The sequence below is a fragment of the Apostichopus japonicus genome, chromosome 8, assembly GCF_037975245.1.
Source record: "Apostichopus japonicus isolate 1M-3 chromosome 8, ASM3797524v1, whole genome shotgun sequence".
Classification (NCBI taxonomy): Eukaryota; Metazoa; Echinodermata; class Holothuroidea; order Aspidochirotida; family Stichopodidae; genus Apostichopus; species Apostichopus japonicus.
The window spans coordinates 3,311,980-3,437,415 of NC_092568.1; the positions used below are offsets into that span (position 1 = coordinate 3,311,980).

The following is a 125,436-nucleotide window of genomic DNA, read 5'->3' on the forward strand; positions in this document are numbered from 1 at the left end:
AAAGGTACCATGTCTGGATGCTTGACTTTCCAAGCAAAGAATTCCAACCAATCAGGCAACCCACAAAACATTCATATTCCTGTTACAACATGAATACAAAAAATGACTCTATTTTCCTCACAGGATGTGAAAATAATTTGTTTTGTTGAAAAACACTGTGAACTATTGGCAGTTATTTCTTGTCGAAAAAAGGTTGTAAAATTGCAAAAAACTTTACAGATGCAGGACAAGGAGATCTACTACTGTTCAAAGTTTAACATGACCTACTAGAACTTCAGATATTAACTATAAACAAAGAAAACTTCCATACCTTCTTAGCCCAAAGCGGTCACTTTTTATTGCCCCCCCCCCCCTTTAACCATATTACCAAGTACTTGCACAATAACAAATGATTTTTTCTTATTGAAGTTAACACAGCAAGAATGTTACTGTAAGCACCAAGTAAGTTATACACATATGTACAAAGCTAATGCAAGATATGCTGTCACAAATAACCATGCCATCACATGGTCCAGCCACATGCAAGATAATTATAAACCATGCTGTCACATGGTCCAGCCACACACAAGATCATGGTAAACCATGCTGTCACATACAGTAGTCCAGCCAGATGCAAGACCTTTGGAACCATGGTGTCACATGGTCTAGTCATAAGCCAGATCACAATAAAACCATGCTGTCACATGGTCCAGCCACACACAAGATCATAGTAAACCATGCTGTCACATGGTCCAGCCACATGAAATCTTACATACAAAATACTAAAAGATATTAATTGTTCGTCTCATCAAAAAATAGTTCATATTTATAATTTGGCCGCAGAAAGTTCCTGTTATTTATCTTATCATGTCTCTTAAGCCTACTTTCTTTTACTATTGCACTTTCAAGTACACACATGACAAATAAATATACAAGTTTAATATGTTATCTGGCAAACACAAGACCTTAAATTGAAATAGAACACTTGCTACATGAAGGATGGCTTCATTTAAACCACTACTTGCAACATGAAAAGTGATTTCATTTCAAATCACCACTTGCTACATGATATTAAGTATTACTTCAATGCTACATGGTAAGTGTATTAAATTTAAGTAACCACTCGCAACATGTTAACTGACATCATTGTGTCCCATAATTGCTCCAACAGGAGAGTGGTAAAAACACTTGCATCCCAATAAAGGGTATGATGTTATCAAGAAATATACGATAACAGTCTACAATCATGTTATTTCCTGTTTCCAAACAAACACTGATTTCATCATCCACTTAATCAAAAATATTGAATTTCGGATGTTTTTGTTGTTCACAAGATGTGGGATAAAATTAAAGTCACATTCGTGGGCAAGCTCGTAAGTATGGTAAATCGGTAACGTGAACTTTGTGAACGTAAAAGCAAATTTTTTACTTTTCACGTACAACAGTTATTACCTTTTATTGCTAGTAAATGTTGGTGACAAGATGACTTACAGACTCTCCACACAAAAAATGTAAAATGTTTATAAAAGAAGGATGGAATAAGTTAGGTTTTATGCCTGCAAGGCTCTCAATGACTCGTATCGTAATGTCTTGCTTTAATTTGTTTCCAATCTTCCCATTTTCTCCCCCCTCCGACCCCCCCCCCCCTTCCTTCCTGCCACTCTCAAATATAAGAAAACAAAAGAAGTTAGACCCTCAAGAAAATAATATGAAGCAAGAATAAGGCAGAGCCAAAAAAAAAAAAATCATGACTGGACATTTTCAAAAAAGGAAGGTGGAGGTGGCCCTTGTTTTTAGAACATTAATTTGCCTACCCAGAAAAGTAGGTGACAGTATAAATATTCTAGTGTTTTTAGTCTTTTGAACTTTGCCTAGTTGAAGTTAAGTCCATACATGTGGGGTAGTTCTGAAGTGATCCACTCAAATAATGTTTAAAGAATTTTAAATCATGTTTATAACAACATTTTTCTAAAATAAAAAATCAAGAAGCAGGTCTATAAAAGGATGCGAGCAGGGGCCAGAAACTTCTATACTATTTTCATATGGCCTAACCCTATCCATCCTATCATAGATTTTCACACAAATAACTCATATTGACTACACTACTTACAAAGGTACAAAAACAATTCTTCAAGTCAACTAGGAATTAGTCAACATTCTCTTTGGAGAAAAATAAAATACAATGCCAAAGAGTACAAACCAAGTCGTAAAGCGTCCTAGAGACACATGGCATTCTTCCAATGATGATACAATTTAAAAAAGGTTTTGTACCAAACACAGATACTATCTATTCATAGCCTAACAAAGGCCTAACTAGGAACGGCAGTTATTTATCAAAAGCAAGGTGTGTCAAGTTTGGTTGCAATCTGGTGGGGTTGATCCCTGGAAAATGGATCATAAAATTGATTTTTCTTATAAAAAAGTATTACCACAGTAGTCATGAAGGTATTATATTCCTCACGGTCTTGACTACTAACAAGTGATTTTCAATATCCTAATCCATCGCAAGTATAGGTCTAGATAATGGTGGGAAAACTATATATATTTCTATAGAAATATTTGAGAAAACATTTTAACCTAAATGAAACATTCGTTGCATAAGAGGTGGGTATGAGTGCAAAAAAGTGACTGTTACATTGAGTGGCTGCTTCTAAATTTGTAACTACTCTTGTTCGATGTGTGAGTTAACATGGTGGGATTTTGCATAAAGTCCAATTCCTTTTCATGCAATTATTATGAAGCCTATGTCCATCTCATCTATCATCAAATAATCGGCATAAAGCAATATTTAAATACACAAACTAAACGTATAAACAATTTAATATTAACTTCACATAAACAACATATTACATGGCAGAAAGGAGAGCGAGAGAGGGATCAGACTTTGTGGTTTCTTATTCCACAACAAGAGCCAGTCTTTTTTCTATATCCACTAAAAACTACTTAAGAAAGTGGGATGGTAAAAGTGGGTTTACGGAATAGTGTGTTTCGTCTCCAACAAGAAACATATCAACTGTGAGTTTCGTTAAAGTGGGTTTATATCCACTTCACCCCACTTCTATTCACACTTCTTTCAGTTATTTGCCTTCATGGATCTAATTCCTGCTCTCGGATCAAATACCTGCTCTCGGATCAAATTCCTGCTCTCGGATCAAATTCCTTGCTCTTCCAAACTAGACACCTGAAGTATCAGATTGTTAACACTCTCTGTATGATTTACATCACAAGCAGGAATACATTTTTCTCAGTCCATATTTCAAATCCAAAAAGCATCTTCTACCGATGATTCTTTATGGATCATACAAATATTCCTGGCGAACTAATTCTTCAAGCTCCTGGTTGCCCTAGGAAACGATACCGGAATGCTCTGTTACACTTCAGTGTCTTTTGTATGCGGTTTGTTCATATCATGATCGATGAAAAACGAAACCGTATGCCTCTTGACTTGCTGGAGATTTCGTTCCAAGACTGCGTTCCGTTCTTGCAATTTAACCAGGTCCATCTTAAGTCTGATGTTCTCTGCTAACAAGGATTGCTTGTCCTATTGAAACACACACACACATAAAAAAAAAGGGGGGGGAAAAAAACAAAACATTTTTACCTAGTATTGTGACTAATCTATCATAGACCGACCAGTGTTGTCCTGAAAGTTAGTATTAAGCCAATGTTTGTTTACTTCAGATTCTACGGTGAAGTTCTCATAGGTGAGTCTTGATGTTGTTCTACATTGCACAATCAACTGTACAACTTTTAAACTGACGAAATGTTACAATCCAGTATTGATAATCACTCCCCGCCACGCTCCTCCCCCCCCCCCACTAGGTAGGAAGACACAAAATATGTAACAGCACAGTACTTAAAGTATAAGACTGTAGTGAAAAGTGACAACTCATCAAAATCATTAAGATGATTTAGTTCTGAATAATTTATTATTTGTTTCTCACTATATGTTGGTATGATTTGACTAGATACGCATATATACTTAATTCCATTTACTCCTGTTAAGGTTGGTACAGCAGCATCCCTCTGTTAATATGAAGCTATACTGCTTAGTCTCACTTTCAGCCAAATTGAGATAATTCAATGAGGATTGTTTGTTGCAATATGTAGGGACTAGTAAAATACACAGATATTGGGAGTGCAGTTTGTTCATAACAACTCTCCAAATGTTTGAGAGCAATCAGGAATCTGCTGCAAAATATCAATTGACATCGGAAAGTAGCACGAGTATTATTGAACAAAAATGCAACGTAACTTACTACCGATAGTAGCGAATAGATAATAGAGAAACTAATAGTCCAGTGATAAAGTCCCGTCAATTAGGAGTGTATCATCATACCTGATTGTCATTTAGTTTTTCCCAGACACCATTGGGAGTGTCATCACCTTGGTTACTCTTGAAGACACTGGAAGCGTCGCTCTCTGCGAGACTCGTCCTGTCGCCAAAGCTACTACCGTCCTCGCTGAGCTCACTCAGTCGTCTCCCGTTGCAGATGATACCTCCGTGCTCGCTCTCCTCTCGATCTGACGTCAGAGAAAGGCTCTTAGGAGACGAGGATGGGGAATGGCCATCCAGAGAATGGTTTCCGTTACAGAGGCCGAACGGATCGTGGAATGCGTTGATTTCCGGTCCGGGCGAGACCAGTCCATGTTTTGGAGTGGAGTCCAGGGAATCTGTCTGTGTAGCCTGCTGTACCATATGTGCCTTCATAGATATTCTTCGCTTGTCCTCTAATGTTAAGATAGTATTAGGAGTGTCTGTAGGTAAATGAAAAGGAAAAGAAAAAGAAAAAAAAAAAAAGATTGAATTTCAAAACTGTCCGGAAGGTGACCTTTAAACATTTGAATATGGCTGAATTCTGATCAACTGATAGCTATTAAAGCTGTATTAAATCTGGTCACTAACTTTGTATGATTCCATTTTCAACAACATTTTCAAATAATTTGTATATAAGTGACAGAAGGATAGAAGTAGATACATTTAGAAGTTTAAAACAAGTACATGTTTGCGATAAAACTATAAACAGTCTACGTGAAACAGTAAATTATATACAAAGAAAACATGAGGTCCCAAAATAAATATTTGCTTGCGGAGCCATCATTTCATTCAACTAACTTTGGCGGGCGAGCTTTCTCCGTGATGGCCCCACGACTGTGGAACAATCTCATAGCCAAACAAGAGGCACCTATTTCTCCATCCAGTAAGACGGATCTCAAAAAAACAGTTAAAAACTATCCTTTTTGAGAAATATCACAGTTAGACCCTTTATATGGGAGCGCATTTGAACATTGCCTTGTGCTCTGGATACCTGCGCTATACAAAAAAACAGTTATTATTATTTTTAAAACATACAAACATACATAATGATCTTTGTGTATTTCCTACTCTGAGCACATCAGACATTTTGCCATTTGTTTTCCTATGACATCTACACTATTACACTAAATGTTACTGTCTTGGCTAAACACTAAATTTTGGATAAAAAGCCGTTTACGAGCTCGCTTCCAAAACGTTAGTCTGGCTTACCTATGAATGTTTCCATGGTTGCAGTTATATCTTTAGGTAACCCGTCCATGGTGTGCCGTCTCTGTAAACCGTTTGAGCCGCTGGTTTTCTTACTTCTGCATTCCATGACCACCCTGTCTTTGCAATGCTTGTGAGCGTTGATCCCACAGATCCGACATTTGACCCCCTGCTTGATCAAGCCCCATAACAGCCCGGTGCAATGGACGCAGAATGTAGGGCTTAAGTATGTGTGGACATGGAAACTGTGCTTGAAGCTGGCACTTAAGGCAAGGCTATGGGCTCTCACAAAGTACGTCTTCATTTCACATTTGCTGATGACTCCATCTCTGCATGTGCATATTAAGAGAGCAACAAGAAAAAAACAAAACAATTATGACATCATTGATCAACAGGTTCTATGGGGGAACACACAAACACTTTGGTTGGAGCAAAGAGAACCAAAATGTCAGTACACCTAGATTGAACACTCTGCAGTGGAGGTTTGTAGGGGTGCTCAAGCATAGGGTGGTCTTACAGGATAGGTTGGTAGGGGTGCTCAAGCATAGGGTGGTCTTACAGGATAGGTTGGTAGGGGTGCTCAAGCAGTGGTCTGAAGGGGTAGGTTGGTAGGAGTGCTCAAGCATATGGTGGTCTTAAAGGATAGGTTGGTAGGGGTGCTCAAGCATAGGGTGGTCTTACAGGATAGGTTGGTAGGGGTGCTCAAGCATAGGGTGGTCTTACAGGATAGGTTATAGGGGTGCTCAAGCATAGGGTGGTCTTACAGGATAGGTTATAGGGGTGCTCAAGCATAGGGTGGTCTGAAGGGGTGGGTTGGTAGGGGTGCTGAAGCATAGGGTGGTCTGAAGGGGTAGGTTGGTAGGGGTGCTGAAGCATAGGGTGGTCTACAGGGTAGGTTGGTAGGGTGCTCAAGCATAGGGTGGTCTACAGGGTAGGTTTGTAGGGGTGCTCAAGCATAGGGTGGTCTTACAGGGTAGGTTGGTAAGGGTGCTCAAGCGTAGGGTGGTCTTACAGGGTAGGTTAGTAGGGGTGCTCAGGCGTAGGGTGGTCTTAAGTTATTTTACGTTGGCTCTATTGTATGAAAGACAGATGCAACAATGTATTGAAGTAACTTAAGTGACTCAGTCACTACTTGAATTAGCATGGATTTACATAATACTTAAGTGAGGACACATATATACAATGGTGATGATATCTTTGCACACAGAATCATTTTTATTATTATTAACTTCTCTTTATTTTATTAGTTGTTTCATTCTCACCTGTCAGCATCTAGAACACAGAAGGAGTCCATGAAAGGAAAGTTGGTGGCAATTGATTGAAAGTCATTGTAAGTGATGTATCCGTCTTTGTCTGTGTCGTAATTCTTAAACACAGCCTGCAAAGAATCGGTAAACGGTAAAGAATAAAAAATTTGTACATTTAAATTCAAACGCGGTTTCATGTTTCAGTGCAACTAAGAACTGTCATAATAATAACAGTAATAATAAATTACATTTTTAACATTTACACTTAATACAGCGTTTCAAAGCGCTTTACAAAGTAGGAAAGAGACAAAGGAAACCAAGGGGGAATAAAGAAACTAGGAATCAAACAGAAATGTTTTAAGCTGTCTCTTGAAAATACAAAGGGAGGGAGAGTCATGAAAAATCAAATCTGAGAGTCATAATAAATCAAATATGTTTCCCTCACAAAGGTTCTGATGTCAAAGTTTTCCCAAAAGGTTCCAAAGTGGCTTTCGTAGATGCTATTATCCTAGATATTTTTAAGACAATTAAACATCACTGAGAGTCAAATACGTTCATCTTATCTGCCGTAGAAAGAGATGTAAAAGTTCCACCATAGAAGACCATCTCATTTTCTATCATATTCGTATGTCATGAAAACCATCGTTCCAAAACAGTCAACACATACTGAAATGCTTCACAATATTTTTGCGTTATCAAGGAAAACCAATACATTACATTGGATTTTATTATTTTGCAATCTTGTTCATGTAATGTGGGGGTGTCCTTACAGACAATAAATGATGAATGTTTAACTCTCATGAAGTGATATCATTATTCCTGACAACCATTTTAAAACACCTGCCTTGCTGTTATTGTGTTCACAATTCAAATTCAATTCTGCCTTTTCTATTTTGAAAGTAACAATATCTTTAAATTTTTAAAAGAAATATTAAATTAAACTGCGTTAATATGTTAGTGCTTTTATGAACAGTGACGAATGAAATGAGAACCTGCGGACGTTATACATTTCTTGACAATGACACAGGCTTGTAAGTTAGACAGCAGATGATCAAAGATGTATCTTTTCATAGTCTCTATTTCGTCTACATTTGCACTTCCTGGAAACACTGCGTAACATTTGTAACACTCGGAAAGTAAGTGATAACCGGTCTCACTTGAGACTTAATGTCACAAGATCTGAAACGGCTTAATTACAGGCTGCCAATAGAATCTTTCTTTGAAAGCTATTTAACGGAAGTAAAAAGAGATTTATGAACTCACATCAACCATGGCAGAGACGTGTTTGTTGATTGTGTCCTTGTCACGATGGCATGAAATTCCGGAAGCCCATTCTGCAAACACTGGCGTCTGGGTTGGTGTTGGAGGCTATAAAACCAATTCATTATTAATCAGCTTCTTAATTACAAAAAGACAACGTTTAGATGAAGTTCTGTCGCTTACAATGTCTCCAGATATTCTAAACACTACATATCACCCCCCCCCCCTCTTTTATTGTTGCTTTAAAAAGTTGGTTCTGCTACCAACAAAATGTCTTTAATCAATGCAAATCTATGCTATTAATTTGATGCATCATGGTCACTTACATATACCTACCCAATTATCCACTCCCTCACTATGTAATATCCATAGGAAATATTCCTGTTTGTGAAGGATATATGCATAGGAAATGTGTTCTTTTGTACATGGACATGTACATTCTATATAGGATATATCTTAACAATTAAGCCTAAATACTGTGATAATAAGGTGTCAAACCACAAAGGCGTACACTAAGCCGAAAATACTATTATATAGCATATAAACTTAGGCCTAGCCTATATACAACTCTGAGCAGATGTTGTTATAGTGAGTGAACATTACAAAAAAAAAAAAAAACCCTATTCCTACACCTTTACAGCTGTTTCTCTGAGAACATCTGAAAAAATTGGGGAAGGTGTGAGGGTAGGGGGGGGGGGTGGAGAGGAGGGATTATACTTACTGTGCTTGATGAACCTCTAGGTTCCCTGGCCAAAGACAGCTCATAGATTTCATCTTCGGTGTATTGGAGGTCCAAGGAAGCCTAGAAAGATCAAACACTAGATTTTAAATTAAATGTTTAATTTCAAACCAAACTGTGACATAATAAGAAGTTGGAAACATGCATAATGAGTTGATGATGGCTTCAGATGATATAAATACTCCATTTAAAAGACAAAATGTTACCTATGTAGCTATAGCGTGATAGAAAAATGGAAGCAGGGGGGGGGGTGAGTCGTACAGCAGATATCTTGGGGAATGGTGATGACATGTGCAAATTTTAAGGCACATTGCACTGGCATCTCACAGAACTCAAAGGAGCCCCAACGTATCTTCACCTCCCCAATAATGAATGTCATTTATCCCACAGATTTGTTAAGTGGTCCCTATGTGATGCTAAGGTAATGCCATTTTAGGTATGAAACATGTGACGCAAATAACTACTGATAGTCATGGCAACAATCTCCGTTCCCCCCTTGCACTCAAAATCTGGTAAGGAAATTTCTCACCCTAAGCATATTAACCAAGTCCATACTAGGTTCCACAGGAGGCTTGCAGTTTTGAAGCTGCAGCAGTTCTTGGAATGTCACAGACAGTTTAGCTACTTTTAGAAAGTTGATATAGCCTTCCTCCGTCCTGTCTGGCAGTGCAGTGTGGAGTAGGATAAGATCCTTCAAATGGACTCCTGTTGAGGATGGAAAAGCCAGAAATATACTTTTAGTTCATGATTAAATGTAAAATACTACACTGAAGATCATCCGCATAAACCTTCACTTTTGTTTGAAAAGAAGGAGTCCAAAAAAAAAAACAAAAAAAAAAATCTGAAATTTATTCCTTATTATTCGGAAACCTCTGTAATCTGTAATGTCACGTATGAACAACAGTAAATTGATTGCATAGAAAGGTCTGGAAAGGTTCTGGAATACTTAACTGACACTTGACATTCTCTCACCCCCTGTCTCCATCATTTCGCTCCATTTACCCCTCCCCCACCCCCCTCCCCCATCGCTTGGTGCTGAGTGTCCTTAACCTTATCACCTCAAGGCAATCTCTTTTCAAACTGCTCCTTTGCCAATGAATTGTGCATCAATTTTCTTCTGCTTAGTTTTTGCTTTTCTCTTATATTTTCTTTCTTTCTGATGGATCAAAGGTTTTCTTCAACAAATCAACCTGACCATCATCGAAAATATTTGTTGCTACGATTGAAATACTTTTCCAAGGTTATATTACTTTTTTTGTGTTTACAATTTCACTTTCTCAGAATTTGACAAAATTTGGGAAAATTTTTCATAAAACAAAAGTAGTAGGTGTTGATGAGGTTTACAGTAGCTATAAACAACAGAGTTGCACCAATGAATTTGTTTGTGCATTTTCTGTATTAAATATTTTATGGACTTGAGGTTTCATTTGGAAGTCGTTGTGCTTGGATTGGGGATATTTTCAAATTTCACACTACACAGAAACTGGTTGTCATAGTTACAGGCCAAAGATTAGATATATTCAAAATCTTAAGCTCAAGGTTATGACCTACTTTTAAAGCAGATATCTAAAGTGTTTTTTTTTTCTTGCCGATTGTGGTGGGGGAGGGTGAGGAGCAATAAATATTGTCAATGAACACTAAATTTGTTACTATGAACATATCTGCAGACTATCATATCTTTAGAGGGGACATAATCATGTAACAAAAATTTGTCAAATTGATCATATAACAAAAACAAATTGCTTTCTGTATCATTTAATATCAACACCCACATCCTCATATCATTTTTTATTACTACAATGTGGATCTTAACACTTGACAACTTGTTTTGTGAAGGTATCTGGCAACAGCAAAAATGAAGTGGTTCTCACGGCAACTGTGTTGATAACATTTTTGGATTTCTTTGCGATGCAGAAATCATTTATTCACAGATAAGAGATAATGTTTCAATCGACGATGCCCTGAATCTTTTGAATTGTTAATACGGCAAAGGACACATGTATCACACTTGGAGGATAAATCAACAAAGTTATGAAAAGAGAGTAAAACCGCTGAAAGGATCTTTGCCATGATGTCATCACACATTACCCATTATGGTTTATATAAAACCGATTTATCTGACAAATAAAGTAGTTAACTTCCTTGAGTTTGCCTAAATTTGGCGGTGAGAAAAAGTATAAGGAGACGATATTTTTTACAAGCGTTTTGGAATCGAATTTGTCTTCCTTGTGTCTCATTTTCTGTCAGTGGAATACCCCTATAATTCTTTGAATCTCAATAACTTCTAATTACAAAGTGACCACTGCTTGTCCCTTGCATAATAAATCTCACTGGAACTTTGTGTTTGAAATTTGGAAAAATGCTGAACATAAGACTTTTGCAGCCTGTAATGCAGTTTTCTATTGCTATGCAGTATTCTATTGTTATGCATTATTCTATTGTTATGCAGTTTTCTATTGTATGCAGTTTTCTATTGTTACTTCATATTCCCATTCTAGTTCTTCCTCTTTTTCTTCCATGTACTTTTTTAATCTTTCGTAAGGGAAAACAAGGACAAATCTCTAAAAATGCATAAAGAAGTTATTTCTTATTTAATCCACACAAATATGAAAAATATGATATTGGTATCACTTTAGCAACATTCAAATTTCCATACTGAAAAAATTAATATAAACTGGTATTTTTAATCAATTTGAAAACTTCTGGTCAAAACCAAAGAACCAAAAATTGATCAGAATAATGCCAAAATTATAAGCAAAACTCAAATTTAACCAGACAGAAGAACTATTTATGATAAAAAAAATTTTTTTTTCATTTGTTCACCTGGCTTTCTTTAAAGGAGAATGGATGGCACTTAAAAGTGCTTTTTTTTTAAATCATTATTTAATATACTTTAACATCAACCTCATGTTAATAGTCTGTTCATATTCCCTTGTTTATCTATTTCCCTTTCCACTTAACAGTACATCCGCATGCAAGAGAAAAAAGCAAAATTCCATATCAAAAAGTTACATGCAATGAAAGGTGTTGCATTTGTACATGATGAATGATACAGTGAAAACACATCTGAGAAGAAGAAACTGACAGAGAGATAAGACCAAGGTAAGGGAGGGGGATGGTCAGGTCAGGGGAGGGAGGGGACAGAGGGAAAAGATGAAACTATAACCATTTCAAACATAATAAGTTTTGGAAATGATAGAGAAAGTTCATGATGCATTAAAGAATGCAGATTGTCAGATCTTTGACCGAAACATTTCAACCAAGAGCACAGAACAGAAGAACATTTGCTTTTCTTAAAAAAAAAATATGTTGAAACAAGACAACGAAAGTAATGTATACATGGTATCAGGCAAACAACATCCCTAATAGTAAACAAAATAACAAACAAACAAACAGAAACGAAATGACCACGATGCATAACTAACATGCCGTCATCTCTCTTACCTCTGTAAAATCATGAGGTAAATTTGTGGAAAGAATAAAAAATATTTATGTATAAAACATGACTTTAAATAGTTGTATACCATGGCTGAATGTAGATCCATGTGAAGTAAGTTTCTGCCATCCACCCCCAACCCCCAACAGAAGAAAACAGTGTGTTTGTGTTAACTGGACATCCTAGTGCCTGGCACTGATGTTATGCAGTTCAATAGATCAGCAATGACTGAACAAGTCAAAATTCATCTTTCATTAAGTATAAATGTTTTCATAGAACCCTCAGCTATTCTCTTTCTTGTTTGGCTAAATATGCAACATTAAAGGAAGAACAATACAGATTATGAACTTAACATAATCAAATATATATAAAATATATAATTAATACACATATTGTGTACATATGTAGCACTGTATCGATATTTCACACATAATACAACATATTGTGTAGATATGTATAGCACTGTATCGATATTTCACACACAATGCAAACATATTGTGTAGATATCTAGGACTGTATTGATATATCACACGCAATACAAACATATTGTGTAGATATGTAGCACTGTATTGATATATCACACACAATACAAACATATTGTGTAGATATGTAGCACTGTATTGATATATCACACACAATCCAAACATATTGTGTAGATATGTAGCACTGTATTGATATATCACACGTAATACAACATATTGTGTAGATATGTAGCACTGTATTGATATATCACACGTAATACAACATATTGTGTAGATATGAAGCACTGTATTGATATATCACACACAATCCAAACATATTGTGTAGATATGTAGCACTGTATTGATATATCACACGTAATACAACATATTGTGTAGATATGTAGCACTGTATTGATATATCACACGTAATACAACATATTGTGTAGATATGTAGCACTGTATTGATATTTCACACACAATACAAACATATTGTGTAGATATGTAGCACTGTATTGATATATCACACGTAATACAACATATTGTGTAGATATGTAGCACTGTATCGATATTTCACACACAATACAAACATATTGTGTAGATATGTAGCACTGTATTGATATATCACACGTAATACAACATATTGTGTAGATATGTAGCACTGTATTGATATATCACACACAATACAAACATATTGTGTAGATATGTAGCACTGTATCGATATTTCACACACAATACAAACATATTGTGTAGATATGTAGCACTGTATTGATATTTCACACACAATACAAACATATTGTGTAGATATGTAGCACTGTATTGATATATCACACACAATACAAACATATTGTGTAGATATGTAGCACTGTATCGATATTTCACACACAATACAAACATATTGTGTAGATATGTAGCACTGTATTGATATATCACACGTAATACAACATATTGTGTAGATATGTAGCACTGTATTGATATTTCACACACAATACAAACATATTGTGTAGATATGTAGCACTGTATCGATATTTCACACACAATACAAACATATTGTGTAGATATGTAGCACTGTATCGATATTTCACACACAATACAAACATATTGTGTAGATATGTAGCACTGTATCCATATATCACACACAATACAAACATATTGTGTAGATATGTAGCACTGAATAGTCTGGTGTTGCATACAGCAGGCTGGTACAGGAACTAGTAAATTACTACAAAAATGCAAAGATGTACTATTCTCCACCAAATGTTACTCAAAACAGGACTGCTACTTATTAGACACCTTCTTAGGTGCATCACATATCAAATTCCATACTTTTACCGTTAGGTCATTCTTCACATTTACAAATTCCCTCTACGAGATATCTCTACATATATTGTAAAATATTCACAGTTAACAAAGTCTGTTTTGCTGAAATGATATCGTCATTAATAGTTTAGACTGACTGCAATCGGTATTCAAGACAAGTTCACTTACAAGATGGGTATCTTGAAGCCTTTGGCCTCTTGCAGAGCTTTACGGTAGCTGGTGAAGTTACTGGCGGACGTCAATAGTTCTGTCATTTCAGATATCGTCTGTCATGAGAAATGTTGATCAAATATAAACACGTTCACATTATGAAAACGGACAAGAAAACAGATTAAGCTCAACAAAATAGAAAGAAGAAAGTGATAATTATCATCACACACACAAGAAGGAAAGGCAGGTAGGCCTGATCACGATTCAAAAAGTCCTTCTGCTACAGAGGGGTAGGATAAATAAATAATTTTTTTGGACATTATTGTTGACTCAGGGGAAATCTTGTCACACCTTGCAAAACTTACCTTCTGCGTTTCGGATGATACGTGCGCATACGACTGTCGCAACCTCGCAAGGCAGCTGTGTGTGAGTCCTCCCACAACAGCCATCAGTGTGTTGAAGTTTTTTAATCTTCTTAATCTCTGCAGAAATGGGAAAGAAGAAAAAATAGTTTATTATCAAAGATGATGCAATTAACTTTACCAATCATTCCAATTAATGTCATATTTATGAAACATATTAAAGATATGTAACAAGGTAAAAATATATGAGAGTAAGAGCAGGCAATGTTAAACTGGAAAGACATAGGGCGGGGGGGGGGGGGCGAGAGAAGGCACAGGTGCTCCAACTTCAACCAGCATTTTTATACCTTTGAGGAATTTTGAGAAATAATGTTGAATATGAAGTTTGCCTACCATATTAGATGTTGTAGATTTTGCTCAAACTAGGTATAGTGAAATTCTGATTGTCTGGGCCATTTACTCCGAGCAATGTTTTGCTCTGACCCTCATAGAAAAGTAATTGAGAACTACTGCTTTAGACACATTGAAGTGAGAGTACTATTCTTGTGGGGAGACAGGTAAGTGAGAACCATTTTTAAGCAAACAGCTGAAAATCCATCTGTTAAAATATACCCCACTACAAAACGTGACACTAGTACTGCTGACTCAGAGACGGATACTACACGTAAGGGTTCTGTTTTACCTTTAACTGGAAAATCAAAACCAAATAACTTGAAGCAATAAGAAAGCTTTCAATGTCAACAGGACATTCTACCTCACGGATGGCTATTCCGTCTGTTCTCTTTAATCAATGCAGCTAATTACATTCATAAACAATGAAGGACATACGGAAACCAAGGAACACTTTGGGTCAACCTAATTAATGCTTTGTTACGGTCACCTCTGGGCTGAGAGGTCTTTGTTTTGTATATAAACAAAGAGTTTCAAAGTACATTTACAGGGGTTTGAAAAGATCTCAGATCAGTTTGGTTCTCTTTGCAAAATCTGTACAAAGTCTACAAAACAAAACAGTAGCAAGGTATGTTGACATAGGATGAAGTAGACTCAGTTATTCTGATTCTGGTTGTATGAACCAAGCAAGCTCTGGTACAATATCCCAGCAGCATTAAAAAGCCATGGCAACAGAATAGGCCAGGGTTGGAGAGTGTGAAGTCAGGGGGGAGGGGTGGTGGGGTGAGTGGTGGTTTGGTCATTTGACTGGAACTTCCTATGAAATGAGGGGGATGTAATAAATTACACACAAGTAACTTCTACCTTCTTGAGGAAACATTAACAAGAGAAGTAAGTACTTTGGGGTGTTTTAGCCATTGTTTACTTGTTTTATGTATCCAGCCTCCACAAAAGCAAGTACCGACTGACTCATGGGTGGCATTCACCAATAACCCTCTCTCCATCCAAGCCCAGACGTCAAAGGAGGATTCTCCTAGTACAGTGTGCTTGCTTTCACAAGTAGTGGCTTGCATTCTCCTAAACCAGGGTTATCCAACCTTTTGCAGAGGAGGGCCACATGGAATGATTATGATGAAGGAGGGGGCCGCATGAACCCTACGCTCGATTTTTCGATTTTTTGCCCGAAGCACAAGGCAATAAAATGTGAGCACTGCGCGCGGAGCGCACTGATTTATTTTCCTTCCTGATAAAACAGATGAATAAAGTCCAGCCGCCCCCCCCCCCCTCCGCTGAGAGTGTCACACAAACTGACCTGTATGCAGTTTTTCAACCCAGAAGGTTCGAATGATTGATTATATGCTTCAAATTGTTATCAATAAATCTGCTCATTAAAATTTCGCACCGTAGAGCATCTCTTGCGGGCCGGACGCAACCCTGCGGCGGGCCGGACTGTGGCCCGCGGTCCGAAAGTTGGACAACCCTGTCCTAAACCGTTATGTAGAAGCTTCACGATTTGCATAAAAGGGAAGAAAGGTACTCAGCTGTGACCAATTTGCTAGCCATTGCATCTGCCATGCATGCAAAACCACAGATACACAGTCGAAGCAGTAGTGACGTAAAGATCATCCATTCCATTTCCATCTTCAACTGCCACTGCCTCTGACCACCTCAGGTACATAGTACTTAAGTATGCCTCTGACCACCTCAGCTTGTAACTTACCTTCGCTACCTCCACAAACTTGGTTATGACCTCAGCCCTCTGTCTTGGCGTATGCCTACTGAGAACCATACACTGTATCCACTGGGAGATCCCGTTAAAGAGGCCTATCGACCTCTCCAGCTTCAAGTTGTCCCTCAGATGACCTGTCAGCGCGTAGCTCTTTAAATCGCCAAACTGGAGAGAGAGACGAGAGAGACAGAGGAACAGGATTTATTGGCTGCTACCACAAGTGAGAAAACTATTTACCAATTATGGGTACGGACCAGATCAAAGCTAAGAACTTTCACCGGTTGAATATGCTAGCTTTGTGGTGTCAGGGTTAAAATCCCATTCATGTATCTCTTCCCTCACATGCCCCCCCACCCCCCCACTCCCACCTTCTCCCAAATTAGCTGAAAATGCTCATTAAAAACCAAATCTCATGAGGCAGACACTTCCCTGTGGTATGTTTGCTGGTTGTCTGCTAAATTACAATGGAATTCTATGGATATGCTCAAATATTATCTACCTTGTTTTTGAGTGCAAATATTAAACAGAAAGCAGTTCCCTTTAAAAAACGTCATAAATTTGACATACACCTCCTTAACCGTTAAACGTACCACAATCATCAAACGAAGAAAATCAATTTTTTTTTTTTTTTTGTATTAAAGAAGGTTGCATTTGCATCGTCAGAAACAGAATTAGCTTGCCGCAACATGATACAAAGGACATTTCTCCGCTGTGACGAAGTCTGACACTCTCATGTTGACAGAGCAGTTACAATACCGCTTCATACGTACATAGTTTCACCCTTTTTATCATCGTTCAAGAATATGGAGTGTAAATGTGTCGTTGCGTGTCAAAAACGACCTAAGAAAATATTGATTCAATATTTTTCTTCTCATATTTGAGTTTAAAGTCCACAATGTCATAATTGTGTAGTCAACTATGTGCTCTGTGTAATATGGGACAGAATTTCATATCATTACTAAAAAATCTTTCTCATTATGACAAACATTTTTTCGTTTTTACTTGTAACACTTTTTAGTGATAAATCAAAAAAAAAAAAAAATTAAATTCAGAGTCAACATAGACCAAATTTGTTGTATGTTAATCAAGGTTATACAGACCTTCAAGTGAGTACATTGATTGAGATAAGTAAGTGTAAAATCACTTGGAAAGTATGTAACACATGACTGGGAATGTTTTATACAATTTATATACTGTCTGCAAAATGTATCAATGAACTTATAACATAGCAAAGGTTAAAAGGACATGGCAGTTTGTGCACAAATAAAGAACTGCCTTCTTGACTGAATAAAAGACTGTTAAATTTATAGGTTTTCAGAAAAGGGATTTACATCAAATATTTTTTATTCAAAAATAAATAGAAATGACATCAGATACTGTTTACCATTCCATAACATTTTAAATTATTTTATTAAGGTGTCAAGTCTAACAACTGTGAGAATAACAAAGCGTTTGCGTCCCAAACATTTTCATTTCACCTCCATTTTAAGCCTGTGAGACTGAACAAAAATTTGTTGCATAAAAAAAGACAAAAAAAAAAACCGGTTGTCAGATTAAAAAAAGAAAACTTAAATTATAAGAAGTAAAAACTATAGACAGAAAGAAAAACAAAGAGTATTAATTAATTTCAATCCTCACAAAAATCTTTTGTCTTCATTACCATTTATCTAAAGACAATATAATACTTGTCAATATGGGAGTACCTGGGAGCATTCAACACACACATATACAGTGATTTTACGAGAGGCTTCCCAATTAATCTGCTTCTGCGTTTGTCGTAGTCGCCGTGTCTTACGTCACTTGTGACGGTGAACGACTGAAATACCCTCTTACTGCCATTGATAAATGTATCGTATGCCCTTGTTTGCTTGCGCACATTGCGAAAGGTTAAAAAGTGGCAAACAGTTATTTTTAACTTATTGCCAACAAATTAGGCCCAGGATGCAACATCGCCAAAGCCTATTTGCGTAATAAACGCACACCAAGCACTCAGCTGAAATTTAATCAGTCTAACAGTTTGCCGACAATAGACAGCCAATCAAAAGGTTCTCAAAGCGTCGTAATCCTCACCACGATGGGATAACGCCGCTTGTTGCTAGGCAACCAACAATTAAAATTACCCTCTCAAAAAGTGAAGGAGAACAAGTATTGGGCTTACAGCTAACACTTTTCAATTTCTAACATTCTTCTTAGTTGATGAGGTGGTTCTTGCAAAATCTTTGCCCCACATATCGAGCCGAACCATCGCTACCAACAGCAGGGTATAAATGGTTTCACATTTTACCATGTCTCAACTACAGTAGAGTGATGAAAGCAAATGAACTTGAATAAAGCTGTTTGTTGCGGCTTCATATCCAATGTTGCAATTCATCAATCATCTCACGAAGATGGTTTGGGACTAAATATCTCCTACTAAACAACTACAGGAGCATAAAATATGTAGTTAGTTTGTTGAATTCTCAAGAAAATGTTACTGCCTCTGAAGTCTAAACCCTACCATGCTTTCAGAGCACATGCACATGATGTATATACCTAATTTGCATATTAAAAACTGGGCAGATGATCTTATTATTATTATTATATCAAACTGATCAACTAGCTGATTAACACTATTTTGGATCAGAACATGCCATTTAGTTTGTTAAAATTTGGTTAATTTACGTGAGCAGAAAATCTGTTTATATTTGGAGAATGAAAAAAAAGTTTGTATATAATTAGGGGAAGGAATCAAAATCTTGTTGATTTTGGACAGGTGCTTGTTTTAAATGCAATGGTATATTTAAATTTGGCAAGAATACACCAAAAGAATTCCTGGATATTGAAATTCGGGGCGTTCCATTGTTGATCATTCTTGAGAGTGTAAAATTTAACGTTATAATAACCCTGACCAATCCATTCTAGTTTTGGAGAAGACGAAATTTCACAACACGTTATGCATTTCTTCGACATTTTTAGAATATTTCTACACCATGAACACACCACTTTGCACAAGGCTGATATGTGTACAGTGTTGTCCAATAGTAACACATACTGAATAAAGCAGTGTAGCATTGAATTTAAACACCACCCATCCACCAACTGACATTTCCTTCTTGTTTTACTTTATAGATTGGCACCTTAAGATGGAAAAGCTTCCCTCCATCGCAAAATATCAGTTACGGTTTTAGGCTAGCTGAGATTTTGAAAGTGTTTGTCCCGTTGACGACTTCAATGTGTGAAATTATTGGTCGGTGCTCCTGTTGGTAACGTAAACATCGAAATAAACAAGGAGGCACAAAATTAAAAAATAAATTATTAAACATTGATTCCCGATTTGGAACAGGGTTATAACACTATATACCTAAAGGCGATACAGTTGCTGATCCAAATAGAAACCACCAGCAAGTTCACTTGTAAGATAGAAGGGCAAGTTAGTGGAGACCAAGGGAAAGATAATCATAATCATAATAAAAACAAATTTAATCGTGGGATCGACGAAGAACTGGTACGACTGTTTGGACTTGCCCAGCTCACCCTAGATAGTGGCAGCGTTATAGAGGTATCACATGACTGTTTTAATACCGAACAGGTCAACACACTTTCCTTTTCACTACCAGCTTGGATAATGCACAAACCACTGACACCAATTGGCAGACACAATGTTTATATCAAGATAGTTTAGAATGATATGCAATGTCAGCTTTCAATGGAAAAAACTCATTTGTTTTTTTTATACCCAATCCTTACCCTAACCTTGAAATTCAATCCCTGTAATTGGTACATGCAGCTATTAAAAGTCATTAATAATGTTTGGCATCAACTATATGCTAGAGAGTCAACTAATGGTCACTCATGTTAAGAAAGTTGGAAAGAAGTTTTAACATATACAGTAGGCCTATATATAGCCACTCTGAGCTTTTTGACCTTTACTCTATTTCTAAGAATTAATGAATATTAATATTGAATACTCACATTGACTCTCCTGAATATTTTGTATTCCAGGTAAGTCAGGTGATCGGCCAGCTCCTTCGGTTCCACTCTATTGAAGACCAAGGAGACTTTCCTGTTGGTTCTGGCTGACGGGTGTCGGACTGAAATGACCCGCATCCAGTCATAGGAGGGACTGCAAGGGGGGGTGGACAAATAAAAAGGTGTTATGCTTAACATCAGAGCTACATGACAATTAGTTTGTTACTTTTGTGTTTATAAAAGTTAAATCTAACACACCCACTTATACACACAAAACAATGTAGAAGGATACTTAGGCAAGCTCTCTCTCTCCCCCTTGCCCCACCTCCCCCCCTTCTCACCCTCCATCATACAGTGTTTAAGGATTTATAATGCTGGATTCCAAAAGTCATAGAGAAAATATGCTCACTCTTAAACATTTCCAAACATCCAGACCAAACATTACTGTTTGAAAAAGAAAATTTAACAATCCTACAGAAAACTCCTGGGTGGTGTTGGTCGATCACCAAACCGCAGCCCTAGTCCCCTTAATTATTCTATCAGTTTCATAAATGAAATAATAGTAAATTTTGATTTGAAAAGTTTGGTATAAAGTACATACAGGAGAGTAGTAAATGTATGTAAAACTTTTACATCTAGATATCAAGTTATGGAACTTGACAAATAAGGGACAGAAATATGGTGACTGCCATGATCCTGATATCGAGATGAAAAAAGGTTTTTTTTTTTTGTCAACTCTGCTTAATTTTATGGATCACTAGGAATAGAATCATCAATGCTTATTATTAGACTCTGGAGATGACATTTCATCCAAATTTCCTTTGGTGTTTATTGTCTGAAGCCGATTCCGGAGAGAATTTTCAATTTATGAGAGTCGATCAAACAGTAGGTTGTCTGACATCACAAACACATTTTATATAGTGTGTTTTCTAATAAATGCACATCACCCATGGTAACCAGTCACCCTGGATGAGAATTGGTATTCATTTAAACCTCCCACAATATCAGCGAGCCTGGGATAAGTCACTCAACTGTTGGTAGAGCTCTGTATTGGTCGTGAGAGATCAGTTTAATATGCATCATTAGGTAGTTTGCATTAAGTAGGTAACTATTGTTGGAAGTCTCATTTCATGTTAGCGAGTTGAATCCTATTTGAGTTCTATTAAGAGCTCCTTCAGGACAAAGGATTGTGGTTCCAAAGACTATGGTATATAGATATCTGTATATATATTTTATACTTTGTTTCTTTGGCAAAAAACACTGCAAGGAGGATTTGAAACATGTACATTTTAACACCAAAACTGAGGTCAAATAAATTAACAACAGTGGATGGGACGGGGGGGGGGGGTGGGGGAAGGAGCTCGTGGACCCAGTCGAGAGTATAAAAATTATGCAAGATACCTGAAGATCAGACCAACCAAAGGCCTCCCCGTTCACCAGCAAGCTGGTTATAACTACATAATTATTCCCCTCCCCCATCCCAAGTTTCCGCACCCCCTTGTGTAAGATACACACTACATACCTCATGTCACTTCATATCATTGGCATTACCAGATTTCTGCTCGCTGACAGTGTTGTACATGACATACCTTTCGACACCAGCAGGAACATGAACCCTAATTATATTAGTGCTTACGCTTTAGAGCTTATTTACTCTAGCTAACATCTATTTTTAGCATTTATTGGCAAGGACTGTGGCATGTGTTGATTAATTACATTGCTGGGTAACGAGAAGGGTTCTTTTTCCACGAAACAGGCACTCTGGATGGCTGAGAGTGTCACTGTAACGAAACACACTTCGATCATGTTCCGTTCATTATAACAAAGAGCATCCTGTAAACACGCTTTGACAGTGATTAATGGTGCGAACAGAGTTTAGCTACCCTCGAAAACGTGTCTACTACAGATTTAAATTTCTTGGAAATCGAGGGACATGCAATCAAATATATATATTGACACATTTCCAGTGAGGAGAACAGATTATTGTTTGAATCATCTCATGAAAAATTAAACAACCAGAAAGCCACTTGGCTTTATGATTCCGTGCCATATAATTTGCTCACAATTCAAAATAGCTATCTGATTAACGTAGAACAAGTGAGTTACATATGTCCAAGAATCAGTTGAGAACCAGAAAAGATCAGAGATTACCAGCTCTTATTTGTAGCACTCCATTGTGGGCATCAACCATTTCATTCAGTGGTATTATAAAGAATTTTATAGTGTAGAGTTCCTATTCAAAAAATGTTTCAATATGCAGAGAGAACAGTCTTTCAATGTGAAATATAGACATATAGATGTATTCATGAATGAAAGGATATTTCTTTTCTTTTTTTACCAACTCAGCTCTGCTACCAACCACCCCTTTAAATAATTGTTATTAATGAATGAGAGTTACATGACATTGTTTATACATTGTGAAATATTTCACAACTTACTGCCAGAGTAAAACTCACCTGGCACAAACAACAAAGAGAAAATGGCCAATTTTGAGACCATTTGAGATAACCTTTTGACCCCTGAGGCAATTTTGGCACCATTTGAGATAACATGTTGACCCGGCCTTGAAGCTCAGAGGGTGAAAACTGATAAGAGCCCTTATGAATGTGTTAAAGTAGGACTATCAACTCTTTGAATCAGATTCATTTTCCTGGATGACTTTGTTTTGTTGAAGACCTGTACAGTCCCTTCACAAAACTAAACTGAACTTCACTAAATGAAAATCAGAGCTTTGGAGAAGGCTCATATTAATTTGTAGCTTTAATTTTGAAGTTATCATGTTTAAAAGGTTCTCAGACTTTGACACATGTTGACCTCATTTGGTCTTTGACCTCTACCAACTTCAATTTTGATTCTTGTACTCTCCAAGCTGGATCTACATACTAAGTATGAAGTTCAAGAAAGATGTATTTCTTGAGTTTCATCATCTACAAGATTTTCAGACTTTGACATAAACATTGACCACAAAAAGACCTTTGACCTCCACAAATTCAACAGGGTTCTTGCACTCACCAAGCTGGATCTACATACCAAGTACCAAATCCAACACAAATGTTCTTTTGAGCTATCGTGTTTACAAAGTTTTCAGACTATTGAACTCTGTTGACCCCAGATGACCATTGATTCATGTACTCAATAGGACGAACCCACATGCATAGCAAGTATGAAATTAAGCCACCAGGAGCTTTTTGAGTTGGTGTTAGCAGGCGAGTGTCACATACACACACGCACCCACGCATAAACACACGCCGTCACCATCGCATAGATTTCTCCTGCCTCCAGCAAGGAATCAAAGACCTTGTTCAGCAATTAACCATGGACAGATATTAATCATAGCATGTAGTAGAGCATAACAAAATTAATCTTCGTCAACAATTTTTTTCCCTTTTTAAATGACTTGCAGTATTTGTCAGTGCACTTAGTTTCCCAGCCTCCAAATAAAATATGATGAAATATGTAGGCAGCAAGTAAGCGGCCTAAAAATACAAAAAAGCATGAAGAGGGGGGTTTTACGAGTTGAAACTGGCTAAAACTGTGAACAACGTTTGAGACTACAATGACCAAATAAGGTAACTTCGAGCATTTATATTCAAGAATAGGCATATGAAGTAACATGCCTTATAGCAGCATTCTCATTTGGCTGTACAGCAGTATTGGTATTACCATGATAGCTTCTGTAAATGTGGCAACAAGAGTTAGTTACATGAAAAAGAAATTGTAAACTAATCCGCAAAGGTTGGAACAAAACATGGCAACACTAACAGAGACATAGTTGGTTTCCTTTGCAGATGAGGTACCTAAGCCACAAGAATTGCTAGGTAGGTTGGAATGCCTATATATGTTTAGGAGACAGGTAAGAGGGGATATGAAGCCATGCATTCAATAAAACACAAATGTTTAGTTTCCAGAATACTCTAAACATGTACATAGGTGTAGGAACAGGGAGACCTGCCCTCTCCCCTACCCCCCTCCCCTACCCCCTCCCCCCACTTTCCCCTTTGCAAGTAAGATAAGGAACATGCTTCAACTTCTCTTTACCATTTCAAACATGTTGTAGAAAGTTTTTAGAAATTTAAAATGGAAAAAGATCATAAAAGCAAAAGTTGCTTACACATTGGAAATGTCAATGATATGATGGAGCTGGGAATTTCCTTCTGTTTCTAAGAGATTCTGGAACTGACTCATTGTACTTGAGAGACCAGAATCTAAGTCAAAATGAACAGGAAAGTTGGAAATCCAGTACCTGTGAAACATTAAAAACATAGACAAGAATTAGTCAATCATGAGCCTAAACTGTTCGAATGTTCATGTCACTACTCTGTTTGGACGTACCACTTGCAACAACCAATCACAGTTAAGCTTAAAATGACATTGATGTTTGCTAATTGTACACCAGGGAATATGATTGGCTACAATTACATACTGTAGTATCAAGGAATATATGGTACATAGTCCTGTATGCACTGAGAAGTGACCACTAAATGGCAGTATTACATTCATCAAATTATATAATCCAAACATTGTTTGCAAAATCAAGATATAAATCATGAAAAATACAAGGTATTTGGAAGGAGTTAAATGGATTCAGAGGTAGGAGGATAGGTGATAAGACCTATGTGCTTCCCTCAGGCTCTTCCTTAATACTTCCCTGAATCAAATTCCTGGTTAAATTACAGATACATGACAATCACTGCTCAGCAAGGTTGATTCAATTCTGACTACTAAATATCTTGTCAAATCCATCATTAACCATGGAGACTACCAAATGGCAAATAACAGATCTGATTTTAATAGATCTGGGGCCATATAAACAGTTAACTTTTATGGGCTGAATGTGGGTCCTTGTGATTAGGTTCCATAACCTACTGTTCGCACTTTCTCAAACAAGACCAACTATGAAACTGGCACCACCATCCCTCAAAGGCTGAACCCAGAGATGCCAACCTCTTGACACAAAAAAACAGACTGAATATCCTAAAAAATCAGATTTTCACGAAAACTCGACACTGGCCGGTTGGCCCCGGGCCAGTAAAATGTCATGTTTACTGGTAAGAATGGGCAAGTAAAATGTTTGCTTTTTCATTAACATTTAATGAGAAAAGTGTAAAGCTGCCAATTCCGCGTATTTCCCGCCCATGTAGGCTTCTTGTTCAACGTGTTTGTCAGGGTTTGGGGGGTTACTTGTACATGTTTCTATGTGATTCCGCTTCCTTTAAAAAAAAATATAAAAAAATAATTATTATTATTATTTTTTTTTTGAAAGATAAAAAATCGTATTTTCAAGAGGCAATATCGTATTATCGTATTTCACTTGTTTTATAGTACTAAATACGATAAAATCGTACTGGTTAGCATCTCTGTGAACCTCTCCCCTCGCCTGCCCCCAACCACCCACTCACTTCAACATCCAGAACCACATCGAGACACTGCAGTTTATCTTTTTATGACAGATTTATTCATGCATACCATTTCCACAGTCCATGTTCACTATGAATAATCTTGCTGACTGGCTGCATGAACTATTAAAACTGAAACACACACCTTACGGTGAAATGCTTCTCGTATCAATGAAAAGCCAAACTACACGCACACAGTTTTGTACTTTTTTAATCTAGGGTAGTTGAAATGTAAGGATTTGATACAACCCTGGATATATTTATCAACCACACAGAAAAGAAAAGAAAAAGAAAAAAAAAAACTCATAGAATACACAGACAAACACCACACACACATAACCAGACCCAAATTTTGACTTGAGGTTATGACAACAACAAATTTACCTAGGTAAGAATAAAATCCAATACCTTACACATACAGTCATTCACAAGATGCATTAGAGCTTCTATTTGATGGAGTTCCCTAATGACAACTCGTTCCAAAGATCGTTAAGATTTAGTGAGGCCTGTATCTTCTTTCACTGTGGCAGTCGCAGAAAGATGATTAGAAAGTAAGACACGACTGAGTTCATTGATTTAGAGAAGAAAAAAAACATCTACCTGTGTTGTTGTTTTACGTCGCATATGAAGACGAGCTAGTTTCACGCTGACCAAGTCATCTCTGTTGTTTTCTATAGATGTTTATATTACAAGGCTAGGAAATTTCCATCATAAAAGACATACTATAATACCAGGACTACACAAATAGTAACATTCATGTTTGTTTGGGGAACCATCTGCATTGTCTGGACATAATTGTATCTATAGAAATGATTTAAACATCAAAACAGTTGACATGGTCAGATTACCTACACTGTTACACACACTACACACCAATCTTAATATTAATTTAAGATTAAAACAAACATTTCGATCTATACTAGATATGGGTTAGAATAGATTATACTCGTTTATCACTTCTAACTTATCTCTAAATGACTACTGAAAATGAAACAGACCAAAAAGAGCTAAATATAATTTTTAAAAGTTCTCTGAGACAAACACAAACCAAAGAAAGTTTGACGTTTCTGTCACAACGGAGTCACCAGTTGGTAGTTGGCAGAAGGTCTGTCTTGTTCTTGTGACTCGTGAGCGAACCAAATCAAAAATTGAAATGCCAAGGAAACAGTTTTGACTTCCGTTGAGCTTGACACTAACCAGATCAAGTGAAAAGACGTTTTGCTATCAAACATATCTATAAAACAGTCAGCCAGAAAACAAGCTAGTTTAATACGCCGCCGATCAACTTTGGAAAAAAACAATAAATTATCAAATGAGGATGAATCAGAACTAAAAATATGTAGAGAAAAAAATATATATACACAGACTCAAACTTACGATTGCTCAACTTTTCTTCAAGACTGATATATAGGACATTTGCGCTTAGAAAAGGAAAAAGAAAACCCCAATGTTCCTTCATTTTCAAGTCTTATGTGATCCAATGAAATGTGATAACTGGAGCAGTTGGTGTTCCTGCTTGTAAACAATCAGATGTTAATGAACTGTGTGACTTCGCAGTCACTATATGAAAACAATTCAAGCCCAAACTCTGAAACACAGCAAGGTTTCTTTTATTTTAAAGAAACATTCAAGGCTTGATCGTTTTTGATTGATTGTATCATGACGCAATTTCGCAGCATCCGTGACGAATCATTTACGAGCAATCTGAGAGTCACCGATGTCATTGGCTTTTTCTTTCATTTAATCCTGAGATCTCCGAAGTAGATCCATGACAGACCTATTAGGAGGATGGATTTCTCCGAAACGAAACCGTTTTAAAAAACAAAAACGTAATGAAAAGGACAGAATGTCAACACTCGCGAGCTCTACTGATATGCAAAGATAGTACTTTATTGACAGTAAAGGCACAGTTCAAAATAGATGCAAAAATAAAAATACTTCATATCAGTACAATTGTTTCATCTTATAAAGTTATTTAGGACGGAATGAGAGTGTGTCAAGTAACTCACTGTAAGGTATACAAAATAACAAGGACATTGCCATGAATGTTGTGTCTTACTTTAATCATTCGTGGTTTATCAAAGGGCAACTTTAGGGTCAAGGTTCACTTAAAACAACATATTTGAAACATTATTACTGACTCTTAGAGAACTGATATAGAAGATTTCAGACATTGGGGTAAGCTTGCACCTTGTAGCCTGAAGCTGGAAATTGCTTATCGCTTATATTGAAAGTACCTGCTTGAAAATACTTTGCATGTTGTCTTCAAGCAACACACAATACTGTAATTAGTTACAAAATTACAAAGATGTCGTCAGTGAATTATCATTTGTGGTTTATCAAGGGTCAAGGTACCTTGACCTTCAAGCTTTTACTTAGGCTTATATTGAAAGTAGCTAAATTACAGTACGACTGCTACATATATACATGCATGCTACTGTAAGCATGCATGGCGCATTTAAATTATAGAGGGTGAGGGTGCGGGTGGGGTGGGGTTGGGGGTCTTTTGTCTCATTTCTAAGAATAAGAACATGTAGGTAGGGGAGATATAAAACAAAAGGATAAAATATTCATCCACTTAAACACATTTCAGTGTTCAAACCAATGTATTAATCTAATCAATACAGTAGTTTTAAAGAACAGGTTCACAGAAGACTTAGCATTTACAACTGACTGATATTTATACATTGATGCAGTTTTTCCTTGGGCTGAGAAAGTGGTTGCTTGCTTTCAATGACGTATCCTAACATGTTACTTTCGAGTAACCAATGCCATAGAATCAAAATATCTTTGTTGTATATATAGTGTTTCTGTCTCATTAATAGATACAAACAATTCTCCCGGTGGCAAGATAATGTAATGTGTGAGCTAACAGAACAACATACTGCATGGACGTAAGAAATAAATAGCATGCTGAATGTAAATGCAGCCACATGTGAAGAAACTGGAAAAAAGGACTTTACATTGACCAAAACCGAAAATACTCTCTCGACTCGCTTATGCTTTTTTTTCTAAAGGTAAAACAGCATTCGAAAGAAAAATTGGTGGATATAAACGGTGAAAATCATATATCATCCAGGAGAGGGTAAAGGTTGATGGCACCAACAAAAATCCCTAGATCTACGCCTGTTCATCCAAGTTTAACTGTCCACGAAATCAAACTTTAATAGGCACATTCAATAAGAAATGCAGGCCTCAATATTATACTAAAGCAAACCTCTGCACACAGCATAACAATTTTTTTTTTTTTATTCATTCTCCCCTCTGTTATAACATTGCACAATAAAAAAACACCAAAAAAACTGACTTGTACTTGGTTGAAATTACAATCTTCCACCATTGCCATTGTTCCCTGTGATGATCGATTGTGAATTACTTGGCCCATTATCCACCATAAATGGCAGAAAAGATAGAGAAGAAAAAGGAGACCCTGATTATCCACGGCTCTGTGCACTGCAGCATCTGCTGAATATCCCCGCAGCCTTAATTGAACTAATCAATTTCTACCATGTTAAGAAGCGACTGGGGAATACAGCCAAAGCTGTTTGAATACCGACGACGTTCGTATATAGCTCACTGGCACAGAGAATCACATATAGGGTCGAGCTCTCTATTTTCGCGGGAGCAGACAACGTCGGAGTCGTAGGTAATGTAATAGAAAGGTGTTACGGTTAGACTGCGTATATAGATCTAGATACGTGTATATGAGTCTATGTATTACACACGCTATATATTGTACAGATGACATAGACCAGAGCACAGAGACCAGAGCAGAGTGGTATCATATTCTTATAGTCTATATGGTTCACACCTTATCTGGGCTACTTGCTTGACCTCCATGTATTCCATGTATAGGAACTTTGACAAGTCTTGTCATTGCTCACTTTTGCAGCTATCTAGAGCCACAAAAATAAAAGTATATTTCAAGATTTAAAAAAAAAAAAAATTATTTTTTACATTTTCTTGAGACTTGTCAGGGTTTATATATTACTATATATAGCATGTTGACTCATCCAAATTATTTCTCCATCTCCTAGTGTGAATACATTTCTATGCTACTTTGAAGTGTGACACATACTTTTTGTGGGGGAGGGGGGAGGGGGAGCTACTATAGGTCAGTGATGATAACTTGAAAGCTAGTAATTATTCTTGATTAATATGATTAATTAATGAATTTAAATAAAATACTGAGAACGCACAAAGAAATGTGAAGACGTACATACTGTAGCAACTTTTGTACACAAAACAAACTTGTTCCACCACTTGGCATGATCATTGAAATGTTAATACAGTATAATGTAAGACTTCAGACTCACTAAACAAAGTGGCTGAACTACCTAGTCTAGTATAAGGGAGGTCACATTCATCAGTATTGTGAAAGAAAACTTGGTCCTTTAACATGAATACCCAAGAAAACTACCTGGTTTGGGTTAATTTCCAAGTGATAATACTTTAATACCTGTTTCAAATCTACTGAAGCACCATTCCAGCTACCTAGTCTATTAACTGGTAACACTTTGGCACTGTGCCCTCTGCCCCCCCCCCCCAATTGACTCTCCACCAGGTCAATGCGCATCCACTCTCCCTTCTGGATCTACCCCAACCGGGACAGGTAACATATCCCAAATTAGATTTACACCTACACCTACGTACAGTCAACCAGTGGCATGAAGGTGACAGACTTTTAATTGGAAATATATGTATATATATATATATATATATATATATATATATATATATATATATATATATATATATATATATATATATACATATACATTTTTTCTAAATTGTCCAAATATTTGTTGTGTTGGATAGTACTGATATTAACAATTTTCAAAATTAGAACTCACAAACACTTAGCTACTCATTTTTCATACCTCTGTAAACCAATCTAGGATTTAAGTGTATGCACAGCTGGGTTGTGAATTAATGTCTGAAAAATGGAGAGCTATACTAAAGAAAAAAGGGGAAAAAACTATACATGTGCAGATAGGAATATAACATGCATATATGTTATATTCTGTCAACCTTTGAAGCCTACTCGGAGAAGATGACCGTTTCATGATGTCAGGAGTCAAGACAGGTGACAAAAAAGTACATTAAACTCACTTCTATAGCAACAAAATGCCGTCACCGGTCTGCACGACTGACCTTTAAATTGATTTCACAGCTATGTAAACATAACACATCTGAGAATGAAATCTATTCAGAGCGACAGTTAACCAGTCAGCTTCACAGCTTTTTCACTTTGTCATAGTCTATTTGCAGCTTTTGACTAGCTGACAATATCCAGATGGATTTTAAGACAGAGGGATATAACCAAATTCTGATGACCACGATGATGTCACATAGAGCTTTGACCAGTAACCAGATATATGGTCATCTAGATGTGAAAATGACATGCCATGCACCATCAAGAAGTAGAGTGGATAGAGGCCTGTGCACCAGTGAATCGATTGAGCACACTCTGCAAGAAGTACCGAAGAAATATATCGAACAAAGATTTAACGGTTGACAATTAAATAGCCTACTGTACATGTCTACTTAACTGAGTGAGTCCCATTTGTATGCTCTCCTGATGAGAGTTAGTTCACAAATTGAATAATTAATGACAAAATTATGGTCACCAAATTGCAAGAGACAAATAACCATCTATGGGGATATCTATTTCGCTTTGACCCACTTCCACTAATGGCAAGAATAATAATAACTTTTAATATGCATTTTCGTGACTTATGTGATCGGTAATGATCAAAGTCAATTGTTTCATGTTTTTTATATATTAAAAGTACAAAATATAGATCCAAAAATCCTAGAATGAAAACTGTCTACTTTGTTTAAATATGACACATCAACACTGGCTTAGTCATCATTATAGATGTATTCACTTAGATTTTGTTGTAAGGTTTACAATAGTCTGTTTCCCATATTTAGTTTTTTTTTTAATACTTTTATGAGTTCAATAAATAAAAAGTGGTTACTGAACATTGCGAGGCAACTGAAGTATGCCGTCTGACTAACTTCAGATTATTTGCGAGTCTTGCTTTGTATGAACATTTCAGGCTTTCTGGCCTTCAAGTATTGTCATGTAAAAGGAAATTGCGGTTTTTAATTAGCATGGGAAGGAACCCAGAACATGTTGTAGTTGAAGTGTTTTTTTGACAAAACTAGGATATAATATGGTATGCATGTGCAGGTAGAGCTAAAAATACATTTGCTATAGCTCTGTGATGCTAGCATGTACGTCATATAGCTAATACGACAATAAAAACCAAGTACCGGTAAATCATGGCATGGCAGCTTGCATCTGACGTTGTCATCACCCTGTACAGAGTCAAACATCAAATTGTGCACATCTGAGAAAGACTTTTGTTTTTTAACTTTTGACTTCCACTGACCTCATGAAATTTATCAATTTTGTTAATTCATAGAACCATTTAAATTTATCTGCCAGATTGGCATGCTAGCCAAAAGAAAACCTTCTGTTATATCTTTAAATTTATGACAATTCACATCTGACCTCTGACCCTATGACATCATAAGTCTCAGTCACATGCAAAAGGCAAATTAGCCACTAAAAAAACAACAAGCTTTTTGACATCACATTTTGAAACGAATCCTCCCGCTGAATTGTACATGTGATTACAGTATTGGATATAGTATCAAAATTGTTTTCTCAATCAACGATACATACATTGCTTTTATGCTACATGCTATTTAAATCTGCAGTCCAGGTATAGGCCGGGCATAGAAGGTTAAACTTTAGTGATTAAACATGGACGTTAAATATGAGTCTAAGAGATTGACTTCGGTCAGCTTGCGGCTTTGATAAGCCAACAAGGCTTCTTTGTGAGTTCCTGCTTGCAGGAGGATCTAAATACATACATACATACATACATACATACATACATACATACATACATACATACATACATACATACATACATACATACATACATACATACATACATACATACATACATACATACATACATACATACATACATACATACATACATACATACATACAACATGGCCAAATCAATCTCTCTCTAACTCTCTTGTCATGGAAAAGACTGATGACCTTTTTAAATCCCAAACCAATTCTTCCTTCCAATTAGGCCCAGGATGAAGTACAGGTATTTATTGTCTACTGAAGGTAGACAAAGACATACCAGTCTCTTCATAATACCAAAACAAACAAAAAACAAATCCCCGTGGACATGTCTCTATTCAAGTTGACAATAGTAATTCTCGTTAGCCAATTGATGTTACATATTACGGAAGTACAATTAGCATACCAAGCAACTCTATAAACATTTCAAAAAGCTTCTTGTTACTTTTCAACAGCGACGAACATTGCTCCGATGCGTAAAAGTCATTCTGCAGATGAGCACATTGTGTCACTTTTTCAGGTCGGATATGGTTTTTACTGCAAACGATGGAGAATTTTCAGTTTTATTGAATGCTTTACTTCCTTCACAGATTCGTATGTTGGCCCCAAAAACAGTACCAAGGCTTTATGAAAATTTCGCCTTCCTTCCACATCAGCGTCACAACGTATCGAATAGTGCTTTTACTCACTACTGATATAATAATAATTATCCGCAGTTACTTTTACGAAGCTTAAGCGACCACTAATGTGGGAGAAACCTGCAAGGGCTTATGGATTACACGTCGGGTGGCTTCCAATTCGTCATATTTACTCAAATTTGGAACCGTTTCAATTTAGGAAGTCCTTTCAGATGGGAAAACCGTAGACTGCTCTTGGATGAAAAACCCACCTTACTATGGCCCGGCCGGGTATCAAACCCGTAACCACCCGATAGCTAAAAAGCCTCATTGCTCCAAATGCCACAGCCTTCATCCACTCGGCCACAGCACCGGTAGATATTGCGCTGTCGTTTCAAGTTTGTCTTAAATGTTAAAGGTCAATGAACAATCACCGTACATTTGAACCCCCGGTACTTTATATCCATAAGGAATGAGTTTGCGAAGTCAATTTTAAAGGGCAAGGACATATCAGGTATTAAGAGGACTCCAGGGAATAGGGGGGGGGGAGAGAGAAGCAAACTAAACTAGGTCAGTCTTTGTTATATAACTTTTCCATTAAATGACCAGGAAGAAAAATATCCGGCCAAAGACTGCAGCAAAACACTCAAGTATTTTGCGGGATTAAGTTTTGTTTTTGATACATATATGGAACTACCTCCTTGTTCAATAACTGTTCACATATTGAAAAAGTTGAACTTTTCTGATTTCAAATATAATGATTATTAAAAAAATGTGTGTACAATTGTGTCAATTTATTGTCATTTAAATTTAATCTCTATATATTAATGGCTGAGAATGATAGAGCTGGATGGCCAGTTAATCAGAGAGCAAAATTAATATATATCTAATCACACGATTTGATATCATCATGATCAAACAAAATATCTTCTTAGGCGTTAGACAAAACTTCTGTTTTCAATTTTTCTTTAAGCTTGGTACTGACTGCTGCATCTTTTATAAGCCACATGATCAGTGTTCCTTGGCATCAGATAAAAGCAATTCATTGGGGCTTGAATGCAATTTTGACTTTAACCGGAAAGTCTGCAAAAATTTGTATTCAACATCCAAAAGGTAGCAACTTCAGGAGGAAATTCTGAGCATACTAGACTCAAACTGAGTCATTTAAGGTCATGGTCACGTTTATAGTCACTGACAGCTTCTGTCCTAATTGTCCTAATTTTCTTGCATCACAGTGTGACTCAAACCATGACTCATAACAAGTGATGTATCTTTTATCAACTTTATTATCATTCATCAATGACGAGGATTGCACTTGCCGAGATAAATTTTTTATTTGAGAAATATGTTTTTTTAAGAGGGGAGGGGGTGGGGGAGAGGTGCAGAGGCACTAATGGGTTTGCTTTGCACCTCTGACCTCAGAAAAGCAGGTCCTCTGGCTGGGCTAAATCCTGTCAATAGTTGGTGGCCATCCCAATAAGTTACCTGTCAGTTTTGTATGTGTAGAGATGGAGACAGCTCTATGATAGTAGGGAACTAACTGTAAATTCACGACACTAGTCTAATTCAACAACTTTACTTCAGTGGTACTCTATACGTATAGGAGTATGCTACCTTAATAAGGCCGCAAAACAGCTCGTACCATGTCTGTGCGGTGTTAAAATGTTAGCAATTACAATCACCTCACAGTGGAAACTACATGATCAGTGTTCAACATGGAAATATGGAGTGTAAAAATATGAGTACCAATTCTAGAGTAAACTTGAAAACTACAACCCTCAGTTATTAAACTCCTTGGCAATACAACTACTATTGTTTTATTGCTGGTACACTGCTTTGAATGACGTCTATTTGGTCATATTCCAAAACCATTCACATGAACCATGTACCTTCAATCCTGAACAGAGATCAAATGAAAAGTAAACATTTCTTTGAAAATGCTCGGGGTTTAATAAATGGCACACGACAAACCGTATATAAAGAAATAAACGTTGATTCCCTTGTGATGTACAGTACCCTATGTACATAGACTAATTAACTTTCATTTTCTTGGAAGCAAAAGTCATCGCAGATCATCTTCTTATTATTAATCTAACGCTGTTTAGCCTTTTACCTCTTCTACATAACAAAGAGATATGGGTTGGGATAAATTCAAGCCAATTTTCAAGAAATCAAACATGATTTCTATGGGAAACACAAACTGCATTATAAGCAAATTAAAGCAATCACATGGTAAGAGAAAATAAAACATAACAAGAATTTCTCTGCTCCGAGTATTTCTGAACAGAGAAAGAGAACGACCTTTACTACTTATATCTTCTCCCCTTCTTTAACATAGCTTCTACATTTACGTTACACCTGCAAACCCTGTCCCACTCCCCTCATCCCCTCCCCTCATCTCCTCCCCTCATCCCCTCCCCTCACCATGTCATATTTTTGTACGGGAGCTCCAACGTTTGCAATATCACATGAATGGAATACGTTAAGGGAACCAGAGTGAACATTGATCTGAAAAGTGGGTAAAAAGGGGGTGCACTGCTAAAATATGTTACAAATTCATAGCTTAGGGTAGAGGTAGGTAGAGTTCCAAGAGATAAGTGAGGGAGCACAGAAGGGTGGAACACAAAGTGCCAATGATGCAGTTAGTGTTCCATTTGGACTGTTGTGATATAGCAAAGATGTTTTGTATGAGAAAAAGCCTCACTTCACTGACTTTTGTGATGCAATCAATGCATTGATATCGGCTGATCTCAAAATGCGTAGCGTTCTTCCTGAATTGTAGAAGGAGGTTGTAAGTGGGCCGGTGCCCAGGGAGCGAGGGCGCATTGCTAATATGTTCCAATGTGTAGTTGGGTAGATGGGAAAGTGCAGATGTGGAGTGGGAGACAGGTAAGAGAGGAGCAAAGTCAATTCTGATAATCGCCACAGATCATTCAAGATTTTTCAAAGCAGGAATTTCTGATTCCTAAACAATGACGAGCCGGATTTTGAATATAGTGTTGATTAAAACTTTGCCTTGTTTTAATATCGATGAGAATCGGCTAACTACGTGAATGTAGTAAAATCTTCAACCTACCTGAAGGCGTGGCATATCTTGATCTTGTCTGCGTTCACTGGACAAGTTTCATCGTGTCCTGTTTGGTCACATTCCGGGGATTTGCAGTCTTGCGAGCTGTAATTCTGATACGTAACAGAACAGTTAAGGTGCAAGATCAAAAATATTTGGAGTTACAGTAGGTCCTGTGACATACTATTCATGAAAAAAAAATGCTGGATACCCCCACCCCCCTCCCCCTTCTCTCCCCCATCAAGTGAAGTCCATTCAATTCATTAAGGTACAGATATATCAACTAATTGACATCAGCTGCACAAAGTATTTATCACCCTCAATCATTTGCTGTCATTCTCCTTGCATCCTCACTTAGCTTCCTCACTTCAATTTACACTAAAAAAAAATTCATTCTTACAATTTACCTACATTTCCAAAGCTAATTTGCATTTCAAAAACAAGAACAGTTGTTGAAAGCTGTAGTATCACCGATGTGACATCACCAAATGATTGCACTCTTTCATATTTATATTTTTATACCGCAGCAAGGAATAAACGTGAGAGCAGAATTTATGAGTGTTTATCACTAATATATGCATGGTCTCTGATATCTCCCATATAATGTGTATACTTCCAAACATTTATACAAAAAATTTTTAGTGTTCACTTTTGAAAGTACATTGCCCCAGTTGAGTCCTTCACAGGGAAGGCCAAAGCAATGTCTTAAGCATAGACATGGCGGTCAAACTTTCTTCTAGCTGCTATTGCAGTCAGTCTTTGGGCACAGATATTGACGATGACAAAGTCATAAAAAGTCTGAACGACACATAACTGAAAACTCCTTTGAGTCATGATGACATAGAGACTTTTTGCAGGAAAGATTTTAAGCAATTAAATGGCCACTGAGTCGTCAAACTCCTGAAAGGATATAATTGGACAAACTGCTTGGCTAGCTCCTCTGAGGTCATAAACCATCTGTGCATTAGAAAGAGTAACCTCGGAAATGCGGAATCGTCCAGTACTTTGCCCTTTTCATCTGCAGAAACAAGAGAAAGGAGAAAACAGATGATCAGTGACTTATTGCTACCCTTTTTGAACTTTTTTTTTTATTTTTTTTATGGTGTCTGCGAACCTCTCCTCCATAACACGGCGGATTCATGTTTGCAAAATAAAGTCTGTCCCAACGTAAATGAACATTATTTTAAGTACAAAATTTAATACTATCCTGTTCAAGATGAGAATCGCAAGAGCTCCTCTTTTTCTTTGAGAAAAGAATACTAAGACGTAACCTTGACCTACGTCACTCTCACTGTGTTATTCTAATTTGCATCTATAGTGTATAAGATATTGCGAGTGTTAAAGGCAAGTTACATGTGTGCTATACAGTGTGTACAGTGTTACATATAATGCGTATGGAATGAAAGATTACAAAGGAAGGGAGCAGTGACCCTGAGAGGGTATAATCAGAGTGCAGTGCAAGAATGTTACCAGTTAGATATATAAGGTTAGGAAGATTGGACTGCATCATGTATTAAGTGACAGGTTAGAGAGGAACAAAGTAACTCTTGTCGTTTATTTAATACATGTATGCAGGCGCGTAGCCAAGGGGGGGCGAAGGGGGCAGCCGCCCCCCCCTTGAGCATAATTTTTTTTTTTTTTTTTAATGTTTTTATGATATCGCTAGTATTTTCAAAAGAGAAAATGCTAAGATTCAACTTACAAGGCCTGGGAAGTGCCTTTTCCAGCGATCTGGGAGGCATTCTAAGCCAAAATTTTCTTGTACGCTTCGCGCCAACCATGGTGGCGCTACGCTTAGATAGTTTTCAATGCCGAATCTACAGTTTCGCCCCTCCCTTGGCAAATTCCTGGCTACGCGCCTGCATGATGTATGATTAATGTAACAACTGTTTTTATTACCTTCTCTGGTACAGTATCTGTGTCAATGTACCCACTATGACAGTGGCGGAGCTAGGGATATTGGTCAGGAGGGGCGAGAATTGTCTGTAGGGACGCTTTCGACACTATCTAAGTGTAGCGCCACCATAGGTTGGCGCGGAGCGTACAGAAATTTTTTGTATAAAGATACTCCCTAAATCGCCGGAAATGACCCTTTCCAGGCCTTGCTAATTTGCAGATAAACAACTTAGGTGTCATCGCCAACAAAATGTGACAAATGTCAATAGGTAAATTAGAGTGCAATAAAAAAGTCAATAATTGTGAATATAAGTAAAAAGTGGTAAAAAGCTGAAAAGGACGTCAGCAATCCATTTGAGTCCGTCAGAGGGGGCATCCGCCCCCACTGACTGTATGGACGCTCCGCCACTGCACTATGAGATAGATTCACTTGACCCAAACGGCATTATTATCATCAATGTATTCATGGCAGGTTTGGTGATGAGTTTATCACAAACTTATATCAACCAACCCAAGCGCTGTTTCACGTTGGATGTTGTTAATTTTGTTGGTGCTGTTTCTCTAGTCAATATCCCCAGATAACGAGCAGTTTTTATAACAATAGCCTTTTTATCAATTCCAATTTAAGATCACCAGTATAATATGCCTGCTCTCTACACTGTTTCTACTTTATTCCATAATCATTAATGATAAGAAAGAAAGTAATAAACTTTTCCCTGATCCAAGATTTCCAATAACAGTACAACTCCGTACTCACCACAAGACAAACAGACTCACTGCCCGTGTAATATTTGTTGAACTCTTAAGCAAGTCATAATAAGATCTTTTCTAACAAACTTTCATTTTAAATAAGTAATACACGATTTCCAGAAATTATTAAATTGCTTCTACTTGCCCAGAAATTGAAGTATCAATACACCTTGTCTAACATGTCTTCTAAGTTCCCCTATTGATTTCATTCATGGAATGATTCGCCATGGTTGCTCTCAATTCATTCCACGAAAATTACAGACGATAAAAAAATATAAATTGCCATTCGTTGATTGACATTTAGTGCTTAATAGAGTTACATAGTTGGCAATCAATGAAAGTAAGAATCTGGCACAACAGATAATTTTAGATGTTTTAGTTTTCATTCAAGCTGTGTATGGCTTGAGGTAATTTCCCCAATCGTGATGTTTACCCCTCCAGGTACTGCCGCATCCCCCACCCCTCATCCCCCAGTTGGTTCAGACAAAGCAAAAGTCAAACCCCTTTACAGTTTACTCAGATCTATGCAAGTTAGCACTTCCCAAAGATTTTCCTCCCCCAAAAACTGTTTTCTTGCCAGTCGCTATACCCCCCCCCCCCCCACCAAACCTTCCCTTTTCCCACCCTCCCTTCCTGGTTCTGGTGAAGCCACTGTTTATTAGAGTTTGTCCTTTACTGGACATGAAAGAAGATATAGCAGAGGAGATAAAGAAGGAACGGGGAGAGGAAAGATGAGGAGAAGGGGGAGAGGATGGAGGAGGGAGAGAGGAAAGAACAGGCATTCATAACAACCTTCTTTCCCACTCTGTTTGCTATGCCATATCTATGCATACAAATTTTAACCTTCTCAGTCTTGAAATTCATCTGTTATTATTGCTTACTACCCACTCCTTCGATGACGTCTTTACATGTCCCCATGCAGAGTACTTACTGCAAACCTAAGACATGATGATTCTGTAATCAAAATTTCAATTCCCCAAACATCCTTCCAAAAAATCCTGGATAACAACAATTCCCTGTTTTCACCTCTACCGTAATTGGCAGAGGGAAGGCCAGAAAACAAAACAACAGACCTCAGCAAAGAGAGAGACCGGTGGAGACAGAGAGAGACAGAGAAAGAGAGAGAGACCTCTAGAGTTGTTCAATTAATATACCTTTATATCTGAGTCATAAACAATCAATTGGCCAACTTTTATCATTTTTTGCACATGATGCACACACAAAAAAAGGGGTGTTTTTCAAAATTTACTTAAAGAATAACCAGAGGGACAGCGAGAAGATGAAAAGAAGAACTTATCAAAAAAACCTAAGTGAAGTCCCTGGGATTGAGTCTGTTATGTTGTCTCCCTATGACGTCAATCCAAAGAGTCCGACTTGCCCTGGAGCGGCTTTTATGACATGGCTAACGTTGCACACGATTAGGAGAGAAAGACGTGCAAACGATTTGGATTTTTTTTTCTTTTTTTTTGAGACTTGACAAATCTAAAAATGGAATGAAAAGTATGTCCTTAGAGTCAGGAATATAAATAGATATCGGGCAACAATTCCTAGTAAGTATTTCTCAGAAGTTTTCTGCCATAATTAATGACAAAAATAACAGCCATATTTCAACAGGGCTGACTCACTTGTTTACATTTATGCCTTGCAATTTAAGCTGAGAAAAAAAAAAAAAAAAAACACCAAATAGGAAAGGGTCATTGACTTGGAGTCAGACAGCAAAAGGTTGAACATAGCTTAACTGAATGTTAACAATATATGGAAACGAACCACATATTTACAATTTTCACTTGTGATGCAACATTTTGCGGAAGGGGTGAAGATCCTTTCGGTGCCAAAATCTTTAATTGTATGTACCAGAAGAGACAAATACCTTTCCTTCCAACAATCACTTTATTTGAATTGTCGTTGAATCAGTATTCCTTTATATAGGCTTGTATAATGTGACTGACAAATGTATTTCAAACAAAAGTGCATTGAGTATATACATGAAAATGTTGTCACATTTAGATTAATATTTTCATCTATCTCTGATCAAGGAATGAAATCAACAACAATAGGAGAGAGAAAGGCTTATAGTTCATTACATACATTTATCCTTAGTTCAAATTGCTAGCACTACAACTGGTACAACTGCTGCACACTAGCAGCTAACTTATAGAAAGGCTACTTACTGCATCTGATCAGCTAAATTATTCAAATGGCTAATTATTGTATCTGATCAGTGAAATTATGCAATTTTGGCTAATTATTGTATCTAATCAGTTGAATTTTGCAAAAGGCTAATTATTGTATCTGATCAGTTAAATTATGCAATTGGCTACTTGTTGCATCTGATCAGTTAAATTATGCAAAAGGCTAATTATTTCATCTGATCAGTTAAATTATGCAAAAGGCTAATTATTACATTTGATCAGTTAAATTATGCAAAAGGCTACTTATTAATTGCATCTGATCAGTTTTCAATACAGTGGGATTAAAACATTTACTACGAAAATATGAAACTTGAAATGAATATGAACCCCTATCAACCCACTTTCTTATAACGTTACATGGCCCCTCTCCATGACCCCTACCCCTTCCCCCATTACCCTAATCCCATCATACAAATACAACACTGACAGAAAAGATTATCCCATTCCAGTATCAAATAGACAAAACATCTCAGAGAATCAAAGGTTGCTACTTTACATCAAAGGCACATTTTTGTATTAAACTGACAGTATGTAAACTGTCTGTCGCGTTACCCAGTGAACAGGAACGTTGACAAAATAATATATGAATATGCATCAGTTGCTTCACTGCCCAAGCAGTGCACTACTACATCTGGATATGATAATTAGTGCATGACTGTTCCACTAAGCAAAGTCATAACACATTGATTTACTGTACCAGTTCATTGACTGAGTTGGTTGCTAGCACTTATCTAACAGCCTTTTGGGTTGACTCTAGTAACAAGTTAGACCAATGTTTTTTTTATTTGAATGATGTAAAGCCTCTTGAAAAATGTAACCCCAGTAGCTTTAAATACAAACTTATAAAGTTTCATTTCAAATAAGGAAGAAAAAAGTCAACTCATTTTTTGTCATTAATGATTAAAATGTGTCTGGGCAACAGAACCATTGGCTGGAATCAAATTAAGTAAAAATGGTTAACATTTCATTTGATGAAAAAAATAGTTAGGACATTGTCTTAGTTTGACAGTAGGTTTGGTGAAATTTGTGACTAAATGTGAAACGCTATTTTGAAGAAAAAAAACAGTCTTAGCATGATTGTAAAATGTGACAAACAGGAACATTCACGCAAATGCTAGTTACAATATAAACAGGAGAGGGAGGGGAGTGGGAGGAAAGGGAACGGGGGTAGGAGGGGGTTGGAAGATGCATTGAAAGTGATAGGCTGTGACTCCTCTATCCAGCATTTCACTATACACACTACATGTGACATCTTTTCTTGTCACAGTCACAATAATTGTGTTTTTTTTTTATAATATTAAGTATAATTTTTTCTTTACAATTTCACAAAAATAATTATTTCACTGCTTTGACCAAATTCTTTTAACTTTCCCCCCACTTTATAGCACACTCGTATCTTTCACTGCGAATTCTGTTTAAGATTTGTTATGTTGATTAGTGCACTCTTCCTGACATTAACTAGTCCCACTACTTTCATACGTGATGAAGTAATATCGGTGACAGTAACCAAAGGAGGATAAAGCCAGTTCAGCATTGACGTAATTCACTTACCATGAACTTCATGTCAATAACCGTTGGGTATACTTATTTGATTTTCTCTGTAACACTTTCTCGGCCACGTATAAAAATAGGTTACATCGGGAGCACTCAACGCTGTAGACATGTGCCCGTTCTTGGATGCTGCGTCTAGATCAGAGCCCAGAGGAAATACAAACCAAGGCCGGCAATAGGAGATGGTAAAAACATCCCTTGTTGACGATGATGATGATGATGGTGGTGATCGGGAAGCAAGGAGGACAAAGGAATTATAGACATCGGAGAGCTGGGAGGAGCTTGTTATTAACGACGATGAAGAGTTCTGATCCATGAAGGATCAAAATACATCAAGAAAAGTGTGCAGTAAGATAACTAGGAAACTGGGGATACAGTATTTCCAAAGGGCAATCCAGACACAAAACATGCTTAGGTAAGACTCATCCAATCATAGGTACTATACATCCTGAAAGGGATGCAGGATAGGGTCATAGGTCACTCGATAGGCCAGAAAGTAGGAACATTCTGCAGGGAAAGTCTACATACATGAAACATTGGAGTTATGGAAGCCTCGCAGTGATAGATCCAGAAAAGAAAGAGGTGCAGGTCAAAGGTCACTCAACAGACTAGAGAGCTGTGATCAGAATATGCCACCACAAAATTCCAGCAAGAAAAATGTACATACTCTACAACATTTTGGCAGATCTGAAAGGTAGGCATTGGGGGGGATGAAAGGGTTCATAAGTCATTCAACAGGCTAGAGGATGCTTACGATTGGAAAAATTCTACTTAGAACTCAGAGAAGTAGATTTTGTGTTTAGGGTCAGAGGTCACTCAATAAGCTATCAGTATATGGTTGGAAAATTCCACAGGAAATTTACAAGTACTCATGAAACATACAGCTATACAATACAAACTATAGGACTCTTCCAGACATTGCGGTGCATCAATAGGGTCAAAGGTCACAGTACTGCATACATTAAGCACTACAGGGCATAAATTGAGGAAATCCGACTCTAGAGAAAAGTTGTATCACGTAAAATACACAGGGCTTTTCTATATTTGTAGAGAAGTGGATGTATATTAACAATGAAGATGGTGTATGCTTGGAGCTCAGAAGCATCCAGCACTTTCCAACAAATTTCAAGACCACCATGAACATTGATTGATGAAATTGGTCCATAAAATGCTTGCAAAAACTTTTTATTTTTACTGAAATTGATCTCCTGTGGTCTTTTTTAAATAAATAATATGTGAACAACTTACAGTATATGGCTTACATTCAAAATGTCCCATTTATTGATATTTTGAAATCTTTGCCAACAATTCAATTCAAATCTTAGTCTATATTATAACTATTTTTTTATTCAGTTAACTTAGTTTTAAAGACCACTACCAGCAACTTTGACAAAAGACCATCAAGGGTTCTTTACTTTGTTGTAATTATAAATACTGGAGCCTGATTGGTTGATTATTGATGGTTAACTATCATAATCCCAGATAAACCAGCTCAAAGGGGAAATCCAAACAGCTGGATCATGAACTGTGCTTGAGGGCTTACGCATAGGTTAAATGAAAAGACTTCTCCCAACATTTGTAGACAAATCTTGCACCTATGACAAAGTTATAATGACTACATTTGTTAGAGCCACATTAATTAATCCTGAAGAAAACAACCATAATATCAAAATCATCACTTTTTGAACGTTTTTGACAATTTAACTGTCTGACTGTTTGATCACAGAGAGATGTGCGATACCTGGTTGTGTTCTACCTACTGAGAAGTACAACCACTCTCATCTTGGAATTTATTGAAAATATAACACTATCTATAGACAAATTTAAATAATGCAAGCCGCAAAATCGCAATATTAGACCGCTGCATCTTTTCATCCCACGGAACGGCAACACGGCCTGCAAACTTCCATCCTTATTAGTACCAAGTTCTTGTCTGTCCTCACTAAACTCTTTCAGAACCTTGCTCACATCTTAAAAGGATTTTCACTGTGTATCCTGATTAATTGGAGAATCTTGGTGGTGTTGATTGATTTATTGATTAAATTTGTGGAGAAGATGTTATGGATTTAGCTAACTTAAGTGGTGATGATTGGCTGTTATGCATGACTAATAGTAAACTGAAGAAAAGTGTAATCACATATGAAGCTATCCTGGACCTATATATTAGTCAATATGGATTCACTATATATATATATATATATATATATATATATATATATATATATATATATATATATATATAGATCATATAGATATAGATATATAGATATATATATATAGATATATATATATATATATATATATATATATATATATATATATATATATATATATATAGATATATAGATATCTATAGATATATAGACCGTACACGTATGCAGAAAACCAGTTCTTATGAAAGTTATGGAATCATTTTAGTCAGAACAAGAATATATGTCTGATTTTGAATCTTGGCATGCAAATGGAAAACTTGAAGGTTCATTGTACACCTTTCGGTAAGCAAAGAGTGTACTTCTCTTTAAAAAGTCATTAATTTAAGTTTAATTTTCCAACAGAAGTATAAAATTTCTCCTGTTGCTCGATCCAACTGCTTTCAATTATTTTACTGCTCATCACGTTATTATTCCATTTGTTACCGTAGAGATTACGGTAAAGACTATGTTATCCACTTGGGTAAGCAGGATGAGAAGATTGTGGGGTAGAAGACAAGGGTGACCGAATGTCAAGGTCAATCGGTGTCAGGATGATACAGTGAGTGAGAGTGCAGTAGTTATGAGAATGCAGGTAAGTGGAAGCAATAAAGCAAATTTGTTTCCAGTCTGAGAGAACCTTTTGGAATAAACTATTCTGGCATTATCCAATTGGGATTTGAATGATCCCTGGACATATCAGCAAAACTTACCAAAGAATTCGACACAAGTAGCTCCCAAGTGTTCCAACTGGACAGCTTTAACGGTCAGTCCCGGAATGGAGACCCTGTCCTCCTCAGAGTTTTCAGAGCTTGATTTCCGATGTCTTCTGGAGTATGGGCTTTGATTTATATCTCCGCTCATCATTCCTGATGAAAAGAGCAATCAAGTTAATCTTAATTATTAAATAATTCATTTTGTAAACTAGATGAAATCAATCACAGATGGAAGAAACAGTCGACTTTACACTTCGACACTTCATTTAATATTCATACTTTTGGTGTCAACTCGTGGCTAGTTAACGAGATATCACTTCCAAGATGATCATTTTATTCCAGATCGTTCCATGCATCCTTTGACATATGTGTATATCGGTCCTGGAATCAAATGAACCATTTATATCAATCTGTTCCTGCAATTTCAAAACATATTCAGAGGAACCGGCATAACTTTTTTGTCTACACTGCTGACAACAAATTTGTTTTAAGAAATTTGTTTAGAGAAGAAAGAAATGTTCCTCTGACACTTGTGTGGTTTTTACTTTTTGACCCTTATTTTCAGCACATTGGATATCCTATCGCATATTCTTTGGACTTCCCACTCCGCATTACAACTCCCATACCCTTTACTCACCCCCCCCCCCCCCTCACCACTTCTGTCCCAAAGTTTCTTCATTCTGTATTATCAGCTAAAATAATATCTCAATCCTGTTTCCAATCAAACTTCATAACTTTAGTTCTGTTGAATCTTCTGATTTATATTTTTAGCTTTTATTTTTATTTCCATTGTTGCATTTGTAAAATTGTAAGTTCTCAGCTGACCAAGATACATCTATTTAAAGAATGTTGTACCTAAATTAGGAACAAAGTTATTATTTTTGTTGTGTGGGGGCTGTTTAGTTTTAACTCTTCATAGCTCTTCTGATATAACAAACTTACAACAGACCGTTTGAATAAAATCAGGTTTTAGCAATGGTTTATGTAAGGTTTCCAATGTCACTGCTTTGGCATGATAGGCTCGTTTTAGAATTTAATAGGCAGTTATAATTTGGAAATCAAACCACAAACCTAATGATAAAAAACCTGCTCATTAAACTTTTCCTCTCAAGAATCTTACCATTTGCAACCTTTGTGACATCTGTTGCCTGCATGCTTACAACAAATGTTCACGGTACATAACAACATGGCAGAATAATTGCTGTTTTACTGTACTGATCAGATATTATATAACAATATGACACACTAGATGACATACATACTAAATAATGTGTTACATCATGAAGGATATTGTTAATTATATACTTTATATACATACAATACAGAATGTAACACCATGATAGGCTAGTATGTAACAACATTACAGGAAAGATGACAAACTAAATAGGATGTAACAACATGCCACAATAGATGACTTATGTTGTTGGTAGCAACATGACAGAATAGATGACATAGTAAATAGTATGTAATACCTTGACAGAATATATGTAGCATGTAATACCTCGACAGACTAGATGACATACTAAATGGTATGTAACACCTTGACAGAATAAATGACATAAATGTAAAACCTTGACAGACTAGACGACATACTAAATAGCATGTAATCCCTTGACAGAATAAATGACATGTAACACCTTGACAGAATAGATGACATAATAAATAGTATGTAATTTGTGGACAGAATAAATTGAATATGACACTTATGTAACACCTTGGCAGCACAGATGGCATATGTAGCATGTAATACTTTGACAGAAAAGATGACATAGTAAATAGTATGTAATACCTTGATAGAATAGATGACATTTATAGTATGTAATATATTGACCGAATAGATGACATATATGTAACATGTAATACCTTGACAGAAAAGATGACATAGTAAATAGTATGTAATACCTTTCAGAATAGATGACATTTATAGTATGTACAGTAATATATTGACAGAATAGATGACATATATGTAACATGTAATACCTCGACAGAATAAATGACATTTATAGTATGTAATATATTGACAGCATAGATGGCATACGTAGCATGTAATACCTTGACAGAAAAGATGACATAGTAAATAGTATGTAATACCTTGATAGAATAGATGACATTTATAGAATGTAATATATTGACAGAATAGATGACATATATGTAACATGTAATACCTCGACAGAAAAGATGACATAGTAAATAGTATGTAATACCTTGATAGAATAGATGACATTTATAGTATGTAATATATTGACAGAATAGATGACATATATATGTAACATGTAATACCTTGACAGAAAAGATGACATAGTAAATAGTATGTAATACCTTGATTGAATAGATGACACTTATAGTATGTAATATATTGACAGAATAGATGACATATATGTAACATGTAATACCTTGACAGAAAAGATGACATAGTAAATAGTATGTAATACCTTGATAGAATAGATGACATTTATAGTATGTAATACTTTGACAGAAAAGATGACATAGTAAATAGTATGTAATACCTTGATAGAATAGATGACATTGTAGTATGTAATATATTGACAGAATAGATGACATGTAACATGTCATACCTTGACAGAAAAGATGACATAGTAAATAGTATGTAATACCTTTCGGAATAGATGACATTTATAGTATGTAATATATTGACAGAAAGATGACATATATATGTAACATGTAATACCTTGACAGAAAAGATGACATAGTAAATAGTATGTAATACCTTGATAGAATAAATGACATTTGTAGTATGTAATATATTGACAGCATAGATGGCATATGTAGCATGTAATACCTTGACAGAAAAGATGACATAGTAAATAGTATGTAATACCTTGACAGAATAAATGACATTTATAGTATGTAATATATTGACAGCACAGATGGCATATGTAGCATGTAATACCTTGACAGAAAAGATGACATAGTAAATAGTATGTAATACCTTAATAGAATAGATGACATTTATAGTATGTAATATATTGACAGAATAGATGACATATATGTAACATGTAATACCTCGACAGAAAAGATGACATTGTAGTATGTAACACTTTGACAGAATAGATGACATAATAAATAGGATCATTCTGTGTATACTTTTCTGGCCATTAAATTAAGCTAGACAAAATTAGTTCTATAAGCTTCTCTGACCATAACTCTGCACCTCAGTCTGTTTATCACAAATGTTGCATTGAATCTGAAACCCTTACAGGATAATAACAAACCATGCTGTTATAAATATTCTTACATACATATATATATATACGCAATTCCAGTAATAATTTTTTTTTTTAAATCTACTACATGGGGCTAACACTAAACATCTTCTGCACCAACAACCAGTATGCTAGTATTACATTTCCTTCTGTGGAATGATCAAGTTTCATATTTCATTTCTCCATCCAGGGAAGGCTCTAGAGAAGGTATATTGCTGGTGAGACATTGACGATGTGTTTATGGATCAGTATTAATTATTTTGGCCCCATTTTATGCGCGATGAAAATCTCAGGTATTGTGGTTGTTTACCTGATTGTCCATTCACAGCTAGAACATGTGCACAGTTTGTGAATTCATTTCATTGTTGCTTTGCTTAATTGTTTTAAAAGCCCAGGTACTCAGTGGAAAATTATCCAGGGTATCTCCCAAATCAGTTTAAAACAACCATTTCATGGATAATTTTTTTTTATATCTTTTTATACATTTTCCTATCAGGTAATACTTGTAACACTTCTGATCAATTAGGTAATCTGTGTAACTTTTAAACTTGTAGGTATCAAAAATAAAACCGTCTTTTATGCATAAATTATAGTACTTGTTTACATTTTCCTATGACGTAGTACAAATTGCAAACTTAACAATTGATCACGTAATCCTTATGTCACATAGTTCTAATGACATATTAACAAAAGTCTGTTAATGATGTACTCCAGGCACAATTGGGTGCATGGTAGAATGAGGAAGGGGTACACCAGATTGGGGGGGGGGGGGTAACCAAGGGAGATAGACTGTGCTACAAGGTTACTATTAAGTGCACTTCAAGAGATGGTAGAGTGATAGTGGAATTGTAAGGAGGAGACAGGAAAATAAGGAGTGAAGTCAAAATCAAATATATATTTTGATGGCTGTAAGAACAATATTAATGAACAGTATTTTTAGTTGTGGTAATAACCACAATTTTTCTACTTTATACAGTGGGTAGTGTACTTGACAGAAATGCTTTGCTTTTACACAAATTACATCTATAATGAAGAGATCTCATTAATAGATAATTATAAATGAATAAATATACAATATATGTTAATGATTTCCCAACTGGTCTGATTTTTCCTTTGTTTATTTACTTTAGTATAGTCTGTGACTTATGACTCATTGGGACTAACAATCCAGATCATAAGTACACAATCTTTTTTTAAGCCTTCAGTTTTTAGATAATTTCATGTATCATCTTGAAAACTTCACTCTTACTAATTTAATTTAATGAGACTGGTATTAAAAAATACACATTTTCTGCTTTAAACTAACAATGGTCAACAAAATTTATTCCTTCTCCAATATACTTATTTTAAAAGTTAATTTATTCAAAATATTATCATGTGACTGAGCAAAATATACTAATATCCTATAATTAGCATAAAGACACTGATTACCATATTAAATCTGCATATCCTTCTCAAGAGTAAAAAAGGGGTAAAATTGTCGATCGTCATGCCAAATATTAGATAAAGAGAAAAATTTCCACCATCCTTCCCACACACACAAGGAAAGAAAAATTATCATAACAAAACTATTGACAAATATATTTAAATGTGATTCCTGATATTAACATAAAATTAAACAAATTGTCAATGGGCTCCTTCATAAAAATGTTTTTGTTTGAAACAAACAAAAAAGAAAGAAAAACAAGCCAATACTAATGACATTGGTTTACACGCAGCAGTGAGATTTCTCTGTGTTGCACACACATATTAAACATGCTCATCCCTGGCCATGCAGCAGCTAGCCACACACAGTACTTCTTAGACTAGTAATCATCTGCTGCGCCGTACACACCAAACAAGCGAGCGTGAGTCACTCAATCGCAAGGAATAAATTTACAATGTTTCGGTACCCTGCGTGCAAAATAGAAGAAGCGAAGGCTCAGTCAGAGAGCGGGGGAGAAGAAAAGATATAAAGGAAATAAAAGGGAAATAGTAAGAGGGGGAATGAAAAAAAAAAGAAGAAAAAAATTGTACTACTGTGTTATCAGCCCCTGGGAGAGAAAGATATTATGAAAGCTGAGGATAGCAGCAGTTGCAGCATGCAGCAACAGCAGCCAAAAGTTGCCTTTAAAGAAGGTGGTTGATTAAAGAGGACGGCTAGTGCAAGTGAATTCACACTTTATTGGGTATTAGATTGACTACGAGACAGGAGAGACCAACGCTGCTGCAGTACTGGAACAATGCCGTCAAATCATTATTGGATGCACAAGGCTAGATGCTAAAGAAAAGCCAAATCAAGTCAGAGTAGTACGTAAGTACTAAGTGTACTGACGACGAGGCCGAGGATGAGCGAGTGTGTGACATTGTAAAGTGGATATCATGGATTCCATAGCCGGGGGAAACACAATCACTGGGTTTCTTATCATTAAAGGAACATAATATTGCGTTTGAAGTATTAAGCATGCTTTGGTCTATGGTGGGCAATATATACCATTCCGTCAAAAGCTCACGTTGTAAGACCTTCAGTTCATAGGCACAGGTAAACTTGCTCAAAACGTCAAGACTGCATGAGAAATTATATTAAATGTGTGGGTTTAAGGTCTAGAATACATTACACACACACATCGATATTGAAGTGTGTGATAGGAAACTATCAAAAGTTTTAGCACTAATCCTATTCTACAAAATTGATTCATGCATAGATTTTGACCTTTTTTTTTACATTATCCCAAAAAAACCTCCCATAATAATGCATGCAATTTTCTTCATTGGCCAGCTGTCCTTTTAAAGGGTAAAAAAAGACTGAAAAATGTGAAACTTTCCATTTGTTTGTGGTTAATACTGATTAATATGAAAAGTGGTCTGTGTGACGATAATGTCAGCATCGGATCAACATCATGGAATACTCACTTCTTCACGTCATCAGGGAGGGTCTAAGAATTCTCAACCATTCAGGTTGTACTCCACACTAAACTTACGTGTTTATTAATGCTGTACTTTAGAATTTTGATGACCAAATGAAGGAGTGTCACTGGCTGTGATACTGTGTAACCTTATCATGAGTAATACTCCGAAGACTAAAGAAACCCTCCAGCATCAATGTACTGTACACACGTTGCTTTCAATATACATTTAACCAATGTACAGTAAATGTACAGAAAGACAATGATAACAAATAATACCAATATCAATAATAAAATTAATCATAATAATGATAGTAATAATAATGATAGTAATAATAATGATAGTAATAATATCATCATCATCATCATCATCATCATCATGTATGTATGTATGTATATTAGATCCTCCTGCAAGCAGGAACTCGCGAAGAAGCCTCATTGGCTTATCAAAGCCGCAAGCTGACCGAAGTCAGTCTCTCACATTCATATTTAACGTCCATGATTAGGAATTGTTAATTGTCAACAACTCTGTAACTGGACGACATACATTAATCTAGGAGTGACTCGAACCGGGGACCTTATGATTGAAAGGCACCGGCGTTAACGGCACCGGCGTTAATCATCATCATCATCATCATCATCATCATCATCATCATCATCATCATCATCATCATCATCATCATCATCATCATCATCATCATCATCATCATCATCATCATCATCATCATCATCATCATCATCATCATCATCATCATCATCATCATCCTCATCATCATCATCATCATCCAAATAAATTTGAATGATACCTTATATCTGACAGAATAGATTCTGTCAGATATAAGGCATTTTGATCCTACTTACATCAAGCATTCCTGCTATTCTTGGAGTTATAATTTCAGTGGAATAATAATAGTCTTGAAATAAATGAAGAGTGAAACAAGATAATAGCAATGTGAATAAATACACATTATCCATGTCAATGTTTGATAAACCTTCTGCAGTCTGCTAATTGCCTGAGCTATTCCTTTGCATTTGTTTATGTTGTACTATATCATGGATCAAGTGAATGATTTCAAGTCAGCATTGGCCCCACATTCAGCATGCAAATAGGCTAAAAACATTCAAAAGTACTTTTCTGGAGGTTCATGACCATTCCAATTATTCCTTAACATTGCAGGAGTGTAACACATTTTAGTTTTTCAATAAGGGGAATGATTTGGGGATGGCCTTAAAATGCTTGTTGGGAGTTTGAACATGACTAACTACAACAGAATTGTGGGCTATACTGATTTACTTGAAAAAGCATTAATGCTGAAAGATAGACGAGTCTCTCCAAACATGCATGTGTGGCTAGGTTTGATTACAATGTGGCTAGCAGTATGACTGCACATGTATGGGTAAGCCTATGATTGGACAATGGTAATAAGTTTTGTTTAAATAATATACTTATGGCTACATCAGACTGCACACTGGGATTACATAATGGCTATATATTTATGATGATATTAAATGACATTTACATGATTTTATTATGGGAAGGTATGAGCTTACAATTGTATAATTTATATAATGGTTAACTTTGTTTGAGGAGCTATATGGCTTGGTCTGATTGCTTGTACATACATAGCTATAGAAATACTGCAGTATGGCGAGAGCTTGTAATACTAGTACTATGACTATGTAGAATTGACTATAGATGCCAATATGTATATAATTTCACTGTGTTTGCACCATGGCTACCTACAGCATATGATTGCACTATATAACTGTACACGTACATGATTGTAGTATTTGTGCACCATGGCTAAGTATGTATAATTACAATATGTTTGCACCATGACTATGTATATGATTACACTATGTTTCTATGTTTGCACCATGACTATGATTGCACTATCTTTGCACCATGGCTATGTATGATTACACCATGTTTGCACCATTGCTACTGTATGTATTGCACTATCTTTGCACCATGGCTAGGAATATATTATTGTACTATGTTTCTACTATAGCTATGTATGATTACACTATAACAATTTTGTACCATATAAGCTATATAAATATGATCTTAGACTTTACAATTCGGCTCTAGTGGTTATTGCAGATATGGCTGCACCACGGCTACAGGTATAGCTAATTGATTCAGTATAAGTTTGACTTACTGCACTATATGTAATACAGTATGTTTGCACTATGGCTAGATGTGATTGCACTTCATATGGCTATGATATGACTGCACTATGGATTTAGGAATTCAAATATGTTATACTTAGGCTATGGGTGTGACTTCAATGTAGCTATATATGATTACACTATGTTTTCACTATGGCTATGCGATTAAACTATGTTTGCACTATGGCTATATATGTGGTTGCACTTCAACTGGCTATGATATGACTGTGCCCTATGGCTATAAATTCAAAGGTTATACTATGGCTACTTAGGTGTGGCTGCACTACGGCTATATGATGGCACTATGATTGGGCTATCGCTATGTAAGTATGTACAACTGCATTCTACTGCTGTATGATATGAGACCAACTGGCAACCTTTAAAAATTACACACTGTCTAATAACTACAGAAAGTGAGAATTATTGTCAGAGAATATCACAGACAATGATGCAATATTTAGATGAATTTAACAGTCCCAACTCCAACAAACGAGAAAACTAACAAATATGTGGTAAAATCTTTGTATCAAGAATTTCCACCAAATTCGACACTTCTGTGACCTCATGATACACTTTACTAAATGATACGCTGTGATATAAGTGAACATGCAGTCCATGTACAAATATATATATCAAGATAGGATGATACATACACCGCAAACAACAGGTGATAGGGCAGGCAAACATGTGTAAAACAAGCTCTGATTTAGTACACTACAAAATTCCACTTTCATATTAAAACAGCATGTACATGAGAGTCTTTAATACTTAAATAACATTTGACAGTCCTTGTTCTGTGGTTACTATATCTTTGCCACTTGAAAGAAGCACAGAGCTTACAAGGCTGTTAAAGTTATGTCCAGTCCATGTACGTCATACTGTTACATAACATGGCACCGCTCTATACATGCATGCATCCTGCTGTATGTAGCAACATTTCAACCATTCTGTAATATTTTGAAATTAATCGTGTAATTCTCCTCAATGCTGTCAACAAGGTGAAATAGAGCAGAAAACAGAAATACATGGGGGAGGGTGGGGCAAGGAGGGAGGGATTTAATTTTGGCAATTATTAAAGGGACACAAATGTCTAATAAGCTCAGGAACAAAATGAAAATATTAATCTTGATATCCTTAATAAATAGAAAATAAAACAAACAGAAATAGAGATTTGTCAAATAGAGACAAGTCAATATTTTTTCTATAGATTTCAAATAACCTACAGGCTACAAGGTAACACAAAAATCAATATTTGCAGATTTTGCGAATTAATTTCAAAATAAAAATGGCTGCGTGCGACATGTCAAACAAATTGTGCAGCTAGCATATACGTGTACTTCGGTGCAGAGAGGAAAAAACAAAAATCTTTTCAATTTTAACCAAAGTGCAATCTTCTAGTTACAGAAGATATCTGTCCTTCACAGAAATTCCAGTTTTAACACTTTTTCATTCACCAAATTTTCCAATTTGTATTTTTTTGCTATATGCGTACACGTTGGATACCTTTCAAGGCCTTCCTCTGCAAATCGCAGCTTGCCACAAATTTACCGTTCTGAATTTTAAACAAGCCATTTCTCAGCCGATTCCTTGCCAAGGAAACAAGTTTTACGTCAAAATCGAGCACGAAATGTAAAGAAATTGTTCACTCCAAGTCCATTCAGGTTCAGTCGAGCGAGCGTTTATCAGCGACCTTAAAATAGCACTCTGTAAATATTGATTTATTTATTGCTCTAACTAAAACCACTTTTTGAGGTAGACTGCGGCTATTTACGCTCCTCGTAAGGTTGGAATGGATGGATGAGATCATCAAAAAAATGTCGAAATCAAAAGTGGATGAAAAACCGATGAGTGGAGATGGGACTAAATCTTAAATGTTAAATTGTCGTTTTAGTAAAATTGAAGAGAAAAAAAAACCTCACGACCATGTGTAAGAAAAAAGCCTAACGTGTAGATCTACTAAGTAATTAATACTCCATCAAAAGTTCTCATTACTGGCAGTTAGAGATTTTCTTTCTTGTTCTCGCAGTCAATATTACTGCTGTAACAAAAGTCTATACAATGTTAAATACAATGACACATGCCACAGGTAATTTCTAGGCCGGGTAGAACGGGTGCTAAGGGTGTGAAAAGAGAGGTAAGCTAGGAGCAAAGTAAATATCTCTGATTCACATAAATACTACAGGAATTTATAAATGGTGATTCCACTGGCAAAAAAAAAATTGTGAATTCCATATACAGTGGTCCTTAAACTGATCAATGACGAATTTTATAAGTTTTTCGCAACGACAAAATTTGAGTCAATCTTGCAAGTTCTACCACAACTTCTGTTTGAATGGTCAATCAGCCTATTTAAGCAGCTGCTGCTTGCAATGACTATCATTTGCAATGGTCAGTATTATCAAACATATATAGATAGAGTAAAAAACTAGTGTTCAAAATATCATGAAACACTTTAGTAACATCACTTGTAACACATTTGTAACTGCATTCATTATAATATAATGTAGTTTTATTACCACCAATTATATAGAAATGATCACTGACTCCATCCAAAGTAAAGGAATTCCTTGTGTGACTACAACTTGATTTAAAATGATTTATTTCATTAAATTATGAACAGGAAACTTGGAACAATATGTTTAAAAATGAAACAAGTGAATAATGTAGAGAATCTGTTAATTCAAGTTTAGAAAAGGGAATCAACCCACTAAAATCAGTGTGACAGTATGTATGTCCTGGATGGCTCAGACCACAGGTCTTGAGACTTCAAGGATTGGTTCAGTTGTCATACATGTTTATGTTATATGAAAGAGGACAATAAAAGAAACGCAATGGTGAAAAAACTGTTCAAATATCTTTTTCTGTGAAAGAGATATTCAAGTGTAAAGTTTTATCAGATTGTGTAGAAACTACTGAAATCTGACTAGTTGTGATGTCACATCCTCACATTCCTGAAAGGTCTTTGTTTTTTTCTCTAAATATTTTGTGAGATTTCATGACTTTCAACCAAAAGATATGTCAGGAGATCTCATATTTTTCAAAGGAAGTATTTGAGATTAACCATCTAGGAATTTTTGATTATATTATTTTCAAATGTGTTAAAAAATGTAAATAATTTTTAAAGAAATATATTCACAAATGTTAAGGAAGTGAGGATGTGACATCACACCCTCACAGTACTGTAAGTCTTTCTACACCAGTCGTTTTCAAAGAAATTTTGATATCTTCAAAGTGTCATATCTCCTTAACAGAGCATGTTACCATGGTAGTTTCTTCACTGTTCTTTTTGTCTTTTTGTGCACTTTCATACAAAATAGGCATGTCAAACATCTGAACCAATCCTTTAATACAGAGGAGAGCTCAAAACTGCTTTCTGGCACTTCAAAATTAAATCCTGGCCATTCTTTTTCTACACATAATTTGTGTTTGGTCTGTTTCGATCATCTCATATTCTTGGAAATAAAGACTCATAAAGTTCTACAGTACTAATACATTTAACCACAAGTTACTAGGGAACATAAAAAAAGAAAGTCGATCGCAAACCGGCATATTTTTTATGCAAGTCATATTTTCTTTGTGCATGCATGTCATGGTACATCAAACAAGCTACAAATACTACTACACCTTGACGTATCATACAGATATATATACCAGGAAGAACATTATGAAAAGCAGGAAACCGTTACCATACTTAATCGAAGGTTATTATTGAGGCAATTACTGAGCATTGCAAGTATGCCACTGAAAGGGAAGTCTTTAACTTTGCAACCAACAAGGTGGTAAGCCAAGGGGAAATTTTTCTCTTTAATTGTGTCAGGCCGAATGAAAAACCGTCACTGTTGAGAGAGTGGATCCGTGGCCGGGTGGGTACGTTAATTTTGCAATTATGATAATTTCGATATGATGCTCGTAAAAGTACTGTGCATACATGCACACATATAAACAGTTAAACACCCTCCCCTTCTACAGGGGCAACAATAATTTATTATGCGACTAGTTTAATATTTTAACCACTGTGCAGGCAAGTTGGCTGACGTAATATTTCAGATTTCTATTCCACTGGTTACATTTTAACTTTATTCCAATTTCCACCCATTTCACTTTGTTGTGTGAATTAATCATATATCTATCAGGGGCATTTCCAGGATTTTGTAACCCAGGGGGCGCGAATTACTATCTAAGCAGAGCGCCACCATCGGTTGGCGCGCAGCGTACAAGAAAATTTCTGGTTTTAATACACACCAGATCACCGGAAATGGCACTTCTCGGGCTTGAAAATGACCAACTGGATGTACACTTTTGCCTGAGAACCAAGTATTTCCCAATAGTTTTTCCCATCCATTATAACCTTTTTGAAGATTGTCACCAGTCACACATCATGTTCGACCTCATCGCATGTCCTGTGGATCATTGCTTTTGTAGGTGATTCTACGTCGCGGCCCACAATACACGACAGCCCCGTTTTTCAAGGTTTTCAGCCCATTATTTGTTCAGAATTTGAAAATTCACATTTCTCGTGAATAATAAATTCACTTCAAAACATACCCATAATGTTGCAAAAAATGTCATCTATGGACAACCAATATAGAAAAACCTCCTTGAACCCCTAACAGACCGGTCAAAATTACACGAGTAGAGGGAAGTATGATAAAGAATTAATGTTGGTAAGGACATTTTCGAAAATTCAGACACAGTTAATTTATTGGTGTACAAATATTAAACCCTCTTATAACGGCTATGATAAAAATTGGTTGAAGGAAATGAAAAAATACCAGATATTTCCGAAACCGAACACTACACACATAGGCGTAGGAGGCGGGGGGGGGGCTCCTACTGAAAGAAAAATAAATTGCAATGATGTAGCTAAAGGAAATGAATAGTTTAAAACATATCTCTTTGATAATTAAAATAAAGTTCTAAGCTTGGCTGACTAATTCGCCATTACTAATGTAAAAGAAAATTGGACATAATTGGACCTCCATGCTTTTTCTCCATCTACATAAGACATTTCGTTGTTTACATTAGCATCCCGCGGTATACTGCACAATTTCCACGGACCGTACGGTAACTGTGGCATGTGATGTAATAACAGATGCTTGCTTATATGGTATTAACATTAACATGTTGAACGCGTGCAGAGCGCGCGAAAAATTTAGGTCATTTTTTTCGGGCAAGTCGTTACAGCCCCCGAAATCAAATTGGGTTCCTATGACTACACACATCGACAGTTTTGAGGCTGTTCATCCTGGAACCTCCATTTTCATGCTCACTGATATGATGTGATATCTGCTGTTTGCTTTACAAATTCGAACAGGCGCGTAGCGAATAATTTGCCAAGGGAGGGGTGAAGCCTGTAGGCAAACTATCTGAGCGTAGCGCCACCACGAGTTGGCGCAAAGCGTACAAGAAAATTTTGGCCGAAAATGCCTCCCAGATCGCTGGATATGACACTTTCGATGCCTTGTAAGTTGCATCTAAGCATTTTCTATTTTAAAATCACTAGCGATATCATAAAAAATATGCTCGGGGGGGGGGGGGGGGCGGTCGCCCCCTTCCCGAAAAGCGTCATGTTCCCCGACGACTCGGTCGAGATCGAGACCAGCCACAGTTGGTTTCATAGCCCAATTGTTTAAGGCGTCCACATACACACACGCGTTATGATTGACCATAGTATATATATATAGATACATTAGTGAGAGAGGAAAATGGAAACGTCAAAAATGGAGTTGTCGGTGTAACGGGTAGGGTGAGGCACACGCCCTTCTGAAATCCTCGATCCGTAACTGGCTACCCAGCCATGTGTATATAATAAGGATCAGCGCTGTAATGATGTCACTGTTCCTCTTTCTCTTCCCGGTGTCTTGGCGTTTTTCTTTACTCCCTCCTTTTCTCTTTTTTCTCTCCTTCTTCTTTTTCTTTTCCCTTCCTTCCTCTCCTCCTCCTCTTTTTCCCCTCTCTTTTTTCTTCTCTTTTTTTTCCCTCCTCTTTTTCTTACCCGGGGGGCGCGCGCCCCCAACGCCCCCCCCTGGATACGCGCCTGTATATACAGCAGTTTTCCATGTCCAAAAAAAGTGTCAAATGCTGGAAGAGCAATTATATATCGTGATGTCCAAGTACAACTTCTGCCCAGATGCTTGCAAATAAGACAATGCTGGGTGCATCAGTTATGAATATTATACTTAAATTATAGATCTAAACTATGTTTAACATTTATTTTGAAAAGTATATTATAGCTCACTTTCTCAAGACCTGACATATATCTGCTATGACACAAAAAGCAAGAAGCAGTTTCCCTTTAAACCATTCGTAGTTTGATGGGTTAACACTACAATTACAACCTGCCATCTTTAGCGCAGTACTTTAACATAATATATATCATCAATCTCAAGTGCCGAGGGCGGAAGTATAATCCATCCCAAATTGTCAAGTCCATAAAAAACGGTCCCATTCTTTCTCCTCGGTTACCGATTCCACAACATGTTCAATTTCTTTGATAATCTTTACCTTATTTTCCCTCCTTTCAATTGAAATGAATGAAAACATCATTGTATTGATCCATGTTACTCTTTGTATTTGGTCAAAGTATTGTATGTCCAGTGGAGGCCTAGATCTACAGTACTAAATAACATTGAGTTACAGTTTCTATTTTCAGTTATAACTTTTCTAAGGTATAACATTATATGCAGTCAAATTGCATCGAGTTGATAAAGACCAAGTGCTTCAAACTGCATTACTGTGCAGTCCTTTAGGATGTTCTAAACTTCTTTCCTTGTTTTTCTTTTTCGCACTCGTGTGTACTAAATAATTGACACAATTGATATGATGTACTCTTTTGCTGAAATGTTGACACATTCATTGAGATTGAGTGAAGAAACATCCACATGAGAACATCTTCTCGACTTTCTCAATACAGTATTGCTTTCCTCGTTTTATTCGAAAGTTCTTGATCAGTAATTGTGTGATTTTGTTTCTATTGATTTTATACACTTTGTTTAATTTTAATATGCATATTTTTCTGATTTCATTTTGATCGTAGTTTATGAATCTTATTCGCTTATACCCATTCATAATTTCATACTTCATTTAGCATTTTTAATTTGCTACCTTCTAGTTTTATACTTATATATTTTAATTGATATTTATCCATTTTTGTATTGTACGAGGGCCTCGTGGGAGATTAGCTTCGGCTAAACGAGTTACCCTCTCAAAATAAAGTTTAAATAAATAAAATAAATAAATAACAGTATCAAAACCCATGCAGGAGAAGATGGCTTGAAATTCCTTTCTCATAACTGTACATTGGGCTACTACATACAGCACATGCTAATGCACGAATTTGATAAATGCCTATGTAGTATGTACACACTATGCCTACAGGTTGCCACCATTATCTATATACAATGTCTGTCACAGACTATACCACGTTAGGTTTAAAAGTCTTCCCCTCAATCAAATCATGTCGCCATAACACATGTTGGTCATTACACATGTTGGTCATTTGACCTGTAGATAATTAAACACAGCTACATAAGTGACTGAAATGTGTTTCACAGATCCTAGGTCAACAACAATTTTTACAATGTGTACATTACATCAAATTTTGTTAACTGAGCACATTTCTGTATACAGTTGTACAGCACGGTATTGCACATTTCAGATGTAGGTGTCAATGGTACAATTAGCAACATGAATGTCAGACATGAACACTTGAACCTGTAGTTTAAGCTCATGGGCTGTGCTTTTTAAATTAAAAACACCACAAGGGGATATCTATTATCTTCAGATACAGTCAGTACGCTGAAGAACTCAACTTGGAGGCAAGTAACTTCCTCGGCAGATGGTACATTAATTGGTACCTGTCATATCGAACTTGTAAGTACTGATAACTCAATTAGAAGTTCACTATACGGAACATTGTACATACTACATTTTAACAGTAAATCTGAGATCATAAAACATATATATTCACTAACCAGCTGCTTGCATTGGCTTTACTGGGAACTTCCGACTTGAGGGTCTTTTAATATCGTTGGCTTTTTAAATCAATTATGCTGAGTGGTTCATTAATGGTCTCTTAAATTGTCAAGTATCATACAGCATCATTTATGACATTTAACATTACTTGGTAGAAGTGTTTTGACTTCAGATAAAAGCCACTGTTTGTTTGCTAAGAGTTTTGTCACTACACACTGTGTGTTATAAATATTGCATTGTCATGATACTGACAGTCTAGACACTAAGAAAGCCAATCGGCTTAACTAGTAAATCCTTGCAACATTTCATATTGAGAATATATATTTAATTTAACACTGCAGACAAGATTTTCAAGTTGACTCTGACTTCCCCAATGTTCTTGCTATCATGGTGCAGCCCCCCCCCCCCCCCCGGACCGGACAAAGCAAATTGTCAATTTCAGGGCACTGGCACTTTTTTTCAGGGCAAATTTAACCAAAAATTCATGTCATGATTGTTTGCCAATCGGGGAAAATGGGAAAATTTCAGGGCAAACACGTTCCGCTTCTGCTGCGCTTAGGTTAAAGTGACCTTTACACTCTACATAAAATGATATAACATTTTTGTACTCATTCTTCATTGAGCAGCATACCAAGTATGAAGTTCATTCAAGCTTTGCTTTTGGAGTAACCATGTTCACGAAATTTATTTTGGTATCTGACAAAAATTGCCAGCCTTTGCATGCAAAGGAAGAGTACATAACTGAAACCTGCAAATTTACTGTTATGCATGATTAAGGATTGCCTGAATTGAAAATAATTTGAACAAAGTCTAGCTGAGGCTGTGAAAAGTCAGTCGTTGTGAGTTGAAGTTATTATAAATTTCTGCAAACGTGACATATATTTTACAGACCAGTTGAAATGTAAATGCTTTTTCATTGTTTTTAATGAAATGGGGATCGATAGAATATCCCAAATAAAAATTTCAGAAGTTTCATAATTTAATAATATTAGATTTCTCTGTTCTGCATTTCTCGACTCCCTAGAAATCTTTCAATACATTTCGATCCTGTTTTGCTTCCTTGGGTATCTTGGGTAAGAACATGAATTAGAAAACTTTATCAGAAATGGAAAGCACAACAATTTAGTTTTTGCAGTGTCTCACATTTGATGTGCAACAAAATATTGATCATATGACAACATTTCAGACAGAAGCAAAAAACATACAGTTTATGTTACCATAGACCTGTAACACACTTTATTTTTCTTTCATCAGCCCTGTAGGGAGCATAAGTGGTATTTTACACAGAGCTGGACTATGAAAGCATAGGAAGAGCATGCATGCTTAAAATAGTATATAGACCGAATCATTTATGGCCAACACTGAACCAATATAATATACTGTAACGTTTCGAGAACACGTTCATTATGAACCGAAAGGCCTCTTAATGTTCCTCAAACTTTATTCCACCTGTAGAGAAAACAGTTTTCAATAGCCTTCATTGGTGGTAACAGATCCATAATTATATATCCATTTCAGAAGCTGCAAACTGTTCTTAATCTTCCTTTCTGTTATTCTTCAATATGAGCTGTTCCTTCTCTCTTCTGCACTGCGTAACCCATGACTGGGATAGGTATAATACAAGGCTGTGGCTATTCTTACGACCAGAAGTAACAATTATTTATAAACTATTCTTACGACATCGGCAAATTTCCGGTTACGCATGCGCAGAAAGTAAATAAAGCAAGGTAGGGGTAACCCTAACCCTAAGCCCTAACCGGAAATTATTGTTACTCCTGAGTCCTGGTCGTAAAAATAGCCACGTTAAAGCAACTGCGCATGCGTAATCAGAAATTATTGTTACTCCTGGTCGTAAATGTAGCCACTTTGATATTACGATAATGTACACAATAAGGTACATATTCCTTGTTGTGAATGAATAGCAACAGATAAATGAAAATTTGACTAAGGTTAGACTAGCATAACAATAGGATAGCTTTGGTTCATGGAAATGAGGGACCACCACACTTCCTAGCGTATACTTAAGTAGACCTAGGGCCTGGGCTATCTAACTAAAATTCGATATCTTCATATGAACGTTAGACTGCGTTCATTATGGGATAGTCATTTTATTTCTACCTTCATTTATTGCAAAGTCAGTACTGTATATCGCACTACTACTTTAACAAACGTACGTAGCGTAAGTTAGGCCTAGTCAGACCTATACATACATGGACACTGTTTGATTATCTACGTCTGTGCAAAAAGGCCTAAATTACACCACAATAAAGAACTCACCTGTTTTGCTGTGGATCAACTCAAGCTCCGCGATAAGTTTACGCAACCAAGCAAGAACTGTAGTCACATTCACGTTTTTAGAGAAAGTCTAGGGCAAGAAAATCCCATTGCACTTGGGAAGAGATAATCTAAATGTATTGTACTTCTTTCCCTACAGGATGCAAACCATTTTGTCTTTGAAAACAAATGAGAAATTGATTCCTGTTCCAAGATACTACAGACTTACTGTTCTCTGCAGCTGCCTATAGCGTACGTTGTCTATGCACAGCTTTAAATTTGCCGTCTGCACATCCAGGGACTGAATTTTCTGAAGTCCCCACTGCCGCGGCGCTATTACAGTTTATAAACTTTGGAAAAAAGAGGAAGAAGATTTCACACGCTTTCAGATTTATATCGTGGTGTAAATCAGAGACCAAAAGTTGTATCCCTCTCCCCTCACCTCGAACTTAGATGGGAAGATCAGAACATAACGAGGAATTAAGGCAATATACGGGCCCCAGTGACGTAGCCAACCCTCCCACACATCCACACTCATAATTTTTAAATTTTAGAGACGAAAAGGCACGGAACAAAGAAATTGACAAAAGCAAAATAAACTAACCATAAATAAATAACCATACGGGATAGGTTAATTATTTTAACAGCACAGAGGCATTGAAGGATTCGATGGGAGGACGAGGGCTGCATGAGGCACCCCTCTTGTTGGTCGTCTACTTTTTGTGAGACACAAAGTACTAAAGAAAAATTGTGTTACATAACATATTTCAAATATTGCTTCCGGCTCACGTCCCCATAATATGAACAAACTTTCTCAGGGGAGAAACATTCCTCCGAACCAGGCGGCCCCCACCTGGAGCGAATCCAGGGGTCACGGAGGATTTACATACTTCCCCCTCCCCTAACCGCCTTCAACCTGACTTAATAATTAAAATTAGTTACTAGCATAACCTTGTAATAAGACTACCTATAATTGTAGACCTAGTCAATAATTTAGATTATACCTCGGGATGTAACATTTGACGCCGAGAGCTGCCATGGTTCTGCCCCTTCGCAACACAAAGGCTGGCTACGTACGCGCCTAACGTGTTCACACCTGTGAGTGGTAAAAATATTTAATTAATGTCCTACTCAAATATTATATATTTAGACTGGTAGAGCAACTCTTATCACCCTACACAAGCCTAACGCCCCTTCCACACCGCACCCACACTACCTTGCTATTGAAAGTATTGGACATAATATTAGACCCGTCACGTGTTGTTGTTGTGATTTAACGCCCAGAATTGGAAAGTTCTCACCTCGGACCGTCAAGCTCCTCTCAACAACCACATCATAACGTTCCGGTTAAGTGCATGTACAGGGGCGTATCCAGGATTTTCCAATAGGGGGGGGGGGCGCCAGGCATGAATGATCGCCGTCCTGGGGGATGGGTCTAAGGGGAGGGGTGGACAATTTTTGCTTTCGAAGAAGGGCTGAAATGAAAAATGGTGCCATATACATGGGCGGCGATCCGTACTTCCGAGTGGGGGGGGGGGATATGACCTTGTTGACTATCTAAACGTAGCGCCACCATGGGTTGGCGCGTAGCGTACAAGAATATTTTGGGATTAACAAACCCTCTAGATGGCCGGAAACGGCACTTCCCGAGGTTTCCAAGCGGCATATACCCAACTTTAAAATAGGGATGTCATGTCCGAAATATCTCATAATCAGAATCCAAAATACTTTTTTTTTTAATTTCGGGTGTTATTTTGGGAAATTGCCCCTGTCAATCTTGTTTCAGGCGCAACGTTAGAATGTTCGAGAGCTCTTTTATATTATTCGATGAAAGAAAATGGCCTCATGCAGGCTATTATAGGCCTATACACATGCAATACACAATTACACATAGTTACATTCCTAGGTACCGATTGCTAGGGCATCCAGGTGAAACGTGTATTAAGCATTACCCTGGTAACATGAGATTCTCAGCTGTTCGAGGGAACATGTACGTGTGTAGGCCTACTATAGGGCCTATATGAATACTATGAGGGTGCATATATGTACTATATCAATACCGTGGGCGCAATAATACATTTTGTTGTTATAGGGCCAATGAAGCCTACAGTCAACTATTCTTGCTTTATAAAGACGCTTTATTTGAAAAGATCGCACTGCGTTTATGGTAGGCGAGAAATGAAGCTAAAAAAGAGCCGTACATTAACGATGATGCATAAATGTAGGCATGAAATATTCTTATCCCTGGCATTTGGTGGGGGATATGGTGTATTACATCCCCTCCACCCATTTTCATGGGGGATATATCCCCCTTCCCCCCAGGATCGCCGCCCATGGCCATATGTGATCCATTTTTCGACCTTAATAATAAGCAACATTTCCAGTAAATATGGACACAAAATGCACAATTTAGTATGGCTGGCATGTCACTTAGTGTTTATAGTGATAATACAAACACAATTACCATCTATGTTTCTAAAACTATTATGCCGCCGAACTTCGCCAGAACCTTTTTTGGCAAACAAAAAATAAAGCATACGGGAGGGGGGGGGGGGGTTGAGCGATCACCGACATCTCACATAAAAGTCGTCATCAATTTTTTTTTTTTTTTTGCTAATCTTTTTTTTTTTTTGGTGACGGCCAATAGGGGGGGCGCGCGCCTGTTGCGCCCCCCCCCTGGATACGCCCCTGATGTAAGCGTTATCCGAATAGCAAATGCGGAGGAAGGACACGTTGTTGCAAGTCTTACAAGAATAAACAAATAAAACAGATGAAACAAACTCTGCGTTATCACCATACTTAGAACAGGGCTTCTTTCAGATACGTAATTACATATCGCCTATAGGCATGTACCCGAAGTAATCTCTACATGCTACGCTAGTGAAGATCCAGACTACAAATCCTTATGCTTAGTTAGCCGGATTTTAAATAGCTTCGAACTTCATTATTATAATTCCCCCCCCCCCCCCACAGTAAATGAAATATGTCAGTGTTTTAACAGGCATCAACTGAAGAACCCCTTCCCCTCGTCCTTTCCTCCCTTCCCTTCGTCCTTTCCTCCCTTCCCTTCGTCCCTTCGTCCCTTCGTCCCTTCGTCCCTTCGTCCCTTCGTCCCTTCGTCCCTTCGTCCCTTCGTCCCTTCGTCCCTTCGTCCCTTCGTCCCTTCGTCCCTTCGTCCCTTCGTCCCTTCGTCCCTTCGTCCCTTCGTCCCTTCGTCCCTTCGTCCCTTCGTCCCTTCGTCCCTTCGTCCCTTCGTCCCTTCGTCCCTTCGTCCCTTCGTCCCTTCGTCCCTTCGTCCCTTCGACCCTTCGTCCCTTCGTCCCTTCGTCCCTTCGACCCTTCCTCCCTTCGTCCCTTCGTCCCATCGTCCCTTCATCCCTTAAGCCCTTCAGCCCTTCATCCTTTCATCCTTTCATCCCTTAAGCCCTTCATCCCTGCCCGTATGGAACGCCATTTTAAGAATTCTTGATGTCTCTAATTCAATTTTGGATATCTCGAATTCGATTTCTGGATATCTCGAATGCAATTTTGGATATCTTTATTTCAAATTTGGATATCTCGAATTGAATTCGAGATATCTTAAATAATGTTTCCTTCTTGGTATCTTTAATTTATGGCTTGATATCTTAAACTCAATTTGAGATACCTTAAATAACATTCAAGATATTGAAAATGCAATTTCTACGGAAGCCCATTAGGGCCAAGGTTTTTTTTTTCTTGAAATCCGAAATCCTTATTTTAAAATCCGAAATCTGTTTTTGGTATCCGAAATCTGTTTTTTGAAATCCGAAATCTGTTTTTAAAATCCGAAATCTGAAATCCTTATTTTAAAATCCGAAATCTGAAATCCTTATTTTAAAATCTGAAATCTGTTTTTTGAAATCCGAAATCTATTTTTTAAAATCCGAAATCTATTTTATGATATCCGAAACCTTATTTTAAAATCCGAATTCTATTTTTGAAAATCCGAAATCTGTTTTATAAAATCCGAAATCCTTATTTTAAAATCCGAAATCCTTATTTTGAAATCCGAAATCTATTTTTGGAAATCCGAAATCTATTTTTCGAAATCAAAATCTATTTTGTTGAATGTACGGGCGACTTTTGCAGTCGTTGCTTTGTTGAAGTGGACTCCTATGGGGATATAAAATAGATTTCGGATTTCAAAATAAGGATTTCGGATTTTAAAATAAGGATTTCGGATTTTATAAAACAGATTTCGGATTTAAAAAAATACTCTGGGTCTTATCTCTGGAACAAGTTACCAGATCACATTCGAACATGCTATAAACTTTCTACTTTCAAAAGTCTACTTAAGACCCATTTTTTCACTTGTTCTTTTGTAAATTAATTTACTTTCTTTGTAAAGCGCTTTGAGCAGTGACTTTTGTTCACTGATTTGGCGCTATATAAGTCTCATTTATTATTATTATTATTATTATTATGATTATTATTATATAAAATGCTCGATTTCAAGGCATTGTTCAATGTGTCATAATAATGACTTTTCAATATTTGTAAAAGTGTCTTCTTTAGGTTGAAGATGGGGTGGGCAGGGTGAGGCGGGCTGGGGGTGGGTGGGTCGAGGAAGGGTTGTTTCTACGCCTGCGTGAAATTGTAAAATACAATCAGTACTTGGGAGAAAACGGGTTTACTGTCACTGCAGCCAGAAAAATTGGGAAAAGGGAAAGAAACAAGCCAAGATCAAGCGAAGCAATTTTCAGGCCAAACCTCCCACCCAATCCCCGCCAAATAAAAAAGAAAAATCGGACTTGACTTTCAAAGTTTAATATCCCACCTCTCAAAGTGACATCTAAATACCATAATTTAGTGAAGGTGACCAAAACAGCTCCCAGGAAGGTGGACGTCGTTGGAGCTTTTAGGGTTGTACGTTTATTATAGAGTGCGCTCATCCGAAATTGTGTAGTGATTTTTGCATTACGAAATGATTGTAGAACGCCTAACAATGCCCTTGGACGAGCCAATCAGCTTTGACGTAAACATATGTGTCCCGTTTTAAAATCCTTGAAATCACGGGACCTATCCTGATGTGAAAACAAGGATATTTTTGAGAAAAAATGGCCAACGCTTGGATGATAGGGGAATCTGATGTATTAAGATATGTCATTAAGCGAGAATTGAAAGAGCATGGTGTTAAAATTGGAAAACTGAAAGGAAACTCCAGAACTTACTCTGGTGCACGAAATCTCCAGGTAGCCTAACGTAGGCTTAATGTTAAATGTAGTGCTCCCATGAAGTTAGGCCTAAAGCTCGTCAGGCCTTGGCTACCCTATTGACTATTGTAACATGTTAGGCCAAATTTTGTAATCGCTTTTTGGCATAGATCATGTATAATATGTATTACCTTTCCAATGGACTCATGATATACATTTGATGTAACATCACCTTCATCAGTCTTGATGCAGGGGGATTGCTGTTGAGAGTGGATCAGTTAAATTACAGTTTGGTTTGTGTGCTATGGTCAATCTTGCCCCTTGCCTAACTTAGTTATTATACATACTACATAGGTTACATGCTTAATCAGCCTTACTGTACAAAGTATTCACCTCATCAAATTTGGCCTAAGGAGTTTGGCCTAAGGAATTGTATTTAATTATAGCCTATGTAGTTATATTGTTTTGTATGCTACAGTATGCATGCACATTTTGCAATATTATGTAACCTGCAGTTTTAATGCAGGAACAATACTATCAGTAGAGCACAGACCTTCAAATTGTGTACTTCTCTTGCTTGTGTACATGTCTCAACTGACAGTATGTGTTGAATGTTAAGGAGCCTGGGGGAAGGGGGGGGGGGTGGCTATACAAAAGGATAACTTACTCCTGTGATAGTTAGGCCCTCCTGTGATACTAGTTAGACTACTTCTCATGATACCATCAATTTTGGTTAACAGAATCGATAAGTCCTTTCTTTCTGATAAAAAAACAACATTTAGTGACCCCTTGTGTATAATGGTGTGTTCCTTCATAGGTCTATGTGTAGTTCAACATTATTGAAAGGAAGATCATGAAATATTATGTGTGTTGGTGTTGAGGACTTGGCATTAGTCTAGGCCGACATAGCTAACCAATGACTCAATGAGTGAGATGCAAATTTCAACTTCCATGAATAATGTGTTATAGTCTACCGACACAGTTAATTGTCTGTATCAAAGTTAGATACCTTGACAATTCAAATTATACTGTACTGTACGTCGTTTTGAAAAAAACCTGTCGCATACTCTTTCTTTCAGGATAAAAATGTTTCTTCTCCTGTATTTGGTGTGGCTTTGAAAACTTTACCATGCTGTAAAGATCTGCAGACTGGTCTGGAGGTCCCAAGGTAAGGCAAAACGACAGTACTCAGTGAACGCCACTGTCACATCAAATATGTTACAAGACTGAACTTGAAGAATTTTCCAGGCTGTACGATTGTCAAATTTAGTAACAACAAACACATATATGCACAGTACATCACCAGAATGTGTCACTGCACACACAGTTTTCATCACATTATCCTCCGACATGACTTTAGTTGTGGCCGGTGCTGTGGTTGAGTGCATAAAGGTGGTGGCATTTGAAGCAATGAGTCTAGCAATTGGGAGGTTCCGGGTTCGATACCTGTCCAGGTCATAGTTAGATGGGTTTTTACATCCAAGAGCAATCTACGGTTTTCCCATCTGAAATGACTTTCTAAATTGAAAGGATTCCAAATTTGAGATAAAATATTGAATTGGAAGCCACCCAACATGTAAATTGTAATCCATAAACCCTTGCGGGTTTCTCCCACGTAGGTGGTCGCTTAAGCATTGTAAAAATAATAATTATTATTATTAGTTAAATATTGTGATAAGAAATGCACTGTTGTGCCAGTTGCAAATACTGTTATTAATTTTTTAGAAACAAATTCAGGACTGTAGTACTGTACGGTTGCATTTACTAATGATGTATTGGTTTGGTGTATCTTCAGGAAGCATTGCTGCAGTACTTCTACTGTTTTTGTGATCCTTTTTATGTGATTGCATCATACTGATTACTTAGAAAAAATCAGCTCCTATGATATGCATTAATCATCTTTGAACAAATCTAAAATCATAGACTGCTAACTTGCAAAATTTTAAGAAAGTGGATAAGTGATACAGTTCGGTTTTCCTTGTCTTTTTGTGGACTTTTGAAATCTAGGATGATCTGAATTGGAAATCTAGTCATAAATCCGAACATAATTGTGTCTCGTATAGTTGGACAACTTAATAGATCAACCCTGCATTAACATGCGAAAATAAAATTTTATCTTTTGATAATGCAATCCCAGACTGAAAAGAACGCATGATTACAAAATTACTTATTTCCCTTAGTTTATTTTGTTTTCATAATATTGAGTCTCACCCATTTACCTCAGTTTTCTATTTAGTCTATGTTCATCTATTAGAGGTGTAGATTACTATCTGACATATATATTGTATGTAATAATATGTATGTTATCTGGCTTGTGCTCTTTATCTGGAACTTTCTTTCCTTAATGCACATATATTAAAATTGCAAGATTTCATGAGATGTTATTGTGAGTTCAGAAATGAAACACAGCAAACACCAGTTATTACTGACATGATCATGCTTTCTATCTTAAAGGTTTGTAAAAGAATGTGTAGAATTCTTGAGCCAACATCTTCATGAAGAAGGCCTTTTTAGAAAGTCTGGTTCACATTCAAGACAGAAGGATCTTCAGGTAAGATGTTTATTTTATCTTAGTAGGATTTACAATTTACTGTACAAGACTCACCACTGTATGGATATAACAATCTTTATTAAAACTCACTAAGTATGAGAGGTTTCAGTAGTTCGGATTAAAAAATCTAGGAGCATGTTTTAGGTTGGCTGATACTTTTAATCGAAATGTTTATTTTTCAAAATGATCAGTTAGGTGGAATGTTATCATTGCTAGAAACTGTTGACAAACGCAGAAGACTGCTTGAAGCAAGATTTGTTTTGTTGTTTTTAAAATTTACAGAATAGACTCAGTAAAGGTGAATCCATAGCCACAGATTGCCAAGTGGCAGATGTGGCCGGTGTCCTGAAACGTTTCTTCCGAGACCTCCCGGAGCCCATAATTCATCCCCGTTACCAGGCGTGGATTCTCAAGTGTGTCTCTATCGATGATGAGATTCTGCAAGAATGGACCACTCTCATCCTCTTGTGCCTGCTACCGACAAAAAGCCTTCAGTTGTTGAGGTTCATCATGCTCTTCTTATCAAATGTCGCATCCCATTCAGAAAGCAACAGAATGGACGCTAAAAACCTCGCGTTAGTTCTGACTCCGACCATTTTCGGCGGCGAGGGCAACCTAGGAAAGACAGTCCAGATTGAGAGGCAGATAAAATTGCAGACTTTAGTGATTGAAACGTTGATTAACAATGCGAAAGACATAGGCGTGGTTCCTGATTACATCCTGGACAGGATGGTCAAGACAAAGACCAGATCGAACGAAGCACTGGATAATTTAACGTCCGAGGACGAGCTGGAGAAAAGTTCAGACGATAACTTAGAGAACAATTTTAGGAACAAACGGAAGAAGAGAAGGAGTGGAACCTTTCACGGTAAATAATTTGGAGTTTATCTTGAAATTATCTCTGATATTAGCTGGAATGCCAAATATCTAATTCTCCTAATCAACATTACTTGTTTCAAACAAAATTTGGAAGAAAATAACATTTTAAACATATAATGACTATGTTTCTCTCAGACACAGTTGCCAGAAATGTCAAGAGTGACTTTTCCTTGTCTCTCACCTACTGTACTATTTTTTCAAAATTTATTGAATTCCCATATAAAAGGAAAATTATTTATTTAAAGGGATCCACTGTCTTGAGAGAAATTGAAGGTAGATTTTCTAATTTACAGCTTTAGATTGGACAAGCAAATTGAAGTGACACACCAGGTGTTACTGCACCAGAGAATGTTTGAATATTGATAATTATATGTAAAATATTAAATTATGCATTTAAGTAACAGTTAACCACCAATTTCCATGCCTTGGTTGCAAGGTACCTGTACACTTATCAGCTTTGCCCAAAAATGGAGAAACCTATTTAAACTTATCCAAACATCCAAACAATTGCACATTATTTATAAATGTGACTATGAAAACTGAAAAAATTAATGCAATTGAATATTTGAAATATATACTTTATATGGATATATACTTTGTATTATTGCATTATTTTTCAATGTTTTTGAAAAGATTATGCTATTATACAGTATTTCACATTCCCCTTAGGTATTGTGAATGGTCTTGGTCAAGTGGGTCAAAAGGTTGGTGAGTTGTTAAAGTCTTCTGGGAGCTTGGATAATCTTGACAAGACTCCTGAAAATGTTGAAAATGGTAAGTGAAACACCCTTTCTGAAATCACTTTAAAGAAGTAAACATTAATTGTGTAACAGTTAATTCTATCAATGAACAACTCCTTCCCACACCTTTTAACAAAGTAACCTGTTATTTCACAGCATTTTTAGTTTGGCCACACCAAAGCAAAAGACTTTTTCATTTGTTGCATAATGCGTGTGTCCGATTCAGTCATACGTTGTTCTGTTCCCTTGTGATACTGCATGACTGAAAGAAAACTAGAACAGGAAGTATTCTTTATTCCTCATCGATGTTCCTATCTTTCTGTTCATTCTTAAGTGGAGACTCCAAGGACTTTAAGGTCATCGAAAAGAAAAGCCAGCGATGACATCGGTAGTTTCTTTTCAGCTACAAAAAGGTAAGGAATCTTGTCTAGCTTTTCTGATTAGTATGATATAGGTTAGAATGATGAAGAGTTCCCACATACTGTAGTAACATATATGTAAGAAAGAGAGTTTATATTTTAAAATGTCTCACCTGTTTGCATATTGCTATGTTAAGAAACTTTATTTTATTTTGAAATAGTACAAATCAAAGTGATTTACTTTGGTAGCAAAGCTTACCATAAAAGATTAATTAAGTAATTTGTTTCACGATTATAAGTTTTTGGTCAAGGCAATTGAACTGAGAATGTCTTTCCATGGGTGTGTAAATAAATTATTCAGTGTGGCAGCCTGGCAGGTTAAATCAATAAGGTAAAAGTTGGATAAAATTAAATCCCGTTGGTAAAGTATATTTACAGTTGGTCAATTTTGTAACATGGGAATTGATATATCACATAATGACTATATCATGGCATTTAATGATTAATACTTTTCATTTGATACATTATCTTAGTCATCTTTGGTGTTTCAAGTTATTTTTCTTTCATCACCCTTGTGTTGCTTTTCAATTTGTTTTATGTCCATGAAATATTATTACTTTAGAAGTACACCCTCACCGGCCAGAGGTTCAGTTTTTCGTCGATCAATGCGCACAAGGAGGAAAAGTAGCCCCATTCAAAGGAGGTTAGCTGTAAAATCCCAAGTCACAGTACAACTGCACATGATATAAAACCTCTCCCAAAACCTTTTCTCCTTTACTAATACCCTACAACATGTAACCTATGTACCTTAAATTCTGTACCAAGACCTGTACTAGGCTAGTCTAGGCGGTGTGCAGAACCAATTCTTTCCTTTGCATTTTGACCAGCAAATTGGTCATTATGTCATTTAGCTAGATATGATATACCAAAAAGAATTACTACCTGCACCATAAGTGGTGACGTTTCAACCCAGCACAGAAATTGAAAAAGTTTGGAAGATGCACCATGCCATTATATTTTTGTTGTATCTTACTTTTCATTTCTATGAATGAGAAATTCAGATGGAATTTATTCAAGATATTGTTAGACTTGCTTCAATTTAGCGAAAAAGAAAATTGCTCTAATTAGTCCTTGTGTTGAAATGATTGCACCTCTCTGACCTATGTAATGGTTGCCTTCTGACCTATACTACAGTAATTTAACCAAAAACATAGCCAGTTACAGGGAGACATAAAAACACAGAAAGAAAAACAAAAGAAGGAATAATCACATTATTATGTATAATTTGATAAAACAATGAACTATTTACTGTTGTGATTAGAATGCATGATTTAATTGTATTATTGTCTGATGTATGCATACATTGTTCTAAGAGCTCTGACAGTTTGAAGTGTTTCACTAATATATCACCAAGTTCTTGCAGTGTGCATTAAACTTTTCCATAATCCCTAAGGATATATACTCTTGTATGTGCAGGGTGTATGTTGTAGTCATTAGTTTTGCTAACATATTAACCTTGCACTAATCACAATATGTAGTAGTTCATAACTATAAGCTAACTACATCATTTTTTTTACATGGGTGTGTGTTTTGATCAGGGGGATGGGGTGGGGGTGGGATTGCAAGATATACCTTTATTAACGTTTTTTGTCATCAGCACTGGGAGGCTTTTGAATGAGACTAGAAGGATGTAGAATATTGTTACCTAGGGATAGAATGGCAAAGCAGCCTGACACCTGTGTGCTGCTGGGGTTGTAGGTGCATGAAGCTATTGTACCCAGTTTGAGGTGTCAAATGTGCCAATTCCCCTTGGTTGCCAAAAGTGTTTGTTTTTGTCTAAGATGCCTAATGTGTTTCCTATTTATGGGTCAATCAGCCGGCAGCAATTCAAACCCCAGTCCTCCCCTGATGGTAACCCAATACAGTAGTAACCTTAGACCAGTGTGTTTTAAGTGTTATGTTGGTAGATTGACCATACATGTACAGTATGAAGGTTTTGTTCATGACATATTTCTCATGAATGAGACTATATACAAGACAATTGTTCATTCTTTGATAGTATTTAACTGACAAAAGCATAACAAATATTCAATTACAGAAGTTGATAAATTGCCTGCCAATAGTTTTTTAATATTCAGATCATGGAAGCCCAAGTGATCAGTAAATTTCTAAAAAAGTATCATTGCCTTGGTAAGTAAAAAATGGCAAATTAAGCTCCAATCAGTGATCGCCAACCAATGGGCTGACAGAACAGGAATCATCAGGTGACAAGTTGAAAGTCAACAAATAGAAAACAAATATATGATAGGCTGAGTAGATCTAGATTATTCACCATGGATTGATTCGATCTGTCTCTTGCAGGAAAGCAATTTTACGACAGATGACGGTTGATCCGCACTACGGTAAGAGAGGAGTCAATATTCACAAGGGTACCCCATCATCACCTATGACTCCCCTCCAGTCAATGAAACCAGCACTTGGTGAAATTGGTAAGACTTCTATCTATTTTTAATACATGACAAAGTTTAGTTAACGAGATTAAGAAAAAAAAAAAAAAATCAAAATTACTTTAGAGTGATGACAGTATCGAGAAAAGAACACATTCTGCTCTTTAATGACAGAAATTTGCTATGATAGGTGTTAAAATGGTAGAATGTTCATTGCGGTAACTTGCTGCACAAAAATTTAAAAACAAGGGTAATTGCCCAACTTATTCACTGACAAGGGTCCTTTTAAAATCAAATAAAAGATACCCATGTGATTTCACAGGTTTGTTACATTTGATCTTGAGACAAAATACCATAAAATTTGAATTTTGTAATCTGACCCTGAATTCTGCTCGAGAACACTGTATGGACTTGAATCGTGTTCTTGTGATAATTGAGATTGCAATTAAACAAGTTTTTAATTATACCATGTACTGTTGTACCCCATGTTGGCCACAAAGCTGATATCTGTGATTGGTTGGTCAGAATTCCCAGTCAACGTTAAATTGCCACCAACCTGTTTTCCATTCTCAGAGCATTTAGAACAAAATTATATTGTTTTCCTTCCATGGTTTTGTGATCAGGAAAACCCAAAGAAAGGATAAATCTGGGAGCGTCTGCTAGCAAATATTCCAACCAACCTCTGCACCTACAATTTAGTTAATTATTTATTATATAACTATTTATTTCTTCAACAGATGCTCTAGACTCAGAGGGTAAAATGCTCTTCCATTTCAACACCCCTTCCATCAAATTTGCAGATGATTCCTTCTCTGGGTTTTCGTCTACCCCATCAACAAGCTCTGCAGCAGAACCTCTTCCAGCCGGTGTGACTCCTCGTAGAAACAAACTCAAGAAACTCAACCCTCTGAACAGCCGAAGGTTTAAGAGGTACGGTGTACAGTGTTAATCAATGTGTTTTATGTATTAAGTCCTGATATGTTTCTCTCCTTATATTATTTGTTAGTCAGTGATTTTTAGAATAGCACTTAAGACCTTATGTTTCTACCCTTATAGTGGAAGGTGGCCTGATGTTACTATCCTTATAGTGGAAGGTCTAAACAGTACAGTGTTAATCAATGGTTCTGAATAACACAAAGGCCTTGCGTTTCTATCCTCACAATGAGAAGGATTAATAGGTACTGTGGTACAGTATAAGTTTCTCAGTATTGTGAATTATGAATAAGACGTTCTGTTAAGAAATCTCCTAACTCATAAATTTGCTAGACTTGACTGCCTCATTAAGTCATCCTTCATTGTCTTTCCATCGCTGCCGTACATCTGCTATTCATCCTGCTCGTCTCTGTCTGTTTAGTCAAAGTTAGCTACTTTGTGAAAAAGTTGGGTGAAAATCATCAAAAACATGTATTCGGTCCAAACTAAGTGAAGAAATAAAAGCTATTGCTGAATACCTTTCCTTCAGCTATGGCTAATAAATGTATATCGTATCAATTACTTTCTTTGCTGAAATTAATTCACTTGAGCATTATCTGTCTCATATGTTCTATAATCTGTAAAAGTGATATAAAAAGAGAAGACATATTTTTATGATTTTTTGCTAAAATTGCAATGCATTTGTTGCTCTCCAGGCTCTCTAATGGGAATATCATGAAGAGATTTGGCTATTGTATAAAAGAGCCAGTGCAAACAGGTACTAGTCTCATTGGTGCAGGAAAAATACGCTCATTAAATATAAAAACAGCAACCTTTAATACCCTTGTATGTGTAAACTCTATGGGATGTATGCCATAGTGCACTAATCATTCATTTCTTTAGCAATATCTGCAACTCCTGCTTTTATGTAAAATTAACCAGAAAAAAACTGTCTTGTCCAACAATCATGTCTGTGAGCACTGTTGAGAGGTAAAGAGAGAATTCCTTGTATCACATAACCTGCAAAAAACTTTGAGGAATTCCATAATCACCAAAAACCCACTGCCAAAAAATGTCACTGAATTTTAGAAAATATTATGATATCAATTTTCTGTTTTGGTTTTCTGATGTATCTTTCAGTTTTTAGTTTGGGATGAATAAATAACTATAGTCACATGTGTCTGCAATGTTGGGAGTTAGCTCTAAACTGAAATTTCAAAAATATGGTAATTTGATAAAATTGTTTCAAGCCCGGTGAAAATGAGTCAAAGAACTGTGACTAGCATTTTTTTCTTGTGGAAGGAGTTGACAGGGACAAATTTACAAATGTTTTGATTCCAAGAATAGTTTTGTTGGAACTTGTGAACCTCAAAGTAATGATCTGATTTTGGGAATGTTCATCAGATTTGACCTGTAAGATTTTAAGATGTTACCCACACAGTAGCCGTCGCCTATTTATATATCAAACCATCCCTTCCACTTCCATCTTTTCTTACTTTCTAGTGCTAAGGAGACAGTGTAAGTACAGGTGATAGTAAAATAATGTGGGTTTTGATGTTAATTTTGCATGCTGCACCCTGTTAAATTAGTTAACAATATTATACTGAAGCTTGGAAACTTCTTAATTACAATATCACAGAGCATGTGAAGACGAATCGTTGAATCAATTTTTGAGATATTAATTAACTGACTTTTTCATTTACCTATGAAATTATATTCATGGTGGTAATAATCTTTGTCATTGATCAATGTCATGTGTCATTGAACTTTGTCCACAACTGCTTTTGTGTTATTTATTTATGTATAGAAATGGTTCAAAAGTCTCTTCAGACATAACCTTACAAACTCGCACAGCTGTAGCAAACTTTTGCATGTTGTGTTTTTCTTTATCAAGAAGAATCAAATTCTTTTCATCAGAATTAGCAATGATCAAATTTGTGAGTATTTCCCAATTGGATAACGAACAATCCAGTGCAAATAAAACAAAAGACATGTTATCATGTAGCACCCTATGTGACATCAAAAGTAAATATAACACACTTAATGAATAAACTTCAACTTCCAGTATATTTATATCTCAGTAACAGAAATCAGCATTCAATCATTTTGAATTATTTCTGCTTAAACCTTTGCACTTCAGCAATCCTCTATAAAGCACTGGCTGGATAAATTTGCTTGTCATGTCATGTTGATCTTGCTCATGTGTCAATGTGTACTGAAATATTCAAAATTATTCCTGTCTCACCTAATACTAATTAACATGTAATTACTTAACAGGTAACTAATGAACAACATGTAACTAATTAACAGGTAGATCTGTCATATTTTTGCAAAATGTAGCTTTTCACTTTGATCTACATTTTATGATGTCACAAATAGTCATTCCTATATACGACGATAAGGTAGCTTTCAAAACAACTGACCAAGTTCCAATGAAAAAGTACCATGTGAACGTTATCAAGATGTTAATCTATTAACATAATTGACTCCCATTGATTATGTTTGAACGAAGTCGGAAGTATTTGACTAGCTGTGAAAGTGTCAGCAAAATAAGGACCAAGACTTTTAAATACAAGTCAAAATTACAAAAAGGTAGTACTTTATGAAAGGGTATTAAATATTAGTCTCATGTGTAGGTTAATATTTAGTGTAATGCCCGTCATAACACTGAGACGTTAAGAGGAGATATTAACCATGAATTATGGAAACTTACCTTTGCTGAATAATTAAGCAAAGACAAGGCTCACTAGTTGTTATCATTACCGGTACAAACATACCATATCATGGTTGCTAAGTAACAATATGATATGACATTGTATTAATCATACCCTAACACTAACACCACCATCATCAGTATTTTCCACCACCTTCAGAACCTACTCAATTCATTCATGAATATTCATTTAAATTGATGTACTTAATTCACCAATTTTGCATCACAATTGCTAAATGGAAAACACTAACAGCAGACTAATGAAGATCAAATACTCTTACAAGTGTTGTCCATTTCTTGTTAACTTTGTCTGTCAAGTGAGTGCTGTTACATATAGTTTATACATGGTCCAGGTGTTTCATTGTCAGGGGAAGGTGAGGTGCGAATGAGGGGGTGTGGGGGGGGGGGTGGAAACAATTGGTGAGAATATATTCATGATTATCTCTAACAAAGCATTTCTGGTTGTTAAAAGTTGTCTTGCTCATAGTTACTTTCGTTATTTCCATAGATATTAAAAAGCACCAAACAAAATTTGATTGATAGAAGCATAATCCACCAAGTAGAAAGTAGTAGGATGAGATAACAATGCCCAGGGCTTCTAACATTGAGCTGTTAAGAATTACACTTCCCCATCGTTGAAATAAATGCTCTGATTAATTTTTACCAAATTTTAGCCAAAACCCTATTTTTGTGTAACATGCATTTACATTTTGAAAATGAAATTCTTTGATACTGCTCTCCTGAAACGAGAATGTACAGAACTTCTAGTTACCTTAACATCACATGTGACTTGGAAATGATATCATCAAGCAACTAAGTACAGTATACTGTTAAGCTGGATTAGGCAGAAAGGTCTAGGACCCTCATCCTTTTCTAAATAACCTTGTTGCCCTGACGATGCTAAAACGGAGTTGTTTTTGTGGCTTTACTGTACGTGTAGACTGTACTGTAAATATTCTTGACTCTCTACAATATGTCATGAAATTTCCAAACCTATTCAAAAGTCACTGACAAGACCATCCAAATGTTGACTCAGTAACCAAAAAAATCCAAACAATGGACAGCTTTTAAAGCCTTCTCTTTGGTGGTATGAACTATGAAAGGACTTGAACTAGAAGATTAAACAATAATGAAAGTAACTATTGTCCCATTAACATTATGAAAACTCATTCTGTGTTTTTGTTCTAAAGAAACAAAGTCTGTAAGTAGCACATCAAATGCATCTTGACATATATATATATGTATGTAAATGTATTGCATCCAACTCTATATGACACCGTGGGTTAAGGGGTTAATTTTGTATCGTTCAAGAATGCCATCCAAAAAGGTATAAATTTGTTGGAAATGTCCCTCACAGCCATTTGCCTCACACTGCATGTGTAATCGTTCATTTGCACCATTTCCTTTGCAGGTTATCACTGGGTGCCATTGGTGGCTCCAGTAGAAATGAAACTCCTCTAAAGCTCCCACAACCAAGACAGGTATTACAGCAGTAAACTTACCATCATTTATTCATTTTTTTTACATGTCAATTCTCTCACATAACACAGCTGTCTGAGTCCATTTTATATTGCCATGTTTATCATTATCAACGTTTATTCCTATTCTGTTGTTACATATCAAGCAAATACCAAATTATCTCTAGTCTTCATTTTAAGTTTTACCTGCAGGGTGGAATAATTTAGTGTTCCAATTTTTGCATAGCATGTACTTATTTCCGAACTTTGTATTTTATAAAATACTATGGTTTCTGTGTTCAAAATCTGCTATGTATCTTTGCACTTGTATAGCAATTTTTCCAATATTTGCATAGCATTTTGCAGTGCGATATGGAATATGTTATTCCCTGACTTGATATTTTACCTGAAGAATTGATTATCTTTAAATCTCAATCCATTGTATAATGGCTTAATTATAGTCTTGAAGTTTCTTTCTTCCTTAATATTGCAGTTGTGATACACTGAGCTGCTTTAATTTCTTACTTTCAATAACTTAAACCTTTGTAATGCCATTCTGTTCCTGAGGTTTTCCAATATTGATTAGATTTTTCCAGTGTTCCAACAGCTTTTATTAAGTTTAGTTGATTCATTGCCACTCCATTGTAAAGGAACTTCTGATGACACTTTCAGTGACAATTATCAATGGACTCTTTATTAATATAATCATCTGTGTATAATTCAGAGGTTATTTGCGCTTGTAAGTGATATATATGTGATAATGGTGTTTACTAGTACAGAGTTGTTTACTCCAAATTGTTTGTTCCAATGGAATGTGATATAAAATTTTCTTTTTGTGAAAAAAAGGTGAAGGGGGTGTTATTTGTATTTTTCCTCATGAAATAAAGTTTATCAGGTAAAGTTTGTAAAGTTCTGTCTGCTTGAAGGGATTATGTATCACTGGTTTTCTGGGATATGGTTGAGGGTGCCTTATTATTGTTTTGTTTCGTTTTACATAAAGGTAAAAGCTTGTAAATGCGGGCAGGCAAGTGTGGGTAAATTGTTCAAATCAAAATAATTTTGCTTATTTGCATTGCTGAACAAAATTGGTAAGGGGAGATTAGGATGAAGTATATAACAGTAGATGATAGATTAGTAATTCCATACCTAGAATTTCACAATTTTTAACCACTTTCGTAAGAAACGCCAGTGTTAACATTCAATTACAACTGGCAGATGCCTTGAATTAGTACAAAAGCAATGTGTGTCTATACTGGTAGAAAAATACCACTGGTGCTCTTTTGGCCACTGGCATTTAGCCAGTAAATGACTTGAATTTCTAAGCCTGTAATGAGATGTGTTTGAAACCGGCCATAGGTTTAAGCTATGCACGAAGGTGCTGCATTTCATTGGTTTATTTATTTTGTTATTGGTTATATATATTAAATGACCTTTTATAGCTCAGATTTTTGATAATTATTAGGAATTTTGAAAATGGTGATATCTGGTCTCCTAGTTTGATGGAATTCTGAAGCTAATTTTTTTTTTTTAACTTCTTCACCCACCAATGGAATTTTTTTAATGAACTAAAAGCAGTGTTGCTTGCCTCACCGCAATTATTGAGTCTCAGATTCTGCTTTCGTTATTTTGGAATATTGTTTTCTTTCTCTCTGCAGAACAATCCATATCACTCCAAGTACACAACGCACGAAGAAAACGTCGGACATCGCCTTGCTCACCGACCAAACTCAGAGGTCTTCGACACCCAGCATCTCGTACCGAGACATCCAGAGTGCAGAGAAATCTCTCACAGATGTCCAGTCAGTCAAAGTGACAAGGATGTCTCTTCAACCATGTACACGCCTCCTTCATATCTGATGAAGGACGCATCTGCAAGAGGTGACAAAATCACAGACCTTCAGTTTGACATGGACAAAAATTCTGTACCAGAACAGAAATCGAGAGGGTATTCATTAACCGAAGCAAAGCCTTCGAGAGACAAAGGCTATAATCGAGAAGAAGAGCCCAACGATACATTAGATGTGAGAAGATGCTATAATTTAGAGGAAATTGAAACTGGTAATTCCAGTAAAGTTTTCGCTCCAAGAGCGAGGTCTCAGTCCTGTCTCTCTGCCAAATGCGCTCCTCGTCTGACGATGTGTTTGTCGAGCAGCGCCCTGGAAGATGATGCCATGCTACTGGGAGAAGACTATTCACCCAGATGTACGATAAATCCTAGGAAAAGAGAAACTTCAGTGGCAGATAGAAATGCCCTCAATCCGCAACAGAGAGAGACGGTCAAGGGTGATGAAATGGACGGGGAGAAATGGAATAGTAATAAGGTTCAATATTTGAAAGAGTCTGAAAGTCAGAAAAGTCTGTCCAGTGTGTTGTCCAATGTGACAGTGAACAGTACAAGATCATATTTCAGTGTCGAGGCAGGTGAAGAGACGATTGTGGCTTCCCTCGCAATTACAAATGACAAAAGTCAGACGCCGGCGGTCGCTGAAATATCTTCTGAAGAATGTGAAGAGAGTAGCAGCATGGAAGTAGATGAGAACGTTGAAACACAGAGTGAGCCCATCCTCTCTTATAATAACAATTACAAAATATCATCAACAAGTTTAGACACTTTCCAAACCATACCAAGTGAAAATAAAACTGCGGAATGGATTCTCAAGAAAACAATCTCTGTCGACAGCGGAAGAGGGGAGTCGATCGAAGATTTAGAGCCGCAGCCTAATAAGAAGATTATTGCACCTCAGGCAGGTTTAGATCAAGGGTCAAACATTCCAAAAGTGAACCCATCAAAGCTGCGACCCTTAAAAGTGGATCACGACGATTCTTCCATGAAGCAATTTCACATCATGCAAAGGAGGCTGCACTTGGATCCGAGCATTAAGGAACGCAAAACGGTCCAGCAGAAGATTAAGATGTTTAACTCACTCTCCGAGGACGACTTAAGTGATTCAGGCCGAGATGGAGAAGGTTCAGTGAGACTCACGAAGCATCACTCTAGCTCCGATCTGCCTGTCAGCATCTACAAGGGAGGAGATGCTAATGGCAGTTTATTCCAAAGCCCCGGAAAGCCTTTAATCGAATCAGTGACAGTATCACTCTCACCGCTGGTCAAGTCCATGAGCTACGACTCTGGTCTGAAGGAAATCGCCAAGCACACCACAGAGGAAGCCAGCATGCCCGTGATCCGGTCAAATGTACGGAGGGAACTCAGCAGTAACTCCAGTGATGGGGATTCATTCGAAGCTGCCATGGACTCTGCAAAGAAGGCCTTGTCAAATTTCAAGCGATTCGCTGCCGAGAGTTCGACCCCGAGTGCTACCCGGAAGCCTCTGGGCGATAAGAATAGCTGGAATGTAAATCAGGCAAGGCCTTCACCGAAAGTGTTGCCTCCAAACCAGGTGGATTCACTTTTTGAAAACTCTCCAGCGATCTCGTCAAAGAGCCCAACTTACAGGAAACACATCAAGAGACTCCACATTGAAGAATCCCCAAACTGGCAGAGACGGTCGCCAAGAGAAAAGTTCAGACGCGAGGATTACATGCATCTTCTGAAGTCACCCAGAGACCACCGTGGGTCACCCAAAAACCCTCTATTGGAGAACGATAAGAAAGGAAGGAGAAGATCAAGGCATGTGCGACAGGAGTGGCAAGTGTGAACATAACGAAACAATAGATGTTGCATTTATTTTGGTTTGTATTAATCAGGAAGGGCTTTTGCCCTGTACTAATACATCTGGCGGCAACGATGACATATATGACGTTCGTTTCATGTCTGTGAGAGATTATAATTTATTTACAGATGTTATGTGGTGAATCAAAGTAAAATTTCTCCTACTTGTTCAAAAATATCATGCCAAAAAGATGTTTGAACTTGTAGTTTGCTAAAGTGAACCAATATTTTTTTTTTTGGCATTAACAATTGATGATATAGCAAAGCACAGCAAGGGCAGGATTTTGTCAATTTGGCAGTTAGCAGGGCAGTTAGCTAAATAACAACTTGGTATTTTTTATTTTTTTCTCTTAATTTTTCTAAGGTTTCCCTCTCTCATAAGAGTAATGTGCAACACTGAAAATGAACATGAATATTCCTAGACTATTTAAGATAAGTAATTGATGACATTAATTACCATATAATGAAGTCTTCCTAATTATTTCCTAGCTTCTGGTGTTACAGGTTTGTGGTGTTATGTATCATTATTTAAGATAAGAAAAAGTGCAATTTGTGATAGCAAAACCTGAGTTGCCATGGAAATGCGTATGATGTTTATAAACTTTATAGAGAGAGAACCAAGATGCATGTTAATGATACCAATTTGTTTGGAATTGGTTTTTGGTAACTTTTCAATATTAGTCCAAGTACTAAAATCACTTAAACATAGTTTGCATTAAAGTTTCATTGGCAAAAAAGCTCTGAAATGGTCAATTGTTACCTTACATTGAGTAACACTCCATAGCTGTAAATTGGCACATTTGTTAATGAGTAAAAACATGTTTTATTGCTCAAAATTAAACACTTAGAGTGCAAATTTCGCATAGCAATTCTGAGGTTTGTGAGTGTTAACAGGTAAAGTATAATGAAACTATTAAGGATTTGTGTGTAAAAACTGCTATGCATTTTTGCATTGGTCTAGCTATTTAGACATTCTTGGATAGTATTTTTCTATTTGATTCCAGCTGAATTAATCCCTGATTATGAATTTGAAAAAACAATTGCTTATTAAATCTACTACGAGCAAGAAGCAAAGCCGATATATACTTGAGCAGAAAAATAATGGACTAAAAGCAATATCTATTAAGGCATGAGTTAACAAAAAATTGTAGCAACAAGGACAAAAGTCCTTTGTTATTAAAGTGATGTTGACATTGCTTGCATTGATTTACTGCACACTTTGTGAGGTTATCTTCAGCATACTTTGTGAAATATGTTTGTATTGTAGAAGTGAGTTGGTTGTCTCACGTGTGTTGCTGTCATTTCGTGCTAAATGTCAATTTTACTACAGATTTCTGGCCTAGGAGATGCAGTTAAATTGCTGGGAGGGTGAGGGGGTGGGTTTGGTAGCAGGGACATGTTATAAGGGAGAGGGTGGAAGTGAGAGCTGCATGGGTGGGACATGGGAGATTGGCACGTTAGTTGGATATTGTACTGTCTTGACTTTATATAAACAAATTCCTTGCTATTCACCACTCGAAAATAAGCTTCTGTTTATCTGTCAGTGAGAGACAAAGTCAGTCTTACTGCTAGCAGAAACAAAGAAGAGGAAACAACCAGGTGAAAGGGTAAAGGGAAGGAGGGGTCAGATGGAAAGGAAAGCTGGGAAGTAAAGGAAGAGGGGAGGGGTCAAATGGAAAGGAAGAATGGGGAGTATAGGTAGAGAGAAGGGGATAGCTGGGAATTTAATTTTTTCAGCTGTTGCAAGTATGTTTTTCTAAAAAATTGTAGTCCTATACTGATGTAGATTTGCAACAAAATATTCTCTGTCTGTGGTACACATGGTTTGTTGCATTCTTCTATTACAACTCAAAGGAATACTAAAGCAAGATTATATGACATTTTCATGAGTACCTATATGAGGGCGTGGGCAGATGTTGCCAGGTGAATAATGTATAAGATACAGGTGATGTAAATGTTATCTCTTTTGTTTTTAAATTTTGGTGCTTGTGTCTCAACCTTTTTTCCTTAATTGGATCCTTGACTGTTTTGTCTTTCCATAACTTTTTTCATATTCTTTATTCATGACTTACATCCCTGCATTTATTGAAAATTATATGACTATATCTGTAAATTTATTTCAAGATTTCTTTTCACCAAATTTATCATTGATTATTAAGGATATCCTCTTAATATCATTAAACCATGCTTACAAATTCTATTGAGAAAAAAACAATGCGTCAATGTTCAAAAGAATCGTCCAATGGGAAATGTATTCTAGACAAGTGAATAAGGAACATAATGTGAGCATCCTTGTGGAAACTGTTCAATTCCAAACTGTCATTTTTTTTAACGTTTGCATATGTTGATAGTTAGGTGCTAAAATTCTAACTTTTCAAATAGTTTCACATTGAAAAAATTTTGCTTTCACTGCGAAAATGGATGCATCATAATATGAGAACACCTTATTCACTTGTAGTTTGTAGGTGCAGTTGGAACTCAACCAATTATATTGTCTAAATATGAGGAGTGTCCATTTTTTGTGCAAAAACCATTTCAATTATCAGCATGAAGCCAAAGACCGGTTTCAGGAATAGATTGCAGAATTTAAGAGGATACCAAGCTTGCTGTTTCTTCCTTCAAAGGATTATTTACCTTGGGATTATTTGCTTGCCATGATCAAAAGTGAAATTTCGAATTGCCCTTCCATTCTGTTCTTTACATATTATTCCACATAATCAGCTAAGACTGCCTTTGTATTTTGCATAATTGTGATGTCACATGATGTATCGTGCCAATCTATGTATTAATCCTTTCAAGAGACTATATTTGGGATAGAAAAAAAAAGAGAGAAAAGCTTTGTAATTAAATTAAAAGAAACAACAGACAGTAAAAAAAAGTCAAGAACTTTTTTTCACTTTGGTTTGTGGTCAAATATAATTAATATACCATATATCACAGTGTCAATGATTCATGATTTCTTTAAAAATATTTCATGGATGGAAACACATGAAACAATTAATAACAAAAGACTAATTAATGTTCAAAGCCATCAGTTTGGAAGAAGAAAGGGGTATTCATGTGTGACATAGATACTAAGTACAGTAGATGCAAAGGAAACAACAGTAGATATGTGATGGACTTTGATGTCATTTACAGGGCAGTTGTTTCTGTAAGGTGGGGTACATTGAAACATTTTGACCACACTTAATGACTGCATTCCATTATATATTATGTCCTTGTATATACCTCCTACCAAAATGGAAAAAAACAAAAAATGATTTGTGAAATTCCATCTTGCAGTTCAGTGCTCTATTGAACAAAATAATGTTATATTAATTCCACCTGTCTCACCAAAATCCCAGTTTGTTAGAAAAGCTACAAAACACACAATATATATTTTCCCCATTGAGCACCCCCCAGAATATATTAAAAGCAATTTAACATTAGAAACAGACGATTGTTGGTGAAAGAAAGGGACAGAATTAAAGCTAACTCAACCCAAACATTTGGGCAAACTTGGCTTAGTCACCAGAACCAAGGTACATTTTGTACCCTAGCTTGTTTGAAAGACCCATGTTTGGAATATTAAAACCTTACATTTCACAAACCTATCATCGTACAAGTAATGTAATATTACTTTCCGGTAAAACCACAAACAAGGATGTTTTCTAATTTGGAGGGGGAGGGGGAGGGGGGGGGAGTATGTTCACCAAAACAGCTGTGCAGTCACATTGTGTAGCTGACTACTGACCACCAAAATATTTCTTTTTCTACCAATAATTCCAAGGAGCAATTAAGGAAAAAAAGGTATGGGACAGCAATAGTAGATTTGTAGTTGGAGACTGCAAAAGGTTAAGGGTTTAGAATTAAAAATTTCGAAAACTTAAAACACTTAACATACATCAAAATATCTTTCCACACAACTTAACCTCATGAAATAATTCCTCTGCATTGTTCCTCTGCAAAATTCCTCTGCAGATAAAGTATGAGCTGTTTATCTAGCCTTTCTTTCTGTTAACCAGAAATGTTCAGTAGCAGCCTTAAGTGACTGATTGTATTTTCTTTGAGCTGAACAGAAAATGAAACTGTCGGTACTGAAAGGTTAACAGTAATAGTATCAAAAGTTTTAACAAAATCTTTTGGCAGTTTAGGACCATAGAATCATTCCCTAATTAACTGTGTCAGTGAATAAATGATGCTTTTATTTTCATTTGCATTTACTCTCTAGCATATTTTTTGGCAATACTGATGACCACAGAAGTTTAAATTAATATCAATTACTAGGACTGAGTCCCACACTTTGAATGCAGAGTCTTTGTGTTCATGACATAATAAAACTGTAAACACAACAATTAGTTCTTATCAACTCGGTGTGAGAACTTAATTCTGCACATGGGATCTTTTAAGACTCGCATATTAACAAGTAGGTGCTGTACTGTGATGTTAAACGGCGGGATGGCTTAGTATTGAAAGAATAATTTGTTGAACATCCACGATTTGATACCGTCCGCCAGTACCATGAGGCAGCAGCAGTGTACCATTCATTGACCTGACTAGAATGTGAATGATTGAGTTTGTCCACAATAGTCAAGGCTTTGATATTTCATTGTTTAAAGAACTGAAAAACAATTTTTAAATTATGATACCGTGAGCAGGTATCAGCATTTCAATCTCATAAAGAAGCAGGTAACTCCTTCAGTGGTCCAGTACATAGTAAAGTCTATTAAATTCCATTGAGAGGGAAAGACACCTCTTCAAAATTTCTTTGCAAAGAACCACGAGTCTACAAAAATGACATCCGATGACATCTAACCAACATTTGGATAAAATGAGGGAAACCTACAGCCACAATGGATCTGTTGGCAGGAATGGCTCTTTTTTTTATAGGCTAAAAGGAATCTCTTGTTAGATTTCCCTGTAAAATAGTCATTTCCAATCCAGGTACCACCTGGGAATCATTCAAGTTGTGACAGAGCTGTTAATTGCTTCAATACTTTCGTTTGACTTGTTTCTCGTATTTCTCCTGCTAGGAACATCTCGTCCACCACTGAGTAAACTTTGTAAAAGTTGAACACCAGATCTAATTCACAAACATTATGAAAGTATTCATTCAAAACCTGTGGAAGAGATGTGAAAACATAAATTGTCTTCAATAGATATTAATGCAAGGCCGGGTAATACAATGTCAAAGTGAAGTTTGTAGGTATTCCCACTTCAATTATCTTTTTTGTTGTTGTAATTGTTACTTTACTACAAATTACTTTAGTTTAATAATGTGGAGCACAGAATTATAAATAAACAACAGTACAACACTGCATGGATCCAATTAAATATCATTAATCTAAAATTGTTGTTTTCAAGCCGTTCAATATGCTACAACCTCACATAAACAATGTATATAAAAATTATTCAATCTAATAGCTATTAAATAAACCACTCCTTGTGTTATTATTGACACAATACCACTTTAATCTCCATCCATTGTTTTTAAATAGTGGGTTTTATTTACATGAATGCAAACATTCATTGAGGCTGCATTGATGTGATATCCTTAATCTTTTTCAGTATTGCTCACCTGGGAGCAATTAAGTGCTCAAATTTTGTGTAGCAGTTGTGAAGACTTTGCATTTTGTCTGTACAAAATAGGTAGATGCAATGTACAAAACTGCAACATACTTTTGCACTCTACTAATATGTCAACATTTTATATAGCATTTTTGCTATACCTTGCTTTTTTTTGTTATACCAGATAAGTTAATTCCCTACATGTCTAAAACATTGGTCAGATGCCACTGGTCAGGACTTTACAAACTGATGCCAAATAACTTGATTGATGAAAACACATCGACAGATAGTTTTGTACAAAAGCTTCACATGAACTTATGGAAATTGTTAATCTGGCTGCTGATGCTCTGCAGAGTATAAACCTAATTTATCTCTCTATCTGAGATAAAGATTTTCACAATTCATTTCACCAGCAAGGTTTCATAGTTCGCACTTCACACACAACCAATCACGACTTTAAAATTGCGATTGCCACCAAAATACAATACTACAACTTGCTACAGTGCAATAGATATTGTATATCAATATTTATATAGGAGGAAAAGAGATGAAAATGTAAGGATTTGATAAGAAAACTTTACCTCAACAAAGTTATGTATAGCCTCGAGGTATGCCAAATTATTGTCTCCGATGTCTACACAAATACAAAAGTATAGTCCAGCATATCTTCTGTAAACGATTTTAAAATTTCTGAACTGGAAAAAAAAAAAAAAAAAAGGTTAAACAAATATTGAGCACAACAAAGTCTTTCTCAGATACATGATTTTCACATAGTAAATAAAAAAAAGACACATTTTTGGAGAACAAAGCTGGCAACCATCGATCGATTTTATTAACAAAAACTGGATGTGCATATCTTTAAATTTGTCAGTGTACATCTTCAACATCACACATTTGTTGCTTCAATGAACTTCATAGGAACTGAATACAAATTTCACCAGGATGCTAAAGGTATATTCCTCTTTCATTTGCCAAAAATTTCACCTGTACTATCATTTAAGTATGGGCATTCAAGTGACTCAATAAAATGTATGGAAATGAACACTGTTGATTTCACATGTAGCTAGTATCTCTCATCTACCCATGGATGATTGCTTCATGTTATACATGGAAGTTTGCTTTACCCTAAACATGTTATATATATATAACTTCAATCTTCACATGAAAATGTCCTTTACCCTAAACTGTCTGAGAAGGAACAATGATAGCCACCATAAATCAATCTCACATATACTTTCACTACGTGAGCAGTTTGCACTTTGCTCCCTGGGCCGTTTTCTTCTTTCTCTTCAATGTCTGGATAATATGAACCAGGATGAGCACCTCTTGTGAAGTATTTCACATGCCAGGAAAAATGCCAGGAAGTCAACTAATATAGTCTCTCATGCTATACCTTCAATCAACAATGTACTGCCCTACTTCATTTTTCTTTTCCTTTTAACATTAAAAACATGTAGGTAACTGCTAAATACAAACAACCAGAATAACCTTGAGGATCAGAAATTTCAGGACAGTACTTTTGACAACTCTTAGCAATTCTATGCAAACTAGAGTTTGGAGGTTAATAAATAAGATATGATCATATGCAATCAACATTGAGATACTTGAGGTAGGATTATAAAAATAGACTTACTTCAACAAAGTTTGTGTGTTTGGCATCTCTGACCGTAACAAGAGCATGAACCTCTTCAATTAACTTCTGCTTTTCATCATCATCAAAGTGCATGTACCACTTGGCAAGTCTTGTCTTTCCCGCACGATTTTGAATTAGAATGAAACGAATCTGTTGAGAAAGTGTTTGAAGGCTGAATTAGAACTTCCATTGCAACACAGAGTTGCAAAATACTTGTTGATATTATGAATGCTGACTACAGAAGCACAACTTTTTTGGAAATTTTACAATATCTTTTGACTTTGATGCTTGTAATAGGCTAGTATGTTATTGTGAAAGAAGTAAATAGATCAAGTCAACCAAACTAGCTATGGGCATCTATATATCATTAAATTCATTACGCTATGGATGGTGGTATAGCATAATAGGGTCTAAAGGCAGGGTAAATGGTCTTCAGTTTGTTCAGATTTTGAGACTGTTTGCTATTTGAGTTCTGTATTCTTCCACAACAAGTTAAGTGACTAATGCTTACATTCTACCTTACTGAAAAGATAAAAAACACAACTTAAGTACATTATCTAGGGCTTTTGCTGATTTAAGTATCATTCTTTGGAAATTTCCGTCATGTCTCGGAATGGGCTACCTTTACTTTTTTATCTATTAACCAGGATTATAGGTAAAGCCTAACGTTACTTTAGGCCAGACAACTGTACAATCAAATAGCCTGGCAGCCTAACTCAATGAGATTAGGCTACAGTGAATTATACTGAAGTATAATGAAGTTAACTAAGGCCTCAATGGACTAGCGTTTCCTCCAATGTGAGTTATGAAAACAATTGATAGACAAAGGAAGAACTTCAGAATTTTAGCTTCTCTTGGATATTTATTAAATTACACAATATTTACCATTTTCGGACTGAGTTTGGGTGGGTAGTGGTTTCTCACTTGATGGTCACCGCCTCTATATTTAGACTTACTCCAAGTCGGTTGTGTCAAGCGGCACACATGTGTACAGCTTGTGTACGCATGTGTACAGTACGACAATAATACATGTTACAGAAATTTCTGTGATTGATGCATACACTTGTACTTGTGCGTAACGTACAGACTACTATGCTTTGGAAACAAAATTACTGTGGCGCCGAAAGTACAGCTTTGTGCTCGTGTGAAGTCATCACTTCCCTTTATTTCTCAAATCCTTAGACGCTGAGAAAGTTATAAGCATGTTCTTTCATGTATGTTCTAGAAATAATTTACCATTTAATATGATTTATCATTCTTGGTTGAATATTTTGTTGCTTGAAACATTGTACATAGGCCTAAGTTTCCACAGTATCTATGTTTTCGCACATTTGGGTCGTGCGTTGTAATGAATATAAGTTATAGCATGGTGGGCTCATAATTGACGCACTTAAGGATTGGATTGACGATGTCTGTCAACCAAAAATCCAAATCACTCAACTGCATGCATTTTTCATATGTGTAGTTCCTCACAAATGTAATGATCTCAAAATATTTATTGTTCTGTGCCTACGCAACGTACAATTGAGAAGAATTTGAACACAAAATGTCTGCTGTGTCAAGTTCTTTCATACCCCTAAATTGACACATTCGTCGATAAGCTAACTGTAGAGTAGGCCTAAGTATACATCCATTGACTTTGGATGCTGTTTGCTATGCTCTGAACCTCTTAGCTCAGACAGGTCAGGTCCCAGAGAGTAGTTGTATCATATTGAAATAATTTTGGTAATTTTTTGGGAGTAAGATTTCCAAATGTCCAAAATACGTGTAAAACTGGGGGGAGGGTGGTAAAAGCTTAATAGAAACCACAATTTGGTCAGCAAATAGCTGAAATGGATTCAAACTCATGAATATGTAATTATGCTTGACTGCAAAAAGTTTAGGTGGCCTGCTGTATCGTTGCTAGTTATAATTGAAGGTGCGTCAATTATGGGGGTGCGTCAATTACGAAGCCTTTACTATACAGTTGTAGGCTAGTAGAGTTTCATGTATTTCTTGTTGGCGCACTTATTTGTTTGCAAAGTGAAGAAATATTCACTAATAACAATATACAGATGTATTGACAGCTAAATTGGACCCATTTAACTGTGTCCTTTGTCTGTTTTCGTTAGCGTATGAAGAACCTGCTAGGATTGAAATGTTAGGCCCTCATGTGTAGACGCTATTTAGTCTAACTAACGTTAATTGATTTGCTGTAAAAGTAAGAGATACTTGTATCCATTCTGATATTCATAGTGTATAAGATTCACAATAATTGCATATTAATTGAAATCAACATCTAGTTCAAAATTCTACCTTCTTAAGAGAAATATATACTTTGTTGTGATGGCAAATTTAATTGATGAGAAGGTTTTTCAGTATTGATTTTGAGCCAAAATGGATTTAAAGACCAAAGTCATGAAGTGATGTAGGAGTCAGGACTGAAATTTGTGCATGCTGGACAATCCTTTATTAAATTGCACATAGTGGCATATTAAATTAATGGTGTCTAAAGTTCAGTAAATCAAGATATGTTTTAGTATCAGTAATGTAATGATAAATTGCTTGTATAGAATTTTCCCTTAAGTACTGATGAAAAAGTTTCCTATGATTCCATTTGTAGGTTTCTTTGGAGCACGAGGTTCTCCTTCATCCTAGATACTTTGGACCAAATCTCTTAAATACTGTGAAGCAGAAACTCTTTTCAGAGTTAGAAGGGACTTGCACAGGAAAGTATGGAATTGCTAAACATTTCTCTTGAATTAGAAATGAACTAGGAATTTAAAAAAAAAGTATTTATGGTAAACTAAATTGCATATGCAGGCAAACTCTTTATGTTTATCTAACTTTATCAACTTTCAAGTACAGTACTTGAAGAAAAGAAGTAAGTTATTCTGCATGCCTGACCCATGTAACATCTCATCATTAATATTCATTCTATTAATTATGATATCGTATTCCTTGCTACTTTAAAGAACTGGTTTCGTCATTGCCGTGACGACAATCGATAACATCGGTGCTGGGAAAGTCGTTCCGGGGACAGGATTTGTGAAATATCCAATCAAGTATAAAGCGATCCTCTTCAGACCTTTTAAAGGAGAGGTTGTGGATGCAGTAGTCACCCAAGTCAATAAGGTGAGGATAGTTATAATTGTCACTCATAAACCAAGAGCATAGAAATTATCTATGTGTTTGTTAGTGAGGGAGTCAGCAAGGATGCAATGGAACTTAGATGCAAAACTCTGCAGTTTGCAGCTCTTATTTGAAAAAAAAAAAAAAATATGTGAAAGAAATGTCCCAAATGCACTTCCCACTCTAAAGTGAAGTACTAAAACCTATTTGTATGTCTCGGCCATTTCAGATATGATAAAAACAACTGATCAAAACATTCCATTTGGTTTCTCTGCCATAACAATGATTGATGTAGTCAACATATGATAATATATAAATATAATTATAGTTATTAGAAAACTAGAGGAATTGAAATAGAACTGTATGGTATCCCCTCAACTCTCCCTCCCCCTACCCCAGCCCTCCAAGAATACAATAATTTGTGCATACAATAAATTTCTTAATTTGTTTCATTAGGTTGGCATCTTCACAGAGGTTGGTCCTCTGTCCTGCTTCATCTCCAGACATGTGAGTCGCTTATCTCTTCCCTCCTTTATTGTTCATCCATATTTTGCTTAGTTTTGTAAGACACTGGGTGTTGCACATTTCTCAATGTTTTGTCTTGTATGTATGGACGAACAGTTTATGACAGCAGTTCAGGTACCTTACTTTTGTATCGAAATTCTCATTTTAAAAGCTAAAACAAAAAGAAATATCTTTCATTTGTTTCTTTACATGGTTGAAATGATTGGCCAAAAGTGGTAATGTGAAAAGTCTGCTAAATCTTAAACACAGGTTGAGTTAATGGATCTTGATGATTGTACAGTCCTTGATCTTATTTAAAGTATTAAATGTTATACAATTTGTCTTATTGTTCCTTATTCCATTGTTTTTCTCTCTTTAGTCCATTCCAGCTGACATGGAATTTGATCCAAATTCAAATCCTCCTTGTTATAAAACAAAAGATGAGGTGAGTTCAAAGAAAATGAATTTGTTGTTAAACAAGGTGCTATAGTCCTGTAGATCATCAGTATTATATGAAATTGTATTTGATAGTAATTTTGTTAAAGAACCCAGAAGGACAATAGAAAGAATGAAAAGAAAAGAAAGAAAGAAAAAAGTTAAGAAATCAATTGTTTCTCATCTCATCTGTCCTCTTCTTGCCTAGAGGCAAATAAGGCCTCAAATTTGCACTGTTAAAGGTTTCTGTATCAAGTGTTTTTTTTTTTTTACAGGGTGGGTATGCTAGCCCCACGCCCACCCCTCCTCCTTTTGCATTCGGGCTTGGGACCGGCATAGGCAGAGTTAATCAATTGTTTAATATTGCTTGAATATCGTGTTCACTCTCATCTGTAGGATATAGTCATTCAGCAGGACGATGAGATAAGGTTACGAATCGTAGGAACCAGAGTGGATGCTGCAGATATTGTAAGTATCTGACAGGTTTTATGGTGAAGTTAAATCTCTGTATGATTATTTCTGACATTCGTATAGAATTATCTTGCAGATGTGGAACTGTTACCTACCATGTTGAAAACTCAATTGTTATGCTTCTCTTGCTTATTAATGAATGAATTGTTTTATATTCAGCTCTCTTTGCTATGGAATAGTACAAGGAAATAATTTTGAGGTTGTGAAAACAATTGTTTTGTGGTAAGGAAAGAAATGCCTCAGTTTTACACAGCGAAATGAAACCATATTCCATTACATATATTCCTTTTATATTTTTATTTCCCCTTTCTAGTTTGCTATTGGAACCCTTATGGATGATTACTTAGGTAAGTTGTACACATGACAAAGAGAACAAAAGAATGAGAGAGATATAAACAAAGAAAGATTTTAACAGACAGTCTGCAATATTTATCGTTAGTGTCAGCTGGATTCCATTTGAAGCATGATTCGTCTTACAAGTATAAGTAGTGTATTGTTAGTTTCATTGCATCATTGTCACAATGCAGTTATGGATCCAGGATGCCTCCACAGGGGGTGAGGAGGGGGGGGGGCAGTTGAGGAGACAAGTATCAGTAAATACAGAAATTGCTACAGGAATAGAGTTGCATAAGAGAACATCTGTAGAAAAGAAGGAATGTCCACATGTAGAGCGTGCAAAAGATAATTCAAAGAGGGGACATGGCCCCTCCCTAGCCCCCTAACTGGATGTACCCCTGCAATGAGTGCTTAAAACATGTTAATTGTAAAATCAAGCATTAATGCTGGACCTATCAACTTTTTCAGCAGATGTTTCTAGCATTGTTTGCATTTAACAATCAGGGCTGAATCTGTTTTTCTTTTAATGAGCTGTTGGATGTAATTCCAGCTCATGTCATCATGTTGGGTGATAGTAAGATGTTGTTAAATTGCAAATTGCAGTCAATTAAAGTGGATATAGTTAAAAGGGAAATCTTCTGATTTTGTCAAGTTATAGCATTTCAGTCTGGTCCAAGGCCAAGTTCTTCTCAAATGACTTTTTTACGCTTAACCCGTGGTCATTGGTAACTTGTCACAACCGCAAAACCAAAGCGTGCACAATTCAAACAGTCGCTTCCAAGCCACTACAGTGCGCCACATCTACATGCCCCCTGGGTGAATTCCCATAGGTTGAAGTCACAAACAGTCGGACACAACTATATTTATAATTGTTTAACACTTGGCGGTTAAATACCTTGCACAATGTAATGATTTAGTCAGGACTGGAACCTCCTATCTGTAGGTCTCAAATCTATTGCCTTGACCACTTGGCCACAACTCTGCTTTATTAACAGGTGTTATAAGTCAAAGGTTGCTTGTTACCTTCCATACACAATAGATTTTGACTTGTCTTTTCCAACATTAGTAGCTATGACAATGAAAAGAATGAATCATTCCAAAAATACAAGTCCCTTTTTTATTTTTTGATATTCATGATGGAGGGCTAATGGGTCATCGTATAGCATGGGCAAGTATTCCGCATAGTTATTGTACAATAGTTCTTAATTGTCTCTTCGTTCTGTTCTCCTTGATTCAGGTCTCATCAGTTGAGTCGATTTTAACATCATTGAACTCATGACTTGCCTCAGCCACGATGGAAGTCACAGAGAGGAAGGGAAGGTATCGTATCTCGCCATCTTCATCCGGGGGGCTGTTTGCTGGAACAAGATGTGAGTGGTTTGGTAGTGGGTTTCACAACCTCAGAAAGTTCCTCCTTTATTCTTGGTTGCCACTGTTCTACAGTTCTATGTGAACATGCTTGTACAGAGATAAGTAATTGTTCATCCAAAAGAAGTTGTTTCTTTGTTGGGGGGGGAGGGGAGGGGGAAGGGGAGTTGTGTGGAAGAGAGCAACAGTGTCAGAGCTTTCACATGTAGTTTCCATTAGTGGTGCATGGTTGCAAGCATGGCATTGATCATAACACACAAGGAGGTATCCACATGGTAGTTCTATAAGTGTAAAACCTGCATATCATATACCATGAAATCCCCCCCCCCCCCCCCAAAATCAAACAAAAATCTAGTCTGTATTTTGTTGTGTGATTGTGTCTTGATCTCCTATGGATTAAAACTTCACACTCATGTACTTGTTTATAATATCACATTATGCCAAATACTGATATTGGCAATCAAGCCCCCAAGTAGGGCTATTACAAGAGCTATACAATATATTTGTGTATATGCTTGTAGCAATAAAACATTGTCACATTGCTGGTTTCAGAGGCTGGTATTTGTCCAGTTCTTATTATATGCCATGTATGCAACCAGGCGCGTAGCCAGGAATTTGCCAAGGGAGGGGCGAAACTGTAGATTCGGCATTGCAAACTATCTAAGCATATCGCCACCATGGTTGGCGCGAAGCGTACAAGAAAATTTTGGCTGAAAATGCCTCCCAGATTGCTGGAAAAGGCACATGCCAGGCCTTGTAAGTTGCATCTTAGCATTTTCTCTTTTGAAAATACTAGCGATATCATAACAACATTAAAAAAAAAATTAAAAAATATGCTCGAGGGGGGGGGGCGGCTGCCCCCTTCGCCCCCCTTGGCTACGCGCCTGTATGCAACGATTATGTAAAAACGTTTCCATTGGATCACTAGCTTTGAAATACCTGCAAATGTTTACGTCAGTTTATAGAACAGAAGGACCAAAATATCTGAAAGTTGAACCCATTACATTAGACCTAAGTCTAAGACAACCATTTACCTAGTGAGGGTTGACACTACCATAGTGTGTTTTACCTACATAGCAATGTAATCTTGAAATGTTACGATCAACGAAGGCCTTAAAGACTGCAGTATTATGTATATGTTTCTCAACTGACATTCTTCCAAGTTCCAGCAGATGAAGAATTCACATTATTTGCTTTGTAATGATAATTCGCATAAAGATACCAACTCGTGGGTTAAACAACTTTCCAGAAGAATACATTTCTACTCTAAGCATGTGGCATGAAAGAGTCCTGTTAACTTTTTGGAATTACAGAATGTGTTTGTAATTGTTGCATCAATTCCATGTACTAGGATCACAAACTTGTGCATGATCTTTAACTTTTTAATATTCATCTCTTCTCGGAAAATATGTCTAATAAATTCCACATGGAACAGACAGGTCTCAATTGTTTCTGGTTTACGTTTAATAAGTTTATAAAGTTTTATCTTCTTCAGAGAGTTTTGCGTGTGTGTGTGTGGATTTGAATGACGATGCATATTGTAACTGCTTGGACCGTTTTTGTAATTGTAATTGTAAATATAAATTTGATCTTTAATTAGTTTTTTTGCTCTCATCTATGTGTCTGTTGACTTATAAAGAAAGACTAAAAGATTCTTGTACAATGTTGTGATTCATGATTTACAATTGCTTAGAAGGTATGACAGTCAGCTATGCATGCACACAACATGTCTCCCGCACCATTGAACTTAAACGACTTCTTCCAGTTACTCTTACCATCACCACAAAGAAAAAAACAATACTAGAGAGATACATTGAAACTAGCTTGTGACATTTACATTAGTCAGTAGTCTTGCAAATACCCCACATTACCCCATTCCACCCATAACCCCTCCCATAACTCCCTTCGCACACCCCCCCCCCCACAAGTCCACCTGTATACACATTGATTCTCTGAAAGGCCGCTACCCTTAATTCGGGTATGTCGGGGTAGACCCTTCACCTAACTTGTTCAAATTATGTTTAACCTGTTACACCACCAATTCTAAGAAACACAATACATTTATAAGAATAGGCCAGATCACACGTGATATGGCATTTCGTAAATAAACAGAAATAAGCAGTATGCCAATGCAAAGAGCATTGCAGACAATGCGAGACCGAAAAATATCATATCCAGCCGAATAGCTGCATGGACCCATTCAGTTTCAAATTCTGCTGCGCTAGCTTCACTGTGTCTTCTGGAACCTCTGTTGATGGATCTCACAGAAGGTTGCATCGGCTGATTTGGGATAATCCTGGTAGCATCGGTGGGAACAGTATCTGGGGATACCACGATTCCCGTTTCCTCAATGCCCGCATGGTTTACGACCAAAGTCTCACCTTTACGATTTCTTGATGAATAAAAATATGAATTACTGAGTAGGCCTCTGTTGAACTATGTACACATATAAAGAATTACACAACTTGTGCTGTCCAATTGAAAGGTCCTCTATAGTGAAACAAACAGGCTAACAGGATCAATAAGCTTGAAACGTACTTCTAAAAATATCTTAATTTAATTGTAGTTGGAGGATTTGTTAGCAGGGTAATCATACTGTAGAGAGATGTATCCATAGAAAGATGAACTATCGTCAAACTAGGCTTCTTTTTTTTGCGTACGTGTATAGCACAGACATTGAGATATGGCACAGACATTTAGAACCAGGTTGGAACCCGGGGACAACTATTTCACCAGCCCCCATTTTACACTCTTCATATAACCCATATTCCCCGGTCCCCTTCACATCTTGCCTGGCTGCATGACGCCGGGCTGTGCCCCCATCCCCACCCCCTCTCGCCTGACCTGCTTTATAGTCCCATAAAAATGGTCCAGAACTTACCCGCGATCGTCTGAACTATCAGTAACGCGTCGGTGACTAAGGCAACCTCTGGGGTATAATATCAGTTTAAGCAGCTTGGGAAGAGGGCGCTTGGCTTTATTATGATAGATGCCAAGGGTCAGGCAAGTTGTTAGAACCGACAGAAAGCTGATGCTGATGACGACTGCGAAGTAATAAGCTGAAAGAGTACAAAATATATATATCATTAACGTCTTAAATATCGATAAAAGGTGGGCGGGATTGAAAGTGTGGAGGGACAATGTCCTCTCTTCCACCCGCAAATAAGTCAAACCAAGTTGGTCCCGGTGTGGATACTCGGGGAGGTGCACTATACGAAATTGATCACCGGTACCTTGTTAAGACATTTTCAAGCAATAACTTTAAGCCACTGCCTTGTACAACCATATAGTGTACTGTACTTGAATCACGAGGTGGGTGGAGTGAAATGGGATAAGGAATTGCAGTAGGTCCATTAATTACCAGCAATGTTGACAATTCTACCTCTGAATTAACGTGTGTTATGTTCAATCTAATAATCAGCCAATATTTGAAGGTAATTTGATTGGTGTAAATATTGCTACCTGTCACCTATGTATACAGGTATATAACAATCAGACTAGTATATCTGGGTAAATGCTCTTAAGCATTTCTTCTATTTTGATCTCAACTGGATAGCTACTCTCCCTCCCTCCCTCTTTCCGCCCTCCCTTCTCTCTCCGCTCCCTCCTCCTCACCCCCCTCCCTAATATCTACTTTAAACTTGACGGCCTTCACAAACTGTTCATCGCTCCACCCGAAATGTTTCGAAAACATTTTTGATACCTGAATACACCCTTTCTGTTGTGGAGGCAATACTAGGCCCTATATGCATACCTGAACCTACGAAATACCACGTTATGCAGCCATTGTTTCAATATATACATACTTACCAATAATAGGCGTTTCATCTCCAGTTGGCGGCATATTCGTAGCTAGCAATTGTTGAAAAATAATCAAAGCCAGGACATTGTTAACACAGAGAGATACCTTTTCACCGGACTCGGGGTGAAGTACAAACACCGATAGAGTAGTTAGTGATAACAAGACGGTCGGTACTCCAACATTCAGGACATAGAAACCACTCTCTCTCCGTATGTACATCGTATAGTAAACCTCTCTATACGGTGTTGGGCAACACAGATATTTGGTCTCAACCTCTTCAATGTCATACCCGGAAACCGACCAAACACCGTTCTTCTTTAATATGTTTTCGGATGAATCAGAATTGTTCACATAGTAAAGAGAAACCTGTAACAAAAAAACAAAAAAAAAATGGTCACGGTCATCTTCATCGTCAATTCCGTTACCAACGTCACTATCGTCGTAATCATCGACGTCGCAATCGTCATCGTAGTCTACGTCGTCATCGCCATCGTCATCTTCATGTTATAATCGTCATAAAGACCGACACCGTTAACTTAGGAAAAAAAAGGTTATGTTGTGCTAATGTGCTTTTCTCACGTAACACACGTTTGCTTTTCCAGGTTCACTTTTTGCTACATATTATAACTTATCGATTCCAAATGATGTTACCTGGAAACAAAATGTCAGAGTTGGGATGCAAATTCATCCGGATGCTTAAAAGATATGGTTCTCTGTCACCAGTCCCGCCCCCTAAAAAAAACCCGTACCTCTAAACCACAGGCGTACGAGGCGGGGAGGGGGGCAGACTGCCCCCAAATTTCCAGAGGACAAGAAATTCGGGCAAAAGTCCTGAAAAATTCGGGCAGCCTAAGAGGAGAAAAATATATATATATATATATATATATATATATATATATATATATATATATATATTTCTCCTCTTAGGCTGCCCGAATTAAAAAAAATAAATTAATATAAAAAAATATATATATATATATATATATATTTCTCCTCTTAGGCTGCCCGAATTTTTCAGGACATTTGCCCGAATTTCTTGTCCTCTGGAAATATATATATATATATATATATATATATATATATAAATATGCAGTAGCTTGCCCGAATCTGTTTCAAAATTTTGGCCGAAAATTCCATGATTTTCTTTATTTAGCATCATGATATATATATATATAATATTTCCGTGTAACACCACCGTAAGCGCAGTTCATCTGGGCTACCACGCTTTTTGCACGATCAATTATTTTTTTGTAACTAGTCAATTGTATACCTGGACCAAGGGCGGCGGACCCGGGGGCGGCACGTGCCCCCACTTTTCCTCAGGTTAAAATTGTGCCTTTTTTCTACATAAAAATTGAGGTGCCTCAAGTTAGCAAGAGGCCAGGGAACCAGAATGAACACTCGGGGAGGGCCGTTTCCGGCCATTTGAGGGGTTTGTAAAACCAAAAATTTTCTAGTACGCTCCGCGCCAACCGATGGTGGCGCTCCGCTCAGATAGTCGTGCATACAACTTTGCAAATCCTGGCTAAGCCCGTGACTTTTAATGGATTTCTGTGGGTCACACTCAAAGCTATTTCATATGGAAAAAATGTGTTAACATATTAACAAGACAAAAAACTCTAATTCGGAAGATTCCTACATTAGCAACTAGCATGATTTCACCTCATTCCTTGTTTCCCAATTTGCGCATTTGATATTGCAGTGCTAGTATACATATTTTCTTTGAGAGGGGGGGGGGGTGTTGATGGAGTGATGTGTATACGTAAATAAGATAATACAATAAGAGTTATAAAGGGTACTAAATATATGGCTGCATCAGTCCAATCGAATTTCTGCAAAGTGCCCTTTGATGTCAGTGCCCCCCCCCAGATTAAAAGTGCTTCCGCCGCCCTTGACCTGGACATCCCCAACATGAGTGTATATAAGAAACATTTTCTTTTTCATGGTTGGTGGGGGGGGGGGGGGGGAGTGCCTACAAGCCTAGAAGTACAGGTTTATCATATTCTTTGTTATATTTTATACTTTTTTGTGAGACAAATTGCAGTCTCACCCGACACAGCGACATTATCCCGCCTACGTGTCGTTGAACAATGTATGTTTTTCTGGAGGTAGCTGAGTACTGTGTTAAAAATAATAAATAAGGTAACTAAATAGGAGCTTAAAAAATATACTGTCCCATATTTCCCCTTCAAAGTGATGTTACCATTTTTTCTTCTTCTAATTTACCAAATTTTTGGGGAAGTGTAAACTTTTAAAACGTGAGATTATAAAATAAAGAATGTTCAGATGCAACTTGCAAGGCCTCAGAAGTGCCGTTTCCGGCAATCTGAGAGGCATTGTTTGCCAAAAATTTTCTTGTACGCTACGCGCCAACCGACGGTGGCGCTCCGCTTAGATAGTGTCACAGGAACTTTCGGGCACAAAAAGTTCTGCCCCCCCAAACGGAAATGGTCCCGTACGCCTATGCTCTAAACCATCGTTTTATGTGTAAACAAAATCTTTGGTATATAAAACTATATGAAGGATTTTGAAAGTAGCTTACGGCGTCTCCTTCAAAAGAATAAGCCGAAAACCTAATGAGACATCCATGGTTGTCGTAGGGGAAGAGACGAACGTCCATCTTGCAGAAAATAGCATAAAATGCGATATTATAGTAAACGACCTGACCTTCGTAGTCCACTGTTAGAAACGTTTCATCCATGTTAGCCTCTGCCGGTCCGGTATCAACTCTGTTAAGGTTTTAGTAAAACAAGCATAGACTACTTTTAAAAGTATTAATAAATGTTATGACTAACAAAACTAATTTCGAAAACTTTAACGTTAATTGCTTAATATATATATATATTTTTTTTACATTTTTGTTCCAATTTGACCGAGTCAAGTTGTATTATTCGAAATAAGATTGTAATTAATGAAATTAAGCCACTCAGCACCCTGAACTGAACTGAACGAACATTTAATTAATTTATGTGAAGCGAGTGAAGGATGTTTAGTGATATTGATCGAATGTACAATAACGCACTTCTCACACATTTTCCATGGGTGGGGGAGGGGGTACACCCCTCCCCATATAAAAAAAACCAGTAGTTATGAGCACAACCTTGCGTGTAGACCAAATTTTGAAATTGACATTTCACGTCTAAGACTTTATTTTTCCAGGGGAGGACCGGCTAGACCCACTCCATGGCTGAGAGCCACAGCCTTCCTTTGTGAAATCCTGGATACGACCCAGTAGGCGAGCTTCTAATATACGTGGAAACTTACAATTACAGGCCAGTCATATTTCGATACAAACTCACCTCTCATAAGGAGTTACATCTGGAAACCAGATTTGTTCTTTCCCAAAATTTATCTCTGTAACGTTTCCATAGTCGTCTGGATTCCAAGTCAGAAATTCGTCTTTCCATTTCTAAAAGGACAATTTGCTAGAAGTTTTCAAAGGAATCAGCTGGAGGTTCTGAATCTTGAAATTTTTCCCAAAAATAAATTAGAGTGTTCAATAACATCACAGTTGAATGTCCAAGATATCATTGGGATTGACCATTATATATGTCTCGGCCTAACATATTTGAGCCGGACAATACTGATGGCCTTACTAAAATCCATCAGACATCGCGTAAAATATTTTGGAATATATAATCAGGTTATTTGAAATCATATTTAGGAGTAACCTACTTATATACCTTGAACGGTATAGGATTGACCAGTCAACATTAACTATTCATAAACTCTCATGCAAATATAATCACTTTCATGCGTTAAATTGATATGATATGGTGGTGCTTTAGCACATATCTTTTACGTCATTTCTAAGAAACATCACATTTAATATAGACGGGCAAATCGAGCCGGATGCAAAGCCAAACTTCAATTTTGGCTCATATTATTAAAAAAAAACTCAATTGTAATCAAAGTCTCTTTGAAGGTTACGATTTAAATGGAGCTGTCAGAATTTGTTATGTAGAATTAAATATTTTAATAATAAAACAGAAAGTTCAATTTTCGTCTTTATCTTAGAAAATGCTAATGAAGACAATTAATATATGAATCCTTACGTATTGATTTGCCGCAACGAATGACAACACTTGTCTTGCTTCGTCCTATTATATATATAACGAAGAATCAGAAAGAAAGTGGAAAAAAATAACTAGAAATGTTTCAAAGATACTGCAAATGTTAATAAAAATATGATTGATATCAAACAGTACCTTATATGCGTTTCATTAACTCACCGAGAATGGTGATTGATATTTTCTGCATTTGTTAGTGAAAAACAGGTTAAGTTAACATAATCTACAGCAGGTATTGCTTTGTTTCAGTACGTTTTCTTGACATTTCGGTGACATTGAAAGAATGCACCTGGCAATAATAGAGATAAGTGTTGCAATCGTGGCATATGACATCAACACGTTTATAGCTTTCTTTGCAATATTTTCAAAGTAAAATGAACAACTATAATAGAAATATGAGCTTTGAAATTTTCGCGTTCATCCATACTTCCTTTATAGCCTACTTATGTCATACGGAATAGAACGGAGGTTTTTGACAAAAATGGTTTTAAGATAATCTGTCTCCTTATAATATTACAGTGTTCTCCGTGGAACCAGCTTAATTAGGTGCTTGATTTCAAGCCTCCTCAAAGTACCAGGTTTTATCCAAAGACTATCACGCATTCGTTCTAGAAACCGGAATCAAGAGCTATATAATTATACTGGTTTCTTTCCATTTCATTTCTCAAGTTAAAGAACCTGGACGGACAACAAAGTTCCAGTGAATTCAATTAAAGGAGTAATCTGGTGACTGAAGAAAGTTTTACATATTTAGATCGAAGTCACATCCTCAAAGCATTTTATCTGTCTAAGATACGACCCCCCCAACCCATCAAATGTTGTTACATTTCGCCAATGCGTCGGGCAAAAAGAAGAGCAAATGATGTCATCATGGCAATTAAGCTGAAAATGTTTTTTTTTTTTTGTACTATATGAATCATTTTTCCACAGATGATACTAATATGTCTATACTCAAAATGATTTACTTTGACTGATGAACTTTTAAGTACAAAGAACTTTGGCAGCCAGGTATAAAGTCCGTTAAATCACATGAGAGGGATAAACCAACAAGAACGTTGCTCGAGTCATTGTTGCGAATTTTAAGGTACGAAACGTAACCAGAGCCTGTACGTGCAATGGCTTCCAATGAGAACTGCAGAGTATGATAAAGAAGGTATTCAAGGTTGACCACAGCCAATACTTATGTTGACAAAGCAGCTTTGACAATATATCGGTATTAAAACATGTTTATACATACAAATCCAGGGGCGTATCCAGGATTTTCTAACCCGGGGGGGGGGGGAATTACTATCTAAGCGGAGCGCCACCATCGGTTGGCGCGCAGCGTACAAGAAATTTTCTGGGTTTGATACCCCCCAGATCACCGGAAATGACACTTATCGGGCTTGAAAATGACCAACCAGATGTACACTTTTGGCTGAGAACCAAGTATTTCCCAATAGGTTTTTCCCCATCCATAACCTTTTTGAAGATTGTCACCAGTCACACATCATGTTCGACCTCATCGCATCTCCAGTGGATCGTCTCTTTTTTCCTTTTTTCTTCTCTTTTTATTCTCTCCTCTTTTTCTTACCCGGGGGGCGCGCGCCCCCAACGCCCCCCTGGATACGCGCCTGAAATCGGTCGTGAAATGGACTTTTTTTTGGTTTGTTGATCTTCATTAATTGTATATACCCGTCACACCCCTTGCTACACATTTGGATTATTTTTTGGTCTCGATATTGAGAGCTGACCACATTCATGTTAGACTTCCAGTAGGTAATATTGACGATGAAGTATGTATGCTGATATCACAACTATTTTTTTATGGACATTAACGATATTGTTCTTTAAAAGAGAGTTGTTGAGATCCTAACAGCATTTAAACAAACTTCTGGTCTGAAGTTCAACTTCGGAAAGCCAAACATTCTTCCTATCGGTGCTCATATTCAGAATGTTCAGGGTCAGAGTGCTTATAATATTCCTTTTACAGATGGTCCTGTTAAGGTTCTCGGTATTAGACCTACAAGTAATAGAAGTGACCCTTTTCCCTTAAATTATTTACCAAACTGTCACGTTTGAAAAGTGTCCTGAATATGTGGTCTACCTATGCTAAAATTGTTATCATAAAACGTTTTGCTTTGTCATTACTTGTTTTCCTCTTCTCTGTTCTGCCTAATCCACCAGATTAAAGAAGGGATTAAATAGTATACTGTTTAACTTTATTTGGAGAGACAAAGGCGATAAGATAAAGACAAATTATTTAATGCAGTCACAGGAAGAAGGCGGCTTAAATATAATCAACGTGCACGATTTTATGGAAAGTATTAAAATCACTTGGTATAAAAGATATACAGATCATACTTTTGGCCATTGGAAAGTCCTTTTCGACTTTTTTTGGGAAAAGCGTTGGTAAGAATTTTCTTTTTAGATGTAAATTTTAAGGGAAAGGATATTGAAAAAAAAAAAAGATTTATTCGCAATTGCTGTTGTGTTTGGAGCGATCTCACTTGTAAAACTCCGGTGTAGAATTACGGTGATAAGATTTTCTGGAACAACAGCTTTATCAAGATTAATAGTGAAGTATTTTGGTGCAAGAAGTGTTTAAATTTCAAATGTGCTTTATGTCCGGGATTTGTATGACATGTCTGGCAAGCTTCTCTCGTATACTGCTATATTAATGCTGAATTAAATTGTCCAATACTATCTAGGTATGCATTACAGTCACCGAGGCAACTATCTAGTCAGTAGGTTATGCTAGCTCAATTGTATTGTACTACTAAGATTTGCCAAATTAGCTTATAGTTAATTTAACAGCTATTGTATTGAGCAACCACGTTGTGTTTCGAATGGGAGAATGACTTAAAACTGGTTAAGGATTTATATATATATATATATATATATATATATATATATATATATATATATATATATATATATATATATATATATATATATATATATATATATATATATATATATATATATATTGTTCGATACTAGTATTGTTCGATATAGGTGACAAACGCCTACAGTGGAATTACGATCTTCCTTACCGGTTTCGAACCTCTGGACATACAATCAGCGTCCATAGCCTAGTGGTTAGGGTGTCCGCGTACAGAGCGGGAGGCCCGTGGTTCGAATCCCGGTGGAGGCTGAAAGTTTTTTCACTGTTCTTGATTTTCCAACTCATTACGATTTTCATTTATATATATTCATTTGCCTTTGTCGTTTACCTCCATTGCATTAACATAAAGTCTGTTCAAAGTATCTCTTTCGAGATCCGGCTTTAGGAATCACAAATGATTTTCGAGTTGGATAGCATCATGTTTGATCTCTAGAGTAGGGCAAAATATGTCACCAAAAACAGAACTAGTATTGTTCGATATAGGTGACAAACGCCTACAGTGGAATTACGATCTTCCTTACCGGTTTCGAACCTCTGGACATACAATCAGCGTCCATAGCCTAGTGGTTAGGGTGTCCGCGTACAGAGCGGGAGGCCCGTGGTTCGAATCCCGATGGAGGCTGAAAGTTTTTTCACTGTTCTTGATTTTCCAACTCATTACGATTTTCATTTATATATATTCATTTGCCTTTGTCGTTTACCTCCATTGCATTAACATAAAGTCTGTTCAAAGTATCTCTTTCGAGATCCGGCTTTAGGAATCACAAATGATTTTCGAGTTGGATAGCATCATGTTTGATCTCTAGAGTAGGGCAAAATATGTCACCAAAAACAGAACTAGTATTGTTCGATATAGGTGACAAACGCCTACAGTGGAATTACGATCTTCCTTACCGGTTTCGAACCTCTGGACATACAATCAGCGTCCATAGCCTAGTGGTTAGGGTGTCCGCGTACAGAGCGGGAGGCCCGTGGTTCGAATCCCGGTGGAGGCTGAAAGTTTTTTCACTGTTCTTGATTTTCCAACTCATTACGATTTTCATTTATATATATTCATTTGCCTTTGTCGTTTACCTCCATTGCATTAACATAAAGTCTGTTCAAAGTATCTCTTTCGAGATCCGGCTTTAGGAATCACAAATGATTTTCGAGTTGGATAGCATCATGTTTGATCTCTAGAGTAGGGCAAAATATGTCACCAAAAACAGAACTAGTATTGTTCGATATAGGTGACAAACGCCTGCAGTGGAATTACGATCTTCCTTACCGGTTTCGAACCTCTGGACATACAATCAGCGTCCATAGCCTAGTGGTTAGGGTGTCCGCGTACAGAGCGGGAGGCCCGTGGTTCGAATCCCGGTGGAGGCTGAAAGTTTTTTCACTGTTCTTGATTTTCCAACTCATTACGATTTTCATTTATATATATTCATTTGCCTTTGTCGTTTACCTCCATTGCATTAACATAAAGTCTGTTCAAAGTATCTCTTTCGAGATCCGGCTTTAGGAATCACAAATGATTTTCGAGTTGGATAGCATCATGTTTGATCTCTAGAGTAGGGCAAAATATGTCACCAAAAACAGAACTAGTATTGTTCGATATAGGTGACAAACGCCTACAGTGGAATTACGATCTTCCTTACCGGTTTCGAACCTCTGGACATACAATCAGCGTCCATAGCCTAGTGGTTAGGGTGTCCGCGTACAGAGCGGGAGGCCCGTGGTTCGAATCCCGGTGGAGGCTGAAAGTTTTTTCACTGTTCTTGATTTTCCAACTCCTTACGATTTTCATTTATATATATTCATTTGCCTTTGTCGTTTACCTCCATTGCATTAACATAAAGTCTGTTCAAAGTATCTCTTTCGAGATCCGGCTTTAGGAATCACAAATGATTTTCGAGTTGGATAGCATCATGTTTGATCTCTAGAGTAGGGCAAAATATGTCACCAAAAACAGAACTAGTATTGTTCGATATAGGTGACAAACGCCTACAGTGGAATTACGATCTTCCTTACCGGTTTCGAACCTCTGGACATACAATCAGCGTCCATAGCCTAGTGGTTAGGGTGTCCGCGTACAGAGCGGGAGGCCCGTGGTTCGAATCCCGATGGAGGCTGAAAGTTTTTTCACTGTTCTTGATTTTCCAACTCATTACGATTTTCATTTATATATATTCATTTGCCTTTGTCGTTTACCTCCATTGCATTAACATAAAGTCTGTTCAAAGTATCTCTTTCGAGATCCGGCTTTAGGAATCACAAATGATTTTCGAGTTGGATAGCATCATGTTTGATCTCTAGAGTAGGGCAAAATATGTCACCAAAAACAGAACTAGTATTGTTCGATATAGGTGACAAACGCCTACAGTGGAATTACGATCTTCCTTACCGGTTTCGAACCTCTGGACATACAATCAGCGTCCATAGCCTAGTGGTTAGGGTGTCCGCGTACAGAGCGGGAGGCCCGTGGTTCGAATCCCGGTGGAGGCTGAAAGTTTTTTCACTGTTCTTGATTTTCCAACTCATTACGATTTTCATTTATATATATTCATTTGCCTTTGTCGTTTACCTCCATTGCATTAACATAAAGTCTGTTCAAAGTATCTCTTTCGAGATCCGGCTTTAGGAATCACAAATGATTTTCGAGTTGGATAGCATCATGTTTGATCTCTAGAGTAGGGCAAAATATGTCACCAAAAACAGAACTAGTATTGTTCGATATAGGTGACAAACGCCTACAGTGGAATTACGATCTTCCTTACCGGTTTCGAACCTCTGGACATACAATCAGCGTCCATAGCCTAGTGGTTAGGGTGTCCGCGTACAGAGCGGGAGGCCCGTGGTTCGAATCCCGGTGGAGGCTGAAAGTTTTTTCACTGTTCTTGATTTTCCAACTCCTTACGATTTTCATTTATATATATTCATTTGCCTTTGTCGTTTACCTCCATTGCATTAACATAAAGTCTGTTCAAAGTATCTCTTTCGAGATCCGGCTTTAGGAATCACAAATGATTTTCGAGTTGGATAGCATCATGTTTGATCTCTAGAGTAGGGCAAAATATGTCACCAAAAACAGAACTAGTATTGTTCGATATAGGTGACAAACGCCTGCAGTGGAATTACGATCTTCCTTACCGGTTTCGAACCTCTGGACATACAATCAGCATCCATAGCCTAGTGGTTAGGGTGTCCGCGTACAGAGCGGGAGGCCCGTGGTTCGAATCCCGGTGGAGGCTGAAAGTTTTTTCACTGTTCTTGATTTTCCAACTCATTACGATTTTCATTTATATATATTCATTTGCCTTTGTCGTTTACCTCCATTGCATTAACATAAAGTCTGTTCAAAGTATCTCTTTCGAGATCCGGCTTTAGGAATCACAAATGATTTTCGAGTTGGATAGCATCATGTTTGATCTCTAGAGTAGGGCAAAATATGTCACCAAAAACAGAACTAGTATTGTTCGATATAGGTGACAAACGCCTACAGTGGAATTACGATCTTCCTTACCGGTTTCGAACCTCTGGACATACAATCAGCGTCCATAGCCTAGTGGTTAGGGTGTCCGCGTACAGAGCGGGAGGCCCGTGGTTCGAATCCCGGTGGAGGCTGAAAGTTTTTTCACTGTTCTTGATTTTCCAACTCCTTACGATTTTCATTTATATATATTCATTTGCCTTTGTCGTTTACCTCCATTGCATTAACATAAAGTCTGTTCAAAGTATCTCTTTCGAGATCCGGCTTTAGGAATCACAAATGATTTTCGAGTTGGATAGCATCATGTTTGATCTCTAGAGTAGGGCAAAATATATCACCAAAAACAGAACTAGTATTGTTCGATATAGGTGACAAACGCCTACAGTGGAATTACGATCTTCCTTACCGGTTTCGAACCTCTGGACATACAATCAGCATCCATAGCCTAGTGGTTAGGGTGTCCGCGTACAGAGCGGGAGGCCCGTGGTTCGAATCCCGGTGGAGGCTGAAAGTTTTTTCACTGTTCTTGATTTTCCAACTCATTACGATTTTCATTTATATATATTCATTTGCCTTTGTCGTTTACCTCCATTGCATTAACATAAAGTCTGTTCAAAGTATCTCTTTCGAGATCCGGCTTTAGGAATCACAAATGATTTTCGAGTTGGATAGCATCATGTTTGATCTCTAGAGTAGGGCAAAATATGTCACCAAAAACAGAACTAGTATTGTTCGATATAGGTGACAAACGCCTACAGTGGAATTACGATCTTCCTTACCGGTTTCGAACCTCTGGACATACAATCAGCGTCCATAGCCTAGTGGTTAGGGTGTCCGCGTACAGAGCGGGAGGCCCGTGGTTCGAATCCCGGTGGAGGCTGAAAGTTTTTTCACTGTTCTTGATTTTCCAACTCATTACGATTTTCATTTATATATATATATATATATATCTATATATATATATTTATAACACGTTAAACACATACAAATTTTAAAACACGTATTTCGTTTGAGTCAGTCTTCAACTTACAAAATCTGCAAACCATATTGGCTTGGCTCTGAAGTAAACGCTCAGCGTGGAGTTGACATCTTTGACTGGTCTGACATAGCGTGAACCATAGTTAGTAAGAAGGTCATCGGCTAGCCGTTTAGAGGCAACCGTTTGCAATGCACCTGGAAAAAGAACAGCAGACAAGAAGATTCAGCTATCTATATGCTAAATAGGAAAGCAAAGGGAAAACAGGGTGTATTATTTGGCAAATTGTAGTTCCGTGTGCTGTGAACATTTTGACGCGAGCTACCCCCCTCTTGCAATTCTGCATTTCACCACCTTCACGAAGCAGTAAAATAGGTATAGACTACGCAACATAAATGATAAAAATGCTTGATACATGACCCAAATCACTCTCAGCAATCCCCCTCCTTCCGGAGTAAAGATAAATGCGGTGAAGTCATGAACGGCCGTGCCATTATACTAATGTACTATCCATCCGAACATATACCTCCATGGTCACGGTTTAATCATTGTTGCTAGTATACTAGCCTTCTGTGGGGATGTACTAACAGAACAACACTTGAAAGGTTATATAGATTACAAAAACGTGTCATTCGTAATATTTGTAATACACATTTTAGGTGTAATACTGCACCTCTCTTTAAAGAGCTTAAAATTCTTACTTTCTTTGACCTATAACATTATCAACTTGGTATTTTTTAATATAAATTTCAGAAAGGTACGCTCCCAGTAGCTTCCAATATTTTTTATTGTAGTAACTCAGAACATCATACCCTTAACACTCGTTATAAACACTCTTTGGGTCAGCCATATTCTAGAACTATCCGCAGCCAAACACAAGTAGGCTACGAAGTACTGGTGTACATTTCTGGAACTCACTTGATCAAGATATCAAAAACTCAAATACTCTTAACACATTTAAAAGAAAACTCAAGCATTACCTTTTAACTAATAGTACAAACCACCCACGCTGAGTTGTTACATTGTTTCTTTGTATGGATTTGCTTTTATAATTTCTTCGCTTCCTCTTTATTTTATTTTTTCTCTGTATTTCCTTATCTCTCTACTCTCTTTGTACTTATGTGATTTTTTAAATTCTCTTTTGTTTGTTAAGGGTCCAGACTCGAAAAGTCTCTACTTACTTCTGGTTCCTTCACTTCCATTATAGCATATTTTGAATTTTGTTTACTGTTATTATTTTCATATTATTCATATTATTTTCATTGACTCTGTTACTGTTTATACATATGGAAAGTGGAAAATAAACTTGAACTTGAACTTGAACTAACTCACGAATCGAATAACCGTCTATAGCATTGTCAGGTACTATTTCTCCTTCGGAAAACACCGACCTAAAATAAATCTATCAACTTCAGGTTATAATGAATAGCAACAAAAAGTGAAAATATTTTGGTCTCTTTCTGACAGGAATTGTGCAAATGTACAGTTTTAAAATAGAGCTATATTTGCCACGCATGGGTGAGTGATTACCTATACTAGCATTACAAACACATTTTAGCATTTTAGCACAACGTTTTAGTTTAGTCAACCGTGGCCTCTTTAAAGTTAACAGGTAAAGCAAATAACATTGGCACTTACTCACTCCACAGTGAAATCCAAACTGAACATGGAGAAACATAATCGCAACTCTCAGACACACATTCTTGAAGTTTGCCATTTTCTTCTCGTCTACATCAGACGCATGCGTAAAAAAAAGATGTTTTCAGACATGTACCAGTTGATTGCTTCTTTCATAGCCTACTTCCATGCAAGCGACCACGGTCTTACTGAAGAAGAAATCCAGATTTGTTGTCCTAAATTTGATATCATATTCATGGAAAGGAATGACACGGTAAACCCTCTCCTCCCTTTGAGTTAATACATACACAATGTACTTGTAACTTCGAGAGCTATCGGGTAGCTATTTTCAATTCTAAATATCAACAGAAAGTGTCATCTTGTGATTTCGATTTGCATCAATGTACCAGCAATTTAAAGATGACACGTCAATTAAAATCTTGTGTAACAGTAAGGTGGCCTGACGTTGCGATCCTAGCAGGATCTCCTTAAGAGGCTAAATGACAAGTAATGTATAGTAACAGAAGGGACAAAAACACGCACAGAATACAGACAGGAATGAGCATGGTAAACACAAAGAGATAGATGTAAGGGGATTAGTAAGAATCTTAACTTGCTTAACTTGGGGAAGGTGCTGGGATTGTCGACAATGAGTATAAGAGTACTAGGCCTAAATACAGAAGCAGTAGCATATATATATATATATAGATTTATATAGATATATATCAACATTTCTTATTTGTTTGTAGGTCTACATATTTCGAGAACCTATAATCAAATATGAACATATGGGGAGCTTGGTACGATATTATCGTTCCTACCAGTAAGAAGTAAGAGGGAATTTCGTGATTGTATAGAAACGAGTGTTGAACGCTTGGCAAACGTTTATAACTTGGACTAGACTTAATGTTTAAAATATAACTTAATCTAACTCAGTCGGTAAGCTCCAATTCTGATCTTTCCGAATAGTTAATACATTTATAACAAAAACAAATTCATCCTAAGAGTATACCCATACAAAATGGTGGAGGCCAACTTGAAATGTTTTCAAAACATTTACATTAATGATAGCAATATAGTTTTTTAACCGAAAATTCGCAATAAACCACACAAAGAAAACAAAATAAATTTTAAAATAAATTAAATGAAAATGAAAAAGTTATGTCATTGTCACCTATGATAAAGACAGCATTCCGATGAGACCTAAAATCCGTCAATGTCTCTTCCAGAGGCTTCCTCCGTAGGATAGGTTTTTGAAAAAAAGAAGAATTAATAAACACATTTCCAAGTACTGCATTTTCAGATGTTCCTGTAAATTTATGTCAGATGACACAGTTATAGAAAAGCAAAAATGTCCGAGATTAATCAGACCAATGCTGCAAAAAAAGTACCTCAGATTTCCCCTTCATTTAATGGAGGGGAGGGGGAAAGAGGAGGGGGAAGAGGAGGGGGTAGAGGAGGGGGAAGAGGAGGGGGTAGAGGAGGGGAAGGAAAACTATAACTATTGGTAGGGACAATGTAGACCAGCGCTTCCCAAACTTTCTTCATTGAGAACCCCTTTTGCCCTTCAAGCTAGGCTGCGACCCCTTCCAGAAATACTATTTTGGTGGATGGCTGTCCGGGGGGGGGGGGGGAATAATGGGAGTCTCCCTCCCCCTTGCGAATTTTTTGCTGATATATTGGGCTTAGGTGCAAAATGGTGCTAAATATATATGCATTCTAACTGAGTACACATTAAAGTGCCTGTTTTCTATGTAGAAAATTAAAGCTAAATAAATTACCTTTCATGACATATAAATCTCCGAAATAATAGTGAATCAATATCATGTCACAAACATTTAAACGATACCTTTTACCAACCTTTTAAAACGATAAGATACTGTTTGTCAATTATGTAAACATCGACAAAAATAGCCGGAAATGTAGCTTTTGTTTTAACAAAACATCTAATCAAAAAAACGTCCAAATTTTGTTGGTTGATCGCGGCGAAAATCGCGGCTATTTAGTGTTGTTGCTCGGACATGATTCGCATCTCCCCTTAACTTTTTGGCGACCCACTTTTGGGTCGCGACACTCATTTTTGGAGCCGCTGATGTAGTAAACTTTAAGCTTAGGAGCACTATGATTCTAAATAAGTGTACAAAAACAAAATAACGATGAAGACGTTCATATGTGCTCAAGATCACCTGATTAGACGTTTGCGCATTCGAAGATCCTACACTGCACTACATTGCACTACGTTTTACCCTCCCTATACAAAACATTAAAAGTAGTTATTACCACCCACCTTTCGTTAGACATAATATATAGCCTAAATATGCCTGAAAAATGCATCATTTCACGTTTACTTGAAAAAGGCCACAATGTCATGGATGGAAGACTCCTTTCTCGTTTGGTGACTAAAATGATTTTAATATCGATGAATAGATGTCATTCGATAGAACATATATTTAAAGTTGACAGAGTTTTGTTTGTCTTTAAGTTAAATTAGGATGTTAGCCGCACATTTCGTTTTTTTTTGTAATAAACGTGGAAATTTAACGACTTTGATATGTACCATATTGACAAGGGCCACATTGTCATGGATGGTTGACCCCCTTCCCGTTTCGTGACTAGAATGATTTTAATATCGATGAATAGAGGAGACTTGATAGAACATGCATATATGTAAATTAGACGGAGTTTTGTATGTCTGTAAATCAAATGAGGAGATTAGCCACACGTTCGTTTTTTTTGTAATTAAAGTCGGAATTTAATAACTTTTATTGGTATCCGTTAGAAAACATAACATAAGTTGCCCACCAAACCCTTTGTTTCTTCTCACATGATTGAATCTTTTGTATTCCCTGGGTTTGAGTATTGCATGAATGTAGACTGGGGTGACAATAAACTAAGCTCACTGCTTGATGCCAGTCATAATAATGACGTCACAGGTCGAATTAGATCACATGATCACGATATCACTTTTCCAAAAGTATGTAATAAAATGAAAAGTTTAGGCCTCATTTTACGGCACTTTACGACATCGAAAGAATTCATACTTGTGGTTTTGTAAACAGGAAATCAGTGAGAGCCTTTGAGAAGAAGATCTCATCTTTTCTTGAAAGCTGAAGTGTCGTTATCGTCCTGCTTAAAATTATTCCAGTTACAAAGTTAAATTTAGAAATTGCGGTACTGTCCCATTTGTGCAGTGTCTATCAATCCGCGAATTTTGTACACCATGAGCTCTCTGAAGAAATAATACGTGAATGTCTTGATGGCACGACTTCATTTCAACAAGGCGGTAAGATAGAGAAGAGAAAGTTGTAAGTTCCACTTTGAATGAAAATCTAAACATTCTCAACAATACTTTAATTTATAACAACAAAAATCAAACCATCAAAATTTCCTCGGCAATTCGAGGCGGACACGTCCGTCACGTAATAGTGTGTTTCACTTTGTGTCTTTTTATTCCGTTACTTTTTCTACTTTCGGGTGAGCTGTGTTGGTTGAATATTATTAAGGCGATATGAGGCTACCGTAGTGACATTCAGGCGATGAATTGATCAGGGGTTGCAGTGCTAGCTCCACAGTCAGTCCTCACGTGACCGTATTTTTCAAGAGGTTAGGTCTTGGTGAGCTCCAGCTCACAGTGCACTGAATTGTTTCTATCTTGCACGGGGTTGACGCTTTTGTATATTGGTTTTTTCCTCCACCTGAGGGTAGTCTGTGGCTCCGCCAATTTCTATAAGACCCCGCCTTTTCTCTAGCTGAGGGTATAGCTTGAATGTCGATCAAATCACATTGTCGATGTCCATTGGCTTATATGTGAAAGTAACGCCTTAGTAGTATACATATTCATATTACCCAACTATCAATTATATACTGTTTCGCCCTCGAAGCTCGAACGCACAGCCGCTTGCTGAAAAACAACGTTCTTGTGCAGACTTAGTGTCAAGATATTTTACTTGTATTCTATGAAAACTGGACTGGGACAACATTTTATTCTTTTATGTAATAACAACTTTTGATATAACTTCTTTAAATGTAAATGTTACAAGGCAAACGTCGTTAATTCGGTCATTCAAATTGCCATCAATGTAACGGTCTTTACCTTATAGCCTTAGGTCAGCTAGGCTGTCACAGTGAGTGAAACTGTACTGTAGAAAATAGGCGGAGCCACAGACTACCCTCAGGTGGGGAAAAAACCCCAAAATATATAAGCGTCAACCCCGTGCAAGATATGAACAATTCAGTGCGTGCACTATGACCCATGTACGATCATTTCAAGGCGGATTCCGCTGATTACGTACGGATGATGCGGCTGAATGTATGGCTCACTGTTCCTGTGGTGTAAAGTTTAAGTAAACCATAAAGTAAAAGTAAACCATGTTTATTACAGTGATGGAAATGCTTCCTTATTATGTATGTGACTGTATATATATAGTGTAGCTCAGAGCTATGTTGAGCTAATTCGTGTTGGTGACTTTGTCAGGGTGTGTGTTGGCCTATATGGGTTGTTCGGTTTATTCGATTATATATGACCTTGGCTACCACGTTCGTGTGCACATGTACTGTAAGAGAAAAGCGATGGCGTTCTTATTTTCCACAGCGGTTAACAAAGGTACTTATTTTACTGAGTCAGTATCAGGTATCTTATCATTTCAAGTTATAACACAAAAACGTTTTCTAAACGTTATTAAAACGTTTCGTCTTTTGTTTTGATAACGTTACTTTGTGGTGTAATAAATATGTCACGAAAACGTTTCCAGGCTATTATTTCATTTTTTTCCCGTTAAAACATTAGTATATAACATTAATATCTCCTAAAAACGTTATGCCGACGTTTTTATAACACCACATTTAACGTTATAAAAACATATTTGGGAGGCTCTTTTAAAAATGTGATGATAACGTTTTGTGTTTGCATAACGAATGGGATGAATAATTCAACTGAACCGTGAACGAGGATTATGTGTGTTAGTAAACTATAGGAGGCCTTCTAGCCTAAGGTATATGCCAGTAGAAGCCATGGTGTGTTTTGGTCATAATATATGAATGGTTATAATGCTTTCTATATAGAACAATTGTAAGAGATTAATGTAGCACTGCTTTCCTAAGAAGGCCAAAAAAAAAAAAGCATTATTGGAGACTGCACACCGACAAATTTCAAACATCAAATATCACAGACAGAAAAGGCATGTAAAGCAGTTGTGACTTTTCTGTATGCCACGTTGGGGGTTTATAAAGACTAACTATAAAAGTGATTTTCTATTATATTGACAAGTAACTTTTAGTTTAGTTCCTTTATTTCCTATTTCGTTTTATAATAATAATAATAATAATGATAATTATAATAATAATTATAATAATAAGGCATTTATATAGCGCCATATCTGAAACAATATTCTATGGCGCTTTTCAATTAAAGAAAAATTAGAACATACAAATGAACAAAAAGAGCAACAAGACACAAAAAAGAAAAAGAGGATTACCTAAAGGCCTCATTAAAGAGAACTTTCTTCAGAGCTTTTCTGAAAGAGAGAAATGTGGATTGATTAGCAACCGAAGACGGCAAGTCATTCCACAGCCTGGCCCCAGTTACAGAAAATACACTGTTTTGTGCGGGTGGCGGGAACGTTTAAAGTAGTAGCAGATATGCTTCTTATGCAGTTTAACGAAACACGCGTAGTAAACATCTTACCCAAATAATCGGGGCCTGTTTATTAATACATTTATAAATCAAACAAAGAACCTTGAATGTAATGCGTTGCTTAATGGGGAGCCAATGTAAAGTGAAAAGACAGTCCCTGGCACTGTCATTTGTTCTTCTGCACAGAATCAATTTTGCAGCCTGGTTTTGTATAGACTGTAAGGGCCCGAAGCAGGGTAGAGGCAGTTAAACCGATCAGTATAGCATTACATTAGACAAGATGAGGTATTACAAGACCCAAGACTTTACAACTTTCACAATCAAGGAACTTAAGAATTTGTCTGATTTTGCTAATGTTGCCACTAGCAATCCTGCATTTCTCAGAAATATGTTTTTTCGGAGACAAGTTAGTGTCAAGCTGAACCCCCAATAGTGTAACAGAGTCAACAACGTCAACATTAGTATCACCCACCAACATTGAACTTGTTTGAGTCTTGTTTTTATAGAACTGTGAATGAAACACAATGACTTCCGTTTTGCGGTCATTCATCTGTAGTTTATTCTCAGTCATCCAGGTTTTCTCACTGGATGATGTGTGTTGTAGAACAGAGACAGCATGTTGCTCTTCTGCAGTGTTGCCAGATCTAAAATCCGTTTATTATGTATTATGTATTTTATGTAAAAGTAAGAGGGCCTGACGTTTCGGGCCTAGCAGGACCTCTTCAGAGACTAAGCCGAAAACAAAACGAAAACAAACTAAGAATTAACACAGTCGGATGGACAGACAATTAAATTGAATAAATGAGCGGCAGTGAATATTGCACACATATATAGACACAACAAAGAAGAGGTCAAATGAAAGGAACGAGCGATAAGAGGATTAAGGGCTTTGGAGATAAACTCCAAGGGGTGTAACAATGGGATAATAAGTAATGGAAGTGAAAGGGGATCAGGGAGGACAACCTGTGAATGTGAGAGGGCGAAGAATGGATGAGGGAGGAGAGAAGGAGGAGAGGGGAAGGGGAAGGGGGGGGGAGAGGGAGAAAAGGGAAGGGGTGGTTTAACTATTCCCTTCTTGAATGTTGAAACCATGTGGTTGAATGGTGCGAAGGTGTTGGATCCACAAACGTTTTCTGCTGAGGCGAATTGTATCGGAGCGGTCACTGATCCAAAATAGTTCGTTGCAAACGTTAGAAACGTCGCCCAAGTCGAGTTTTCGATTCCGGAAAGTGGACCTTGCAGACAATGCTTCTGGAGGGAAATGAACCATACTGGACGCTGGTAGTAATTTGGCAAAGAGGAGGCAGATTGGGATGGAAAGTGACAACAAGAGGATTTCTGGACGTTGTTTTCAGTTACCATGGGCTCCTTTCCCAGGAGAGTGGATTTACGAAGAGAGCTCTTTGAACGGCTTGGTGAACACTCCTGGCACTGTGTCCACTGACAATGAAATCCAACATTAAGTTCATTTCATGGTGAAGAAAAGTAGAATTATTACAGCAAATTCAGTCAAACTCGAGTAAGCTTTACGAACTGTGCAACCAGTAGGACGACGTGAAAAAAATGGCATGACGTAATGAACTACGTTGGCTAAATTGAAGTATTAGATCGATGTGGTTTACCCTGATAGGCCTGTATTAATTTTAAAGTAAATTTAGTGCTTTTACATTGCAACTTGGGAAATTGATAATAACGCTAAGTGTAAATGTTTGAAAAAGAACAACAGCCAAGCCCTGGCAAAATATGCAACTTTTCTGTTTTCCAGTCGAAGCAGTACTAATTCTAAGATCCAGTGGTCAAAGACCTAGATAAGTGTATTGTTGCCTGACAAATCTCCTTAAATAACGATGAGACACTCTCTTATCTAAAACTGTAAATTTATTTCAGAATGTTGTGATCGCAAGTCCTCAACTGCCGTGAAGATACTTTTCTTCTTTACAATACTTTCACATATACTGGCTCAATCAGGTAGGTACTATCTATTATCTATCTATCTGTCCGTCTGTATGTTTAGCTACAACGCGTACTAAACACCGCCGCACGTCTTGTTACTAGAACTCGGAAATATTAACACATTACCCCTACCATGATCGAACTCCACTGGCTCCCGATTCGTGAACGATTCAACTACAAACTACTTCTGATGGTGCTCAAATGTATGCACAATGTAGGACCAAGCTACCTCACCAACTTGTTTCAGCTCTGAGTATCATCCACACGCGCACTTCGCTCTAATTCATCACTGATGTTACTTATCCCTAGAGTAAAAACACAGACTTACGGCTTGAGAACGTTCGCATCCAGTACATCGTGCCTGTGGAACTCACTTCCAGAACATAAAAATGTGCAATACTGTGAACAGTTTCAAATCAGCAAATCTTTTCACCAAAGCATATATGTTATAATTGTTATAATTATGTTAAGCGCTAAGAGAATTATTTCATAGTTTGTTTGGCGCTATATAAAAATTATCTATTATTATTAATGTATTGTTTTGGCTGTCAGCATGCAAGATTTACTATGTCAAGTATTCATATGTACAGTCTAGACAATGAAACACATCGTACTTCCAAAGCTGCCGATTTGCAAATTGCTCATTAGATTCGAGTACGGCCCGAGTCAGAGCCCAGCTAGTCCTTGTCCAAGATAAAACCGGTCGGAGTCCTAAAGGATCCGGAGTTCAGACCTTCACGAGGTTATGTCAAAGTCTGAGCTATATGGACTTAGAAGACTGTTTATAGTTGAAAGTTAACTTTTCAGGACCATCTCTGCCCAGAACTATTCTTATATATATGATATATTCTTCAGTGAAACACAGTGAGGCATCCTTTCCTTTTTGTTACCCATGCAGATATAGCCTTATATCGCCTAATAATCAGCAAGAAATACGGCTTGAAAAGTATACTCATTAATAGCTTTTTAAAACTATTTAAGAAATATTTCTCATACAAATAAGTTTGACGGATGTGAAAAAAAAACTACTTATAATGGTGATTCTATGTCAACAAGTAATACAAATCATGCGGTTTTTGACCTTGTTTTAACATAGATAATTTCGTCATATAGTATGTCTTCTCAAAACTTGCATGGACACTATTTCAGTGATCGTACACATTTACAAAAGTATAAAAGTATTTCCGGCCGGGTAGGTTTTGGTATGTATTTCAGCCGTTCACAATACTTTGAAGGAGGGGAGTGGGGGGGGGGGAGGAAAAAGGAGGAGGAGGAGTGTGGTTACGAACTTTGAAATGTCGTCCAACTCGAGTTTCAGTCTTTAATTGTTGGTTGTGGATCTGCGGTTATAGTTTCTTGTGAGAATTCTTGGTCTCCCCTACTGACTATTTCAGACTCTATAAGTAATAGGGTAAATTAGATGCAGTGAAAGTCATAACCCTTTGAATGGTGAGAGAATCCGATTTCCGGATGTGGACTTTGTTTGGGGAGGGGGGGGGGGGCGGGGGGATAGTTATATATTATGAATGAAATGTCTAATGATTAATCGATAACTAATAAAGGTATTATAGCTACCACCAATGACTTTCATAATTCATGTGTGTGTTTATGATGGCAAGTTTAAGGTAGTCATTTTATCCCATCGTAAGTGATTTGTACGGAACGTCAGGTTACTGAGGTCAGGTGTTTTACTTGCCTACAATCGTTTCATTTCAGAGAGCAACGTTCTCTTGTGTAACCCACAACAATATGTACACATTCATCAACAAGGAACGATTTACTGCAGCGTGTCTGAGCCTATATACGGCTTCTACTGGTATTTTGAGGATAACCCACTATCCATAGTAACAATGTTGGAAGACAGACAGGTCGGACCTAGGAGTGATACATTAAGGATTGCTCGCAATGGATCTCTGATATTCAGCAACGTTTCCCTGAGTGACGAAGGACAGTTTAAAGTCGATGCTATTCTTGAAGCTGGTGGCGACGTATCCGCCTCCATTGATCTTGTTGTAATAGGTAAGTAATATATAAAGGCTATACTGTTATAGAGAAATATGGCTAAGCAGATGCGAAAGTACCCCAACCAAACTTGAGTTTATAATTACCCTTTCATTGTTTCCATTTGATATGAAATCGTTTTAAGGAAAATTTCATCTGTTTGTAAGCTTAAGGCTTTGCCAAAGGACCGTCATTGCCAACTGCCAAACATTAACGGAAGGTTTCCAAAGTTTTAATTCCGATTCGGTACTCCACATTGATTACGTTATAAATCATTAAGGTACTTGGGTGCTGTTGAAATATGTTTTGGAAAGATTGTCGATGAATCCAGTTCCCTGGTATCCCTTACTTTTACCCTAGTATGTCTCAATGATTA

At 36.8% G+C, this 125,436-nt stretch overlaps 5 protein-coding genes across 9 annotated transcripts; 2 read left to right on the forward strand and 3 right to left on the reverse strand.

Annotated features, from left to right (window-relative positions):
* Nucleotides 1-343: 343 nt before the first annotated feature.
* Nucleotides 344-64,606, reverse strand: LOC139971964 (ras guanyl-releasing protein 3-like). The gene is made up of 16 exons (XM_071978834.1): nucleotides 64,347-64,606; nucleotides 45,812-45,967; nucleotides 37,433-37,538; nucleotides 36,530-36,640; nucleotides 24,654-24,785; nucleotides 20,546-20,696; nucleotides 16,586-16,759; nucleotides 14,479-14,595; nucleotides 14,132-14,229; nucleotides 9,279-9,456; nucleotides 8,732-8,812; nucleotides 8,014-8,118; nucleotides 6,766-6,881; nucleotides 5,507-5,832; nucleotides 4,319-4,737; nucleotides 344-3,520 (listed from the first exon to the last, which is right to left on the reverse strand). The coding sequence occupies exons 2-16, from the start codon at nucleotides 45,963-45,965 to the stop codon at nucleotides 3,350-3,352; spliced, it is 2,439 nt and encodes an 812-aa protein (XP_071834935.1). The 5' UTR covers nucleotides 45,966-45,967; nucleotides 64,347-64,606; the 3' UTR covers nucleotides 344-3,349.
* Nucleotides 64,607-69,328: 4,722 nt separating this feature from the next.
* On the forward strand, nucleotides 69,329-89,086 carry LOC139970413 (uncharacterized). 3 transcript variants are annotated; one of them, XM_071976062.1, is made up of 12 exons: nucleotides 69,329-69,556; nucleotides 70,597-70,685; nucleotides 71,972-72,068; nucleotides 72,351-72,936; nucleotides 73,617-73,721; nucleotides 74,022-74,100; nucleotides 74,669-74,749; nucleotides 76,408-76,535; nucleotides 77,231-77,423; nucleotides 78,909-78,923; nucleotides 81,530-81,599; nucleotides 83,231-89,086. In XM_071976062.1, the coding sequence occupies exons 1-12, from the start codon at nucleotides 69,422-69,424 to the stop codon at nucleotides 85,229-85,231; spliced, it is 3,579 nt and encodes a 1,192-aa protein (XP_071832163.1). In that variant the 5' UTR covers nucleotides 69,329-69,421; the 3' UTR covers nucleotides 85,232-89,086. The 3 variants fall into 3 exon arrangements, with proteins under 3 accessions (XP_071832163.1, XP_071832164.1, XP_071832165.1); XM_071976063.1 differs by lacking the exon at nucleotides 78,909-78,923; XM_071976064.1 differs by lacking the exon at nucleotides 74,669-74,749.
* On the reverse strand, nucleotides 87,005-93,450 carry LOC139970416 (AP-2 complex subunit sigma). The gene is made up of 4 exons (XM_071976070.1): nucleotides 93,311-93,450; nucleotides 92,426-92,575; nucleotides 91,374-91,487; nucleotides 87,005-90,344 (listed from the first exon to the last, which is right to left on the reverse strand). Exons 1-4 carry the CDS (start codon nucleotides 93,311-93,313, stop codon nucleotides 90,183-90,185), a joined length of 429 nt encoding a protein of 142 aa, XP_071832171.1. The 5' UTR covers nucleotides 93,314-93,450; the 3' UTR covers nucleotides 87,005-90,182.
* Nucleotides 93,451-93,475: 25 nt separating this feature from the next.
* LOC139970415 (DNA-directed RNA polymerase II subunit RPB7) lies at nucleotides 93,476-100,246 on the forward strand. 2 transcript variants are annotated; one of them, XM_071976069.1, is made up of 8 exons: nucleotides 93,476-93,639; nucleotides 95,028-95,137; nucleotides 95,380-95,539; nucleotides 95,993-96,043; nucleotides 96,420-96,485; nucleotides 96,872-96,943; nucleotides 97,260-97,293; nucleotides 98,520-100,246. In XM_071976069.1, exons 1-8 carry the CDS (start codon nucleotides 93,628-93,630, stop codon nucleotides 98,531-98,533), a joined length of 519 nt encoding a protein of 172 aa, XP_071832170.1. In that variant the 5' UTR covers nucleotides 93,476-93,627; the 3' UTR covers nucleotides 98,534-100,246. The 2 variants fall into 2 exon arrangements, with proteins under 2 accessions (XP_071832170.1, XP_071832169.1); XM_071976068.1 differs by lacking the exon at nucleotides 98,520-100,246 and having other exon boundaries at nucleotides 97,260-97,310.
* Nucleotides 100,018-115,803, reverse strand: LOC139970414 (neuronal acetylcholine receptor subunit alpha-7-like). 2 transcript variants are annotated; one of them, XM_071976065.1, is made up of 8 exons: nucleotides 115,496-115,801; nucleotides 113,912-114,054; nucleotides 106,508-106,552; nucleotides 105,752-105,861; nucleotides 104,995-105,181; nucleotides 102,461-102,818; nucleotides 101,532-101,709; nucleotides 100,018-101,042 (listed from the first exon to the last, which is right to left on the reverse strand). In XM_071976065.1, exons 1-8 carry the CDS (start codon nucleotides 115,572-115,574, stop codon nucleotides 100,730-100,732), a joined length of 1,413 nt encoding a protein of 470 aa, XP_071832166.1. In that variant the 5' UTR covers nucleotides 115,575-115,801; the 3' UTR covers nucleotides 100,018-100,729. The 2 variants fall into 2 exon arrangements, with proteins under 2 accessions (XP_071832166.1, XP_071832167.1); XM_071976066.1 differs by lacking the exon at nucleotides 106,508-106,552 and having other exon boundaries at nucleotides 115,496-115,803.
* Nucleotides 115,804-125,436: the final 9,633 nt, after the last annotated feature.

Coding starts and splice junctions, on each gene's coding strand:
- LOC139970416 (XM_071976070.1), bottom strand. Junction 91,488..92,425: donor AACACACAAACTTTGTTGAA/GTAAGTCTATTT, acceptor TTTTTTTTCCAG/TTCAGAAATTTTAAAATCGT. Junction 90,345..91,373: donor CTATACATAACTTTGTTGAG/GTAAAGTTTTCT, acceptor TCTCTTCCACAG/GTTTTGAATGAATACTTTCA.
- LOC139971964 (XM_071978834.1), bottom strand. CDS start 45,965: ATGATGAGCGGAGATATAAATCAAAGCCCATACTCCAGAAGACATCGG. Junction 16,760..20,545: donor AAATATTCAGGAGAGTCAAT/GTGAGTATTCAA, acceptor CTCTCTCTCCAG/TTTGGCGATTTAAAGAGCTA. Junction 8,813..9,278: donor ACTTGGTTAATATGCTTAGG/GTGAGAAATTTC, acceptor TGATCTTTCTAG/GCTTCCTTGGACCTCCAATA.
- LOC139970414 (XM_071976065.1), bottom strand. CDS start 115,574: ATGGCAAACTTCAAGAATGTGTGTCTGAGAGTTGCGATTATGTTTCTC. Junction 114,055..115,495: donor TGGATTTCACTGTGGAGTGA/GTAAGTGCCAAT, acceptor TTCTTTTTCCAG/GTGCATTGCAAACGGTTGCC. Junction 105,182..105,751: donor GATGTAACTCCTTATGAGAG/GTGAGTTTGTAT, acceptor AAACCTTAACAG/AGTTGATACCGGACCGGCAG.
- LOC139970413 (XM_071976062.1), top strand. CDS start 69,422: ATGGCCAACGCTTGGATGATAGGGGAATCTGATGTATTAAGATATGTC. Junction 72,937..73,616: donor AAGGAGTGGAACCTTTCACG/GTAAATAATTTG, acceptor CATTCCCCTTAG/GTATTGTGAATGGTCTTGGT. Junction 81,600..83,230: donor AGCTCCCACAACCAAGACAG/GTATTACAGCAG, acceptor TTCTCTCTGCAG/AACAATCCATATCACTCCAA.
- LOC139970415 (XM_071976068.1), top strand. Junction 96,486..96,871: donor GTTATAAAACAAAAGATGAG/GTGAGTTCAAAG, acceptor TCTCATCTGTAG/GATATAGTCATTCAGCAGGA. Junction 96,944..97,259: donor GAGTGGATGCTGCAGATATT/GTAAGTATCTGA, acceptor TCCCCTTTCTAG/TTTGCTATTGGAACCCTTAT.